At 38.7% G+C, this 107,083-nt stretch overlaps 2 protein-coding genes across 2 annotated transcripts in view; one reads left to right on the top strand and one right to left on the bottom strand.

Annotated features, from left to right (window-relative positions):
• The first annotated feature begins 4,003 nt into the window (after nucleotides 1-4,003).
• SLC9C2 (solute carrier family 9 member C2 (putative)) lies at nucleotides 4,004-92,333 on the top strand. Its single transcript, XM_087420594.1, has 26 exons — nucleotides 4,004-4,210; nucleotides 5,815-5,915; nucleotides 7,323-7,451; nucleotides 17,769-17,934; nucleotides 22,791-22,907; nucleotides 24,112-24,273; nucleotides 29,235-29,334; nucleotides 31,665-31,808; nucleotides 34,151-34,319; nucleotides 36,671-36,752; nucleotides 40,138-40,304; nucleotides 41,134-41,247; nucleotides 52,204-52,301; nucleotides 53,276-53,395; nucleotides 54,562-54,760; nucleotides 55,480-55,668; nucleotides 58,533-58,682; nucleotides 63,098-63,149; nucleotides 65,153-65,301; nucleotides 67,446-67,571; nucleotides 72,674-72,772; nucleotides 76,431-76,598; nucleotides 77,675-77,806; nucleotides 88,556-88,741; nucleotides 90,270-90,351; nucleotides 92,284-92,333. The coding sequence occupies exons 1-26, from the start codon at nucleotides 4,084-4,086 to the stop codon at nucleotides 92,331-92,333; spliced, it is 3,378 nt and encodes a 1,125-aa protein (XP_087276720.1). The 5' UTR covers nucleotides 4,004-4,083.
• A 6,224-nt stretch (nucleotides 92,334-98,557) lies between these two features.
• PRDX6 (peroxiredoxin 6) overlaps nucleotides 98,558-107,083 on the bottom strand; it is a 10,793-nt gene continuing 2,267 nt past the window's right edge. The window contains exons 2-5 of the mRNA XM_004425031.3: nucleotides 105,173-105,329; nucleotides 101,541-101,687; nucleotides 100,323-100,469; nucleotides 98,558-98,964 (exon numbers count right to left, since the gene is read on the bottom strand). Coding sequence (XP_004425088.1) covers nucleotides 98,836-98,964; nucleotides 100,323-100,469; nucleotides 101,541-101,687; nucleotides 105,173-105,329 — 580 coding nt within the window. The 3' untranslated portion in view covers nucleotides 98,558-98,835. The remainder of the gene's footprint in view (nucleotides 98,965-100,322; nucleotides 100,470-101,540; nucleotides 101,688-105,172; nucleotides 105,330-107,083) is intronic.

Genomic DNA, 107,083 nt, shown 5'->3' with positions numbered 1-107,083 from the left:
CCACTCGAGCCACTGCAGCTGACGCTGTATGGAGCAGAGACAAACCTCTGTTGAGCCTTGTCAAAATTGTAGATTTAACCTAAATAAATGATTGTTGTTGTTTTAAGCTACTAAGTTTTTTTTTTTTTTTTATAATTTTTTTTTTTTTATAATTTTATTTATTTATTTTTTCCCCCAAAGCCCCAGTAGATAGTTGTATGTCATAGCTGCACATCCTTCTAGTTGCTGTATGTGGGACACGGCCTCAGCGTGGCGGGAGAAGCGGTGCCTCGGTGCGTGCCCGGGATCCGAACCCGGGCCGCCAGCAGTGGAGCGCACGCACTTAACCGCTGAGCCACGGCGCCGGCCCTAAGCTACTAAGTTTTCTGTGTGTTTGTTACACTGCAATATATAACATACACGTTTTGGAACTTGGAAGTGAGAAAGTGACATAAGAAACCCTAAAATATGTGGCATTGCCTTTTTGGGATTGGGTGGCAGGCAGAAGCCAGAAGAGCCTAGAGGAGAGAGTTAGTGAAAACCTGCAGGGCCTGAAGTAGATTATTAGCAGAATCTTTAAGGGCCTCTAGGTGGCCATTAGTAGGAGTTTAAAGGAAAGAGAGGAAAATGTTATTAGAAGCTGGAGAAAAGGGGCCCTTGTTATGTGATGGTGTTAAGTTTGGCCACACTGTTGTCAATGATCCTGTTAAGGATATTTCCAGACAGTGTTCAAGTGCCACCTCTTCTACTAAAACGTGAGAGGAGAGAGATGAGCTGAAAAGGAACAGTTCAGTTTTCAAATAAAATTTAAAAGAAATATAAAGAAGCCAATACTTGCTGGGTTTGAAAATAGTTTCTCATTCCTAGCCTTTCTAGATGGCACAAAGTTCTCAAACTAAGAAATGGCCTCTGAGAAAAGATAAAATCTCAGGTGGGATTGTGAGGTCATATGTTAGGCCTCAGAGATATCTAAGGTGGTGCCGCATGGAACCTTTCAGACTTGAGGTAGGCTTGCTTAGTGCAACTGGGAAGATGGCCTCCAGCTGCTCCAGGTAGTCATCATCACAGCTAAACCCAAATGGAAAGCCAACAGCTTTCTCCCAATAGATGTATATTTATCAAGCTGAGGAACTATCTGATTGGTCCTGTCTGAGTCCTGTGCCCATCCCTGAACCAAGCATAGTATTAGGGAGTTGGGAAACTATGACTAACCAACCTGTGTTATGTGGCTGTCTCAGTTGGATAGGATAGTTTATTATCAGAAGATGGGGTTGGGGGGAAACACACTGGGCAGCCTCTCAACCCTTGACTCCCAAAGCTACCAGAGTCTACTCATCTGGCTCTACCGAAATATAAATTTGAAATATAAATTTATTATTATGCTTTTTAAAAAATTTAGCTCTATGGGAAAGATTGTAATGTAGAGAAATTTGATCATCTCTGTATTTTATTTATGTGCTATCTCTAGCTCTTGTCTATATGTAATCTAGAACTGACTGAATTTTGTCCAAATTTTCTTGAGGGATGGGAGTTTTTCTAAAAACCATGGAGACTCTGAATTTTGAAATGTAAAACTGCATGAGTCTTGCCTGTAGGGTCTGGGTGAACCAAGTGAGCCTGAGAAGACAGCAGGAGGATGGGAATTAGATAGAACCTGCAAGGACATTACTCAAAATGATCTTAGGCAGTGTAGTTGAGGAGAGATATCAAGGTGGCAAGCAGTACAGATAAGGTGAAGATGAAAATGGAAGAAAGGGTAGCGAACCTGGTAACTAGCAGAGTTAAGTAAGGGCAGGATGGGAAAGAGTAAGGAATAGGTCTCTCAGGAGATAGCCTGTGAATAAGACAACTTATTTTTTTTTTTTTGACATAGTCCTTGGGATTTATGGTAGGGAGGGGCCCAGTGGCTTAAAAGAACCGTACCAGATAACAACCATCACCAACAAAATGTTGTGAAGCAAATATTTGGGGGAGTGGTGTGTGGGTGCCAAAGGTGGTTGTTGCAGTCAGGAGCAGACATACGGCTGTTAACTGAAACTGTGTATCATCTCAAGTAGGAATTGGGACTTTCATTTGTCAAAGGTGCCTTGATATGTAGTGATGGAGAAGGTTGAAGATAGATTTAGTAATCTCACTGCTATGGTGTTATCCTTGGTGCCCTGGGGAAGAAGATTTGATTAGTGTGGGATAAGAATGAGAGAGTAGAATTTCATTGTCACAAAATAACTTCCTTGAAAGTAAACTACAAATTAATGATGTTCATTTAAGTTTACACTGTATTTGTTTTTAGTTGATTAGATTTGAGGCAAAAATATCTTATGTTAGGCATCACACAATTTGGGATGCATTTGTCCTCCTATGAAGAATGAGTGATATTAGTTCTTCAAATTAAGGACCAAAAGCCAATGACAAATAGGAGTTAAAGAGGAAAATGGGAGTGAGAAACTCCCATTAAAAAGAAAGGAGAGGTAGAAAAAGAGACAATGGAAAGGATGAATAAAAAGTCAAAGGGGAGACAAGGCAGTGTTGAAGAGGGTTAGGGTTGAGGAAAGAAAAACAGAGTATGTATTTAAAAAAACATGTAAGAGGAGGTTCTGTCTACGTAGACCATTTCAGCTATTATGTCGGGCCAAGAAAAATCAGTTAAAACAGTTGGGAGTATGGACACAGCTTGAGCATTAAGAAATGCAAGCTTCCCTGGAACTGGGATCACTTAGGTTCTCCTGGATTGGGGATGGGGATAATGTATGTAGCCAATCAGAATGAAAGTAAGTTGTCAAGAAACCAATAGGAACTAGGCATGGAAATGGCTTTCGGTGTGATATCAGTTGGCAGTTACTGTCCCTGGCAAACTGACGCAGAGCTGAGCATTATTCTTTGTGATTTCGAGCATTATTCTACCTCCTTAAGGTAGGTAAGGAGAATAAAAGACATCATCTTGATTTCAGCTCTGAACAAGCTTAGCCTTGGCAGGAGATATTGCTGGTCTTGGTAGTTTGGAGAACTTCATTTGAGAGTGATGCTGTAATGACAAGTGGGGATAGCAGGATTTGAAGATGCCACTTGAGGGACAGGTGAAGTGACTTGAAGATGTAACATTTTGAATCTCATTTCTGGCCCACCCTCTGCCTCACACCAGAATCATTGTGGCTCGTAGACCAAACAGGTATAAAACGAAGAACGAAAGATGAGCTCTAAATATTATTGGGAATATTTCAGGAAACTCGAGGAATTTTTAGGTTAAAGCTAGCTGCAAGGAAAAATAAAACAATGAATCCTTCTCAGGACCACCACATAGATTTATGCAGGCTATGTCCTACACAAGGACACCGGCTGAGGGTGGGTATGGGGCTGAAATCCAGCCTGTTATTCACGTGCTGAGCCACCCTGTTAGGAAGAGGGACCTTTTCTTATTCACTTGAAGGTACCATATGATCAAACCTCAACTTTACTCTTTTTCTTGGTTTTTAGGTTATTCACCCCCCTTCCCATCCCCAATCTTAAGTGGTGTGACTCCACTTTGACCTCATTTCCCATTTGCCCTTTTGGATTTGGAGGGGCCTGAGAGAGGAAAAAGGGGTCATGGGATTGCAATAGTAAAAGGGAATTCCAGCATGACTTGTACCCATGGAGAAAGAGTTCCTCCTCAGGGAGTTCAGTTCATGAAATATTTATGGAAAGCCTATTTTGTGCCACATACTGTGTGCACAGCCTTGAGGAAAATTAACATTTAGCCCTGGCCCTTGAGAAACTCACTGTCCAATGGGGAAGGCAAACATGATCATATCATAATGGTGAGTGCAAAAATCAATGCAATCCCTCCCCCATACACATGTAGCAGGGTGAGGAAGAAACACTGCGGTTAGTGTTTCTGTAAAATATTCTTGGAGCAAGGGTGGAACAGGAGGTGTTAATGTGGCAATAAGAAATGCGCTCAGATCTGAGTGTGGTACAATCTTAGGTAGAAAGAATGTGGATGCATTGGGTCCCACCAAGTCTCATTTTCTCCTTTTTGCGTGTTATAGCAGGTTAGTCTGTAGTAGTGAAAGTGTCAATAATAACTCATGTGAATTCATCAAATTGGACAAGAAGAGCAGTGGCAAAATGAACTCTTCCTTCTGGGCTCAGAGAGAAGGCAGCAAACCTGATTTACTCTGCGGAAGGTCAGCTGACTATACTTTTAGAAAGGAGCATTTCATAACGCTTCTATGTTCCACTGTTGCTTTGGGAGGTAGGTGGTTGTTCTTAAATCTCATCTTTCCTCTGCCCTCTGAACCTTTTTCAGTGCAGAAAGTGATCATAACTACGTTAAAAGAAGGGGTCCACTGAAATGATAAGATGTGAGTGAATGCTGTCAGTCTAGCTTCATGTAATTATAAGTAACATCTATACTGTGTTCATTCAGTGACATTTGCTGAGCACAGCAGTGTGGTAGGCATAAGGAGGAAAAGACAGTCTTTAAGGTGTGTAAGGAGAATAAGACAGGCCTTAATCTCAAGGAGCCCTCTCATGGGGGAGACAGGCAAACAAATAATTACAATACAATGTTGCCACTATAACTCTAGAGGCCACGAATCTCTAGTAACGAGGAGGAGGGAGAGCCTTCTGCTGCCTGCCTGCCTGCCAGGCCTAACTTGACCAAAATATCAGATGGGGGAGGGCGATTAGGGCACATAGAGCCCAGACATCCAATTCACAATTTGCTTAGTTGACGTCATCAACTTTACCCATTCTATCATGGCCTTGGATGTGACTTTTCTTTAGGGAGGATGCACCACTCACCCACCCCCTAATGAGGCATTAGGAAAGGCTTCACTAGTAAGGGCCTCTTAAACAATGATGAAGAATTCAGTAGATTTGGTGAATGATATTCATGCAGATAAAATAACATATTCAAATGCAGGTGTTTTATTCTACAATTCAATGCTACTGATTAGAGAAAAGTTTCTAATCATCTTTAAAAATTTTTTATTTTAAATAAAATAAGGGAAAAATGCCAGCTGTTTAAAAATCCTTTCTGAAACTAGGAAGACTATAAAGAAACAAACAATGAAACAAACATGCATTAAAATTTTACTCATTGTATCAGGGAGTGAAATTGCTTTCTCAAGAGTCTTTAAAATACTCACTTAATGACCTCAGTCCCTTTTGGTACTACGAGATGCTGGTGACCGTGTTTCCCTGGCTCTCGACCCTTGATGATTACGTAGAGACAAGTGCTCCGGCAGTAAAGCGCAGTGCAGAAATACTTCCAGAAACATTTCTGTTTCTGGCCTTACACGTAAAAATTAGTCAATAAATATTTACTAATTTGGCTTGACCTATAGCTGGAATGCAGGAAATACAGAATCTGGGATGCATGTAGACAGAGAATAACAAATATCTTTTGTTACTTGTCTGGTGAAGGCAGTTTTTCCTATGGTTAGAGCTCAGTTAGAAGTACTTCTGATTTTTAGGAAATCTAGAGAATATATGTTGCTGTAGTTTAGGATGAGTAATTATTAATATAAGGTGTACTATGTAGATAGAAGGTTTGACTTTTCATAATCTCTCATCATCAGATCCATAGGTAAGATCCGTACAGTGATCCTAATGTGCCACTGGGTGGGGCAAACGGGAGGTTGTTGGAACTTCAGTATTTTCCAGATTCAGCTGGGAGTCATTCCTCATTATGTGTGTCTTACACTGAGAGACAGCGTTTGTTACAGCTGTCAATTAATTAGTTGCAATGATATGACACAGAGAGGAAGTTTAAAATTAACTAGAAAGAAGTGATATTAAATTGCTTTGAAACTATACATTAAGTCTAAACAACACATTCATGTATTTCTTTAGGACTTCTGAGGGCGTGTTTGAAGAATTCTGAAGTCATTGTCCTGACAATTCTTTCCCTATCAGGATTTGTGATAGGATATCTGGCCTACAATTTTGTCGAGGTAACATATGTACAATAAATCACAGAATAAATTAAAGAATAATGAGCAAAAACAAGATCCACTCCCACCCTCCCTCCTGAATGTATGGAATTTTTTTTTTAATGTAAATAGCTCCTGAAAAAAATTTGTCTGGTATAAAAAATTTTGAAAATGAAAAAGCATACAATAAAGGAGACATAAATTAGAGAAGCTTAAGATAAAGCACTAATTTGGAAGTGAGGAAAATTTGATTGCATTCTTGTGTTCATCGTCTGCCTTTGGAGCCTGCTCCTTTTCCGTCCCCTGCACACATACTGGCTGCTACTGTTTTCAACACCTGCGGAGACTCGCGTTATAAAAGGCAGCAGTTATTGTCATGATGAAGCCTGGTTACTCTTTTCTAACTGCCAGAGTAAAGCGAAAACATGCATCATATAATATGTAATATGGATACAAGAAAAATTTCATAAATTTATTAACTTATTAACTCAATTTCAAACACATAGCAGTGTGGTCGATAACCATTTGTCTCCACTCATTCTTTTATTTTTAGAAATGGAGACAATGCTTGTACCTCGCTAGGATTGTCAAAGCCTCCTGTTATTCTTCTGAAACACAGCCACCACTACTAGCTAACATCTTTTGAGTGCTTACTATGGGCAGGCTCCCTTTTAAGTGCTTAGTATTTATTATTCTGTTAACTTATTATTAACTCGAGTTAATTCATTCATCCTCACAGCAACCCAATGGAAGTAGTTACTCTATTCCCATTTTATAGATGAGAAAACTGAGGGACAGAGAGGTTAAACAATGAAGATTAAACTATTAATTGGCCCCAAAACTTTTTAGGAGGCTATATTTACAGCACTTCCATCATCGTTGCTGTAAGTGTTTTCCATTCATTTGTGTACAGCCTTCATGATTTATTTCCTATATACGCAATCTGTACTATTATCTGCATATTATTTTTCTCTTCTTGACTCACTGAAAGACTTTAAAATCCTAAGCAAATATCTGTGAAATCACAAGTACCTGTGCAAGTTTCTCTTTTCCCTCTTAATGCAAATTATAATAAATATCTAACAGTCAAATAAAAAATACTTATCTTGTGAACTACCTAAAGTCATCTCAGGGATCACCAATGGTAGGGGTACCACTTTTGAAAACACTGATTACTGACCACAAGCAATGTTCATGTAACCCAAACTCACACCATTCTCTGGTGAATAGAGGACTATACATATAACTTATTTGGACACTTAGATCAAGAAATCTACCACAACACAGTCAGGACTGGCCTCGTAGATAATCTCTCATCAGTTGGAAATTGGAGTATTCTAAAATTACGATGATTGACATAGCATCAACCTAATTGCTAATACCACAAATGGCAGCAAACTAATTTCTTGTTTGCCTTTGTTACTTTAGGTGCACCAAATTGTCTACCCTCTTCTAAGAACACCAAGTTTTTCACTTTATTGTTATTTTTCACCTTTAATTATATTTATGGCTGCTTTGGATGTGGACTTTTATATACTCAAGAATATGCTTTGGCAGGTAAGAACACATTTTAAAACAAATTGTGGTCAATTTTTGCTTATTCATGTTGACAGAGAATGTGACTGTCTATAAAGAAGATTAATAATTCACAAAACTCACATTTTCCATTGTTTTACCCTCCTCTTTCTGCAGAACCGCTAATGAGAGAGAGTTTAGGGGAGGGAGAAAGAAGGAATATTTGCTGAGTGACCACTGTGACTAGGCATTGAGTAAATATCATCTCTATTTTACATATAAGCAGACTGTGGTTCAGAGTCACAAACAAGGCTGATAAATGGCTGAACCTGGATTCTAATCCCACATCTGACATCATCTCCACTGTATCTGTCGATTTGCCCATTTTGACTGCTAAGGTTGTTTTATTTGTGCCTTCTCTTTCTTTTTTTCTTTTTAAATCGTGTATGCCAGACTATATTATTTTTCCTTTCAAAGAACGTTTTACTTTCTTTGGTTTTATTCTGTTCTTTTTCTAACATCTTGAGTTAGATATTAGTTGATTGATTTTTAGCTTTTCTATTTTTCGCATTTTGTCCATTTGAGGTTTTATATTTTCCTGTAACTACTCCTTTAGTTTCATCCCACATATTTTGATTTTTAGTGTTTTCATTATCATCTCAATTTTATTTTATTGTAAGTAAATTTTATTATACTTTTTTCTTTGACCCACTAATTATTTAGAAATTGTTTAAAAATGTCCAAGTGTGGCTTTTTATTTTTATCACATTGTGATGATAGAATGTGCTTTGTATATCAACTCTTGTGATTTGTGGAGATTTTCTTTGTGGCCTAGTAAGTGATCAGTTTTCCAAAATGTTCTATATTTGCTTTATAAGAATGTATATTCTCTAATTGTTGAGTGCAGGAATCTAAATTTGTTCAGTAGATTGTTTGCTTCCTGATGAAGTTTGGTCCTCTATATCTTTGCCAACATTGTTTTTCAGCTCAGTATAACAAGCTTCCATTATAATTGTGGATTTATCAATTTCTCTTTGCGATTCTGTCAGGTTTTACTTTATATAAATAGAGGCTCTGTTATTAAATGCCTACAAGTATTCTTATTTTCATAGTTAATTTTTTTCACATTATTTAGTTACCCTTTTGTCCCAAATAATGCTTTTTGCCTTAAGTCAATTTCATCTGGTTTTACTATAGTTATACTAGCTTTCTTTTTGTCAGTATTTGCCAGCTATAATTTTTCCATCCCTTCACTTTCAAGATTTTGGTGTCCTTATGTTTAGGTGCCTTTTTGATAATATACAGTTGGATTTTGTTATTTTATCCAGATTGAGAATCTCTACTGTTTTTAAAAACTAGTTTGATATTTATTGTGATTAAAAATAGATTTAGAAGGGCAAAAGATTTTAACAGATTTGGGGTACCAGGGAGGGTATATGGATGGAAAATAAGTAGTTGGAAAGATGCTCAGCATCATAAGTCATGAGAGAAATACAAATTAAAACTGTAATGAGATAACACTACATACATTAGAATGGTAACAGTAGCAACGGTAACAAATCTGATAATACCAAGTGCTGGTGAGAATGCAGAGAAACTAGAACTCTTGTGCATTGCTGGTGAGAATGCAAAATGGTATAGCCACTTGAGAAAGCAGTTTGGAAATTTCTTATAAAGTTCGACATACGCGTGCCATATGACCCAGCAATTCCACTCCTATGTATTTACCTGAGAGAAATGAAAAACTTGTGTTTACACTAAAACCTCTGTGTGAATCTTTATAGCAGCTTTATTGATAATCTTAAAAAATCTGGAAACAACTCAAATGTTCCTCAACCAGTGAATGCATAAACAAATTGTGGCGCATCTTACAATGGGATTTTACTTGGCAATAAAAAAGGAACAGATTATTGATAGGCACAACATGGAAGAATTTCAAATGCATTATGCTGAGAGAAAGAAACCAGACTCAAAGGCTATGTATTGTATAATTCCATTCATAGACCTTCGTTCTAGCAAAGGCAAAGCTATAGGTTTAGAGAACAGATCATTGGTTGCCAGGGACTGAGGACGGGGGAAGAAATTGACTACAAAGTGGCAGCACGAAGAAATTTTGGGGGATGATGGGTCTGTTTTTTTTTTTTTTTTTTTGCTAAGGAAGATTCACCCTGACCTAACATCTGCTGCTAATCCTCCTCCTTTTCTGCTTGAGGAAGATTAGCCATGAGCTAACATCTGTGCCAGTCTTCCTCTATTTTGTATGTAGGTCACCACCACAGCATGGCTAACCGGTAGTGTATTTCCGTGCCTGGGATTGGAACCCGCGAACCTGGGCCAGAGAAACAGAGCACACCAAACTTAACCACTATGCCATGGGGCTGCCCCTGTTTTGTTTTTTCTGTTTTTGTTTTTTTGATTGGAGTCATAATAGTTTATAACATTGTGAAATTTCAGTTGTACATTATTATTTGTCAGTCACCATATATATGTGCCCCTTTACCCCTTATGCCCACCCCCAACCTCCTTCCCCTCTGGAAACCCCAGATCTGTTCTCTTTGTTCATGTGTTTGTTTATCTTCCATATATGAGTGAAATCATACGGTGTTTGTCTTTCTCTATCTGGCTTATTTAACTTAACATAATACCCTCAAGGTCCATCCTTGTTGTTGCAAATGGGAAAAATTTGTCTGTTTTTAATGGCTGAGTAGTATTCCATTGTATATATGTATATATACCACATCTTCTTTATCCGTTCATCGGCTGTTGGGCACTTGGGTTGCTTCCATGTCTTGGCTATTGTGAATAATGCTGCAATGAACATAGGGGTGTATAACTCTCTCTGAATTGTCGATTTCAAGTTCTTTGGATAAATATCCAGTAGTGGGATAGATGGGTCATATGGTATTTCTATTTTTAATTTTTTGAGAAATCTCCATACTATTTTCCATAGAGGCTGCACCACTTTGCATTCCCACCAGCAGTGTATGAGGATTTCCTGTTCTCCACATCCTTTCCAACATTTGTTGTTTTTTGTCTTGGTAATTATAGCCATTCTAATAGGTGTAAGTTGATATCTCAGTGTAGTTTGGATTTGCATTTCCCTGATGATTAGTGATGTTGAACATCTTTTCATGTGCCTTTTGGCCATCTGTATATCTTCTTTGAAAAAATGTCTGTTCATATCCTCTGCCCATGTTTTGGTCGGGTTATTTTTTTTGTTTTTGAGTTGTATGAGTTCTTTATATATTTTGGAGATTAACCCCTTGTTGGATATATGATTTGCAAATATTTTCTCCCAGTTAGTGGGTTTTCTTTTCATTTTGTTCCTGGGTTTCCTTTGCCTTGCAGAAGCTCTTTAGTCTGATGTAGACCCATTTGTTTATTTTTTCTTTTGTTTCCCTTGCCCAAGTAGACATGGTATTCAAAAAGATCCTTCTAAGACCAATGTCAAGGAGTGTACTGCCTATATTTTCTTCTAGGAGTTTTATGGTTTCACGTCTTACCTTCAAGTCTTTAATCCATTTTGAGTTAATTTTTGTGTATGGCAGAAGATAATGGTCTACTTTCATTCTTTTGCGTGGGGCTGTCCAGTTTTCCCAGCACCGTTTATTGAAGATACATTCCTTTCTCCATTGTATGTTCTTAGCTCCTTTGTTGAAGATTAGCTGTCTGTAGATAGGTGGTTTTATTTCTGGGCTTTCAATTCTGTTCCATTGATCTGTGTGTCTGTTTTTATACCAGTACTATGCTGTTTTGATTACTATAGCTTTGTAGTATATTTTGAAGTCAGGGATTGTAATGCCTCCAGCTTTGTTTGTTTTTCTCAGGATTGCTTTAGCTATTCAGAGTCTTTTCTTGCCCAATATGAATTTTAGGATTCTTTGTTCTATTTCTGGGAAGAATGTCATTGGGATTCTGATTGAGATTGCATTGAATCTGTACATTGCTTTAGGTAGTACGGACAACTTAACTATGTTTATTCTTCCAATACACGTGCATGGAGTATCTTTCCATTTCTTGATGTCAACATCAATTTCTTTCAATAATGTCTTACAGTTTTCATTGTATAGGTCTTTCACCTCCTTGGTTAAATTTATTCCTAGATATTTTATTCTTTTTGTTGTGATTGTACATGGGATTGTATTCTTGACTTCTCTTTCTGTTAGTTCATTATTAGAGTATAGCAATTGCACCTGATTTTTGTAAGTTGATTTTGTGCCCTGAAACTTTGCTGTAGTTGTTGATTATTTCTAATAGTTTTTGATAGATTTTTTTAGGGTTTTATACATATAAAATCACGTCATCTGCAAACAGCGAGAATTTTACTTCGTCATTGCCCATTTGGATTTCTTTTGTTTCTTTTTCTTGTCTAATCACTCTGGCCAAAACCTCCAGTACTATGTTGAATAGGAGTGGCAAGAGTGGGCATCCTTGTCTTGTTCCTGTTCTCACAGGGATGGCTTTCCATTTTTCCCCATTGAGTATGATGTTGGCTTTGGGTTTGTCATATACGGCCTTTATTATGTTAAGGTACTTTCCTTCTATACCCATTTTGTTGAGAGTTTTTAATCATAAATTGATGTTGGATCTTGTCAAATGCTTTCTCTGCCTCTATTGAGATGATCATGTGGTTTTTATTCCTCAATTTGTTAACGTGATGTATCACATTGATTGATTTGTGGATGTTGAACCATCCCTGCATCCCTGATATAAATCTCAATTGATCATGGTATATGATCCTTTTAATGTATTGCTGTGTTTGGTTTGCCAGTACTTTGTTGAGGACTTTTGCATCTATGTTCATCAGTGATATTGGCCTGTAATTTTCCTTGTTTGTGTTGTCCTTGTCTGGCTTTGGGATCAGGGTGATGTTGGCCTTGTAGAATGTGTTAGGAAGTGTTCCATCTTTTGTGTTCAATTTTTTGGAATAGTTTGAGAAGGATAGGTATTAAATCTTCTTTGAATGTTTGGTAGAATTCTTCAGAGAAGCCATCTGGTCCTGGACTTTTGTTTTTTGGGAGGTTTTTGATTACTGTTTCAATCTCTTATGATTTACTATTCAGATTCTCTATTTCTTCTTATTTTTTTTATATATATATTTTTTTACTTATTTATTTTTTCCCCCAAAGACCCAGTACATAGTTGTATGTCATAGCTGCACATCCTTCTAGTTGCTGTACATGGGACGCGGCCTCAGCATGGCCGGAGAAGCGGTGCGTCGGTGCGCTCCCGGGATCCGAACCCGGGATGCCAGCAGTGGAGCGCGCGCACTTAACCACTAAGCCACGGGGCCGGCCCTCTCTATTTCTTCTTGATTCAGTTTTGGGAGGTTGTATGAGTCTAGGAATTTATCCATTTCTTCCAGATTGTCCAATTTGTTGGCATATAGTTTTTCATAGTATTCTCTTGTAATCCTTTGTATTTCTGTGGTATCTGTTGTAATTTCTCTTCTTTCATTTCTAATTGTATTTACTTGAGTCTTCTCTCTTTTTTTCTTAGTGAGTCTGGCTAAGGGTTTGTCAATTTTGTTTATCTTCTCAAAGAAAAATCTCTTAGTTTAATTGATTCTTTCTACTGCTTTTTTGGTTTCAATTTCATTTATTTCTGCTCTAATTTTTATTATTTCCCTCCTTCTGCTGACTTTGGGCTTTGTTTGTTCTTTGTCTTGTTCTGTTAGGTGTAGTTTAAGATTGTTTATTGGAGATTTTTCTTATTTGTTAAGGTGAACCTGTGTTACTATGAATTTCCCTCTTAGGACAGCTTTTGCTGTATCTCATACCAGTCAGTATGGTGTATTTTCATTTTCATTTGTCTCCAGATATTTTTTTGATTTCTCTTTTAATTGCTTTGGATGATCCATTTGTTGTTCAGTAGCATGTTGTTTAGTCTCCACATCTTTGTCACTTTCCCAGCTTTTTTCTTGTAGTTGATTTCTAGTTTCATAGCATTATGGCTGGAAAAGATTCTTGATATGATTTCAATCTTCTTAAATTTATTGAGGCTTGCCTTGTTTCCCAGCACATGGTCATTCTTTGAGAATGTTCCATGTGCACTTGAGAAGAATGTGTATTCTGCTGTTTTTCAATGGAGTGTTCTATATATATCTATTAAGTCCATCTGGTCTAGTTTTTCATTTAATCCACTATTTTCCTTGTTGACTTTATGTCTGGATGATCTATCCATTGATGTAAGTGGGGTGTTGAGGTCCCCTATTTTTATTGTGTTGCTTTTAATTTCTCTTTTTAGGTCTGTTAATAGTTGCTTTATATACTTTGGTGCTCCTGTGTTAGGTGCCTACATAAGTGTTATGTCCTCTTGGTGGAGTGTCCCTTTTATCATTATATACTGCTCTTCTTTGTCTCCCTTGCCTTTTTTATCTTGAAGTCTGCTTTGTCTGAAATAAATATGGCAACACCTGCTGTCTTTTGTTTGCCATTAGCTTGGAGTATCGTCTTCCATCCCTTTACTCTGAGCCTGTGTTTGTCTTTAAAGCTGAGATGTGTTTCCTGGAGGCAGCATATTGTTGGGGTTTGGTTTTTAATCCATGCAGCCACTCTATGTCTTTTGATTGGAGAATTAAATACATTTACATTTAGAGTGATTATTGATATATTAGGACTTAATACTGCCATTTTATCACTTGCTTTCCAGTTGTTCTGTATTTCCCTTGTTTTTCATCCTGTGTATTTCTGACTGCCAATTGAGTTTGGTGGTTCTCTATGATGGTTTTCTCAGTTTTCTCTTTATTTATCATTTGTGTCTCTGTTCCGACTTTTTGTTTAGTCTTTACTGTGAGGTTTGTATAAAAAATCTCGTGGATGAGATAGTCCATTTTCCGATAGCCTCTTATTTCCTTCGTCTAAGCAGGTTCTATCCCTTTCCTCTTCCCCATCTCTTATTGTTGTCACAACTTATTCCATTTTTGTATTGTGAATTTGTGGTTAAAATGAAGTGATTATAGTTATTTTTTGTTTTCCTTCCTTTGTCTTTACTGTTATAATTAAGTGTTTGCTAACCTGTTCTGATAGAGGGCTTCAGTTTTCTGATTTTGTCTTTCTATTTATCTCCTTGCTCTAGGCTTTGTATACCCTTTTTTTTTTTTTTTCCCAGGTATGAGGGCCTTCTTGAGAATTTCTTGTAGGGGAGGTCTTGTGGTGATGAACTCCCTCAGCTTTTGTTTATCTGGGAAAGTTTTTATTTCTCCATCATATCTGAATGATATTTTTGCTGGATAGAGTATTCTTGGCTGAAGATTTTGTTCTTTCAGAATTTTGAGTATATCATTCCACTCTCTCCTAGCCTGTAAGGTTTCTGCTGAGAAATCTGCTGAAAGCCTGATAGGGGTTCCATTGTAGGTTATTTTCTTCTGCCTTGCTGCCCTTAATACTTTTTCTTAGTCATTGACTTTTGCCAGTTTTACTAATATATGCCTTAGAGAGGGTTTTTTTTACATTGATGCAATTAGGAGTTCTATTGGCTTCATTTACTTGAATTCCAGCTCCTTCCCCAGGTTTGGGAAGTTCTCAGCTATTAGTTCTTTGAACAAGTTTTCTGCTCCTTTCTCCCTCTCTTTTTCCTCTGGAATACCTATAATCTTTATGTTGCATTTCCTAATTGAGTCAGATATTTCTTGGAGAATTTCTTCATTTCTTTTTAGTCTTAGTTCTCTCTCCTCCTCCATCTGAAGCATTTCTGTCCTCTAAATTACTAATTCTGTCCTCCATAATATCAACTCTGTTATTTAAGGACTCCAGATTTTTCTTTATCTCATTCATTGTGTTTTTCATCTCCAACATTTCTGATTTTTTTTTTTAACAGTTTCAATCTCTTTTGTGAAGAATTCCCTCTGTTCGTTAATTTTATTCCTGATTTCATTGAACTGTCTTCCTGAGTTTTCTTGTAACTCGTTGAGTTTTTCTGTGATAGCTATTTTGAATTCTCTGTCATTTAGATTGTAAATTTCTGTGACTTTAGGATTGATTTCTGGGTACTTGTCATTTTCCTTCTGTTCTGGAGTGTTAATATACCTTTTCGTACTATTTGATGGGGTGGATTTGTGCTGTCGCATAGTGGTCGTATCTTGTCACAGATTCCACCTGCTGCCACTGGGTGGGGGGCAGTAGCTGTGTATTCTGAGCCCACTGCAATCCCTGGCAGCTATTCCTGTCCTTTGGAAGCTATGCTGACAGGGACCATCTGCGTTTTCCCACTGGCCACTGCTGCTTTGCACACGTAGGCACGCAGGTGCTCTGGCAGGTGTCCCTTGATCTGGCTGACTGGCCAAGCTGGTGATCCAGGTGAGAGGAGAAGCGTTCTTTCTCATGTCTGATCCCAGGAGTGCTCCGGCTCTGCACTCACTGTCTGCCCTCCTAGGCTGCTCAGCTTGGAGAAGACACCCCTGCAAGTAATTGCTTAGCCTCCTCAGTGTGGAGTGTTCCCAGGGTCTGGGAGGCAACTCTGAGAGCGAAGGTGTTTCTGCAGAGGGCTAGTTCCTCCCCTACTCCTCTCAGAGCCATGTGCAGTCCCATGCCCTAGATCGATGCCATTCGGGGAGGGAGAGGAGATCCCCTTACCTCTTCCGCTGCCTCTTGGGGTGTCCAGCACCTCCACCTTCAGATGGCTATGTGGATCTCTCAGATGTCCTTTTTGTTGTGTGGATGTCCTCTGTGGGTTTATGAATGTCCTTGTTGTTGTATCTTAGTGGGGAGAGTATAAGAGAAGAGCTCACTCTGCCATGATGCTGGCGTCACTCTCCCTGTTTTGTTTTTTAATTGTGGTCATGGTTACATGACTGTATGCATTTTTCAAAACTCATGTAACTGTACACCAATGAACAAATTTTACTGTATGTAAATTAAAGATAAATTAAAAAAAAAGAAATAGATTTGGATTTATTTCTTCCATATAACTTTATACATTGTATTTACCATGATTTTCCTTTGCTTTTTCTCATTCTTTTTTCCTTTCTCAAGCAATTAAGTTGATTCAGTTTTTGTGTTTTTTTTTTATCCTTTTTGTTCCTTCTGCTTGTTTAAAAGTTTTACATTCTATTTCTATTTTTGAGACAGGCACTGCAGATTGCCTATCCAGTAGTCATTCTCCCTTTCTTCCTCACTAACAGAAACTTGTTATTTTTCGTTTGGTATGGTAGTGGGCCCAGTGTGAAATACTACATTTCTCAGTATCCCTGACAGATGTGGTAACCTCAGAAAACAGTTTGGCCAATGGAAAGTATAGAAAAGTTTTCTGAGTAAGGCTTCTTCTAGAAATCCCTTAATAAGGGGGCTAAATCAGCCAGCATGTGCTTTTTGCCCCATGTTTACCTCTCTTTCTGCCTGGAGCCCTGCCGATCAACACTGAGGAAACCAGGAAATATTTTACACAGAAGCAGGAGAAATATGTATTCTCTTTTAAGAGCATTTTGATGTTGAGAACTATTCAGCTGGAATAGCAACAAGAAAGATTGGTGAATTGGTCTTTTAACAACAAAGGTAGAATCTTATTTGTTTGGAAGGCATGATTTCTTTGGGGCAGGTAAACTAAAATACCTTTTAAAGTTATCTTCCAGAGTATAGTAGTCCCCCCTTATCTGAAGTTTGCATTCCACGGTTTCAGTTACCCGTGGTCAACCATGGTCTGAAAATGTTAAATGGAAAATTCCAGAAATAAACAATTCATAAGTTTTAAATTGCATGCCATTCTGAGTAGCATGGTGAAATCTCTCTCTCTTCCACTCCGTCCTGCCCAGGGCATGAATCATCCCTTTGTCCAGTGTTTCCGTGTTTCCACACTGTATATGCTACCCATCCATTAGTCGCTTAGTAGCCAACTGGGTTATCAGATCATCTTTTGAGATATCACAATGCTTGTGTTCAACTAACCCTTACTTTACTTAACAATGGCTCCAAAGTGCAAGAGTGGTGATGCTGGCAATTCGGTTATGCCAAAAAAGAAGCTGTAAAGTGTTTCCTTTAAGTGAAAGATGAAAGTTCTCAACTTTATAAGGAAAGAAAAAAAATCATATACTGAGGTTGCTAAGATCTACATAACTTTTATTACAGTACATCGTTATAATTGTTCTATTTTATTATTAGTTATTGTTGTTAATCTCTTACTATGTCTAATTTATAAGTTAAACATTATCATAGGTATAATAGGAAAAAACATAGTCTGTATAGGGTTTGGTACTGTCCATGATTTCAGGTATCCATTGGGGGTCTTGGAACATATCGCCCCTGGATAAGAGGGGACTACTGGAATTATATAAAATATATAACCAAGATCTGATTCTTAAGTAAATGCAGTCACGTCATCTTTAGATGTTAAAATCTAATACCAAGTTATGAATTGATTTCACAGGTCTTCCTAACTGGATTAATTAGCTTTTCTACCGCACTCATCATAATTGGATATGTGGTTCTGAAATTCAACAAGGATTCATGGGATTTGCAGTCTTGCCTACTCTTTAGCATGACCCTTGGCATTACAGATCCTATTAATTCTGTGAATTCACTGAAAACTCTTGGTATGTCAGATTAATTTTTCTCTCTTATCTTGAAGATATGAGGATAAGTTATTTTCTTTTGCTTATATTTTTCTTGCATGACTTGTGCATCCAGCATAGTAAATATTTGTGCTGTTTTTCTTGGAAATGGAGCATTGATTGACTTGAAGGATGCAATGCAAATAAGTCAACCCAGGATCTGGGATAAATAGTGCCAAGTATAATCTCAAAGGATTTTTTTCAAGAAGAAAATGTAACCTTTCCAGAAGGTAGTAAAAATTAGCATTCTTATTCCATTCCACTGAATTCTAAGCCACAAAGCAGAGACTCTGTTCTACGCCTAATGAAACTTTTCCGACCCTTGCTACCTCTTGTTAAAACTGCCTCCATTTTGGAGCAGCTAACCTTGGGCAGATGGTGGAGGAGGTTGTAGTTTATTTAAAAGAAATGGGGTAAGAGTATAGTCTGGTGAATATGTTATATGAGAAAAGCTTATTTCTAAGAGGGTTTGGGGTCCTGCACTATTTCCCATTTTATTTGGTAAAAGATGATTTCACTCTAAATTATCCCCCTGTTGTCACGTTTTATTAACACAGCAGTAAAATCATGAAATGGTTAGATGCTATGGTGTCTGTTTTTGACTCAGAGATATTTTCCTAACCAATTTTAAGATATCGGTTATATTTAGTGAAAATATATTGCTTTGTGATTGGAGTGGGAATCCTCCAAACTTTACAGCAAGTGATATTCCCATTTTTACACCCATTTATATGTATAGTTGGGAAAACATAGGAAGTTTTAAAATGCTTTTGGGGTGATATTCCAAATTGTCACAAGATATTTCTCAAGGACTCTGATCCTGTCCTCTTTTCTTGCTCTCTCTGTTTTTCCTAAGTACAAATTTTTCCTATTTTTTCTTCATCTGTCTTTCTGTTTTAGCCATTTGTATTTGCTACTGGTTTTATTCACCTCATTCTCTTCCTGCTCCCTTTTCTGCAGTCTCTTGACTGCACGTGGCTATAATAAACTATAAACTTTAATTATCTGTTGCAGTTTCTATATTCAAATTTTTTTTTCAAAAAAGGTGTCAAATAAAAAGTCTTCTATTTCTTGGAAAGAAATCTAGCCAAAAGATATTAGTTGATGTTTTCTTTATGTCAATAACTCTCAGGTGGTACATGTGTCCTGGATCTGATGACATTTTTTCCTAGTAAGACAAATTTGATTCATTTTTTGGGGGAAAATCACTCTCACTTATTTATGGTGTTGGCAGAGCCACCACATAGGCCCTACATGTGAATTAGGTAAATGGTTCTTTCTTCAAAATGGTTTACTTCTGATTGTCATAATACGTTAATTTTTAGGGAAAATATTTTTTGCTATATGACTAAAATTATCATAATAATGTACAAAACTACAGTTCCTACAATGAGAATGGTGCTTCTTTTGATGTGGTGCCCATATGTACTGTAAAACCTGCACAATCTAACTGGAGGTGGACTGACCCACTGAAAAAAGTAGTGGATGTTCACATGCAAGTTAAAAGGAACTTATCTATTCATTACCTGTTTTAAAAGAACAAATCGAGATCAAACTGATACCGAGCAATGGGCTCACTCTGCTTGCCACAATCTGAGCCAATTAATCACAGCAAGTTAGAGATTAGGGGGCTCCCATTTGAGTCTTTGGGTGAATACTCATTAGTGCAGTCGTGAAGAAAATGCGCAGGGCTGAGACAGGAAAATGCTTGAAGGAGCAGAGGGAACAGTTCCTTTCCTGTTTACTACAGCCAGAGTGGAAAAGCCTCATAATTCATGGCCCATCAGGTAGAGGCCTCAGTAGAGAGGAAGATTAGCCTTAGACTAAAGGCTGCTCTGGCACTACCTCGCAAAGCTTAAAAGCAAGCCTCAAAAGGGTCAAACTGTTCCCAAGTAACAACTGCATCCCAGAGCAAAGCTCAAGAACATGTATAGGAATACACAAATATACAGCACCTAATAAGGCAAAATATACAATTTGTCATCTGTAATTAAAAATTACCAAGCATGCAAAGAAGCAGGAAAATATGACCCATAGGTAGTACAAAAATAATACATAGAAACAGACCCAGCAATGATGCAGATGATAGAATTAGTAGACAAAAATATTAAATTGGTCATTGTAACTATATTCTGTAGGTTCAAAAAGTTGGAGGAAAGATTGAGTATGGGGTAGAACCTGCTCCTATCAGCTTATGAGAGCCAACTGTTAAATAATCAGGACTTTTGCAAGCCAGTTGTAAAACCATTGGTAGCTTCAAATTGGTTATGGTGGAAGTGTTTACATATGGAATTGGCAAATGTTACAAATCGGGCCTTTTTTAATTTTGAAGAGCTAGTTCATCAGCACACCACTAGATATGGTAGATATAAAAGACACCTAAATCAAACTTCTAGAGATGTAAATCACAGTATCTGAGGCAAAAAATATACTGGATGGAATTAACATCAGATTAGACACTGCAAAAGAAAGGATTAGTGAATTTGAAGATGCAGCAATAGAAACTATCCAAAATGAAGCAGAGAGAAAAAGACGGAAAAAAATTAACAGAACATTAGTGAGCTGTGGACAACTTCAAGGGGCTTAATATACAAGTCTCTAAAAGAGAGGAGAGGGAGAGGGAGGAACAAAAAATTATTTGAGGAAATAATGGATGAAAAATTTCTAAAGTTGATGAAAAGTATAAAGCCACAGATTTAAAAAGCTCAACAAATCCCAAGTCTAAGAAACATAAAGAAAACTGCACCATGTCACGTAATAATCAAATTCCTAAAAATCAGTGGTAAAGAGAAAATTTTAAAGACAGCCAGAGAAAAAAAGACACATTATATACAGAGAAACAAAAATAATAATGACAACAGACTTCTTTTCAGAAACAGTGCCAGCCAAAAGATAGTGGAGCAACACTTTTTTTTAAATTTTTTTTTTTTGGAGGAAGATTGGCCCTGTGCTAACATCTGTTGCCAGTCTTCCTCTTTTTTCTTCCCACAGCCCCAGTACATAGTTGTGTATCATAGTTGTAGAGTTGTAGCTCTTCTATGTGGGACACTGCCTCAGCATGGCTTGATGAGTGGTGAGCAGATCTGTGCCAGGATCTGAACCAGCGAACCCCAGGCCACCGAAGCAGAATGTGTGAACTTAACTGCTACGCCACTGGCCTGTGGAGCAACATTTTTAATGCACTAAAAGAAAAATACTGCCAGCTTAGAATTCTCAGTGAAAATATCTTTCAAAAGCAAACATGAAATAAAGACTTTCTTAAACATATAAAAGCTGAAAGTGTTTATCACCAGCAGACCTACACTACAAAAAATGTTAAAGGAAGTCCTTCAGGCAGAAAGAAAATGGTATCAGATGGAAATTTGGATCTATATAAAAGAATGGAAAGCACCATAATTGGTAAACATATGGAAAATATAAGACATTTTCAATCTCTTTAAAAGGTAATTAATATTTAAAGCAAAAATGATAGCAATCTATTGTGGAGTTTATCTGCCTCTCTATCCTTTATGTATGGCTTACATCCTTAGGATCATGAGTTGGCTGCTCAAGTTCCAGCCATCACATCCATATTTCAGGCAGAAAGAGGAAGAAGGGCAAGGTCCAGAAAGGTGCTCCTTTCATCTAAGTCACCTCTCCTCCCAAGAAATTTCCCAAAAGTCCTACTCAGTTACTTCTACTTATATCTCAGTGGCCACTCTTAGAAGCCCTGGAGTTGGAGAAAAATGGTTGTTTAGCCTGGCACATTGCCACCCTGAATAAAACCAGTTTTGTTACTAAGAAGAACAGAAGATGATACTGGATGGGCAACTACCAGTCACTATCACCCTACTCATAAATTATACATCACTAGCCAATTAATTTAATTATGTTTTCCATTAAACCTAACTATTAGTGAATGTTAAGTGCCAATAAGATTTTGTACTTAATTTTTTTATAACAGCTTTATTGAGATACAATCCACATACTAATAAAATTGATGCTTTTAAAGTGTACAATTCAGTGGTCTTTAATATATTTACAATTATGCAACCATAATCACCATCTAATTGTAGCACATTTTCATAATCCCCAAAAGAAATCTCATACCCATTAGCAGTCACTCCTTCCTCCCTCATCCCCCAATCCCCTGGTCACCACTACTCTGTTTTCTATCTATGGATTTGCCTATTCTGGACATTTCATATAAATCAAACCATATGTGATTTTTGTGTCTGGCTCCTTTCAGTTAGTATAATGTTTTCAAGGTTCATCCATGTTGTAAAATGGATCAGTCAGTACTTCATTCCTTTCTGTGACTGAATAATATTCCGTTGTAGGGACAGACCAGGTATGTTTATCCATTCATCAGCTGATGAACTATGGGTTGTTTCTACTTTTTGACTATTCTGAATAATGCTCCATGAAGATTCATGTACAAATTTTTGTATGGACATACATTTTCAATCCTCTTGAGTATATATCTAGAAATAGAATTGCTGGGTCATATTTTATAGTTATTTCTAAAATGTGATTCTTTTGGAGTCTAACGATTCATGCTTATTTAAGCTAAACTTAGTGTCCTGAGAAGTGTTTCATCTCATTCTGAAGCTCAAGTATGGTTTGAGGTCATGAACACTTCAAAGAGTGCTATTGTCATGCACCTTTGCCATTGGAGATATAGGAGGCACAACAGAGAAGTTAAAAAGTGGTGATTACGATTGTCTTACAGATCCATCCCAGTCATGGCTGCCTTCTTTTTTCCTAGCATATTCCTTCTCTTCTATTTTTGTGTTTCATGTGCAAGAGCATCATTTGCATGTACTGTATTAAATTATATTTTATATTTCCTTTTCCAGGCATTTCCAACATACATGCTGATATCATTAGAGGAGAATCAATGATCATCTGTGGCCTCACATCCATTGTTTTTGGAATTTTTCGGACCAACTTATTTCACATTTCCACGTTTGGGGGTAGGAGCATTCTTTTGTCTGTATATTTTCTAAAATCATTCTTCTTTGGTGCATTTCAATTCATACTGAAATTAAAATACATTTAAGATGTCTTCACTTTACTGCTTTTCCTGTACTTTATTCTTGGACCGATTAAAACAGTATATCAGGTAACAAGAAAATAATTACCATCTATGTGTTTTTTTGGACTTTAAGGGGGGAAAGAATGTTAAAGAAGTTATTTAATTTCCCTCAATATGCATGTGCACATGTGCATGCATGCACATACACATGTGTCATCTGGCTCAGATTTACTTCTTTCCTGGATCAATCTGGACCTCAACGAGTGGATGTTAAGAATCAACTTGGTTCTGGATTTGAGTCTGAGGGTGAAAGCAGAATGGTTCGAGCAGTATTGGAGAGTTAGGTCCTGGAACTGACACTAGTCAGATTCATGTGGTTAAAGTTCACCGGGACATGGAGCCTGTTGCCTTGCTACGTTTCCAGATGTGGTGTAGTAGAGAAAAAAAGGGGGAAAAATCACAGTATGAAGAGGGAAAAAGTGTCCTCCTGATATGTTTATGTGATAGTTGTAGGAGAAGAGAAGTACTAAAAGGAGAAAGAAATATTGGTGATAAAGAGAAGTTGGCAGTTCTTCTCCATGGGGGAGCCATAGGCATTTGGGGTGGGACAATCTTTGTTATTTAGGACTACTCTCAGCATTGCCTGATACCTGCTTACTAACTGCCACTGTTGTCCCCAGTTATTGTGCCTACAGAAAATTTCTCCTCTCCATTTCCGAAATGCCACCTGGGCTGGGGGCAGGGGTCACAAATGGACTGCAGATTGGTAGGGACTCTGGACACAGTTTGCTTGGCCTTGACATAGTTTGTAAAAAATTTGAATTTGGAGGTGCTTTGGTTGGACATTCACTCTCCAGTTTGTCACAGGCTTTTCACATTTATGGTCCCTGCCAGGCTCCTGAGGGCAGTTGAGTCTGCTGTCCCTGGATTGGCAAACCTCAAGCTGCAGACTGTAAGGGAAGTATATCCCCAGAGAGCCTCTTTTGCCAGGCTTTCATGGGAAACTCCCGTCTGCTGAAGAACAAGGTCCCCACTCGAAATCTGAAGAGAAAACCAAAGTACATAGACCCAAATGTCGTCAGTGAAAGAATCAATAAATTTATAGTTCAGCTTCTTTTTCTTTTCTTATTTTCTTTGTCTAGAGTTACACATAGTTGTGAGCCTCTCCTTGGACATTTTGGGAAGCATAATATGTGGATATTGGTGTGCAAGAATCATTGAGTTTATATTGACTGACTATTTTAGCAATACACGGACTAATGTCATTCTTTGCATTTCGATGGTGTACATGACTTTCTACATTGGTAAGGCAGAAACAAATACAAAAGTGAACTTTATGCATCTTTGTTTTCCCTTGACCTCAAATCCAGTTGCTTCTTTCCAACTACTTCCCCCTTGTTGTGGTCCCTCTGTGCATCTTGTCGTATTATCTTTCTGCCACCTCTAGCTCTTTCCTGGTTTGTTAACATCCCCTTAATTTCAACTCCATGTCCCTTTTCTTTGCATTTCTCCTATATGTGCTTGCTCTCTTATTCTTTCTTGAACCCCATCTTTTAACCTTACATTTAGTCACTGGCAGTCCCCTGCAAGAGGAATCAGCACTGAGCTGATTTCTGCTCTGACACTTAGCAACCCATCCCTGAAACAAGAAAGTTGGGAGAGATGCTCCTGAGGTCTTTTCCAGCTCAACGGTCTTCAATTCAATGGGTACCAAATTGAGGGTAGAAATGGCAGCCCTTCCCTGAGGCTAGGAGGCAGGAAAGGAGGGGAAGAAATGAGGGGTATTTGTATCTGGAAGAGAAGCAGGAGGGTGGACTAATAGCAGGTGTCAGAGTGCCCAGCACTGGTAGACCTTCAACAATCATTTGCTAGTTTAATCCAGTGATATTGGGACTTAAAGTTTTTACTGGCTTAAGGTAACCAGTCCCCAAAAGCCAAATAACTATGGCAAAATGGTCAAATTCTGCTTCTTCTCTCACCTCACACAGTGGAGCAATTTCCTTACATGAAAGACCCCAGGTTTCAAGAGGTTAATTACTCCTCTTTTCACCTCCAGTTACCTAAAAGCACTGCTTCCTCTACAGATAAATTGCCACTGGGTGTTGTCCACTGCCCTGAATCAGCAAAGCTATAGAAAACATTCACTGAAGGGTCATTTCCTTCAACTTTCTCCTTTTTTTTTCCCTCCCCTGTGAACCTTTAATGAATGCCTTAAATCTCTGAAGAAATTTTTTAAAATTTAATATTTGCATTTCTTCCACTAGACCATGAGTTCCTTGAGGGGAAGGCTGTCTCTTATTCATCTTTTATTTGTTCCCTTTTCTGTGTTCCCCTAGCCAAGCCTAGCACTTGCCATACACCCAAAAGTAATTTAACACATGTTGGTTGAATAAACCGATACTAGTCCTTGAAAAGCTTTGGAGTTAAGCAGACATGAGTTCAAATCCCAGCTTCACAATTTTTCAGTTTGGTGACCTTGGAATATTACTTAACCTCTCTAAAGTTCAGGTAGTTTCCTCATTTATAAACGTAGTATAGGGGCTTGCCCCACGGCCTAGTGGTTAAGTTCGGCGTGCTCTGCTTCGGCGGCCTGGATTCACGGGTTTGGATCCTGGGCGTGGACCTACACCACTCATCAGCCATGTTGTGTCAGTGACCACGTGCAAAGTGGAAGAATATTGGCACAGGTGCTAGCCCGGGGCTAATCTTCCTCAAGCAAAAAGGAAGACTGGCAACAGATTTTAGCTCAGGGCGAATCTTCCTCAGCAAAAAAAAAAAAAAAAAAAAAAAATTAAAGTGATATAAATTTATAGGGGTATTGCAGGCATTAGTGAGATAATGTGGGTTATGTGACTCATGCTGGTGTGCTGGAGATAGCACTTACTGGCTCACAAGAGCTGATTGTGCACATCTCTTTCCAACTCTATGCTGAAGTGGTATAGCGATTGGTAGCTTGAAATTGGCCATTGTGGGAGTATTTACACAATAGAAATTGACAGATACCTCCAATCAGTGCTTTTTTTTTTTTTTTTTGTAACCCACAGAGAGCTGGTTTTAAACATTTACTAGCACACCACTGGGTTCAAGGTAGGGCCGCCAATACATGTTGATTCCCTTCCCCTTTCCTTCTAAAAACTGGAGGTGCTTCCAGTCAGTGCTTGAGAAGCCTGGTAGAGATTCTCCTTCACAGCTCTCAGAAGGAGACACTGCTGCCAAAGCCTTGACCTTGGACCTCTAGCCTCCAGAACTGTGAGGCAGTAAATTCCTGTTGTTTAAGACACTTGTGGTACTCGGTGACAGCAGCCCCAGGAAACTAATACCCCTCCCTCTTTCATTACAGTTTCCTCTGCTTCAGGAATTAAAAAACAGCTTTGGACAGTCCTTTACTCTTACACTTAATCAGTTCCTAACAGCAAAGTCAGTAACAGGCACCATTATAAGGGGAAGTTCCATTGCCAGAAAGCTAAACATAGATAAAATTCTCATTTACACATTCTCTTATGTTACGTTTCTGTCATGTTATCTAATTATATTTTTTTCATTCACGAATGAACACACCGTCACCTGGCCTAAGTCCAGGGAGTGTCTGATTGAGGTTAGAGAGTCGCCTTTTTGAGCCTATATAGTGATTTCCATTTTTGTCTCTATTGTCTTAAATTCATGAAATCTGGACTTTTAGAAATCACTTGTATTGGCACATTCTTTCTTTTTCATGAAATAAAACAGTCAAAAAATTGCACAGACATTGCTACAAGGACAAAGGATGCAATGCTTATGGAACATTGTTGGTTGACAGGTAGTGCGGCTGGAAATATTAATGTATCAACCCATGGAAGAAAGTTTGAATTTAGTGTATGAAAGGCACTTTAAGAGAGTCAATGTATAATTCATGAAAGACAGTGGGTTATATAAAAGTCTAGGCCAGAGGCATGCCAAGAGAGGTGATGGGAGGGGTCTATCCTAGCAGGAGGAATAGTTTATCAAGTGACATTGTTCAGAATTTCTGGGGAATGGAGATAATAAAAAGCAGACAATTTTTAGTCAGTTTTCTTTGTTTTAAAACTCCCTACGAACAATGCTTCCCCTTCTTGCCTGCTCCTGCTGTCTCTTCTTCACGGTGTCATTGGTCTAGGCTACAGATGTCCAAGGCCTGCAGTCATCACCCTAGTTAGTATATTCTAGTTAGGAAACATCCCTTCCTGAATGCTGTTGCTTTTAAGGAAACAAAAATCTCTTTGATTCTCCTAGAGGAGGACATTCACTTTTTCTAGACCGGAGAGAGACAGAGATTGATTGAAAGAGCCACTTGTCTGCAGCATCAATTTTCTGTGATGATTTCTTTCCACTGAGTCAGAAAAACTTTACAACTCTATTTTTAACTCCTTGGGTTTATGCTAATGAAAATTACTTCCTTTATAACATGTTCCATGACTTTTCCCCCTCTTCTGGAACATTTAAAATACAATTTAATGTAATAGCATTTGTAATTTTTTAAAAACTTTGTTTTTCTAATTATAAAAGTAATACATGTTCATTGTAGAATTTTGGAAAAATTCTGAAAAGTCAGAGAAGACAAAAAAATCACCCATAAACCTCTGTTATAAATTTAACCACTGATACATTTTGGTGTATGTTCTCAGCCTTTAAAAAAAATACATACATTCACCCCACATATTCCTATAACATTGAGATTATACTAAATAAGATGATGTCGGTTTTAAAATAAAGTTATTTAGTGGTTTCCTCATAGGTGTTGTCTCTGAGTGACTGTTACTGAATATGATAAGCTTTAAAATTCAGTAATTCTAATTATAGGGAATTGGAAATAAGATTTCGAAAGACAGTTCCCAGCAGTACTAGTTTTATTATCGTTGGTTATTTATATTAAATTCAGTTAAATAAGTAGATAAAAAGACATCTAAAGTGGACTTGAGTGATTAGATAAACCAAAGAATAAAAAAATCCACTTCAAATTAACAAACAGTATTAATTTACTAAGCAGTAAAGTGAACATATAAAAACAATTAAGAGCATAAGGATAATGATTATTTTAAAAACGTACCGAGCACTTTTCATGTTACCTAATTTAAAGGCTTTTTTCTTTTGAGGAAGATTGGCCCTGAGCTAACATCTGTTGCCAATCTTCCTCTTTTTTTTTCTTCCCAAAGCCCCAGTACATAGTTGTAGTTCCTTCTATGTGGGACACCACCTCAGTATGGCTTGATGAGCGGTGACTAGGTCTGCGCCCAGGATCCGAACCAGGAGCCCTGGGCCACAGAAGTGGAGAGTGCGAACTTAACTGTTATGCCACCGGGCTGGTACCCCATGTTACCTAATTTAATCCTCACGACAACTCTATGAGGCATTATTCTTTTACACCCATTTTACAGAGGCAAGAACACAAATGGAGAAAGGGGAGGTCACATTCCCAGAGCAACCAGCTCTGCCCTGCTCCAAAGTGCTTCTGTTCCTACCTTGCCTGTTCTTTCCCTTCCTTTCTGTCTGTTTATAATATGCTATTTGAAGGCTCTGCAGCCTGGGACTGTTGGTTTTTATGATATTCAAACTTTTGTCATAGTTGGTTTTCCTGCCTCAGACTACATTTGTTCAGAGCCAAAGGAGTTACAATTTTAGGGGAGTCTATATCAGGCAAAAGGACAGCAGGCTGCAGGACCTGCGGTCACCATGGAAGCACTGAGCATGGACCACGACCCCTAGGACATGCAACACAACGTCCCTGAGGGGCTGGGCAGAGGCTGTGAAACTTCTTTTTCCATCAGCCCTAACCTCAGTGATGATCTACAGCAAAGTTGACAAACTGTGGCCCGTGGGCCAAATATGCCTATTTTTATACAGCCCGTGAGCTAAGAATGGTTTTTACATTTTAAAATGATTAAAAAAAAAAAAAACCCGAAAAAAGAATATTTTGTGGCATGCGAAAATTATGTGAAATTCAGTTTTAGTGTTTGTTATTTATTTGACAGTCATTCATTTACGTATTATCTGTGGCTGCTTAGGCACTGCAGCCGCTGAGTGGAGTAGTTGGAACAGGGACCGTATGGCCTGCAAAGACTACATATTTACTATATGATCCTTTACAGAAAAAGTTTGCCGACTGCTGATCTACAGGATTAGGCCAATCCCTTGAGGCAACTTTCCAAAAACTACTACTCTTAAAGTTTCCCGCCAATTATTCACTTAAGATAAAGTACTTCAGTATGCAGATTTGAAAGCAACTAACTTTATTCATATTTTTTCTCCACAGTGGAATTTTTGGGAATGTCAGGTATGGTTGCTTTAATCGCAGTAGGACTGAATTTGGATTCCTTAAGCTTTAAACCGAGGATGGAGTTCATAATTACTAAGTAAGTGTTCTAGTATGTATTTGGTATAGATCTCATAGAATTTTAGTGCTTAAATGGTTCTGCCTTCACGGACACTAATAAAATTCCCTTTTTATAACTTTTTTCTGCCTTTTAATATTTAATCTCACTACCAGTTATATTTGAAAAGAACTTAAGGTACCAAAAATTATTGACATTGATATTTCTATTATGAATAATGTGTCAGTGGCTCAGAGACCATACTGCTTTTTATGCATATCTCTTTGATAAAAATTTACTTTGAATTGTGGGAAGTTTAAAAAATACTATATTCCTTTGTTTCCTTCATAATGACCTGAATGACAGTATCCCAATATGGGAAGAGCTAGAAAAGAAAGGTAGCAGAAAGATTCAACACCAGCAAAACTCTTACCTCCCCTTTACACCTGGTAATGCAAGTTGTCATATGGACATCTCTGGACAGAGGGAAAACCATTTGCCTGTCTTCTCAGACAAATGAGTTAGCCTTTCTCTGAGAGACTGGGCTAAATTACAGAATTGTTTCAGAATTATTTAACACTGAATCATAGTCTAGTGTAGAAATTCTCACATCAGAAGAAAGCAAATGTTGAAATGAGAAAACTAAACCATAATCTTGAGTTTTCCCATGAAGATTCATTTCTTTACTGTAAAGGACTATCCATTCTTCTGAAATTATGTCCTTCCTACTTTTTGAGTGTTTAAAACGATATTTCTTTTATGAAATTCCAGTGATAGAAGATGGTACTTTTTTTTATAACTCTACTTGGCAAAAGAAAAAGATTGGCACCTGTAACTATACTAGTTTTGAGGATATGTGAATGACAATTTACGAGTTGTTGAAATCCAGAAGCTTGGGAAGAACCAGTTCATAGAACATATACTTTTTGTCTGAATTTGGACAGTTTCCTAAGCTCAGTCATACTGTCTGTCAGCATCATTATAAATTACTATTCAATCCATTCAATTGTTTATTCTGTCACCTATTTAACCAATCCTTTCTTAATGTCTCCTGTGGCCTGGACATTGTATCTTAGGTTTGGAGCCATGAAAATAAGTCCCTTCTCAGACGGTGCTCGTTGTTAAGTGGTGGACATGTTTATGTAAGAAACTAATACTAAGTGTAAATAATTATATGTTTATTGGGATACTACTATATGTAAAGCATTTTTTTCAGGTCCCATGGAGACATTTAAAAAAGTATTCTACTCAGTCAGTTACTCATCATTTGTGAATTTTCAGGAAATGAAGCATTGGGGTTTGAGACTCATACCTTTCCCTTCTAGGAGCTCTGAATCAATTGAATCAAGAGATAGGATTCAGAGTATCTTCTTGACTGGAGTAATGCTGTATCAGGGAACATGGTTTATATCTGCAGCTAAAATGAGGCTTCCTAACACTTCTGTCCAAGTGTAGATTTTGAGACCCACCTATAAGGAGACTGGTTTGTGGGACAGACACACTCACCCAGTCAGCTGAAAGGGAAAGTCTCAATAGAAGGGACCAGGAGGAGGCGGGACTTGAGAGCTGCCTGTAGAAATCAGACCTGGCCCTGACCTAGGCCCGTTACCACATGGAACCAGAACAGCCCCAAGCCCTAACCACTGTGTTCTGGGCTACTCAGTAAGAGCCTTTGGGGGTGGGGCTAGGCGTGTAGATTTTTGGAAAGCAATCTGGGTGGTTCTAATGCTCTTCTCTGCTTAAGAATCATGGTGGTGTAGACAGTCGGCACTGTAGGGATTCAGAGGAAGATCATTTCCAGTAAGAGTGCTTTGGATGGTTTTGTGAAGAGTATGGATTAGAGTTAGCCTTACAAGGGTGTTAGGAATTCCGTAGATGGGAAAGCAGACAGGAGAGACTTTCAAGGTAAGGGATTTTCCTGCAAATCACAAAGGGAGAAGTTGTGCAGAGGGTGTTGAGGTGATCCAGTCACCTATCACAAAGTCAAGGTTAGCTAGGTGGATCCTTGCAGCAACCTCAGCTCTGGGTTTAGCTGTGGCAGGACTGACAGCTGATACGATACCAGCTGACATCAGTGAAACTGTCACATCACCAAGCTGGGGGCGTGGGGATCCTTATTTTTCTAACTTGCTCTTGCTGTTCTGTTGTGAGAAGCAGCCCCCAGGTTGGTGTGATGAGGGTAATGGGCAATATGGAACTGGGTGTATCTTAATTCCAACAAAAGACTTGTAAATGTTGATTGTAACAGTGATGGAGGAAAAGACCTCTGCTAAGGCAAGAACGGCAGATATGTGGTACATGCTTTTATTTGAAAAAGAAACTATTTAAAAAACACGTTGTTGAAAATGTAATTTCCTTTCCATTCATCCTAGGTTCCTCATAATGTTTTCATCTGTATACCAACATTTAATATATACTTTCTTTGGCATTGTAATTGGGTGTGGAGAAATGAAGTATTTTGGATTTCACACTGTAGTTTTCATGCTCATCTTATTTACAACAGTGAATCTTGTAAGGTAAGAATTATATTTTAAAGTTTGCTCACTGGACTTAGGTTCTTGAGCCCAGAATTATAATTGGGAAGCAGTGGGTTATAGCAAAAAGAGCTCTGGACGTGGAGTCAGGAAACCTGGGTTGTTGTCAAGGTCCTGACAATAGCTTGCTGCGTGACTGGGGTAAAGTCTGTTTACTCTTCAAGTTTCATCTGTTAAATAAGAAGGGGCAGAACAGCAGCATCAGGATAACACATGAGCTTGATAAAAATGAAAATTCATGGGCCCATCCCAGTTCGCTGAATTGAATCTCTGGAGATGAGGTCCAGGACACTGTTTCAACATGCTTGTTAAAGTTTGAGCATCACTGGACTAGATTAATGGCTTCTAACACTTCTGTTGACTTTCCTCATCATTTATTATTATCATAGCTATGATAAAGCCATTTATTAATATGTATTATGTCATTAATATTAATACAACTCTGTGAGGTAGGTGTTATATTATATTGCATCATTTCACAGATGAAGCCCAGAGAGGTTAAAAACTTGCCTAGAGTCACCCAACTTGTAAGGACAGAGTTTGCATTTAAACTTGACTCCAACAAACATGCTGTTTCTAGAATGACATTTCCCACTCGTGGTAGTTGTGTCTTCCATAAGAATTCATGACAGTGTCTCCAAAAACATTGTCATTTCCACTCAGGATAGGCCTGGCCAAGGGAGCTTACTTTATAAGTTGTTCTCATGGAATATTGCTTCTATTGACTCTGAAGGCACTGCGTGCAACTCAGATAGTCCGTCCCACACAGAAAGATGTGTATGCAATTTATGTTTCTTTCCACTGTGGGAGCTCATGTGCAAGTTAAGATTGATCACAGAGAATGAAGAAAGATATAGGGCTTTCTGCACATTATTGGACTCAGCTACACATTCATGATCTCATTTCAACTTCATAACGACACTAGGAAATAAGAATTATCATCTTCATTTTATAGACAAAGAAACTGGCCAAGAAAGGCAAAGTACCTTGCCCAAGGTCAAATGGTTAGTGAGTGCCAGAGATTTTGTGCGAACTTATGGTTCCATCTCACTAGAGGAAAGGCTTTAATGGAGGTAGTCATCCTAAGGGGCCCTCAAAGTATGGGTGGGCTTTCCATAAGAGACTTGTTGAGAAAAACATTTCAGAGAGGATGCGCCAAATAAAGGCCTGGACATAATAATCATTTCTAACATGTACTGGGTGCTCACTACATTCAAACATCATTCTAAGCCCTATGAGTGTTGCCTCATTTACTTGAGTCTTCATGATAATCCTTTGAGGCAAGTACAATTATTATCTCCATTCTGTAGATGAAGTGATGGAAGCTTAGGTTAAATAACTGGCTTAAGTTTACATAGTTAGTGAATTTGAACCCAGGTAGACTGACTCCAGAGCCTTTGCTATACTACTTCTCTGCTTTTGGTATCAGGAAACGACATAAGTTGTTCTATTTTGGCTGGACTCAATGGTATTTTAGAGAAAGATTCTTTAGTAGGGCTGAAAATGTTGGTAAGAATTACTTTGCAAAAGGCTTAAATGCAAGGAAGAAAAGTTTGCCCAAACGAATTGTATACATTATAGATGGTAATTGTAGATTTTCTGTTTCTCAATGACAGGAATTCTCAAATTGTCTTGTGAAGTTCTCAACTGAGCAACTGATATACACTGTATTTTTTGAGGCTGAGAACATGTCAATTTTATTTCTGCTGAAATCTCATTTGAAGGACAGCACTGATATTCTTTTGATGCAGGGCCCCCAAAGATAGATTCTAAATTTTGGCACAGCATCCTGTAGAAAAATGATTTATAGAGAAAGATGGCATAAATTGAAGTTATTTATGTGATATTTAGTGTATGATTCTTGTGGAAGCTCAAGAAAAATTTGGTTGAGCTAAGATTATTAACGTGTCTACAATAAGTTTACTTTTTGGCTATGACATGCATGTCCTCTCAGCCTAATTTCTGAATCCAGTCATGGCCTTCCAGTGACTAGATTGAGCTTGTCAATGTTATTTGAAGAAGTTTCCTTGCAGGAATTTACTACCAAAATCCAAACAGTACGCAGTAGTGTTAATGATAATTCCTTATATTTGTGTAGAACTTCTAGCATGATTTTTCAAGATTTGAGTATTATATGCAAAATTTAGACAGTAGATTTGGTTAGTTCCAGAAAGTTTGAACAACAGATCAATAAACTGGATTATTTTATATGAAATTAAAAATATGAAATTTTATATGAAATGTAATATTTAGTGTATAATTTCAATGTGAATAACATTAATACACAAGGTGTGATTTTAAAAAAAACGTTTTTTTCTCCACAGGTTGCTAACTGTTGTGTTAGTGAGCCCTATTCTGATGCATTTGAGTTATGAATATAATTGGAGATGGGGAGTTGTGATAGCATGGTCTGGAATTAAAGGAATTTTTAGCTTACTCTTGGCTCCTGATATTCATAATCTGGCTGAACAAAAAATAGAGTCACCACAAATGGTAGGAAAACATCATGTCTCATGATTATTTATATTTATTTATTTTTATTTATTTTGTAGCACTTGTCATCTTACCCAATAATAAAGTTAACCTTTTGTTTTTTGGTGAGGAAGATTTGCCCTGAGCTAACATCTGTGCCAATCTTCCTCTATTTTGTTTGGGTCATCACCACAGCATGGCCGGCAAGTGGTGTAGGTCTGTGCCTGGGATCTGAACTGTGAACCTGGGTCGCTGAAGCAGAGTGTGCCCAACTTAACCACTAGGCCACAGGGCCAGCCCCTAAAGTTAACCATTTTTTAAATTAGATTTGAAAAATACATTCTTTTAAGTAGAAAGCAACTTTCAGAGGAAAGTTTATTTATGATGACAGTGTGAATGTGACCAAAAATCAAGTAATTGTTATGGATGTGGGAGTCAGATGGACTTGTGATCTGATCCTGGCTTCACCATTCACAGGCTGAGAGACCTTGGACAAGTTTCCCAGACTTGTGGAACCTCAATTTCCAGTTGGGGATTGAGGTGATGCTTAGTCAAATATCTGACATTTAGTAAATGCCCAATAAATGTTATTGAGCATGTAAATGCTGTTTTTTGATAGCTGTCAGGAAGCATGAAAAAATAATACCCTATCTAGAGCATTCCAATCCCTATAGCTATTAGAGCAAAAACTGAAATGCTGGTTAAATATACTAAGAGAAGAAAGATTTTGTAAATTTTTGAATTAAGGATCTAGTTATATTTATGTATTTAGGCCTAATTTTTAAAAATTAATTTCTTGAGAAATTTTGGCAGAAGATTACATTATCTGTAATCTTCTGCCAAACCAACAAAATCTTCTGTAACCAACAAAACTTGGTTTCCTTTCCAATCTCTCAGAGCCTTTTCCCCATGGCTAGCTGGTGGATTTCTGGGCAATCTGGTGGTGGCAGCGTCTTGGTGCTGAGACGCCAGGGAAGATCCAAAGAGCCCGGTGCATCTGCTGACAGCATTAGGGCACCTCGTCATTTGTGACAGTACTGTGTGAGCTAGCTGGAGAAGTTGCTAGAAATCCCGAGAACACCCCCACCACCTCCCAGTCAGATGAATACCAAACCTGCTTCTAGGAGGGAGAAAAAGCGCTTGAATAATGTGGTTTAAGAACACCTGCACACCTCCCGAGGAACTTTAATCTGGAGGTAGACGTACAGAGTTTCCTGATATTATCCAATTTGCAGCTCAGGATTTTCTCTTCTTTGCTATTTTCCTCCTGTCCTAGAAGACCCCAGAAGTACGGTATTTTTAAAATATCTTCTTTTTGGGAGCAACTATTACCCTCTCCATCTGGCATGTGGAGAAATCAAAACAAAGAGAATAGCATGTTAGGTCAGGGAGTCAGATGCCCTAACTCCCAAAAGAGAAGTCCTCTTTTTAATGGAGTATCATATTCCTCACCATCTTTCCTGTGGATTTACACTTTATACCTGTGGACGTGGTCTGGGAATTAAATTTGGAGTTCAAACAAACCTGTGGTGTTCAAAGACTTTGGGTCCTTCCATGCTCCAAAGGAAAAGTATAATAACCAACATCTGAGCTTCTTCAGTTTTTGTTTGTGCAAAGAATTGGCCTAAAACCAAGTCAATGAAATATTAGCTAACATTTGACTATGGTTTTGTAGTGTTTCCCAAATCTGTCTGATGTTAAGAATCCCTTTGATGTCACCCCAGACCTACACACACAGAATCTGCGGGGAAGAAGCATGGGAGGCAGTATCTTAAGGAAGCACTTTAGGTGCTTCTAGTTTTCAGTCAAGTTTGGGAAACACTCTCTGAAGGACATATTGCTATTAACTCCATTTTTCAGTGAAGGACACAAGGCTCAGAGTGGTTAACTGGCCCCGAATTACCTGGCTAATAAATGGCAGAGCCAAGGCCTACAAATGTGCTAGTGTTTCTGCACGGCATCTCTCCAGACCCCACCACAGTTCCTGCCTGCTTCTTCGGAGCCTCTTGTGCCGCTGTGGCAAATGCTTGTGGCAGGTGCACACTCCTGTCCCACCTGTGGTCAGCACCGCCTGCTGTTGCTGAGGTTTCTCCCCACCCTGCAGGTTCCACAGCCAGGCCTGTGATGGCTGCCACCTTGCTGGCTTTGTGTGGCTGCTGCTGAAAGCAGCAGCTGTGGAGAGCTCTTCTCTTAATGCTCTTATCCCTCCCAGAATCCACAAAATCTATTTTTTTCTCATTAAGATTGAAAACTAATTTCCACCCCAGTGTATTACATTCAAGCAATATCTACAAAACAACTACAAAATTTGCCTCAATTTGGACAACTGATTAATGTTTTGGTTCTAACTATTTGTATGTTTTGTTTTTAAGTTTATATTGTATATACAAGTAATATCGTTAATGACTATGGGAATAAATTCATACATGATGACTTATTCGGCCAGGACATTAGGTAAAGTATATCTATCTTTCATTAGTTAACTGGGGAGAATAATGCAAATAGATTATTGTTGGGGGTCAGGGGGACATTTCTTATGGAGCTCAAGGAATTGATTATGAAATCATTCATTTTCATTCACTCATTATTTATGGAATATGTATTAATTGGGATATTAGTTCAGCCAGTTTAACAGAAATCACATTAACAGTGGCTTAAACAAGATGAGGGTTTTTTTTCCCCCTCCATTGAAAAGTCTGGAAGAGTGGGATGGTCTGCTCCATAAAGTTGTCCAGAGATCCAGGATCCTTCTCATTTGTTGCTCCTCTACTCCCTGGAGTGTTGCTCATATCTGCTGGGTACAAGCCAGCTCACTACCACTATATCTTCAATCCAACCAACTGGAAAGGGAAAATGGGGGAGGTGGCAATGGAGGGTAAGCAGCTTCCTTTTAAGGGCACAATCCAGAATTTGTATATATCATTACCACTCACATCCCATTGGCCAGAACTTAGTCATATGGGCACACATGGGCAAGGGAAGCTGGGAAATATTATCGTTACCTGGCTGGCCATGTGTTCAGCGAAAACTCAGAGATTCTATTGGTAAAGGAAAAAGAGGAGAATGGATATTGGGAGACAATTAGCAGGCTCTGCCACAGTTGCCTATTTCTAGAAGAAATTTGAGGCTATTGATAATAAAATGCATAAATATGATAAAATAACAAATAGATACATGGTCAATAGAGAAATCCAGAATGAGATAATCAGTGGCTGTGGGGTCAAGGGGGTAGGGGGAGGGCAGGGGTGGGATTACCCAAAGTCTTAGAGTAGGACCTTAGTATCATCCCATATCCCATGGCCTGGTCCTCAGCTTTGCTGGTGCAGAGAGCTGATTCTGTCAGCGCATCCAGAATTGATTGACTGCTGGAGATTTACATACACTGCACTCACAGGAGAATATGGATAAAGCAGAAAATCAATTTATTAATTTATAATGAGGAAATTTCTTTCTATGTCTGAAATAATTGTGATCATTATTCAGGGTATTCACCTTTAACACCAATTTCCTTGATAAACCAAATTAGTAATTAGAAGGTTTCTTGGAAAGCATGGAACTAATGAGAGGTCAGTGGAAGTATAATGTTGAAGGAAAATTCTTCTAAATGGGCAAATAGCTTGGTGAATTTACCCTATCCTACGCACAAGAGACATCACTTCTCTGCTTGTGTCTTTTCACAGGCCTGTCCATTCCTGAAACTATACCCCATCAACACTATTGCAGAACTTCCTGTGACAGCCCACCTCAAAGCCAGGGGCTCTAGTATGTGAATAGGGCTAGTAAATGGGGCAGATTTCTGGCAACTCTCTTTTCCCTAGTTATGGGTTTGTTCTTATTTGCAGTGGAAAAGTGTGCTTGGATCAGCAAAAGCCTACACTGGAGCATAAGTGAAGTTAGTTCGATCCCTGAAGGCTTGCTCACATCTCCCTTACCACCAATTTCCTTTGGCTCCCAGGGATCCAGACCCACTCTGCTCTCTTTGCTTAGGATACAACATCTAGGTTTCTCCCATGCTTTCTTCCTTGTGCATCCTCCTACTCTGATACTCAAAGGCAAGACCAACAAGGGGTTTTACTATCATGGTAATGTTTTTTTCTTCTCTTATAAATTTTTGATTGTGTTAACTAATTCTCAGAATTTTCTTTAATTTATTAGGAAACAAATAAATTAGCAACTTTATCCTCTCAGAATCAATGCTCATCCTTTCTAGAAATACTATCTGGCACACGTTTAACAAGTATTTGACAGAATTGAGTTTTATCGTAAGAGTTTCAAACCAACTTCCTCCACTGGTCTAATGCTTTTAAGAGATCCCTCCTCATACTCTTCCAGGATCCTCTTAAACACGGAGTTCATTCAAATGTATTGGTGCCACCAAGTGGTCCACATATACTCATGTTTCCCCAGAGCAACTGGAAAGTGGCTGTTGCTCCATCATATGGGTAGGATGTAATGAGGCAAATGAATAAATTTTCTCCTTGTGTGATCTCAGCCATGGGAATTTTAATTTTATTTATTTATTTATTTATTCCCCCAAAGCCCCAGTAGATAGCTGCATGTCATAGCTGCACATCCCTCTAGTTGCTGCATGTGGGACACGGCCCCAGCATGGCCAGAGAAACGGCACGTCAGTGCGCGCCCGGGATCTGAACCCGGGCCGCCAGCAGCGGAGCACGCACTCAACCGCCAAGCCACGGGGCCGGCCCATCAGCCATGGGAATTCTAAATCCAAAACTTGGGCCGGCTCCGTGGCTTAGCGGTTAAGTGCGCGCGCTCTGATGCTGGCGGCCAGGGTTCGGATCCCGGGAGCGCCCCGAGGCACCACTTCTCCGTCCAACGCGAGGCCGAGTCCCACGTACAGCAACTAGAAGGATGTGAACCTATGACATACAACTATCTACTGGGGCTTTGGGGGGGAAAAAATGAATAAATAAAATCTTTAAAAAAAAAAAAAAAATAAATCCAAAACTGACAGCTTCTAATTCTTCAGCATACAGTCACATCTTTGCTTTGGACCATAGTGAACTGAGAGGGATATGCCTCCAGACCTCTTTGAATCTCCCAAATTTCAACTACTATTATTGTACATAGTGGCCTGAAGAGAAGGCAATAAAGCTAAACTGAGACATTTAGAAGCCGTTTTAACTCTTTATTTTGTATACAATTACAAAGAGAGAACAGTTTTATTGAGATGGAATTCTGAGTGAGTAGTCTAAGCTCACTCACTTATTAAATTCTTCTTTTTGGTCGGCGAGCCTCATAACTGTAACTTCGAATTCATACCTCAAGAAAATACAAACAGCTGCAAGTTCTGGACATGTAGATTTGCTGGCCAGGGAACAGAGAGGTTAGATCTGAGGGATCCCTATTGCAGTGGCCTTTAAATTTTATTATGTATAAGAATCAGTTGGAGAACGTGTTAAAATGCAAATTCCCAGGCCAATCTGATTCTCCAGGTATGGGGTGGAGCCCAGGAATTTGCATAGTTTAATAAGTAACCCTTCTACCTGTGGAAGACACAGGTAGTTTTCTACACTTTGAGAAATACTGATTGGGTGTCTTGAAATAGCGAGTCATGTCTCTAGCTATAGGGAACGAAAGGAAACTTGTAAAACATTCTTTAGCAATTGAGAGAGATAAAGGTGAGCTATACAGCCAAAAGGAAACAGATAGTTGGATAATCTTCTGGAAAATTTTAGGCAAAAAGTTGTCCTTGCTCTAAGCACTCTGGTTTGGCTATGCAGGTGATGCCAAGATCTCACTACATCATGCAACATTTTTGCTTCCCCTTGCCGTCTTTGCAGTTTTCTATTAAGACGCTTGCTTTTCTTTGTCACAGGTTTGTGTGCTATTTCCCTTCCAAGACAAATGGCCATGCAAAATGCCATTAACCACATACAGGAGATAATACAGAACACGATCACTTTATTTAAAACAGAAAAAATTTTGACAAATGTTAATTGGACGTTAGTAGAAGAAAAAACGAAGATTGAATACAACATTTCTGTGAGTTGATACCTGGCAAAAAATACTCCTCCTTTCCCTCCCTGGGTCTGCCTCTCTTGCTTTAGTTTATATAAAAAACTTGATTCTGCTAATTAAATGTCAGAAAACTGAGGGGGGATATATTTGCTAGCTTTGCTATCTTGGTGAAAAGACTCCTTTGTATTCTCTCTCTAAAGAGAAGGTCTTGGTGATCTAGCCTTATTTGACAAATATAGGAGAAGTGATGTTTTTACAAACTGGCTGGTTGAGTAACTATGAATGGCCTCTGCCAAGCTGATGTTTCCAGTTGGTTGAGGAACTATGTCTCTCCTCGTAGAAGTGTTATAAAAAGCAGAAAGCAGGGGCCGCCTGGCAGCGTAGCGGTTAGGTGCGTGCGCTCCGCTCTGGTGGCAAGGGGTTCACAGGCCCGGTCCAGGGCATGCACCGAGGCACCCTTGTCAGGCCATGGTGTGGCGGCATCCCATATAAAGTGGAAGAAGATGGGCACGGCTGTTAGCCCAGGGCCAATCTTCCTCAGCAAAAAGAGGATGTTAGCTGAGGGCTGATCTTCCTCATTAAAAAAAAAAAAAAAAGCAGAAAGCAGAGGCCACTTCAGAAAGCAAACAGACAGGTTTGGGGAAGAATTTGGCTTCTAAATTTCCCCAGATGGATAGTTACTCCACCACAATTGAAAGCAGCATTTCTTACATGGAGAACCTTATCCAGTATAGTCCTTCATTTTAGCAATTCTGATTTGAGTTATTGGAATCTTTGTTGAGTGAAGCATTTGACAGCTCCTAAGCATTTTTACTTATTTTTTAACTTTATCTCTGTGTGTTTTTAAACTTAGTCTGATACTGTTCAGTTTTCCCACCTTTCACATGATAAAAAAGAGAAGGAAGAGTCCCCAACGGATGAAGTTTTAATAGAAGAAGCCAGACTGCATGTAGCTATAATACAAATGGTTGGTACCGTTCATATAATCTGCTTTTTCTTTTCTTTTCTTTTTGCAATACTTTTAATTCTTACGTATGGCTTTCAGGTGACCAGAAAATTGTTTCGCCTTTGATAGTCTATTAATTAAAATGTATGTTTTAAAACAAACAAGTTTATGATAGCTGTTAAAATTTATTTTTGATTTATGAAAGTTAAAAAATAAAAAATTTAAGCTTTACATTCAAGTCATAAATCTTATTATTCTAAGTCTAGCAAATTTTAGCAGTTCACTTTTTTCTTTCTTTTATTTTATTGAGGACATATTGGCTTATAACAGCAGTTCAATGTTGAGGGGTCTTTGAATAATGTTTGGTGACATTTATGTACTTAATTATATGTCTTCGAATATTTGAAACTGCTTTTATAAATTTAAGAGATTTGAGTTCCTTTTATATAAAATTCTCTCAAGTGTTCATCTAACTCTTGTAAATCTAATAAGTTAAAATAAATCTAGTGAATCAAAAATTCTCTTAAAATATTTGATTAAAAAAATAATAAAATAAAATATTTAAGATTTAATATTCAAATGTTCTAATATAAACCTAGGAAGATTAGAAGGTAAAATCAAGTTTAAATCAACTTATCAAATTGCACATTTTAAATTGGAATTATATCCTATTAGGATAAATTTTATTTAAAATTACAAGTATATAAAATACTCATTATGCCCAGAGTCCTTCTTTTTTACTTTCATTTTAAAACTTATTATTGTGAAGAATTTCTAACATATACAAAAGTAGATATGATAGTGTAATGAACCCCCATGTACCCAACATCCAGCCTTAAAAACCATCCACACATGACCAACCCTGCCCTATTTACACTCTCATTCACTCCTCCACCTTCCATATTATTTTGAAACAAATTCCAGATAGCATATCGTTTCAGCTGTAAATATTTCAGTATGTATCTCTAAATTTTAGTCTTTTAGAAAACATTGTAAAATACTAATATTGCACCCAAAAACTAATAATAATCCCTTAATAGCATCAAATATCGAGTGGATCAATTTTCCAATTATCTCATAAATGCATATTTTCAGTTTATATTTTTAAATTGGATTTCAACAAAATTCACATGTTGCAATTAATGGATATATCCTTTAAGTCTCTTTTAATTTATAAATTCCTTCTCATCTTTCATTTTTTTCTGTTGAAGAACATATTTCTTAATGCAAAAATATTAATATATATTTTCATTCTTTTAAACATTTCTATATTTAACTAAAAATGTTCTCAGAGTTTGAAAGGCTCTTACCCAGAGAGTAAAGTATGGTCACAAATTCTTTGCAAAGCCTCCTATTAAGAGGTGGTTTCTATATCTCCCCCACTCCCTGCATTGAATTTAGGTTGTTCTTGTGACTTGTTTTGACCAATAAAGTGTGGCAAAAGTGACTTGGGGAATATTTTGGAGCCTAGGCCTTGAGAAGATTTGCAGCTTCCACTTTGAATACCACCCTGAGATTGTCATGTGAGGAAGGAGGCCTAGCTTCTGAAGAATGAGAGGCCACGTAGAAGTAAACTGAGGCACACAGCCAAGAGTCAGGATCTTACCACCAGACTTGTGAATGAGAAGCTATATTAATTCAAGAGTTAGGCAATAGACGTAACCTCTTGATGCTAAAAGATGCAAAGAATTTGTGACCATATTTAATGTACCACAGTGTGCTCAATGGTCACAAATATTTATACCCCTCCTCCAAGCAAAATACACTCATCCTTTTCTAAGACCTACCCGAAAGCTTCATCCTATTATGATGTCACACTCAGGTCTAGCATCTCATGATTTGCATTTGGTCTAGGTATGCTGAGACTCCTGGGTTCTGTCTCCTTAAGTATGGTTCCTTTTGATCCAGAGACCTGTGAACTTAAAAGACAAGTTATCCCTCTACCCCCCATCCCCCCATTTCTGTTCAAGAAGAGGAAGGACATGAAGCACTGATTAATCACTGGTCCATGGCAATTTTGAAATCCAGCTGGGCATATAAATTAGTTCTCCTCATTCTTTCCATTTCCGTAGGAAATAACCCATGTTTGTAGGGGAGCAACCTTCTTTGCCTGATTTCTGCTGGTAGAAACTTGGAGGTTTCTATTCATTTAGAACTGTTTCTGTCTTTTCTGGTTCAATATGATACAATTTCCTTAAAAACTTGTGTTTTTCTCGATGAATCTGATTATAGTCTCCTCCACTCTGCAAATCCTTTTCACAGACAGGCCACATGTCAGACAATATGAGTCTGAGAATGCCTTTAGTCTGCTTGAGAGAGTAGACTAAGTGCCACCTTTAATCTTTCAGTGGTCTTAACAAAGGGTCTTCAGCCACACCTGATCTGATCTGGATTTAATTTGATCTGGAACCTGAGGCCACATTTTACTGGCAGCATTCTATATTTGATCTTTACACTTGGATCTTTTTTGCCAGCCGGAGAGACTGCAGATGTGAAACAGATTTAGTTTCCAACCTGGCAAATCATGGCCTCTTTCTATTTTCTCTAATTTTTGCTTGAAGATTGAACTGTCTTTCTTTGCTTTCTCTCTCTCTTCCCATGCCTTATCATATGCAGGTAAAAATTTGACACTTTCAATATTTCTAGAATATTAGAAATCTAGAAATCTCCTTAGCCAGATTAATGAGTTCATTAGGTACATCTTCTACCTTCCAAGTTGCCTCAGGTGACAGTATTGCCAATTGTGCTGCCTCTTCATAGCACATAGCTGCCTCTCTCCAGTCTCCTACACCGGTTTTCTCACTGTTCTTCCAGCTTCCACTAAGAGTTTCCTCACTGCCCTTCTAGCTTCTGCTCACCACCCAGCCCCAAAGCTAATGTCGCATATTTTAGCTTTTTGTTATGGAGACTCTCCACAATTGGTAATGATTTCTGTTTTGGTTAGCCTTTGCTATGTAACGAACCACCCCAAAACTTAATGGCTTAAAACAACAATGGTTTTTTATTTCCCACAGTTCTGTGGGTTGGCAGTCTGGATGATTTTGTTGTTGGTCTCGCCTGGAACCGGTCATGTATGCAGTCATCACATAGCTCAACTGGGGTTTGAGGGTCCAGGACGTCCTCACTCACAGATTTCGCAGTTGACTTTAGTGTCTTTCAGGGCACTTTGTTTCTCCTCCATATGGCCTCTTGTCTTCCAGTAGAGTGGACTGGACTTCACAGCATGGTGGTTTCTGGGTTCCAACACGGCAAGAGGAGAAGCTTCAAAGCCTCTAAATCCTAGGCTCTGAAACTTGAATAACATAATTTTTACCTCCATCCTATTAGTTAAAGCAAATCACAAAGCTATCCCAGATTCAGTGAGTGAAGAAGTAGACCTCATTTCTTGATGGGAGGAGCAGCAATGTCAGTTGCAAAGGGGCATGGACACAGGGAGACATGATACATTGGGACCATTGTTATAATGATCTACCACATTTACTTTTTTAAACCAACAATCTCCTGTGGGACCCATTCTATGTTATCTTTTAATGGCTTTCCTGAGAGTACCCTCTACTAGCATTCCTCCTGCTTTTGTGACCCCTTTCCTTTTTGGTCTCCTCCGTGGGCTCCTCTTTTTCTTTTTATTCCTTTAATGTTGGTGTTCCTCAGGACAGTTAACTCTGTCCACCATTCTTTATAGTCTTTATAGTCTCTCCTTTGTTCTCAGGTACACTCATGGATTTAGCACTATCCATGGATGCTCTTCAAATCCATATTCTTCCTTCCAAAACTCTCACTATCTTCTCTTTAGACTCATGAATCCAACTGTAGATATCTCTATCCCACTGGGTAGATATCTCTTGGACATTTCACTGGTACTTAAATCCACATTGAACTCATCCCAAATCTGCTCTTGTATCTCCTGGTCTCAGTAAATGGGATCATTACCCATGTGGTCACTCAAAATCAGTCCTCTCGCTCCCTCCCTCTCCAAGATCTATCAATCTTACCTTCTAATTATTTGTCAAATACATACTTTTCCATCCTTGTGTCTCTTAATTTAGGCCATCACAATCTCTTGCAGGTATCCCTGCCTCCAGTATTTCCACTCTCAAATCACAGTGACTTTATCTAAAAGACAGATGGGTCTACACCACCGTCCTGCTTAAAATCCTACAATGGGTCCTCAATGCCTACAACATTTTCCAAAGTGACTTCCAAAGAATACTTGCTCCACAAGATGTTAATAGGGACTTCATGGAAAGAAAAAAAAGCATCAGTGCTCAAGTTAATTTGGAAAATGCTGGTTTAAACAAAGTTAAACAGGTTTCTTATGGAATTTCTTGTAGAACTTCTCAGAGTTTTTAACATGCTAATGTGCATTGAGCCTCTCCAAGAGGGAATATTGAATGCAACATTTTTCTCCCTTCTTTGCACGCCACATTTTTTTTGTAGGGATGGGGGTTCAAGGAGTATCTCACAGGATTAGTTTATCACATTCCGGGAAAAGCTTACCTATGAGATCAAGTCTATGCATAACACACAAGGTCTTTTGTAATCTGGCCCCTCTTTCTCTAACTGATTCTATCACCATTCTCTGCCCCACAACTTGTCCTTTACTGCACTCACCATGCTGTTTCTCATCTCTGTGCATGTACTAAAGATGCCACTCTCTGCTCACCCTTTCCCCACTCTGTTCCCTCCACCCCCATTCTTCATCTGGATAATCATGCTTATCCTTAAAACTCAACTGAGGTGTCATCTCTTCCAAGAAGGTCTCTCTGACCCCACCTCCACATCAGGTTTGATTAGTGCCCTGCACTTACTTTTATCCTCTTATATTTTCTACAGTGTTTTGTAATTCTATGTGTCTAACTATTCCCCTTCCCCCAGTAGATTATGAGCTCCTTAAAGCCTTGGATTATATCTCTAGTGCCTTAGCATAGAACTTGGAATAGAGTAGGCATTCAATAGACATTTGTTAAACAATGACTGACTAAACAAACATTCCATCATATTAGTATATCATAATTTTCTTGAGCCAGACCTATTTCTCTATGGGCAGGGCTGGAAATACTATAGGTATAATAACTGCATATATGCCTCAGAGCTGAACCTCTGGGGCATACCTTTTCTTATAGTGGGCATCATCCCAGGACCATAATGGAAGCTTACAAAAGGGAGAAATCCACCAAGTGTCCCAGTGGCCCTCAGAATAAGGATAACCTGGCCATTACCCTTTTACCATTTGGAAGGTAGCTTCAGAGTTCATGTGCTTTATCCACCCATATGTTATGGATAGATCATTTTTCTGTTTCCTGGAAAAGGAGCTGTGAATGGATGACTATTACCTCGAGAAATAAGTGGCATGGATTTCCTCTTTTCCTGTAGTGACTATCATCCCTACAATTGTAATACTTGAGAAAATATGCTAAATGTAATGGAGTTTGGAAACGACACTTATTTATAAACAATGGATAAGCAAGAGTATATGGTCAGCATGTGAGGACGGGCGTTTAGGCAGTAGTCCCAGGAGGTAACTTTAACCTCTAAGTTTAGTATCAGTGGCACCTAAAAGGTGTGATTTTTCTCTTGACTTTTTTTGGAGGGGTTGACACAATAACACAGTCTAGATACATCTATAAGATGTTTTATGTAAGCCTCATGGTAACCACAAAGAAAAAAACATATAGTGGATATACAAAAAATAAAGAGAAAGGAATTGAAGCACATCACTACAAAAAAAAAAAAAATCACAAAAGAAGACAGCAAGAGAGGAAGAAAGGAAGAAAGGAAATAAAGAAAAAAAGTCAGAAAACAATGAACAAAATGGCAACAGTAAGTCGTTGTCTAACAATAATTACTTTAAATGTAAATGGATTAAATTCTCTAATCAAAAGACACAGTGGCTGAATGAATAAAAAAATAAGGTTCAACAATATGCTGCCTACAAGAGACTCACTTAAGTTTCTTTTTTTGTGAGGAAGATTAGCCCTGAGCTAACATCTGTTGCCAATCCTCCTCTCTTTGCTGAGGAAGATTGGCCCTGGGCTAACATCCATGCCCATCTTCCTCTACTTTCTGTGGGATGCCTGCCACAGCATGGCTTGATAAGCGGTGCATAGGTCCATGCCTGTGAAGCTGCGAACCCCAGGCCGCTGAAATAGAGTGTGCAAACTTAACTGCTACGCCACTGGGCCAGCCCCCCTTACTTAAGTTTTAAGGACACATATAGGCTTAAAGTGAAGGATTGGAAAAAGATATTCCATGCACATGGTAACTAAAAGAAAGCAGGGGTGGCTATACTTATATCAGATAAAATAGACTTGCAGTCAAAATTGGTCACAAGAGACAAAGAAGGTCACTGTATAGTGGTAAAAGGGTCAGTTTATCAAGAAGATATAACAATGGTAAATATATGTGCCCAACACTGGAACATTTAAATATTTAAAACAAATATTAACAGAAATGAAGGGAGAAATAGCAATACAAAATAGTGAGGGGCTTCAATACCTTGACTTCCAACATTGGATAGATCATCCGGACAGAATATTAATAAGGAAACAATGGACCAGAATAATACCATAGACCAAATAGACCTAACAGACATATACAGAACATTCCATTCAACAGCACCAAAATACACATTCTTCTCAAGTACACATGGAACATTCTCCAGGATAGATCATATGTTGGGCCACAAAGCAAGCCTTAAAAAATCTAAGAAGACTGAAATCATATCAACTATCTTTTCTAACCACAAAGGTATGAAACTAGAAATCAATAACAGGAGTAAAACTTAAAATTTCACAAATACATTGAAATTAAACAACACACTCCTAAATAACCAATAGGTCAAAGAAGAAATCAAAAGGGAAATCAGAAAGTATCTTGAGATAAATGAAAACGAAAATACACATATCAAAACTTATGGGATGCAGTAAAAGCAGAGGGAAAGTTAATAGTGATAAGTGCCTTCATTAAGAAAAAAGAAAGATCTCAAATAAACAACGTAACTTTTTACCTTAAAAAATAGAAAAAGAAGAACAAAATGGGCCCACACTTAGCAGAAGGAAGGAAATAATAAATATTAGAGCAGAAATAAATGAAATAGAGACTAGAAAGACAAGAGAAAAAAATTAATAAAACTAAGAGTTGGGTTTTTGAAAAGATAAACAAATTGACAAACTTTTAGCTAGAATAATGAAGAAAAAAGAGAGAGGATTCAAACACAATTATAAAAAAGAGGAGACATTACAACTGACACCACAGAAATACAAAGGATCATAAGAGGCTACTATGAACAATTATATGCCAATTAATTGGATAACCTAGAGGAAATGGATAAATTCCCAGAAATATAAACCTACCAAGACTAAATCATGAAGAAATAGAAAATCTGAACAGACCAATAAGAAGTAAAGAGATTGACTCAGTAATCAAAAACCTCCCAATAAAGAAAAGCCCAGGACCAGATGGTTTCACGGGTGAATTCTCCCAAACATTTAAAGAAGAATTAATAGCAATCCTTCTTTTTATTTATTTATTTATTTATTTATTTATTTATTTATTTATTTATTTAGTGAGGAAGATCAGCCCTGAGCTAACGTCTGTGCTAATCTTCCTCTTTTTGCTGAGGAAGACCGGCTCTGAGCTAACATCTATTGCCAATCTTCCTGCTTTTTTGTCCCCCCAGTAGATAGTTGTATGTCATAGTTGCACATCCTTCCAGTTGCTGTATGTGGGACGCGGCCTCAGCATGGCTAGAAAGTGATGCATCGGTACGTGCCTGGGATCTGAACCCGGGCCGCCAGCAGCAGAGCATGTGCACTTAACCGCTAAGCCACGGGGCTGGCCCAATAGCAATCCTTCTTAAACTCTTCCAAAAAATTGAAGAGGAAGGAACACTCTCAAATTTATTTTACGAGGCCAGTATTACCCTGATACCAAAGCCAGATAAGGACACTACAAGAAAAGAAAAATAAAGGTCAATATCCTTAAAAAATATGGAGGCAAACATTTTCAACAAGATACTAGCAAACCAAATTCAACAGCACGTTAAAAGTTTCATGCCCCATGATCAAGGGGGATTTATCCCTGGGATGAAAGGATAGTTCAACATCCACAAATTGATCAATGGGTGATACACCACATTAATAGAATGAAGGATAAAAGTCATATGATCCTTTCAATAGATGCAGAAAAAGCATTTGATAAAATTCAACATCTTTTCAGGATAAATACTCTCAACAAATTGCATATAGAAGGAACATAACTCAACATAATAAAGGTCATATATGGCAAACCCACAGCTAACATCATACTCAATGGTGAAAAGCTAAAAGCTTTCCTCTAAGATCAGGAACAAGACAAGGTTGCCCATCCTCACCATTCCTATTCAACATAGTCCTGAAAGTCCTAGCCATAGCAATCAGGCAAGAAAAAGAAATAAAAGGCATCCAAATTGGAAATGAAGAAGTAAAATTATTTCTATTTGCAGATGACATGATCTTATGTATAGAATACCCTAAAGACTCCACCAAAACCCTGTTAGAACTAACCAATGAATTTTCAGTAAAGTTGCAGGATAAAAAATCAACATACAAAAATCACTTGCATTTTAATACACTAACAATGAACTCTGTGATAGAGAAATAAAGAAAACAATATCATTTTTACAATAGCATCAAAACCAATAAAATACTTAGGAATAGATTTAACCAAGGAGGTGAAAGATCTGTACACTGAAGACTATAAGACATTGATGAAAAAAAGTGAAGAATACACAAATAAATGGGAAGAGATTCCCTGCTTATGGATCAGAAGAATTAATATTGTGAAAATATCCATGCTACCGAAAGCCATTATGGATTCAACACAACTCATATCAAAATTCCAATGGCATTTTTCACAGAAATAGAACAGTCCTAAAATGTGTAGGGAACCCACAAAAGATCTTGAATAGCCAAAGCAATCCTGAGAAAGAAGAACAAGGCAGGAAGCATCACAATCCCTGATTTCAAGGTGTATTATAAAACTATAGTAATTAAAAGAGTATGCACTAGCGTGAAAACAGACACAGACCAATAGAGCTGAATTGAGAGCCTAGAGTTTATTCTGTATACCAATGCATATACAGTCAACTAATATTTGACAAGGGAGCTGAGAATATTTAATGGGGAAAGATAGTCTTTTCAGTAAATGATGTTGGGAAAACTGGATGTTCAACATGCAAAAGAATGAAATTGAACCTCTGTCTTACACTATTCACAAAAATTAACTCAAAATGGTTTAAGATTTAAGCATAAGACCTGAAACTGTAAAACTCCTGGAAGAAAACATAGAGAAAAAGCTCTTTGACATTGGTCTTGGCAAAAAACTTTTGGATATGACGCCAAAAGCACAAGCAACAGAAGCAAAAAGAAAGAAGCGGGACCACATCAAACTAAAAAGCTGCTGCACGGCAAAAGAAACAATCCACAAAATGATAAGGCAACCCATGGAAGGGGAAAAATTATTTGCAAATTATATGTAAGATAAGGGATTAATATCCAAAATAAATAAGGAACTCATACAACTCAATAGCAAAAAAACAAATAATCTGATTAAAAAATGGGCAGAGGACTTGAATAGACATTTTTCTGAAGAGGACATACAGATGGCCAACAGGCCACACATGAAAAGGTTCTGAACATCACTAATCATCAAGGAAATGCAAATCAAAACCACAATGAGATATCACCTCACACCTGTTAGAATGGCTTTCATCAAGAAGACAAGAGATAACAAGTGTTGGCGAGGACGTGGAGAAAAGGGAACCCTTGTGCACTACTGGTGAGGATGTAAATTCATACTGTCACTATGGAAAATGGTATGGACATTCCTCAAAAAATTAAAACTAGAACCACCATATGATCCAGCAATCCCACTTCTGGGTATATATCTGAAGGAAATAGAATCTTGAGGAGATATCTGTGCTCCTGTGTTCATTGCAGCATTATTAGCAATAGCGAAGATAGAAACAACTTAAGTGTCCATTGATGGATGAATGGATAAATAAAATGTGGTATAATATATATACAATGTAATATTATTGAGCCGTAAGACAGAAAGAAATCCTGCCATTTGTGATAACATGGATGGACCTTGAGGGCATTATGCTAAGTGAAATGCCAGATAGAGAAAGGCAAATACTCTATGATATCATTTATATGTGGAATCTAAAAAAAACCCAAATTCATAGAAAGAGAGAATAAAGTGGTGGTTACTAGGGGCTAAGGGGTAGGAGGAATGGGGAGATGTTGGTTAAAGTATAGAAACTTACAGTTATAAGATTAATAAGTTCTGGGAGTCTAATATGGTGACTATAGTTAACAAAACTGTATTACATACTTGAAACTTGCTAACAGAATAGATCTTAAATGTTCTCATCACACACAAAAACATTGTAATTATGTGAGGTGATGGATATGTTAACTAACCTTATTGTGATAATCATTTTGCAAAATGTATCAAATCATCACGTTTACACTTAAACTTCCACAATGTTGTATGTCAATTAGATCTCAATAAACCTGAAAAGAAAGAAAAAAAAGAACACAGTCTACTTTTCTCTCTTTGTAGTTCTTTGTGAGGCTGAGATGATTAGTTCCCCTTTGAATTAATACTTCATACTGTCTATTCTGCTGTGGAAAGATGATGCTACTGATGCTATTTATATTACCATAGTAAACTCTTCGAGTTGAATAGATTTTGAGTTTCCTGAAGCTAGGAACCTTTGTATCTTGTATAACATCCAGGACAGTACTTTGTAAAAAATTATTCAGTAAATATTCAAATTGAATGAAATTTATTTCCTGTTACAGAATTTTTTGTAAAAGTATATATTCATATATTGAGTTCAATGATAATAGTGAGGGCTATGTAAAGGTCAAGCAGAGTATATTACATTAATGTTTTTGTCCTTGTAATTTTTATTTAAAATTATATATTTAGAGGAGCTTTGAAAAACAGTGTAATGATGGAATCCTCAGTGTAGAGGCAGCCCGGATATTAATTGGTGCAGCCAAAAGCTATTGTCCCATCCAAGGAAAGTAAGTGTAATATTTCTTTAATTGATATTTCCAAAATTGAATGGGTACGTGATAAAGAATGAACAAACTGAGAGTTAAGTGTCCAGATTAATCTATATATTTATTTTGTCTATCTTCATCTATCTGTCTGTCCATCCATCCATTATCCACCTACTTCCTATTTTACTTGTTTACATTTTTTTCCCTGAAGGTTCATAACGTTGATGACATTAGGAGATTCTGGAGGAAGATCTGACTATAGTGTAATTATATAAGAGACTAGGGGAGCCATGAAAAAGAACCCATGACGTTTCAATTGCTATTATAGTTATTTTGTCTTTATATCATATTCACTAAATTACTGGGGATGGGAGGTAGGGAAGCCTGGAGCCTACCTTTAGACTGCTCCCTTCTCCTAGGGTGGAGCAGGCTCTGGAGGAATTGACCCAACTGATGGAGCAGATAAAGGCAATTAAATCTGGTGGGAGATATATTGATATCTGGTCACAGTCCTGGCAAACATTAGAAAATGGATGGTCTAAGACAAAGCTGTGGGGCAACAATGATAGCAGATCCTATCTGGGTGATAGTTAACATTTCAGCAGCCTGGTAACCTACTGGGAGATCAAGCATCAGTTCCTAGACAAAGGTTGGGAAGAGTAGGGCCTTGGCGAGTCTTAGGGTCTTGGCGAGTCTTAGGTGAGGCAAAGCATGACAAAGGGAAGCTTGATTTCAAACCCGAAAGAATTGGTCTGGAGAAACTTTAATTATGTTCTACCTCAGGTCAGGAATGGTTCCAGGCAGCAGGAGTCGCATTCTAAAAATGTTCCTGTACCGTGACTGTGGGTGGGTAGGTGGATGGATACAGAGGCTCAGGACTGAGCAAATTTAATAGACCCATATTGCATTTATATTTAGTATAACTTTCTCTTTCATATTACCCAAAAGTATAGCACTTGCTTTTTATTATAACATATATATATTTCTTCTGTTAGATTCATGAGTATTTATGATGTTTCAACTTATGTAAGAGCTAGAAGTTGGCTTGTGAAGTTTAAAAACATGTTAACTTTCTTGGAATATCATAAAGATGAGGCATCTCTTGTTCCATTTGGGTAAGTATTGTGAACCTTTAATAGCAAAATTACTTGAAAATATGACTTTTTCTACATTATCAGAATAGATTACCTTGATTTTCCTTATTAAAAAAAAAACAGCTAATATTATGGTCAACTCTTATTGATTGAGTGGTGAAGGAGCATAGTGCTTGCTTCACTTTCTCCATTCTGTTCCAGCAACTTCCTTGACACCTCAGTTAGAAAGTAGGCAGGAAGAAGAAGGAAAGGATGGTCATATTTGGAGTCTTCAAGTTTTAATTGCCATCTGTTAGGGTCATATTACATACTGGGCTGCTTTCATATTCTTCTGGGTATAACATTGAGCAGAGGTGAGCAATATCAAACTCATGCACTAGATATAGCTCTCAATTTAATTTCATCTGTGCCATAGGGTGGTTTTGTTGATGTCTATAATTAGGAAAAACACAACATGGCCTTCATAATACCTGTAAGCAATGTTCCAAAATTTCACAAATGCAAATTTTACTTAACTTGTGTAGACTCTTTGCTTTGTTATATAAGTTGTGAACTTATATACTTTTTAGAGCAGGAAGACAAGGTTTTTCTACTAATAGAAGACATCAAAACAAGAAGATACCAGGAACATTAATGCTACTAAATTTTAAGTGGGTGTTAATATACCTTTCATAACAAATTCTGATAATTTTTTACTTTCTTCCATTTATTAAGTTTAAAGAGAAGTATAAAAAATTAAAACCCTAGGGTCTTGACATATATCTAGGTAACTTTTTGTTAGGATCTACTTTAGATGGATTAAAAAATTAAAAAAAAATTCATGGTAATTATTGAATAGAATATTTTTTTCCTGCTCTTAATTTTAAACAATGCTGATGTTTTTTGTCTAAATTTATTTGTTTCTTGCTTTTTGAAGTATGAATCTTTGCATTCTGTCCTATTTACTATTAGCTTTGATTTAAAAAAATTCTTCCCATCCCTCATATAGATTAACATATTTTTATCTTTCTCCATTATGATTTTTATGTATAGAAAGTATATTTTAGATTTTTATCTATTGTTCTACATTATTTATACTCTTCTTCAAATTAATGTTAATGATTTGTTTAACCAAATGTTGAATTTCAGATCTTTATTGTTATAATTTTAAAGTGATCTGACATTTTATATGATCTCTTTTTTTTCAGGAATAATAAATTTCTGATTTTTGTACATCACATTGTATTTTCAGAAGAATTTGAATATACAGGACATATTATAAGATTTATGTACATTTTTCCTATGATAATGCATCTATGGCCAATGGCAAGAGAGTTAAATGTATCAGGACTGATATTAGTAAACTATTATTTTGTAATTTTATATATATTAGAATCAGCATTGAAGGTATGGTTTAAAATAGAAATGTGTCCTACAAAAAGAACAATTCAGATATTTTGAATCTATATCTGTCATATTATGGAAATAATTTGCTACTAGAATCCATTTGCTATAATAGTTGATAGGATCCCAGAATTTTAGTAATCTTTTTGAATATTCTGAGTTTAATAATGAAATCAGTATAATAATCACAGTCTTGGATGTCAGATAAGATAAATGTCGTAAAAGTGGAGAGAATCTCAAAGATCAGGTAAAAGAGAATTAAAAATCCAGACATGGATGTTTCCCTCAAATACTCTCTGTAATGATGCAAAAAATAAATAAGTGAATAAAACCAAATTGGTTTGTTAGATCCTTGTCATAATATAAAATGAGAACTACTTTTTAGGATAAATGCTTCAAAGATTATTTATCAGCATTACTGTTTTCATACTTTAATTATTACTAATAGTGTTGCAATGAATCTATTTACTGCTAGGTTTCGTTGTTTTTGGCATTCCAGCTTCATTATAGATTATATACATTTTGAATCAAATTATAATTTTTGATGTTGGAGATTAAAGAGAATTATTTTGGCATTCCAAATGAATAACTTAAAACCTAACTTTTGGAATATAACTCATTTGTAGTTGAGGATTTAACTCTTACTTTTTAAGATCTCTTCCTCCCCACATCATTGTATAGGTGCTGTGAAATGACTTACATTCTATATATTTTCTAAACAGATAATAATTTTGAAAAGGAAATATTTTCGTCAACATTGGAACATTTTGGAATTTTTTATCATGCTTATTGGAATTGTTGATATCTTTTGTATATACTTTGTCAGATTGAGACCGGACAACTTGATTCTTGTTCAGATTATAGTAATAATAGGATATTTCAGAATAATTAGGTTTATTCCTCTCATCAAGGTAAAACGTCACATTTTTAAATATTGGGTTTTTTTCTATACTGTTTGTTAAATGAGTTAAGAATCCTCATTGTTTTGAAAGAAAGGAGAAGCTGTCTCTTCTTTCTACAGGTATCTGCTTGGTTCACTCTCTCACCTCCTTTTTCGTTTTTTTTTCTTTCATTTTTTGCTGAGAAAGATTTGCCCTGAGCTAACATATATTGCCAATTTTCGTCTTTTTTTCGCTTGAGGAAAATTAGCCCCGAGCTAACATCGGTGCCAGTCTTCCTCTATTTTGTATGTGGGTTACCGCCACAGCATGGGCACTGACGAGTGGTGTAGGTCTGTGCTCGGGATCTGAACCCGTGAACGCAGGCCACCAAAGTGGAGCATGTGAACTTAACCACTACGCCATAGGGCTGGCCCTTCTCTCACCTCCTTTAAGTCTTTGCTCAAATCTCGCCTTCTCACAGAGAAGCCCTTCCCTGAGCACTCTATGTAAAACGGCAACCCACCCCCCATACTTCCAGCTTCCTACCCCATCTTCCTGAATCCCCTCCACCTGCTTATATTATTTTTTCCCCATAGCACTTATTGCCTTTTTGCTGTGTGTTGTATGTACCCTCCACGTGGTAGGGATTTTTGTTTTGGTCTTTGTTTTAACCTACAGCTCTAGAATGGTGCCTAGCATATAGTAAATCCTTAATAAATATTTGTTAAGTGAATGAATGAAAATGTTGATGTCACTTGAAGGTAGATTTTCAGATTTTCAGTCTCAGCTCTTAAGCCTCCTTTCTTTCTTTCCAATGGAGTTACATTATAAAATCTTTTACCTTGGGAGCTTTAGATGATTTCACTTGCCACTCCATTTTTTGAGTTATCTGATTCTTGTTACATCAAACAAGTAAGTATATTAGTATGTATTGAAGTTATAGAGGCTTAACATTAAAAACAAAACTGCTGTAAAAACCCTGAAGGCAAAAGGCATACATTAGAATCCTCCATCTAGTCCCCATTCTCCAAGAAATGTAATAGTTATCTTAAAGGCAGAATTGTTTGAATGCCCAGACTTGAGCTTGTAGACTTTCTTTTTTGTTCCTCCCTGGATTCAACATTGTTACCAAGCTTTAGTGTTCATAAGAATTACTGTACAGAGTTGTAGATGCAAAACCTGCTGTAAGGGGTAATTGTGATTATTTATGATTTTTGCCTTATGAGCCAAGTTTAGAGCGAGTGCCCACGTGATGTATAACTGCATCATAATACAAACTCCTCTAGAAATCAAGATGTGTAGATGAGGCTAAGACTTCAAGTGGAAGGTAGAAGCTTCCTGAGTTTTTATACAGAGATCTTGTGCAGATGAATGTAAAATAGTTATTTTAGAAGTAATACTTTGCAAAAAGTCTCTCTGAGTGAAATAACGATTTAAAGATGTGTTATTGTGGAAGTCAGCTTTATTTACAGTGTCCCCTTTGCCACTTCTGTCCAGCATGCTCTGACAAATCTCAATGAAGTATATTTGAAGAATTAATATAATCATGATTAGCTTTTTAAATTGAGCACTTACTATGTTCCAGGAACTGTGCAGAGCACTTTAAGTCCATTATCTAATTAAATCATTAAAATAGCCCTATAAAGTAGGTGTTACCACTCTCTTAACTTAGGTGCCCCAATAGCCAGTCTCAGCATAATGTGGCTTTCAAACGAAACAAATCTGTATTGGAAAGCTTAGAAGAATATTGGAGATCTTTACTTTAGATCCTCTTAGGAAGAGCTCAGGGGACGTCAGTGCATCATGGAATAAAACTTTTTGTAAAAACCCTCTTTAATATCTCTCCCTCTGCCCAAAGTTTCACAACCAAAGTGGCTAAAAAAAAAAAAAACCTTGAGGCCAGCCCCATGGCCTAGTGGTTAAGTTCAGCGTGCTTTGCTTTGGCGGCCTGGGTTCAGTTCCCGGGCATGGACCTACACCACTTGTTGGCAGCCATGCTGTGGTGGCGACCCACATACAAAAAAGAGGAAGATTGGCAACAGATGTTAGCTTAGGGTGAGTCTTCCTCAGCAAAATAAAAAAAAATCTCTCCTTTCTCTGCTCCTGTAATTCCTTCACTATGACGTTCTTTTCCTGTTCTCAACTTCCTCCTTTTTTACCTGGTCCCTCAGCATCTGCCCTATGCTCTGACGTGACTCTGTCTCTGTGATTGACTGCGTTGCTTGTGAGGAGCAGCTCCACTGGAATTCTGTACCTAGGTATTAGTATCCTCATTTTACAGATGAGGAGACTGAGTCCTCAAAGTCACTAAGTAACTTGCTCAAGGTGACAGAGCTGGTGAGTAGAAGAGGTGGTATTTGAACCCAGGGAGGTTTATATTTAAAATCTCATTCTCTTCTGTCACCACACTCTCCTGTCTCAGCTTATGATTCGAGAAATTAGAGCCAAGAAGGATCTTAGATACCGTTAAGTTCCTTTTCTTACAAGTGAAGAAACTGAGGTGCAGAGAGAGGATATATTCGGTTGGTAACTATCACCCAGGGTACAGGACCACCACTCTTGTCTTCTGAAATCTGAGGGTATGGAGAATGGGAGAAAAGGCAGTGGTAGTGACCTCCCCTTAAAGCTACAGACACAGTTATTCATTGAGTTTTCATTACTTTAGATAGTGGCTCTCAAACTTGAGTGTGCATAGACTTGTTAAAGCATTGATTTCTGGGCCCCATTCCCCGAGTTTCTGGTTCAGCAGGTCTGGAGGGGAACATGCGAATTTGCATTTCTAACAATCTCTGGGTGTTGCCATTGCTGGTCTGGACACACTTGGAGAACATCTGCCTTAGAGGGCACTTTTCCTCATCAAATTTTCAGGGTTTTTTTCCTCTCCATTATTGCAGATGATAATACCACTACTGATACATATTGCAGATGTACAGATCAAAAAGCGCCTCAGCTTGATGTATAGTATTACAAAAGGCTATGCCAAAAGTCAAGAGGATACCAAATTTTTAATAGAACAAATTTCTAGCCGAGAATCAATAAATCAGGTGAGAGATGGGTCGGCCCTGTGGCTTGGTGGTTAAGTGCGTGCGCTGCAATGCTGGTGGCCCGGGTTCGGATCCCGGGTGCGCATCGAGGCACCACTTCTCCGTCCATCCTGAGGCCGAGTCCCACATACAGCAACTAGAAGGATGTGCAGCTATGACATGCAGCTATCTACTGGGGCTTTGGGGGGAAAAAATAAAATAAATAAAATCTTTAAAAAAATAAATAAATAAATAAATCAGGTGAGAGACAACCACTGGTCATTGGGGAGAAAAAATCACTTAGATGTATTCATTTCTTTTAAGACCATTTCTACATGTATTTGACCCAATAGATAAATTATAGCAAGTGAAGGTGATTCAGTTGTTTATTATGCAGAGAAGCAGTGAAGAGTCCTGGTCTTTAAATTTCAACTATCATTATCAAACTCATTTATGACCCTCATAGAAGAAAATCTAGTATTTGTTTTTATTTTCTGAGATCAGAGTAGAGATTCTGTCTGTCTTTGTAACACTCTCTAAAAGACAGGGCTCTTCGAAAAGCTTCCTGTAGGAGCTGAGACTCGAACAAGGCTTCAAAGAAAGGGTAGGTCTGAAGTGAAGAGGAAGAGAGAGGGAAAGTGAACAAAGATTTGACAGTGAAAACTTGAAATGCTGGTACTGAGGCATGGATGAGTAGTAGTATTTATTTTTTATCTTTCAAGACCCTTCTCATTTCCAGGCAGTTTGAGGTAAGTAAGGAGATGAGGACAGAGCTCACTAGGAACTAAAGATGGAATGAATCACCTCCTAACCAGGTTCCCTCCTGCCAGTCTGTCCACTCCAGGCCACCCTGCCCTTTCGCAGAGTAATGTTCCTGAAACGGCTATTTTAAATTTCATATGTGATTTTCAATGGCTCTGCATGGCCTAAAGGGTAAGGTCTTTGAATCTATATGAGGAGGGAGGAGAGAACACAGAAAAAATGGTAAAAAATAATTATGCGTAATTTTACAACTTGAAAATAATATAATGAAAGAATTTATCCCTCCCAGCCCTTCTCTCTACCACTTCCCAAAGACAGTCCCATAGTAACCAATCCTGTGTTAAATTCCTTTACTGCTTGGCATGTAATTTTAATAATATGCATATATATTTAATTCTTGATTTGTTATCTCTAAACAGCCTTTATTTACTCTCTGCCATGGAACATGAGGAGATTAGAACATCCTTCCCCTTTAACCTTTTCTTTTTCTCCCTGTCTTAAATTTTTGGAGTTATTATTTTTAACAGGGAAAAGATTTATAACATTTACATTCTATTCTGTAAGTATAAGTAAGTCTTCATTCTTTTCAATAAATGACTCTATACATGGAAAACCAAAAACCAACCTTTACTTTGTTATGATTATATAAAAACTGTTCACTATAGAACCTATCTTTTGATTCAACCTATAACAAAGGAAACATGATCCAACCTTGTTAAACATTTACTACTTGAAAGAGACTCTTCTAAGTGAAACAGTCAAATGGATGAATTTGTTTTTAAACTATCTTCCTTCTCTTCCTATAGGTTGTATTCCTCAGCCACTCTTTCTGGAGTCCTCTGTGAGCCTCCTTTTTACTTTCTTTCTTACTATGCTGGATTATACCCATAAGTAATTTTTTTCATTTGGACTTATATGTCCAAAAATCTTTTTACTTTGCTCTCATAGTTATAGTTTGATTCTCCAAAAGCATTTTCTTGCAGACATTGCCCCTCTATATTCAGCATTGCTGAGACAAGTCTGATTTTACTTTCATTTTGTAGGTGACTTTTTTTCTTTCTGTTTAGGGGCATTTAGAATTTTCTCTTTATCCTTGGAGTTCTGAAATTTCACCAGGATGTGTCTAGATGTGATTAAAAAATTTTTTTATCCCATGCAGCACTTGGTGGGGACTTCATAATCTGAAGATTGCCATCTTTTTTCCCATTACTTCTTTGATTATTTCCTCCTCGCTATGGTTTCTATTTTCTCCTTTTGGCACCCTTTTAAACAGACTTTTGAATGTCTGGATTTAGTCTCTATTTCAACTTTTCTCATAACTTTCAACTCTTTCCTCTTTGCCATGAGAACCCCTCGGCCTGATTTTCCAAGTTACTAATTCAGTCTTTAGCTGTGTCCATTCTGCTACTCAGCCCATCTATTAAATTTCCTTTTTCCTTTTTTAACTAAACACTTTTTGATCTCCAAGAACTATGATTGGTTCTTTTTCATAGCCACTGTTACCTTTTTTTTTTCTTTAACAAATGTGATATTCTCTTGAATCTGTACTTTAAAAATTTCTGTTTCCTGTATGTGTTCTGCTTTTTTGAGGTTCATTCTTCTATTTGTCGTGTTTGGTTCTTATCTTTCATTCTGTGTTTTACATCCAATGTTTGGTGATTTTGGGTTATATTTTCATATGTGTAGATGAGAGTCTAAACTGAACAGTATCAACAGCTGAAGGTATTTTCTCAGCCCAAGTGAGACTCCTGATGTTTAATCCAACAATGAATTTAAATCCTAATTACTAAAGCCCTAGCTCTAATGACTGTCCGTGTATATATAATCAGCGATGGGCTGGGGGTTATGTCTTCTGGTTGTTGTGCTTATTTTTTGTGTTTTGCTTATTTTGTGTTGTGCTTATTTGTTGTTCTGGTTGATGGGACTGTTAGTTCCCTCAGCCCATCAACCAAGAAAGAGAGGCTCTTTCCTTATTAAATTCAGGAGAGGGAAAGAGGCTGTAATGATACCTACTTAATATTTTTATTTTTAATTTCTAAAATACATAAAAGATATATTGTTAAATATCATTAGCTCTTAAGATTTTCTTTTATAAACAGGGACCACTATAGGAAGAGTATACCTGAATTTTTGGAAGGCATGTGACATCTTTCACGATATCCTTATAGATAGGATAGAAAAATATTATCTAGATTTATCAAAGGAGTATTGATTATTGGATCAAATATTAATGTGCAACAGAATTCTATCCTATTGATTTACTTTGAATATTGGAGAATAAAATTAAAAGAACTACTGAAAGTCTAGAATGATCTATATTAAAAAGAACAGAGAGCTATTCAGAGGAGAAAAGATTTAAGAAACAAGAAAAGGAGAGAAGGAAAAAAAGAGCAAGTGAGGGAGTTAAGAATGTGTTTTGAGGAATTTGGGAAGAGGCATTGAGATTTGAGGGCAGTTGCCTCCAAGTGTAAGAGATGAAACAAATTCCCCTTTGGCATTTTAAAAGGAGACTTCAATAAGGATTTAAATGGCTTTTTGAGATGTGTTTAGATATCAAACTGGTGTTTATTCTGAAAATGACATGGTTTAAGAAACTGGCCAGTGGCAGCTCATCTTTAGAGAAGTCACATGTATGTCCAGGCTTTCGTGATTATATTCTCTTTGTAGGCAGGAGTCGGTCCCTATGCTCTCTTGTGCAAGGTCATTCTACAGCAGTTTTACAGAGTTGCTGTAGGTCCAGTTGGGTATGAAGGGGGCTTAGCTGCCATCTATGTGCCTATGCAAGCAGGGCTGGACCATGGTATGTGGATGCTGTGAGCAGGCTAATAGTTTGGTACCTTCCCAATATTGATTCTGTGTTATCAAGTGAGAAGAAACAATTTAATAAACATTGTATACCTCATTCTTATATTCAAAATGAGGGATTTAATACATGTGCTTTTTCTAAACGCAAAACAACAACAAAAACTTAACTAACTGCTTAAACTTTAGATGACAAACCAGTTGTTCCCTGTAAGTAGCACTATGCCATGCCTCATTTGGGTGCAGAATTTCAGTCATCTGTACCTACAATCCTAGCAAACTGTCAGTTGTTTGGTGCCAGGGCTGTTGGTGTAGGCAACTGCAAACTGCAGAAAGACTGCAAGCTGGAGGGTAAACTCCCTGAGGAGCGATGCTTGGGACGTGGTATTTGACAAGTACCTATTGTGTGATTGACCACAGATTGATTAGCCCTGGAGTGGAGTTGTTTCTTCAGTTATGTCAGGAGTTATCTGTAGGAAACAGGAACTAATTGACATCATATTTTCTCATTATTCCACTTGTTTTTATGCTCCCAACAGACTGGCTCCCTAAATAGCTGCTCAGTTGACTACCCCCTAATTGGGCTCTACCTATGAGAACTCTCCTTGGTGCACGGTGGAGTGCACACTAATCTTTTCTGAGGAAATTAGGCACAGTAGTTATGCAAACTACTGAGTGCACAGCATTTATTGTAATTTGAGTGTAAGCATGGGGAAAGCAGCACAATTGACACAGGGAAGAATTGAGACAGAAATCTCCCCAAATCGTAAACTATGTGAGATTTCTTCTACCATATTTCTTTTTCGCAGATTTTAAAGCCACAAATGCACTTGATATAATAAGAAATTATTGTTTTTCTTAAATTCTTACAGAAATTATATGAAATTTTGGAAACCAATAAAAGAGATGCTGTCAAAGAACTAGGTAGGTAGTTGCAGTATCTGATTTCCTGAAATCATACCTTATTATTCCATAATTTAACCAAAGGAAGACAAGTTCATGCTTTCCTTCAATCATTCATTCACTTATTCATTCAATGAGCATTTATTGAGCACATGGAATGGGTCAGGTATGCAAAAAGTGCAGAGCCTGCTGGAAGGTATGAGCATATCAATAGATAATGGTAGAAAGTTAGAGGAGTCCTATTATTTGCTATGGGAGCATAGAGGAAAGAATGAGAAGTGTGGAAAGGGTATTAAGGTGGCAAGGTTAGATTCCTTCAGGTTGTAAGAAAGACATGTGAAGATTACCTTTGACAAAGGGTGTTTTTATTTTTGTCTTGCTTTGCTTTGTTTGCAAGGATACTCAGGAATGTGGGTCTGCAAGGGTTGCCATTTCTTTCTTGTGAGGAAGATTGGCCCTGAGCTAACATCTGATGCCAATCCTCCCCTTTTTTGCTGAGGAAGATTGGCCCTGGGCTAACATCCATGCCCATCTTCCTCCACTTTATATGGGACGCCGCCACAGCATGGCTTGACAAGCAGTGCGTTGGTGCGCGCCCGGGATCCGAACCTGTGAACCCTGGGCCGCCAAAGTGGAGCTCGAGCACTTAACCACTTGTGCCACTGGGCCGGCCCCGGGATGTCATTTCTTGAGCATCTACAGTCACTCTGCTTGAGTCGAAGCACACAGCAGGAGCCCTAGGATTTTGTACAAAGATCCTTGGGTCTGCTTTCTTCATAAGTGGGCTGTGGGCCAGTCTTTCACTGTGTGCAGACGTATCTGGTAGAGAGCCTGGCATATGGTAGGCCCTTAATAAATAGAAGTTATTGTAAAAGAAATAAAGTAAAACCACTTTGTATTCATAACCACATTGTAAGAAGCCACATGAATTTATGAGGATCATACTTTCCAAATCAAAATTGAAAGAACATGGTCTAGTGAATGAAGTTGTAAGTTTGCAGACAATAGGTTGGAATATTTTGGCACTTCCCAGGAAATCCAGGACCCATTGTTGCCATTTACATATGGGCAGATTTTTATTTCTGTGCTTTTAAAGATTAGGGGTCTAGGAGCTGCTGTCTTATATTATGTTTTAGATGAGTATGGAATATCACAAAGTTTTCTTGATTCAGTCCTGTAAGAGTGCCTGTTCCCATCTGGTTACTGCAACTGATTATCGAATGCTAATTATGTTGGGAATTGTGTTAACGGCTTTATATGCATTATCTCATTTAATCCGTATAATTACTCTATGAGGCAAGTACTATTTCATCTACATTTTGTAGATGATGAAACTGAGGCTGGAAAGGTTAACCTGCCTGAGGTCGTATGGTAGTAAGTGGTAAGCTAGGTCTCAAGCCCAGTATCTGACACTAAAACCTGCAGCTCTTGGTCATGCTAGCCTTCATTTTACTGGTCAGCTCATTTCAGTTAAAAAAAATGATTGAGTACCTTCCAGATGTCAGGCCTTGTGCTCAATGTTAGGATTGCAAAGATGAAACAGATGTAGTTTTAGCTTTGACTCCCAGTTCAGTCCATGACTTCTCATGTTCATTAAAGAGGAAAAATTGTGCAATTTGATCTCAGAAAGACCCACCAGTCAAAGTCCAGGGGCTCTTTCATTAAGTCATTTATTCATCCACCCAACAAAAATTATGTAATACGGAGGATGAGAGAAAAGTATAAGTAAAAATAATAATACCACAATGTAATGAGTTCCAGAGGGAGATATGTAGGAGATGCCATGGGGATAAGGCAAAGAGAGTGATTTTCTTCTGGCTGGTGGGGGAAGCCAGTTTTCAATTTTCTCATCCATTAAATGGAGATGAAAATAACTCTAGTCCTACAGGGTTTACAAGTTCTGTATGAAGTAGGAATGAAAGGATATTACATAAATACTTTGGAAATTATACACTATTATACAAATATTGGTTATTATTGTGGTTATTACATTGTTTGCTTGCTGATAGTTTTATTTGCTTCAGGACTCATAGAGCATGAACACCGTGATGTCGTCATTGCTTTGAAGACTAGGCAGGCAATCCAGAACGTGATTGCTAAAGCTCTGAAAAACCTCACCTTCCTTTGGTCAAGAGGCATTATTGATAAACATGAGAGTGTCGTAATAAATAAGGTAATAAACCAATTTTCCATATTGCTTGATTTCATGAGCCCAACACCCAAGCCTGCATTGTTTCTTTAGCAGAGTGTAATGAGTGAGGGGGAGTGGGAAAAAAGTGATTAACCTCAGGTGCTGACTCTGTAATTGCCTACAGCCTTTGTTAATGACAATGGCAACTACTGCCAATGCTACTTGGTGCACTCCATGTCAAAAGTAGTGGTTGCAAGTAACAGAAACTAACCTGCGCTAGGTTTAGCAAAGCAGTGAGGTTGGGGGATTTATTCTAAGGACACGGAGTGCCTTACAGAACCCACAGTAGCCAGACCATGTGGCCAGGCCTCAGGAAGGGACTTGAACAAGGACCTAAAAATCTTCCCAGAGTCTCCATTTCCTATCAGGGTTGCCCTCTGTGGCATCTTCTTTTGGCTCCCTCTAACAAACTCAGTAGATTTTTCTGCTTCTCTATCAACTCGTGAAATATGTACTGCCCAGTCCCACAAGCTGTGGAAAGGAAGGTGAGTCACATAATGTTAACATGGTAGGGAGGGGTCCAACTTCTGTGTGTGTGTGTGTGTGTGTGTGTGTGTTGATGAGGGTCAGAGAGGGGGAAGTTCTGAGAGGAGAGGAACAGGTAAGACATCCTAATCGGTTAGCTGATAAATGGACAAAAGGAAAAATTATAAATGTCTTTGCAAAAAATTAGGAATATAAGACAGAGGAAAAAAATGTTTAATGTTTAATCTTACCACTCTATCACATCCACCATCTAGACTGTATTTGTGCAAATAAGAATGTTCTTTCTGTTCTATACAAGGGTCTATCTGCTTCCTAGCATAGAGCAGAAAAATGGAAGTTCTGATCCCACATTCTGTCTGTGTTGCCCACTGATAAGCTGTTCCTGGTTGTCACATCGTTTTCCATGTCACTGGGAGCTCCCGGGTGTGGGCCACCATGCAGTGTCATGCATCATGCACCATATCATTCCCTGGACATAGTCCCCTCTCTAAGACCCCAGAAGGGAAGTGGATATGGGACAGGCCAGCTTTTCCCTTTATGGCTCTATCTCTTTAGTCTCTGTAACATCATGTCAAAGGACTAAATGGGTAACAAGATTTCCCCTTAGTGTTGTCAGAGGGAAGAAAGGGGCTACTTTACAGTATTCTTCAAGTTACACCTCTACATACATTGTGTTTTCTGTTTTTGCAATTTTTTCATTTATCAATTTGAAGGCTAAGATCCAATTGAATGTTTGATACCCATTAATTAAAATAAATAAACAATAGCCCTTATCAGGAGAGAGACTTTTTTTTCCTTATAGCTTTGTTTAGAAAGGTAATGGATAAATCATTCATTTGACAGTGACTTATTGAATGCCTATTAATTATCTAATTGTCAGCCAAAGAAATTGATAATTGATAATTATCAATCCCAGGTCATAAAGAGCTAGGTAAATCTATTCAATTTAACTGAGTAAATATATGTTGGATATCTACTATGTGCCATGGACTCTTGAGGAAATTGGGATACTTAATGATACAACACTGACTCCCAAGTCCATGGGCTCTTCCTCATTCTTTCATTTAGTCATTTATTCATCCAATCAACAAAAGTTACATAATATGGAGAGTGAGACAGATAAGTAGAAATAATAATACTGCAATGTAATGAGTTCTATAAGGGAGATCTGCAGGAGATGCCATGGGAATAAGGCAGATAAATGATTATCTCTTAGCTGGTGGGGGAAGCCAGAGAAGGCTTTTCAGAGGCTACAAAACTGGAACTGTATCCTTCAAAATTAGAAGGATTTAGAGAAGCAAATCATACTCATGAAAAAACGTTGAGAGAACATGGCATTAAATTGTACAGTAATCAATTGTGAAGTCGAGAAAATTTGAGATTAAGACAGTAGAATATGGTGTTAACTGAATTATAAAGATGCTAAATTTAATATGAGTTAATATATCAGTGAAAATAGTAATAAGGGGAGAATAGGCACAAAAAAAGTTTATAGGATAATTTAAATAGAGCGAGAGAAGCTGTGAGTCAAAATCAAGTTTAAATTTGCATAACAGTAGTTTATTTAGATTTCCTTAGTTTTTACCTAATGGCCTTTTTCTGTTACAGGATCTGATCACCATTATTTTGATTGTTTTTAGGTACTTCTTACAAAAATAAAAGCACTGAATAACTTTCCAATGGCAATCCCGCCTCCTACTCCTGAAAAATATCTTCATAATATCCTTTGGCTGGAAAATAAAGATATTCTCATTCAGTTCTTCAAGGTAAAGATTCAGTATTCTATTCTGGCTCAGGTTTGATGCTAATTATTTTCCATTTTTTCCACTCCCTAATGCAAGATCAACAAAAAAGCATATCCAAAGCAAGAATCCTGTAATGGCCAATGAAGGGTAAGTCAAAATAGAGGCCCAGCAAAACCCAGAAGAGTAGATTTCATTTTAAGCCTAAAGGACAAAGATAGTGTTTTACAATGGCTTATCTGCTTAGGGTGAGCTATCCATGTTACCTGATTGTAATCAATCCCATCTTATTTTACGTTGTCGGGTCCTGGACTTCCAGATGCACATTCTGGAAAAGACTTTTTTTAGAGCAAAGATCTCAAATTTAAATTACTATACAGGCCAGCCAGATAATATAAAAGTAAAACCAGCCAGGTGTAGTATTATAGGGAACAGTGAGGACTGTGGTATACTCAAGAGTTCATGCTCTGTCTAAAGTCAGCTGAGTGTTGCTATAGGAATTGGACTCTTTCAACAAATATTTATTGAACATCCTCTGTGGGCCAGAGACTTTTCTAGGTTTGGGGATATGGCAGTGAACAAAATAAAGGAAGTCCCTGCTTTCATGGACTTTATATTATATGGATGGAGATGGACAATAAACACACCAGTACATAAATATGTAGTCTGTCAGATGGTGATAAATGCTGTGGAGAAAAGGTGAGAAAAGGGACCATGGTTGGGCAGCTATTTTATATGGGGTTGTCAGGAAGTCTGCCCTAATAAGATGACATTTGAAGAGAGATCTGAAAGAAGTGATTGAACAAGCCATATAGATATCTGGGAGAAGAGCATTCCAGCCAAGTGCAACACCCTGAGGTGGAGTGTGCTTGGTATGTTCAAGAACATCGCAAAGGCCCTTGTGGCAGGAGCAACGAAGGAGGGAAGATATGAAGCCAGAGCAGCTGTAGAGAGCCTGAGAATGTAGGAATTTGTGGCCATTGTAAGGACTTTGGCTTTTACTCTGAATTAAATGGAAACTGATTGGAATGTTTTGAACAGAGAAGTGACACGATCTAACTTACATTTAAAAATGACCACCCTGCTGCTGTGCTGAGAATAGGCTGTAAGGGGTCAAGGGCAAGCCAGGGAGACCAGTTAGGAGTCAGTTACAATAATGCAGGCAAGAGATGATGGTGGCTTGGACTAGCGAAAGTGGTGAGGAGTGGTCAGACCCTTGATGTATTTTGCAGATAGAGCTGATAGATGCCGATGGTGGGAGTGTTAGAGAGAGAGAAGATGACTTTTAGGATTTTAATCTGAAAATAGAATGGAGTTACCATTTACTTATATGCGAAAGAGGAGACTATGGGGGGTAGGGGCAAGAGTTTGATTCTGATTAAGTTAAATTTGAGAAAGCTATTAGACATCCAAGTGGAGATGTTGAGTAGATAGTTGGATATATGACTGGAATTCAGGTGGGAGGCCAAACTGGAGACAGACATTTTGGAGTTGTCGGCATAGAGATAATACTTAACGTCTTGAGACTTGATAAGATAACTTAAGGAGGGCTGGCCCCGTGGCTTAGTGGTTAAGTGCACGTGCTCCGCTGCTGGCGGCCTGGGTTCAGATCCCGGGCGCGCACCGACGCACTGCTTCTCCGGCCATGCTGAGGCCGCATCCCACATACAGCAACTAGAAGGATGTGCAACTATGACATACAACTATCTACTGGGGCTTTGGGGGAAAAAAAAATAAATAAATAAAATTAAAAAAAAAAGATAACTTAAGGAATTATTATGGACATCCAAGAATTGAGTCCTGGGCTATACAACATTTAGAGGTGGGGAGATGAGGAAGAATTAGCAAAAAGACTTGAGGACAGAAAAAGAGATCAGATTTGTGGTTACCAGAGGCAGGGGGTAGGGGCTGGGGGAATTGGATGAAGGTGGTCAAAAGATACAAACACACAAGTTATAAGATAAACAAGTCCTGGGGATGTAATGTACGACATGATGACTATAGTAAACCCTGCTGTATGGTGTATTTAAAAGTTGTTAAGATAGTAGATCCTAAAAGTTCTCATCACAAGGAAAAAAATTTTCTTTTTGTGACTATATGAGGCAATGGATGTTAACTAAACTTATTGTGTTAATTATTTTGCAATATATGTATGTCACGTCATTATGCTGTACACCTTAAACTTATACAGTGCTATATGTTAATTATATCTCAATAAAACTAGGAAAAAAAAGAATCGAGTAATCCATCAGGTAGGAGGAAAACTAAGAGTGGTGTCCCAGAAGCCAAGTGAAGAAAGTATTTCAAGAAGGAAAAAGTGATTGACTATATCAAATAAGGCTGAGAGATCAAATAAGATGAAGACTGAAAATTGACTATTAGATTTAATAATGTAGAGGTCAGATTTTTGTAAAAAGACAAACCATAAGTCTGAATTTTTATGTGAAATTTGAAAATTTGTGAAATTTGGCAACCAATTAAAAAAATTTTAAAATACCGTGCAGACCAAACAAAATACATCTTTGGACTGGACGTGACGCCCCCTAGACCACCAGTTTGTGGCTTTGGTTTTAAATGCCTATTGTATGAATTATAAGGTTTATAACTTTTTCATCAACCTGTTAAAACCTCTGTTTGATTTTTGGAATCAGGAAAACTGTGACAAAAAAATGATACTTGCTTTACCACAAATTTGGTTGTACCATACCTTGTGATCTAGGCATGAAGCCATATAAGGCATCTGTTTGTCCTTAATAAGATGTTTTCCTTGTTTTCTAGAAAGACAGTAATCATAGTGGGGTTCTGCTGAGCTTTGAATATCTGATTCCTTTTATGCCATTCTAGTGTTTTCTTCATGCCAGAAATTTTTGAATTTTTCATTTGAAATTGATTTCAAATTTAGTTAAATTAAGACTCTTCTGGTTGAAAGTAACAAAAACCTACCTGAACTAGTTTAAGCAAAAGGGAAGTTTACTGAAAAGATATTGTGGTGCTATACAGAAACTAAGAAACAGTTGACTAACCTTGAGCAGGGTGGGAGTCAGACCAGCTTTGGGACATCAGTGGTAGGAATTTGTGGACCCTTCTTCCAGCACTTGGCTGTGATGACTCAGTTCTCAACTCCCAGGCTCTTTGTCCCTCAGTTCAAATTCCTGAGAGAGAAATCCAACTGGCTTAGCTTGAATCAGATGTCCAGCTTCAGGGGTGCAACTGTGGCTGTGAGAAGGAGGAGGAAACCTGATGGGCAGGGGCTGTTGGAGGTGGTTTAGAAAATAGATCTCAAATAAATGGGAGTGGGAGGTGGTCTTAGCCTGGGAAGAAGGTATCTAAATGGTGTTTATTATAATTTGCATCCTGTTCCATTTTTTAAAAATCCAATTTTAAGATAAAATTAGAATTGTTACCTAAAAGGTAATAATTTTCACAAGTATAATGAACCAACCATTCAGCAGTGAATGGGGAAGGAATGGGAAAAACAGTGAGAAGATAACTCCATAAATTACTGATTCACAGCCACCTGAGGTGAATCTACCACGAGGGCACAACCTTCTTCCCTTCCTGAACTTGCCCTGCCTCTGCAAAGCTGTTGGACTTTCTCTACCCACTTAGAGACATCCTTTACCGACATCTTCAAGTGGTCCTTTTCCTTAATATGTTGGTTCTTGGTAGCCATTTAAATCAGATTTTACCAGGGTAAAAATTGTGATGAATTGGGAGCACATGGGCATTATTCTCATTAAGTACAGACCAAGGATTGTGTGGAAAACTAAAATCCACTTAGTAAACAAAACATCACCCCTTTTTGTAGACTGTAATTTCAAGCTTGGTCTCCATCACAGCTATAGTTAATTTTCACTACTCCTCCTCCCTTCTTTCATCCTCCAACTGGTGTGGTTAATTAAAAAGGTAGTAGTCAATAAAGATAAGCTGGAAGACAATGGTAGAAAACCAAAGTCTGAATAATACCTATGCTGGGTAACTGGCTTTAGGTGAGCTTTTTAAAAAAATTGTGACGTTGTCTATGCTTATTTCAACACTGTCGAATAATTCAGAAGTACATAAAATGAGAAGTGAAAACTATTCACTCCCCCACCCCACACTTAGAGATAACCATTTCCATATTTGGAAATATGTTTCCTACACATCTTTGTAAAATGCAAACCTGTCACCATAATTCTCCTGTTACAAACCCTTCAGTGGTTCCCCCTGGTTTTGGGAAAAGCCCAAACTCTTTAATGTGCCGATGAGACCCTTCAAGGCCTGGCTCTGGCTCACCTCCCCAGTCCTGCCTCCACCAGGGCTGCACTATGACTTTCATGGGCCCTAGGCACTTTTGCCTCAATGTCCCTCTTCCTCCATAAAGTAGTACAAAAAATTATACTTTATGACTATGTTAGGATAAAGATGAATATATTAATACTAACTGTTTCGGTATTAAAACATTTTCCTCTACCTAAACGTTCTTTTATTCCCTTCTGATTTTGAAAGGAACTAAAATATTGTTTTGAGTCCCTACAAGTATTGTGAACCATAGGCACTGTGTCCATTGAAGCCTAAGGGATAACTCAGCCCTGGTCTCCACCCCTCCCTGCCTGAGATGTATTGAATCTTCTGCTTACCCCAACTGCAGATATTCTATTTGCTTCTGGATCTTTGCATATACTAAATCCTCTGCCCTGAATGGTCTTCAGCTCATTGTATCCTGGCTATTGGTTGATCTTCCTTCAGGTCTCAGCTCAGCTGTTCCTTCCTCTGTAAAGTCTTCCCTGGATACCCAAGACATGGTTCTGTGGCCTTTCTGGATTTTTCCAGAGCATCCTGTCCCTACTCTTTTGTCAGAATTAACACACTTTACTGTAAACATCTACCCAACCTAACGTTTATTGGGTGTTTCTATCCGTCACTGTGTGAGGTCCTAATCTCAAAGTCTACAGTTTGCTTGCTTCTCCCTTTCTTTCTAAAAGTTAATGAGATATGTCAGCAGGTTAAATTCATTAACAAACCAAGGAATATAGTTTGTGTTTTTATGCTACTTGAAAACCATTTTAGTTTTTAAAATCTTATTTCTACTTAGAAAAGTAGGCTATGGAGCTTTTGTATTGACTTTTCTTTTCTTTTTTCCTCAGGAAAGAGCAAAACTTGCCTATTTTGATTATGGAGATGTCATTTGTAAAGAAGGTGAAATGCCACAAGGAATCTACTTAATTATTTCAGGACTGGCAGTTGTAAGGGACTCTTTATTCAATTTCAATTCTGGCCCCCAAACTCATGTACTTTCTCCTACAGTCTAGCAGGAGAATGTATTGTTAATCATATAATCTCACAAATATTTAATTATCAATTTTGATGAATGCTGTAATACACATATAATATATAATGCTATCATATATATATGTATAGCCAGCCCTGGTGGTCTAGTGGTTAAGATTCGGTGCTCTCCCTGCTGAGGCTGGGGTTCATCTCCTTATCAGTGAACCACACCACCCGTCTGTCAGTTGTCATACAGTGGCGACTGTGTGTTGCTATGGTGCTGAAAGCTATGCCACTGGGATTTCAAATACCAGCAGGGTCACCCACGGTGGACAGTTTTCAATGGTGCTTCCAGACTAAGACCAGGAAGAAGAAAGTGCCCACCCACTCCCCAAAAAACTTTCCATTTTTTCAGTGAAGCGTTGTCTGATATAGCGCTGGAAGGTGAGAGGATGTCGCAAAAGAGACCGGGCAGGGTTTTGCTCTGCTATACACAGGGTCGCTAGGAATTGAAATCAACTCCATGGCACTAACAATTAGCAAATTTATTCTTTACTGAAAATGTATTTTGAAATATGTAATTATAACATAAAGAGAAATTTAGGAACCAAGAAGTTTTCAAATTTTTAACATAATCTCTTTTCCAAATGAAACCATTTCTGCTCAGAGTGAACACTACAGCTGAGAGATAATGATAATAACCAACATCTAAAAGGTGCTTCCTATTTTACAAAATGCTTTCACAGTCATTACTTATTCCTTACAATAATCCTGGGAGAAAGCAGTCTTTTCCATGATGTTCAGATAAGGAACTCAATACTTGGAGAGGTTGAGTTACTCACCTAAAGGTAATGAGAGTCAAGAATAAGTGAATGGACTGTAATGTCAGATCCTCACAGAGTCAAATAGGATGAGGACCAAAAATAATCTGACCAATAGGAGGATTTTGGTGACCAGAGAGAGAGAAAGAAGTCAGTAGAGTGAGGAGGACAAGACTCCTTTAGAATCTGAATACTAGGAGCTGAATACATGGGTGAGCCCCAGCTTATGACTCAAATAACTCCTAGATTCTAGATGTTGGTTATGAGTGACAAACCCTTATTGTAGTGTGAATAATATATTTGGCTTTCTAATTTTAGAATGGGTATTTCAAACCTTAAAAATACCAAAATTGATCATGGAAATAAACCATTATAATAAATATAATACTAACACATGTATAGCACTTATTAAGTGTCTGGCACTTTTCATTCATCATTCACTCATTCATTCAACAAATATTTACTTCATTACTACCATGCAGCAGGCACTGTTCAATCTAGGCATGGAATTGAGAAAACACACAAAAATCCCTGCCTTCTTAGAGTTTACTTTCTAGTAGAGGCATAGAAAGAGATGGGACAATGAACAAAATAAATAAGTTAAATATATGGTATATTAGAAGTGATGGAGAGGTGACGAGGTCTGTTGTAATTTTTAAACGGGTGGTCAAGAATGGCAATACGTTATGATATTTATAACAACCCTGTTTTTCACATGAGAAAACTAATGCACAGAGAGATTGATTCACTTGCCCCCCAAGGGCACATGGTAAAAGGTCAAGGAGGGCTGTGAGCCCATGGAGTCTGCCTCTAGTATCTGTGTCCTTAGCCATTATACTCTGCTGCCTCCATTAGAATCCATGTGCTTAGCTCCTCCCATATGCTGTGTTTCCATTAGAATCATAACAAAACTATACTGCTACCAAAATTTATTAAATATGTCAAATCAAACATTTATTTACTTATTTATTTATTTTTGGTGAGGAAAATTCACTCTGAGCTAACATCTGTTGCCAATCTTCCTCTTTTTTTGCTTGAGGAAGATTAGCCCTGAGCTAACATCTGTGCCAGTCCTCCTCTATTTTGTATGTGGGTCGCTGCCACAGCATGGCTTTATGAGTGGTGTAGGTCCACGCCTCAGATCTGAACCCGCAAACCTGGGCAGCTGAAGCGGAGCATGCCAGACTTAACCACTACGCCATGGGGCTGGCCCCTCAAATCAAACATTTAAAAGCTACAAAATAACATGTTCTTTTGGGAATTTTCCTGCAATGACTGAACTGGCTAAGGCTTCTTAACATATAAGTCCAATGATATTTGGACTGAAGATGTGATATTAGTGTTCTATAAATGCCATAACAAATTACCACAAATTTAGCAGCTTAGATTTATGATCTCACAGTTCTGTAGTTCAGAAGTCCTATGCGCTTAGCTGGTTTCTCTTGTTTAGTTTCACAAGGCCAAAATCAAGGGGTCTGTAGGGCTGCACTCCCTTCTGGACACTAGGGGCAGAATCTGCTTCCAGGCTCATTGAGGTTGTCAGTAGAATTGTTCCTTACAGGTTTAGGACAGAAGTCCCTGCTTCTTTGCAGGCTGTTGACTAGGGCCCACCTCTAGCTCCTAGAGCTCCTCTTTGGTCCTTGCATGCAGGCACTTACATCTCAGAGCTAAGGCACATTCAATCTTTCTTACGATGGTCATCTCTCTGACTGATTCTACTTCCTTTTCTACTTTTGAGGGCTCAAGTGATTACATTGGGCCCACCAGGATAATCCACTATCATCTCTTTAAGGTCAGCTGATTAGTAACCTTAATTCCATCTGCAAAGTCCCTTCACAGTGGTACGTAGATTAGTGTTTGGCTGAATGACAAAGAGACAGGAATTTTGGAAGGACTCCTTTAGAATTCTGTCTACCATAGGTGTTATCTTTTTTCTGGGTTTGTAAAAAGCTGAGTCATTCTTCATTGCTCAAAGGGCCTTTGAGCTGCATTCAAAATTAAATTAAAAAAATTTCCGTCTTTTGGAAGCATGAATGCCTCTGAAAGTCTGAATGGTAATCACTAGCAGAGGACGCAATTTTCAGAGCACCTTCCTCAGTGACCCTTTGTTCCCTGTATCCTGTGTCCTGAACAATAGCCTTTCTCTTTGATGTTTACAGCTAAACTTTCTGGAAAATTCTGTAATCCTTCTGCTTGATTTCTTCAGCTTCCGTCTGAAATCTGATACTTTTCTTCTTCCTCTACCCATGTCTACCAGTTCTTTTCCCTGATGTGACTCAGCTATCCTGTGCTCATCTTAAAAACTTTTTCTGTTAATGTCTCATGGTAATTATTCTTAGGCATTTTAAAGAGAGACAAGGCTTTTGCTGAAAACATGGCTTGGTTTGGAGGCATATTAATTCATGATATCTGTTTTATGCATCCATGCAATCAAAAGTTTTTTTCCACCTGAGGCACTGGCCCGTTATGGTAAGAATACCTAATAGAGTATAGAGTGGGTAACTGCGTTAGTTGCAGACTGCAATTACTTCTTTTGGTGGGATTTTTATATAAGGAAGGTCTAAGTAGAAAGGTGTAAATGGGGGTCATCTGTAAAGCTAAAGACTGGAGACAAACCTTGCCTTGGAGAGTTGAAATGTGCAAGAAACTGTGATTTTTGTGAAGCCCCATTTGTCCTTCACACCTGAAAGGATTCATAAAGAATCTTTTCCTTCCACTGTAATAATTGCAAGAAACAGCGGGAGCTCTTATGGTTTGGTCAACAGTTTTTAATTTTGTATTTCCCTTTGCACATTTTTTTTTCCCTTGGCAGTTGCATAGTTCACCTCCTACCTTTGGAATAGACAGTAGCCTACAGCCTGATAGAGAGTCCAAAACCATGTTTACAGAGTACTGTACTAGTGGCGACATAATTGGAGAGCTGAGCTGTCTGCTTAAGCGTGAAATTGAGTATACTGCCATCTGTGAAACTATTTTACAGGTAAGAAATTGGTTCTATATATTGTGGGTTATTAATTAATTCTTCCTCAAGTAAATAAGGAATGCTAGCATCTTTTCTTCCTTCGGGTTCTGATATCTTACGTAGTCACCCAACCAGCTGTTGTGAGGCAGAATAGACTAGCTGTGAGAAGTCAGATTTAGTGTCTCACATCCTGGGTGTGGGATCTGGAGCAAGGTATTTTAACCTCTTTGAGTCTTTGTTTATTAAAAGAGAGACTATCTAACTTTTGATGTTATGAAGATTAGGAAAATACCTCTGTCAAGCGCCAGGCATGTATAGGTGCTCAATAAATGGCCGCCATTATTGAGCAGCGTTTTTAAAGAATACTTGTTTGTTTTTAAACTCTCTTTCTTCCATTTTTCACTTGCTAAATACGAGCCTATGTATTCAACAAGTAAACAGCCTGATATTCCACTAGCTATGGGGGATTCAAATAGAAATGAGCTAAAATTCCCGCTGACAAAGAATTCTCAAGCTTTTGGGACTGTTAGATGCAATAGAGCAGGGTCCAGAGTCTTAGGGGTGTGAGGAAAAGAGGGAATGTTGCTTTATCAATTTCATACTATTTCACTTCTGGAAGAGGATAGAAGGCATGAATTTATTCACAAGACTGAAGTGAATTCATTGAAGTTCATTTATCTTGAATCCTGAAAGAGTAGTCTTCCTTATTCAGGTAAACCATGTGCCTCTGGAAACAAATACTGTAAATGAGCCCACTTTACCTACTGTGTCAGTAAAAACAGATAAGTTTGTGTGTCTTAGTTCCTAAATCTTGGGCTCATGAGCCATATCCCTTATCATAGCTGTTGACTGTTATGAATTTCCTATTATTAAGTCTATAGCTTTAATTGGACTGTAAATTGTATTATCTTATACATAGCAAACAACCTCTCCACAATACAGTGCTTTTAAATGGCAGAGTATCATAATCATACTAGAGTTGATAGTTTTTCTAAGAGGTTAGATGAAGATAAAATCTACAGGCATCTTGTTTTCTGATGGTCTTGTAATTTAGTTCCAAATCAAGCTTGCTGCTCGATACCTTGTCATTTCAGGCCTGCTTTATCTCCCTGGAGGATTTATATGAAGGCTTTGATGTCTTCTGGCCATCCCTGGAATATAAAATATGGCTAAAGCTTGCTCTCAGTACTGCCTATCAGTATTTTGAATCAAGTCTCATTGATGAGGTAAGTTACATGATTAAAATATGAATGAACCTTAATTTACTGTAATTTTTACAAAATGCATTTCATATTTTTGAGACAAAGACAGAGAGGAAGGTTATGTCCGATTTTCCAAAATTAGATTTCAGAATTTTAACCACTCTCTTATCCTGACTTCCGGCAGGTCATCAATCCTCTTGTCACAGCTAATTTTCCCAGGATACCTGCAGTCATCCCTTTAAAAAAATAAAGTAGATTCAGGGGCTGGCCTGGTGGTGTAGCGGTTGAGTTCATGTGCTCTCCTTTGGTGGCCCAGGGTTCACAGATTCAGATCCCAGGTGTGGACCTGCGTACTGCTTATCAAGCCACACTGTGGCGGCATCCCATATAAAGTAGAGGAAGATGGGCATGGATGTTAGCCCAGGGCCAATCTTCCTCAGCAAAAAGGAGGAGGATTGGCAACAGATGTTAGCTCAGGGCTAATTGTCCTCAAAAAAAATAAATAAATAAAGCAGATTCAGCAAATATTAAATAGGTAGATCCCCAAGAACCAAGCGTAGCATTAATTAGACTTAGTTAATGAACATGTGGTCTGGTGTTTTATTATAGTCTACTCTATTTACCTACATTAATACAAATATCCTGCCCTTTCAAAATCTTTATTGAGTTACCTGAGCCTCTTCTATAAACTTTCTCTCCAAAAAGTAGTAGTTCAAGACTGTTCTTGGACTGGCACAATTTACAATCCTATATTTATATCCTATTTAATAATTATTTGAGCCCCTGCTATGAGTCAGGAACTGGGGAAGTGACAGACTTGAAGTTCAACAATGACTGAATTGAGAGACTTCGTGTAGATGTTGGATTAAAAAATTATCATGTCTCAAGAGAATGAGAAGACAATCCACACACTAGGAGAAAATATTTGCAGAAGACACATCTGATGAAGGACTGTTATCCAAAACATACAAAGAACTCTTAAAACTCAGCAATAAGAAAACAAACAGGGGCCAGCCCAGTGGCGTAGTGGTTAAGTTTGCTTGTTCTGCTTTGGCAGCCTGGGGTTCGCCAGTTCGGATCCATGGCGTGGAACTATACACCAATCATCAAGCCATGATGAGGCAGCATCCCACATAGAGCAACTAGAAGGATGTACAACTATGACATACAACTATCTACTGGGACTTTGGGGAGAAAAAAGGAAAAAAGGAGGAAGATTGGCAACAGATGTTAGCTCAGGGCCAATCTTCCTAAAAAAAAAAATTAATTAATTAAGAAAACAAACAATCCCCAGTCTTCCCAGCAGTGGGGACAGCATCCAAAACGTGAATTTCCCCAGTTGGGGCAGGGTTGCCTGATCCGAGGTTTCAGAGCAGACCACTAGCACACATGCCAGTGCCAGCAATCAGAAGCTGTGGCCCCTGCCGAGCCCCAGCATACATCCTGAAGCTTCAGGAGATAGAGTGGTGCTGGTGACCCAGCCTCCTCCTCCTCCCCTGGCAGTGGCGCTGGTTTCTCCAGCAGTGGGGACAGCAACCAAAATATGGATTTTACCAGGAGGAGCAGGGTGCCCTGACCTGAGGTCTCAAAAAGCACAGTGGTGTGCACCAGTGACCAGAGACTGCAGGACCAGCAACAACACTTGTGGCTTAGCCCCTGCTCCTCCCCCAGCAGTGGCGGGTGGCACCTGCAACCTGAGGCTTTAGGAACCACAGCAGAACCTGAGACCCAACCTCTAGTAGTGGAAACCCTGACACCAGCTCTACCAGCAGTGGGGGCTGCATACAAGATCCTAGGCCTCCAGCAGTGACAGCAACACCTGTGAACCCAGTCCCCTGGACAGCAGTGCTGCCAGCACCTCCAGATAACCCACGAGCAGCAGTGCAGGTGGTGCATGGGCAGCAGCACCTGAGCCTGTGGAGATCCCATGGAGGTCAAATAGGGGAACACGAGACCCAGGTGACCCCAGAAGCAGCAGAAGCGCTTGCAGCCGAGTGACCCTGTTGGCAACACCTGATAGTGCAGCAGCATCAAAAACAGCAAGGCACCAGCAACTTCAGAGGCACAAGCAACACAAGAAGGGCACAAGACAATGCCTCTGGCAGAGGCAGTGGAGGGTGGAAAGTGCAGGCTCTCAAATACAACAAGCAGCAGCTCAGAACCAAAGGAACCAAAGACGTACCCAAATAAGAAAGGTGGTTACTACCACAAATATGCTGGCAAAGGATCAATTGATAAAGTACCATGAAGAACTACAGTAACACTGCAGAACAGAAGGAGAATGCCAACTCTCCAGAAACCAAACTTGAAGTTACATAAGATTACAATCTAACTGACATAGAATTCAAAATAGCTGTCATGAGGAAACTCAACAAGTTAAAAGAAAATTCAAAAAGACAGTTCAATGAGCTCAGGAATAAAATTAGTGAACAAAAGGAGTACTTCACCAAGGAGATTGAAACACTAAAAAAAAAAAAAAAAAAAAATACAGAAATACTGGAGATGAAGAACACAATTAATGAGATGAAAAATAAAGTAGAAAGCATTAAAAATGGAACAGAATATATGGAAGAGAGCATTAGTGAGCTCAAAGATAGAAATCTAGAAATGATTGAGGTGGAGGAGGAGAGAGAACTAAGATCTTAAAAAAAACAAAGAAATTCTGAGAGAATTGAGAACTATCTGACTCAATTAGGAAAAGTAACATAGGGGTAATAGGCATTTCAGAAGGAGAGGAGAGGGAGAAAGGAGGAGAGCTTATTCAAAGAAATAATAGCTAAGAAATTCCAAAACCTGGGGAAGGAACTGGACATGCAAGTACAGGAAGCTAATAGAACTCCTAATTATATCAATGCAAAAAAGGCATATAATATTAAAACTATCAAAAGTCAATGACAAAGAAAGGATATTAAGGGCAGCCAGAGAGAAGAAAATAACCTACAAAGGAACTCCCATCAGGCTTTCAGCAAATTTCTCAGCAGAAACCCTACAGGCTAAGAGGGAGTGAAATGTTATATTCAAAATGCTGAAAGACAAAAACTATCAGTCAAGAATACTCTATCCAGCAAAATTATCCTTTAGATATGATGGAGAAATAAAAGTTTTCCCAGACAAAAAAATGCTGAGGGAGTTCATCACCACTAGACCTGCCTTAAAGAAATGTTGAAAGGAGCCCTCCTACCTGAAAGAAATCGACAGACAGAATCAGAAAATTGTAGCTCTATATCAGAATAGATTAGTAAACACTTAATTATAACATAAAGGATAAACGGAAAGAAGGCATCAAAAGTAACTATAACCACATGAATTTGGTCACAAACTCACAACACAAAAAAAGAATAATTTGTGACAACAAAAATATAGAAGGGGAAGAGGAAAAGGACAGAACCTGCATAGGCTAGTGGAGATAACAGGCTATCAGATAAAGGACTATCTCATCTATGAAGTCTTTTATACAAACCTCATGGTAACCACAAAACAAAAAATCAGAGCAGAGTCACAAATCATAAATAAGGAGAAAACTGAGAAAAACATCACAGAAAACCACCAAACTGAAATGGCAGTCAGAAATACAAGGGGAAAAAGAAACAATGGAAATATAGAACAATAGGAAAACAGGAAATAAAATAGCAGTATTAAGCCCTCATATATCAATAATCACTCTAAATGTAAATAAATTGAATTCACCAATCAAAAGACACAGAGTGGCTGGATGGATTAAAAAACAAGATCCAACAATATGCTGCTCCAGGAAACACATCTCAGCTCTAAAGATAAACAGAGGCTCAGAGTGAATGGATGGAAGATGATACTCCAATTAAATGGCAAGCAAAAGAAAGTGGGTGTAGCTATACTTATATCAGACAAAACAGACTTCACGATAAAAAGGATGACAAGAGACAAATATGGGCATTATATAATGGTAAAAGGAACTTTTCACCAAGAAGACATAACACTTGTTAACATATATGGACCTAACACAAGAGCACCAAAGTATATAAAGCAATGATTAACGGACCTAAAGGGAGATATTGACAGCAACACAATAATAGTAGAGGACCTTAACATCCCACTTCAATGGATAGATCATCCAGACAGAAAGTCAACAAGGAAACAGTGACCTTAAATGAAACACTAGATGGACTTAATAGATATATATAGAACATTCCATCCCCAAACAGCAGAATACACATTCTTTTCAAGTGTACATGGAACATTCTCAAAGATAGACCATATGTGGGGAAACAAAGCAAGCTTCAATAAATTTAAGAAGACTGAAATCATATCAAGCATCTTTTCTGACCACAATGCTATGAACCTAGAGATCAACTACAAGAAAAAAGCTGGAAAGTCAAAAATATATGGAGACTAAACAACATGCTACTGAACAACTATTGGATCAATGAAGAAATAAAAGGAGAAGTCAAAAAATACATAGACAGAAATGAAAATGAAAACACAACACACTATAACTTATGGGAAGCAGCTAAAGTGGTACTAAGAGGGAAATTTATAGTAATATAGGCCCACTTCAAGAAACAAGAAAAATCTCAAATAAACAACGTTACACTATACCGAAAAGAACTAGAAAAAGAAGAACAAACAAAGCTTAAAGTCAGTAGAAGGAAGAAAATAATAAAAATCAGAGCAGAAAAAAACAAAATAGAGACTGAAAAAACAATGGAAACGATTAATGAAACTAAGAGCTGGTTCTTTGAGAAGATAAACAAAATTGACAAACCCTTAGTCAGATTCATTAAGAAAAAAGAGAGAAGGCTCAAATAAATAAAATCAGAAATGAAAGAGGAGAAATTACCACAGCAATACAAGGGATTGTAAGAGAATACTATGAAAAGTTATACGCCAACAAATTGGATAACCTAGAAGAAATGGATAAATTCTTAGAATCATACAACCTTCCAAAATGAATCAAGAAGAAATAGAGGGCCGGCCCCGTGGCTTGGCGGTTGGGTGTGCACGCTCCGCTGCTGGCGGCCCGGGTTCGGATCCCGATCCTGGGTGCGCACCGACGCACCGCTTCTCCGGCCATGCTGAGGCCGCGTCCCATGTACAGCAACTAGAGGGATGTGCAGCTATGACATAAGACAATGTGCTGGGGCTTTGGGGGGAAAAATAAATAAATAAAATTAAAAAAAAAAAAAGATAATGTTTTTTTTAAAAAAAAAAGAAGAAATAGAGAATCTGAATTGACCAATCACAAGTAAAGAGATTGAAACAGTAATCAAAAACCTCCCACAAAACAAAAGTCCATGACCAGATGGCTTCTCTGGAGAATTCTACCAAACATTCAAAGAAGACTGAATATCTCTCCTTCTCAAACTCTTCCAAAAAATTGAAGAGGAGAGGATGTTTCCTAACTCATTTTTTTGAGGCCAACATTACCCTGATACCAAAGCCAGACAAAGACAATACAAAAAAGGAAAATTATAGGCCAATATCTCTGATGAACATAGATGTAAAAATCCTCAACAAAATATTAGCAAATGAAATACAAAATACATTAAAAAGAGCATACCCCACAATCAAGTGGGATTTATTCCAGGGGTGCAGGAATGGTTCAATATCCACAAATCAATCAATGTGATACAACACATTAACAAAATGAAAAATAAAAATCACATGATCAACTCAATAGATGCAGAGAAAGCATTTGACAAGATCCAATATCTATTTATGATAAAAATTCTCAATAAAACAGGTATAGAAGGAAAGTACCACAACATTATAAAGGCCATATATGACAAACCCACAGCTAACATCATACTTAATGGTGAAAAACTGAAAGCCATTCCTCTGAAAACAGGAACAAGACAAGGATGCCCACTTTCTCCACTCTTATTCAACATAGTACTGGAAGTTTTAGCTAGAGCAATTAGGCAAGAAAAAGAAATAAAAGGTATCCAAATTGGAAAGGAAGAAATGAAACTCTCACTATTTGCAGATGACACGATTCTATATATAGAAAACCCTAAAGAAGTCACCAAAAAAGTATTGGAAATAATTAACAAATACAGTAAAGTTGCAGGGTACAAAATCAACATACAAAAATCAATTTCATTGCTGTACACTAATAATGAACTAGCAGAAAGAGAAATCAAGAATACAATCCCATTTGCAATCACAACAAAAAGAAAAAAATACTTAGGAATAAATTTAACCAAGGAGGTGAAAGGCCTATACACTGAAAATTATAAGACATTAGTGAAAGAAATCAAAGAAGACATAAGGAAATCGAAAGATATTCCATGCTCACGGATTGGAAGAATAAATGTAGTTAAAATGTCCACATTACCTAAAGCAATCTACAGACTCAATGCAATCACAATCAGAATCCCAGTGACATTCTTCACAGAAGGAGAACAAAGAATCCTAAAATTTATATGGGGCAACAAAAGACCCCAAATAGCCAAAGCAATCCTGAGGAAAAAGAACAAAGTTGGAGGTATCACACTCTCTGACTTGAAAATATACTACAAAGCTATAGTAATCAAAACAGCATGGTACTAGCACAAAAACAGACACACAGATCAATGGAACAGATTTGAGAGCCCAGAAATAAAATCATACATCTACGGACAGCTAATCTTCGACAAAGGAGCCAAGAACATACAATGGAGAAAGGAAAATCTCTTCAATAAATGGTGTTGGGGAAGCTGGACAGAATGAAAGTAGACCATTATCTCACACCATACACAAAAATTAACTCAAAATGGATTAAAGACCTGAATGTAAGACGTGAAACCATAAAACTCCTAGAAGAAAACATAGGCAGTACACTTTTTGACATCAGTCTTAGCAGTGTCTTTTCGAATACCTCTCTACTCAGGCAAGAGAAACAAAAGAGAAAATAAACAAATGGAACTATATAAGACTATAAAACTTCTGCACAGCAAAGGGAACCATAAGAAAACGAAAAGACAACACACCAACTGGGAGAAAATATTGGCAAATCATATATCCAGCAAGGGGTTAATTTCCAAAATATATAAAGAACTCATAAAACTCAACAACAAAAAAATGAACAACCCAATCTAAAAATGGGCAGAGGATATGAACAAACATTTTTCCAAAGAAGATACACAGATGGCCTACAAGCACATGAAAAGATGTTCGACATCACTAATTATTAGGGAAAAGCAAATTAAAACTACAATGAGATATCACCTTACACCCGTCAGAATGGTTATAATTAACAAGACAAGAAATAACAAGTGTTAGAGAGGATGTGGAGAAAAGGGAAGCCTCATATGCTCCTGGTGGGAGTGCAAACTGGTGCAGCCACTATGGAAAGCAGTATGGGGATTTCTCAAAAAATTAAAAATAGAATATCATATGATCCAACTATCCCACTACTGAGTATTTAGCCAAAGAACATGAAATCAACAATTCAAAGAGATTTATGTACCCCTGTGTTCATCACAGCGTATTCACAATAGCCAAGACATGGAAGCAACCCAAGTGCCCATCAATGGAAGAATGGATAAAGAAGATGTGGTATATATATACAATGGAATACTACTCAGCCATAAAAAATAAAATCATGCCATTTGTGATAACATGGATGGACCTTGAGGGTATTATGCTAAGTGAAATAAATCAGACAGAGAAAGACAAAAACCATATGATTTCACTCATGTGTGGAAGATAAACAAAGAAACACATAGATAAGGAGAACAGATTCATGGTTACCAGAGGGGAAGGCGGTGAAGGGAGGGTGAAAGGGGTAAAAGGGCACATATGTATGGTGACGGATAAAAACTAGTCTATTGGTGGTAGACTGTGTATAGACGATGTAGTCTATACAGAAACTGAAATATAATAATATACACCTGAAATGTACACAATGTTATAAGCCAATATGACCTCAATAAAATAATTTTAAAAAAAAGAAAAAGAAAACAAACAATCCAATTAAAAAATGGGCCAAAGATCTTGACACTTCACCAAAGAAGATATAGAGATGGCAAGTAAACATATGAAAAGATGCTCCGCATCATATGTCAGAAGGGAAATGCAAATTAAAACAATAGTGAGATACCACTACACACATTAAAATGACCAAAATCTGGAACACTGACAACACCAAATGCTAGTAACGATGTGGAGCAACAGGAACTCTCATTCATTGCTGGTAGGAATGCAAAATGGTACAGTCACTTTGGAAGATGGTTTGGCGGTTTCTCACAAAACTAAACATCCTCTTACCGTACAATCCAGCAATTGCACTCCTTGACATTTACTCAAAGGAGCTGAAAACTTATGTCCACGCACAAAGCTGCACACAGATGTTTATAACAGCTTTATTCATACTTGCCAAATCTTGGAAGCAAACAACCAAGATGTCCTTCAGTAGATGAGTTATCCAAAATAAACTGTGGTACATCCAGACAATGGAATGTTATTCAGTGCTAAAAAGAAATGAGCTATTAAGCCATGAAAAGACATGCAGGAAACTTGAATGCATATTACAAAGTGAAAGAAGCCATCTGAAAGGCTACATACTGTATGATTCCAACTATAGGATACTCTGGAAAAGGTGAAACTATGGAGACAATAAAAAGATCAGTGGTTCCTAGGAGTTGGAGTGGGGAAGGATGAATAGGTGGAACACAGAGGATTTTAGGGCAATGAAAATACTCTGTATGATACTATAATGATGGATACATGTCATTGTACATTTGTCCAAACCCACAGATTGTACAACACCAAGAGTGAACCCTAATGTCAACTATGGACTTTGGGTGATTATGATGTGTCATTGTAGGTTCCTCAATTGTAACAAATGTAGCACTCTGGTGGGGGACGTTGATAATGGGGGAGGCGATGCACGTGTAGGGGTAGGAGGTATATGGGACATCTTGGTACCTACCTCTCAATTTTGCTGTGAACCCTAAGCTGCTCTAAAAAAAAAAAATCTTAAAAAAAAAATAGCATGTCATGCTAAAGCAGTCATGTTTCTTTTACTATGTGGCAATAATAATTTTCAGAAAAATTTTAGCTGAAGGGTAAGGAGAATTAGATTCTTCTCTTCTCTTTTCTTTTGCCTTGCCTCTTCATGAGAAGTAGGACCAGTTTAGAGTCTAGTACGAAACTCCAGAGGAGAGAATTAGGACCAATAAGTAGCAACTATACGGAGTCAAACTTGACTCAATAATAAAGTGAATGTCCTTTTATTTTATTTTTTTAATTCACAAGGAACACATATTCATTATATAAATTAGAAAATACAGATACAAAACATAAGAAAATAACTTTCTAACCCAATTTTAGTCCCCAGAGAATCTCTATTTAGCACTTTGGTTTATTTTCTCCTAGTCTTTTTCCATTAAAGAACTAGCCACTTAAGATTTTTCTAGAACCCGTAGGCACTGTAAGATTATGCTGCATCCTCCTTCTCTAAACCATACAACTCAAAATTTACATGCATAAAAAAACCAAAATAGCTTTTTCTTAGATTTCTCTGGTTGCAACGTTCTAGATAAGTTCGCTAATTTTGTTATGTTTTTGTTGCCCCAGCTGTGCTAGTGCATTTGGCAATTAAGTGTTTGATTTGTCTGCCAGGGACCAAGGTCTGAGGGCTGGGTCCTATAGCTGTGCACTTCCTGTGGCTGGAGGTGTTCAGAGTGAGCTGACGGCCCCTCAGGGCCCTGTCCAGGAGATTCCTATCATTGGACTGACCTCTAACCTCCTGTATTAGTTTGCTGGGGCTGCCGTAACAAAGTACTACAAACTGGGTGGCTTAAACCACAGAAATTTATTGTCTCACGGTTCTTGGAGCTAGAAATCCTAAATCGAGGTGTTGGCAGTGTTGGTTCCTATTGAGGGCTGTGGGCAAGAATCTGGTCCAGGCCTCCCTCCTTGCTTGTAGATGGCTGTCTTCATCTTTACACCGAGTTCTCCCTGTATGTGTGCCTGTGTCCAAATTGCTCCTTTTTTTTTTTTTTTGTGAGGAAGATTTGCTCTGAGCTAACATCTGTGCCCATCTTCCTCTATGTTGTTTGTGGGTTGCCGCCACAGCATAGCTTGATGAGTGGTGTATGTCCACCCCCAGGATCTGAACCCACAAACTTGGGCTGCTGAAGCCGAGTACATCGAACTTAACAACTACGCCACCAGGCCGGCCCCCACATTGCTCCTCTTTATAAGGACATCAGTCATATTGGATTAGGTGCCCACCCTACTCTGGCATGGCCCCATCTTAACTGAAACAATTATGTCAGCAACGACCCTATTTCCAAATAAGGTCACATTCTGAGGTACTGGGGGTTAGGACTTCAATGTATGAATTTGGGGGGGACATAGTTCAACCCATAACAGCTCCCTTCCAGCTCTAAAGTCTATGCTTCTGAGCCTTGAAGTATGACTCAGACTCAGTGCCTTGCATTATTTGGTTATTCTTCGTTCTCTTGTCAAGTGGGATGTTTGCTTACTGCTAGGTAAGACCTACGCATCTTTACCACTCTGGTCTCGTGCAAATGGAAATCCACGAGGCGTAGCTGACCACCCTGCTGTGGCTGAAATCAGGCTGGGCAACCACATCTGGGGCCGCTCAACAGGAGCAACATAAAAACTCGGAGTTCATAATCTTGTCAGAGGCCATGCTGAACTCTAAGTAAATTCTGTCTGTTGGTCCCAGGGTCCATATGCCTTTTGACACCCTCAAAGAACTCAGCTAAATAAGTGAATTTGCTTTCTTCTTGATACCATGTGTCATTTTGTATGATTTATAGAAAAAATGTAATTCTATTGTAGGACTTAACGTTTCAGAAGTGTGTGGCGCTCAATCTTGCGTGTGTGAAGACTTTATCAAGCTACAATGAAATGACTATTGATAATGCGACCATGAAATTCGTTATTGTTGTGTATGGCAGTGTAATTGATACTAAGACAGAGGTACCATATCTTGCACCTTGCATTTTACCTAAAACCTGTGAGCAGGTAAGGAGGATCCTTTCTAAGGAGTCATTTGCTTTTCCTGGTGCCCCATAAGTGACTTTAAAACTCAACCGACCACCTTAAAAATAAATTTAACCTGTAAAGACCCTGCAGTTCTCATCCACCCTTAACAAAAGAGTCAAAACATACCCAGAGCTTCTGTGTACTGTTACACAGGTTGTGCCCTGCACAAGGGTGTGACCCAGGGGCAAGTAGGGGCTGGAATCTGCCTGTTCTCTGCTTACCAAGCCATTTGCCCTGGTGTGAGGCTGTGCCTCCCCAGAGGAAGGACAGGGTCCATTTTTCCTAGTGCACACCAAGGCAACAACATTGTAAGCTAGTGTGGCTCTAGAAGTGTCTGCATTGGTTGATAAGAAGAGGGTTGAGTAGGGGACCCACTGCTTTGTTGCCACAATAGGGGCTGCGGGCCCCACATAGTGAGCCCTGGACCTTATCATTCCATGCCTTTGTAAGGAAGGGGGAAGTGTGAACACCTGGGGCATAACGGGGTAGAAGAGCAGAAGCAAGGTCCCTTATGGGCCACCTGCCTGCCTGCCATTGGACCACAGGGTGACGGAGGGCAGAGCCCAGGAGGGGGGAGGACCAAAAGGCCTGAGAAGAACTGACTTCTATTTAATCTGGTAGTAAGCTTCTCCCCTTTGGAAGAGACCCATTCTGCCTGTTCAGGCTGGGAAAGGTCATTAATTAAATGAAAATTTACGTCCTAGAAAAGTTAGCAAACATCCCCTTTCATAATGTTCTTATTTAGTACCTCTCAACAATTCAGAAGATAAAGTTAATTTAAATGTTTTTTAATGGAAAATGAAAATCTCTTCAGCTTTGAAGGAAGGGGTGGATGAGGCAGGGGACAGTGGGAGCAACACCCACAGTTTAGTTTGTTAAGACACCAGGGTTTGGGGTCAGGCACATGGCACTTGGATTCAAAAGCTGACCCCGATGCCCACCAGGTGTGTGAGCATAGGCAAGCTGCCTTCTGACCCCCCGGTTCCTCATTAGTGAGATGAGGATAGTAGCAGCAGCCATCTCATAGGGTTAGTGTGAGGATTAAATGAGATAATATGTGGTATCTAGAAATGATAGTTATAATTGTTACTTGTATGCTATTTGCATTCTGGAAGGGCAGATTTTGTGACACATAGGCCAAAAGCTCTAAGAAAAGAAAACAGTCCTGCACCTGGGAAGGCTTGACCCTTGACCGTCAATGCAGGAATAAAAGGCACTCAGTGGATGCGGGGGATTCCCTGCTTCCAAACTAGGAATTGCCAGTCTGGTTACAAGTAAGGTGTAGAAATTTCCTTTCTGATGTCTATAAATACGCCAAAGATAATTTTCTGGTCCAAGTCTTCTTAAAGCAACATTAAAGAGGATTTGAAATGAAAAAGATGGAGCTTAGGCTGGAGGCCCAGTGCTAGGTGTTAGCTTATTTCTTATATTCTTTGGAAAGTTTAGGAAGCAGCCAGCTTAGAGATCAAAGAATGCTCTTTTGACTAGTGTTGACTTTTCTGTTTAGGTTCAGGGAACTTCAGATTTATGCAAGCTGCTGGTGATCCAAGCATCTGAGCCTGTCAAAAATAAGAACTCCAAGGGCGTGGGTAAGGGACAGTGCATTAGTGGCAGGAAAACCATTGAGAAGGAATTTTGATACATGTAAAATTCATTTAATTCTAAGAAAATGATTTGAGAGCATAGTGTGGGTTTATCATCAGTCCCCATCTTTGGGCTCACCCTGACTGCCACATGGCTTGTGGGAGGTCACATAGGAAAGACTTCCAGACACTGAAATCCAGGTGGCTCATTCCTCTCTCATGTCCCTCCCTCCACACCAGGGGAGAGCAGCCAGGGGAGAGCAGCTTCTGTGTTGTACTCTGTTCCTGCCACATAGTGCTGTTGGCAGCAGAGCAGGAATGGGGAGGAGATAGACTCGCTCTCTGCAGGCCCAGATCTGGGGAGCTGGTTTGCTTCCAATAACCAAAGGGAGTATGGAACCTGACCCGTGCTTACTGAGTGTTCCAAACCATGGTCACAGCCACATTCAAATGACTTGCTTTGAGGTGCACTTTGTAGTCACTGAAGTAAGTCACTAAATGTATATTAGCACCCAATTGCTGTATTATACAAAGCATAATACAGCATTGTATGGTGCTAAGCAATATACAAAGAAACCTTGCTCTAGAGAAAATGCATCAAGATCTTTCACTCAAAGCTCAGCATCCCTGCCTTACCAAGCCCCATCTCACCACTCTCTCAGCTGCCCCAGCTGGAAAACAGTCATCCTTGATTTGCATCTCTAATGGGCACCACCCCAGTGTTTACAATTCATGTGACCTGCTAGCTTAGGCATTATATAATTCTTAATGAATTGTTAATTCAGGGGGAAGGGTTTACGTGATTTCAAACTGTGTGCATAAAGTGACATTTTATTAATATTTTATCTCATTATTTCTCATTTGCATAATACTTATAAAATGCAACCCCACTGTGTGCTGGGCACTGTGCTAAATGCTAGTTAGTGAGTGAGCCAAACAAGGTCTCTGCCGTCATGAGAGGAAAGGCAGACATTCAATAGGCAATTCCACTTCTCCCCTGGAAGCAAGTTCAACCTCAGACATTCTTATGGCTCACTTTCCATGCCCTGTTCTAGGGTCATATGCATCACCATGATTTTGGGAGCTCCCTCTGCTCCCAGATCTCCTGTCCCAGCTGGCTGACACTGAGATGACATTCCCTCAGCCCTCACAGTCTCTTTAGGTCCGCCACTCTGTTGCTTCCACAGCACTCTTGGGGCGCAGGAGTCTATGGCAAGGCTGGGAGCTCAGGCCTTGTGTTAGGCCCCTTTCGGCACCCTGAGGGCTATTGAGTCAGAGATCTTAAGCACTTCAGGAAGCAGGGCACAGGTCCCTATTGTTCCTGTGCCTGTAGGCCTGTCTCCTTCCTTAGGCCCTCTGGAAGCATTTTTAGATGAAGGGGAACACATCACTCTGTATTTCCCAATGAATTTGGGACAAAAGTCACAAATGTAGGCCCATGGACTGGATCCAGCCAGTACAGTGGATTTGACCCACATACACTTGTTAACATTTTAAAATTAGTTGCCAAGTAGAAACATCCATAAATTTCACACTTAAAAAAATTCAGATTTTGAGCTTTTCTTGAAAAAATCTGAAAGTCTGTCAACACTTGGTCCTCATTCCTGTATGTGGCGACAATCAGACAGGGCCGAGTATCAGCTGCCTCCTACAGAGGGGAAGCAATGCTCTCCAGTTTGCCACAGTCCACGCTGCTCCCTCTTGTCTTATATACAGCCCACTTTAACCATGTGTGTGACCTCCTTGCTCTCATTTGAGTTTGTCAGCCCTTGTACTAGGCTTTTGGGAAACTAACAACAAAACCCTGAGGGAAGAAAGTAAAGAGCCCACTTGAAAGAGGAGAAAGCAAATTGATATTTCAAAATATTTTTGTGCTACTTTTACTCTGAAACGCTAATTCAGCTTTTCTGTTTGATGCATGTATTTGGATTGACTCAGCCAACACTGGTCTTCGAATGACCAAGAGAGAATATAACTGGAAAAGTTGAGGTAATAAACTCAACACTTTGATTAGATTTTTATTATTGTGAATATTAAACTCCACAGCTGAAATAAATTGTGAAGTCAAGTAGCAAAATGTAGGTGGAGAGAAAAGAGACTCAATGGCAACTCATTAATTTGGAAAAACTGGGATAAAGCTTACCTGAATTACTTAAAAATTAAAATTATAGAATTTTTTTTTTTTTGTGAGGAAGATCAGCCCTGAGCTAACATCCATGCCAATCCTCCTCTTTTTGCTGAGGAAGACTGGCCCTGGGCTAACATCTGTGCCCATCTTCCTCCACTTTATATGGGACGCCACCACAGCATGGGCTGACAACGGTGCACACCCAGGATCCGAACCCAGGCTGCCAGCAGCGGAGCGCGAGCGCTTAACCGCTATGCCATGGGGCCGGCCCCCCATAGAGTATTTTTGAAAGACATAATTTTGGCCCAGGTCCCTCCTCTCCCAATTTTCCCCTCCTCATCTCCTTCCCCTGAGGTTTAGTTCAAAAGTAGGGATCGATAGGATTAGGGATGGGGAGGGACATCATCATGTATACAGTTAGATATTAGCATCTAAATATTGATGCTTCTCCCTTTGGAGTGTGCATTCCATATGGATGTGTGGGTGCTATGCAGGGGGTATGTGGAGCCACAGGCTGATCGTGGGCATCTTCCTAGAGTATCAATTTTACTTGACGATCTTTTAAAGGGAGAAAACTTATTTAACCACTAGGTTGTTTAAAAAGTTCCTTTAAATTAAAACACACGTTATGGAGTAGGATGACAAATTTGCATGAATTTTTAAGATAAAACAAGAGATTTCAAAACATTTTATTACGAAGAGTCAGTTAGGTTTTGCCCTGACATTTTTTCCTACTTTCCTCAGCAATTAGGGCTAATTTAGAAAAGTTTCAGAAGTGCTGGAAATCATGACTAGAGTTGAGGAGGGAGAGGGGCTAGTCACATTGGGCCAGGACACAGTAGAGGCAATATCCTGCCTCTGGTGGCGAGAGAGGGCCCTGGAAGACTCATTATTCAAAGGGTCTTTGTTACTGCTGAGTGGAGTGGAGGAGAAGACAGCTCCGATGGGGCGATAGAGCACAAGGCAAACGCAGCAGTGGGCCAGGTAGCAGTAATAGTGCCAAGGACGGGGTTCAGGGGCCTTCAGCACCCTCCCTCCCCCAGTTGCCAAATCACCCCAGATAAATACGCCTTCTAAGGTAAAATGATATGCTGTAGACGTAAAGCTTCAAGAGAAGTCCCTCAGCCCACCACATCCCTAACCAGATAGTCACCCTAAGACCCTTCTAATAGAAATTCTGGTCCTGCCACTGTCATCTATGACAATCAGGGTGTTTTGCAGTGTGTTAGTTGGGGAAAGGAAAGTTCCATTGAGCAAACTTATGGGTAATGATTCCTTTAAACAAAGCAACTTAGTTTTTTTTTCAGGCAGGCTTCCTAGGGTCTTCCTCTTCTCTTTCTTAAAGGGACCCTATTTCAAATGGGAAACCTAACTGGGAGTCAAGAAATTGGCTCCTCATTTGTCACTGTCTTTTCCAGGCCCCATTATTTTAAAAAATTCTCATTCTGATTTATGAAAAAATTTTTCAGTTACCTTGCAATCAGTCACAAAGGTAACTGGAATTCAACTCTCCTAACATTTCTCTTCTCCTTAAGTGCCCCTTGACAGACTACTCGAATTGAATTAACGTAGCATTTCTTTACAAGATAACCTTTGATGGTGCAGAGATGCACATGTATTTACTTATAATGTATCACTCAAAGCTCTTAATATGTAAGATCTTTTAGAGGGAATGTTCCAGATAATAAAATGGAAACTTTTCAGTAAGTTTTCTGGTTGCATTTAATAGTAAGTTTTTCCTGAAATGCTCATAGTCTAATATTTAACTTTTGACTTTCTTTTATAGTTGGAAATAGAATCCCTCTTTAGAAAAGGATATTAACGGCACTAATGTGATGTGTGGAGTCGGGTTAAAGTCTGAGCTAATAGCCTGGTTCAAGTGCTGAAGAATGATCTGGCAAGGAGTTTACTTAGAAGTTGCTGAAACAATTTACTGCTGCATTTATTTTACAAGCAGTTGATGGACTGCTATAAATTCTCTAATTTTAAGTAGTTGCATTATACATGAGATGTTAAAAAGTTCTTCCGGATAATATATCCTAAAACAAATGAGACCCTGCTTCCAGCTGAGAGCCAGGTACAATAGAGTACAAGTTATCAAAAACATGTTACTGTCTAGAGCATAGGATCTATAATTCTGATTTATGATATTGCTATAATTAGTACCTCCCTAACATTTTTCATAGTAAAGTTATTCCCCTCCCATTCCCAATTTAGTAAATATTGAAAAAAGGAACAATCTTAGTAATGTTCCACAATCTTAGTTACTGAAAGCAAAGTTTAGGAGAAATTAACTCTTACATTGCATAGTAATGTTTGATATCACTTTTCATTTTATTTTTAAAAGTCAAATAAAGTTGAATTTTATAGTCTGTTTAATTATTTAGAATCCATTGTTCCTTTTCATCTCAACAAGACTTTGAAAGAACACATGATTCTCTACACTAGGGAAAACCAACCATAATAGAGGTAATAATAAAAGGAAATACAAGAGAGTAAGTCAAGACTAACTATTAAGAACCTTCTGGATACCTAGGGTAATAGAGTAATATTTGTCAGAGTGGTCTGCGGGCCACCTGTGTCAGCAAATATCGGGTGTGGCTGCACATCACAGAAACCTGGCCACCATGGCAGAACCACATAGGGTTTAATTTTTCTGATGTAACAAGATGTCTGCAAATAGAACAGGACTGGTGCAGCTGCTCGAGGAAGTTATCACGGACCCAGGCTCCTTGTAGCCTCCTCTTCTTTCCTCCTTGGCCTGTGACTTTTACCCTCACGGTGGCAAAATGACATCGGTAACTCCAGGCATCCCATGTGCTTTTCAGTAGGGCAAGAAGCTTTTTCTTTACGAGGCTTTGCCTTTTATCAGGAAGGGACCCCATCCCAGGCCAGCACTGTCACATGGCCACACCAATCTATCATCTTAAGATGAATTTTAACTGGCACCTCACCTTGCCACCCTTAATACAACCTGTGTGTTTTTGGTAAAGAATAAGGGGGAGATGGATATTGGGTGTGCAGTGTCTGCTGTACTCTGCACCACAATCACCTGAGTTGCTACAAATGAAGAATTTCTGGCCACCTACAGAGTCAATCTCTGAGACAGACCACTGGGCTCTGCATTTTAAACACGCTTCTCCTGTGATTTAATGCATAATGAAGCTTGAGATCCACACGTATAGGGGATAAAGAAGTAGCAGAAAACAGATGTCTCCACAATCTTGCTTAGGAGGCACATTAGCATATATTTGAAACAACTAGAGGACAATACTTCATTCCATGCATATCAGTTAGGATGCTTTTGACCTCAAGTACCAGAAAACCCAACTCAAAAAGGCTTTAACACTAAGGAAATTTATTATTTTATGTAATATAAGTCAAGAGGTAGGATGGGTTTGCGGTTGGTACTCAGTGAAGATAAGGAAGGATCAGATTCTTTTTTCTCTCCACTCTGCTGTTGACTTTACGGCCTCCTCATTCTATGGCAGGTTCCCCACTCCCAGGTTGTAAAGACAGCTGCCAGCAGCAACCAGTGCTTTATGTTTTCTCCTTCATATTCAGTGGCAAGACCAAAAAAAAAAAAAAAAATAAGGCTTCCAACTGCTCTCAAGAATTCCAGAAATTCCAACAATCCTCTATTTGTGTCTCATCTCCAAGAATTGAAGTCCATGACCATTTCTGAACCAATCACTGACAAGAAGGTGCTGGTGACCTTTTAACCAGTTAATGTACTCTTTATGCTAGAATCAGTTGTCAGTATTTCCTCAATTTCCATTGCCCCAAAGGGGTGAGGTCAAATGGAGTAAATCACTATGCTAGTTCACTGCACCCAGTAATTGGCATCTGGGCCATTTAGATACAGCCACTGTGGCTCCTTACCCCTTTGCTGAGCTTCTGCTCAATGCAGATCCCTACCCTTAGAGTGGAGATTGGAGGTGAGATCAGAGTTGGGGCAAGAAGACCACACAAGGGCCAAAAGTTTATCACTTTGCTAATCTTAGAAGACTATTCTAGCCAAAGCATTTGCTGATTTTTTGAGAAGTCACATGGACTGCCTCTCAAATTCCTTATGTTTCTCTCATAGCCACAACGGTCATATATTAATTCAATTTCAATTAATACTTCTTTGGATGTACAATGCAATTTTTTCCTGTTCTCCCTATGAAAACTGAGAGCAACAGTTCTCGATAGGGGAACTCTAGTCTCCATGCCCAATAGTGTATTAACATGTATTTAGGATCACTTCTTCCCTGGAAATGCATATTCATTATGTATTTTATATTTGGAAAAGAATACTTGCACAAAGTCTCATGGCTGCTTAGCGATAGAGCCAGAACTCAATCTGAGGGTATGTGGCCACCTTTTCTTCGAGCTTTTTCAGTTTTTATGGTGATATCATCTATGTGGGTAGAGTAGAGGTAGCCAAATAAATCACCAAGGTTTGGCTGTCTGAGTTAGTGATGAGAGGCGCAACAGGTTTATTGGGGGAAAAGATGATGAATTTGATTTTGAATTTGCAAATTCAAAGGCAAATGTTCCAACGGTTGGTAAACATATGACTCAAGTTTGAATTAGTGTTGGAGATTAGACTTTGAACTGTTACTATAAAAGAAAGCTGAAGTCAGACTCTCAGGAGACAAAGACTAAAGAAGGCAAGGAGCAAAGCAAAGAGAAGAGAGCAGTGAGGAACCTAACAGTTAGGGAGGTGACATGAACCAGGAGCCAGGGATTAGTCATAAGAGATGTGCTATAAGACCAGATAGTATTCGTTCTTTAAGGGCAAAATAGATTGTGACTCAGAGAAGAGGTGAAAGCAGGACCAGTCCCCTTAGGTCTCTTTCAGACAAGCATTCCCCAGGATATTGTGTAACTTGGAATTTTCACCTATACCCTCAACCTTCCTAGTGTGACTCAAATTTTACGTGTGGAGAAATCAAGGCAACTAAAGGCTTAATGACTTGTCTAACACATGGCACCAGGGACTATGTTTTACATTATTCTACTCAATAAACATGTAGAGGGCTACATGCAAGAGATTATACCAGGTATGGGACACTTCTTTCTAAACCTAGGACTTATTATCACAGTATAATAAGTCTGAGAGACCATGAGTACAGAGTGATTAGAAAAGCAGACCTGTACCATTATCCTCAAGATTCATATTCTTAAGCCCAGCAATCCCACTAAGGCATTAGGTAAGGAGAGCTCTTTACAGCAGGGGTCACAAACTCAAGGGACAACAGGACCCAGGCACGTAACAGGATGGAGCAGAGTGGGCTGAGATGTGGTGAAATCACGTGTCCGTCAGCTGCTCCTCCATTTCCATCACATGAAATTTCATATATGCATCTCTGGAGAAAAGTACCAATGCCAATCCTAGTAAGAAGGAAACCTCTGCCCTCAGGACATGAGTCTAAACTAGTACTTCAAACTGTGACAACAGAATTCGCTGATCCAGTTTTAACAAAGGATTTATTTACTGACCACCCCCCCCAATTCAGAAAATAGCCTCCCCCCTGCAAGAACAGTTCTACAATAAACCATCATCAATCAGCCGCTCCTCTCTTCCCAAGCCGTGCCCTTCCATGTGCACCCAGCACAGAGCAGACTGACCTGGGAAACACTCTGTGTGAAAGGCACTGTCATATTGTTCACACCTTCTGCCTCACCTCCCTGGCAGGCAAGTGGAGCCTTTTCTGTAGCCTCCCTCTCTGGATAAAAATTTATTGAGAAATTTTCTTTATAGCAAATTTTTTAAAGATCCCTCCCTCCTACCCCCGCTGTTCACCTCACCTATCTCCTGGAAAAGTTCAGAATTGAAAGTTTTTTCCCCGGCTGTGATTAAAACACTGAAGATTGAAGAACATCCAGGTTACTCTAAGTTCTTGGGTTATATAATTAGTTATCTACAGAGGAAGTTGAACCTCAAGTTCTGTTGCTCCCCAAAATGGGTAACAGAAGAGAGGATTTGATTAGAACAGCTGAAAAATTTATAGTCATTCTATGATGAGCAAAGCAGACCTTTTCAACCTCGTTGACACTACCTCATTGATCACAAACCCTGCAGAGAGCCAACAGATGTGAGTCTCAAATACAGAATATATTTCAAAGAGAGATAGCAGAGTGCTACGATATATGAACATAAGGGCATGCTGGTGAAGGCCCAGAGTAAAGAATCCCAAGAAATATTTAGTGCCATTTTCATTTAATAAGCCAGTAGTAGAGCAACCTTAAGACCTTGGCTGTGATCACACGAGGGTGTTTTTGTGAAATTGCTGCAGGAAAACAGGATTGGCAGCTGGCGTCCTCTGGCTCTTTGTGCTCAGCGAGCAGCTCCAGCACCAACTCCTCGGAGAGACCTATGGCTGCGGGGTGTAGCGGAGGTATTTTTTGCCAGATGGGAGCTCTTTGGTGAAGACTCCTTTAGGGAAAAGTTTTTTGGCTTCCTCTTCAGGGATGGTGGGAAGGACCATCACGCTATCTCCATTCTATTGAAAGACATTGAGAATGGTGAAATTCAATCTTATAGTGAAGCCTAAAGGCAAGGAATAACTTTAGCAAAGTAGCTACAGGTGCTAAGGAGAATAATCAAGTATTCTTGACTCTCTCCCCTCCCAGGAATTTGGTTTCACAAGTTGATCTTTGACACTTTGGTGAGGGAAGTATCTCCCCATCTTAACAAGAAATAATCCTGTTTCAAACCCAGTAATGGCTTGCCACATTTTAAAATTTTAATTCTAAGTCCTTCCCATGGCCTACACGGTCCTGCGTGATTGAATCCTGCTTCCTCTCTCATCCCTGGCCCCTCAGCCCACCTCCTGGTGCTGCTTTTCCCGGCACGCTGGCTCTCCTTCTCTCCCTCGAGCATGCCAAGCTCACTTTTAGGTAAAGCTCCTTAACTGTTCCTTGTGCCTATGTGCTCTTCCCTCACAAATATGCATGACTTGGTCCCTTGCTTTCTTCACGTCCTTCCCAAAGGTCCCCTAAGAGAAAGGGCTTCCTTGATGACCAAGTATAAAACCAACCCTCCCACAGCTGGGCTCCCATTCTCCCCTCCCCTGCTTGATTATTCTGTCACCCTTGTTGCCACCTACTATGCTATAAACTATTTTATTGTTTGTATCTACCCACTTGAATGTAAGTTCTAGGAGGGCAGGGACTTTATATCGCTCACTGCTATATCCATCCACAGTGCCCGCTGTCTGGGCTCAATAAACATATGTTCAATGAATGGATACAAAATTTAAATGATTTGCCCATCAGAAAAAACAAAACAACAAAACCTGGTATTCAGGTTAGCATATTTTAAAAATGTAGCAACGTTAAGATACTCTTGTGATATTATTCATGTCCTACATATCGCAAAAATCCTAGAGATTCAAAGTTTATGAATAAGTTTCAGAGAATTCTACATGGGTTTAAAAGACTGAAGCTTAAGTGAAATGAAATGCTTCATGACATTAATACACCAAATAGTTTTATAGCCATCACTTAAGTGGCCAATCAAGGTTTTGCTATAAATATCTTGCCACCGGGCAAAGGTTAAAGGTTTAAAAAAAATCCTTTTTTAGGAAAAGGAATCATTCTGACCAATTAATTTGTCCAAATAATCTAAAGAAAGAAAGCAACATAGGGAGATTGTGTTTTACGTGAAAGGTGTTAAAGACCTTGAAAATGGCCTCTCAGCAAATCTTAACTCAGCCAGGAGGAAAAATCCTCCCAGGGTACTTGCATGCCAGAAACAGAGCCCTGGGTAACACAGACCCTGAGGGTAGCCATTTAGAGACAGGTCCCACAGGCCTTCCAGGCCTACTGGGCATCTGCCCTTTTTAATTAACATCTTTACCTTCCAATCCACTGGGGTGGCAACCCTTTTTTCTGCTGTCAGCTGGAGAGAGATAACTACTCTGAGAATCTCATCAAAGTTCCTGCCAGTCGTAGCTGGGTAGAGGATAGACAGCTTCAGTTTTTTATCAGGACCAAAAATAAACACCTGCAAAGCACACAGATGCATAAATAGAAAGAGTTCTTTGAGTGTTTTTGATATTAAAGCCTCTTAGAAAGCTCTTCAGTCATTAAAAAAGGGTGTAAAACAAAACAATGGCAACTGCTCCCCACCCCCTCCAATATCTGTTAATCTGGGTGGTGGGAATACAGGTAATTTTCTTCTCCATGTTATTTTCCTAAACTTAGAAAGGAATTATATTTGGTTCTGCTGTCCAAGTAAGAAAAAGTGATATGCAAATTGAATCCAGGAAGGCCTCAGGAAGGTAGTGTGTTAATTAGGGATGACTATCATAAAAATACTAATGGAGTTGATACTGGTCCTCACAGAGTTGTACATTTTTGCAGATGAGGGACTAAGTCTGTTCTCTTGTGGGTAAGGACAGAACAAATAGGAATTCAAAACCAGAGCTGCCTTATGACTAAGGACATGACCCATCACTTTAAAGACAGGGCTGGGCTGGCCCCGTGGCTTAGCGGTTAAGTGCGCGCGCTCTGCTACTGGCGGCCCAGGTTCGGATCCCAGGCGTGCACCGACACACCGCTTGTCCAGCCACGCTGAGGCTGTGTCCCACATACAGCAACTAGAAGGATGTGCAACTATGATGTACAGCTATCTACTGGGGCTTTGGGGGAAAAAAAGGAGGAGGATTGGCAATAGATGTTAGCTCAGAGCCGGTCTTCCTCAGCAAAAAGAGGAGGATTGGCATGGATGTTAGCTCAGGGCTGATCTTCCTCACAAATAAATAAATAAATAAATAATAAAGTGAGGGCTATCAGGAAAGCTAGAGAAAAGATTTCTCAATTCTAGATGACATTTTAGGATAACTACCTATTTTTCTATTGATTTCCAAAAGCTATGGATTAAGCGGCTTAAAAATTTGGCTGACAATTTTACTTTGGCTCAGCATTTAGATAATCAATGAGACTGCCACCAACAGTTATTTCCTAACTGGAGATATTCCCCTTTTTCCTCTAGCTGGTCTCAGCATTTACTTGGACATATAGCCTGGCCAGTCATAATGACTGGATTTCTACATAATGGATTTCTACAACTCACCACGCGAGCTGTCACAGGCATGCCCTTTTCGTCCTTCTCTGCTGGGTCCAGCATGCCCAACAGGATGGCAAGGTCCCGATTCTTATCATCAATGATGGGAAAAGGTAATGTTTCTTTGGGTTCCTCACCATTGTAAGCATTGATATCCTGAAATGCAGGTGAAAAGGGAAAGAGAAATCTAAACCAGGCATATCCTCTGAATTCCATCAGTGAACAGCCATCATCTCACAAGACAGGGAAGAGGACTATAATGATCATACTTTTCTCTAAGCAATTTTAATAGGAAAATGAACGAATGAACACTCCTCATCTCAACTGTTCATTGACAGGAATAACAGTAGGGTATAGTATGTAGGTTATAAACATAGACACTTTTCATGCCCAAGTCTCTTAAAATTTGGCATGCTTTTACTGCTTTGAGAAAGCAGCATTAAACTCTTTAAAAGTTGAATATAGAGTTAGATCCCAATCCAAGGTGCGTCTGGGTACCTAAATGCTGTAAAAAGCATCAGAAACAATGGATTCATTGAGTCCATCACATCTAGAAATAATACCACATGCAAAGATAATTCTATAGATCTGGTCCCTGCCTCAAAAACATCCTCACTCAGACATTAAGCTACTGTAAGACAGATATTAAGAAATAAAACTCGGGGCCGGCCCCTTGGCTTAGTGGTTAAGTGCTCGCGCTCCAAAACTGGCAGCCCGGCTTCGGATCCCAGGCGCTCACCGACGCACCGCTTCTCCGGCCATGCTAAGGCCGCATTCCACATACAGCAACTAGAATGATGTGCAACTATGACGTACAACTATCTACTGGGGCTTTGGGGAAAAAAAAAAGGAGGAGGATTGGCAATAGATGTTAGCTCAGAGCTGGTCTTCCTCAAAAAAAAAAAAGAAATAAAACTTAAGGCGAACATAAGAATGGAGAGTTGAATGTATACTTCAAGGACAAGTCAATGGGAAATCTCCTATGGGTGAAAAGGCAAAGGTAAATTTACACTAGGGTGAAATCCACATAGAAAAAATGAAGCATTTCAAGTCTGAACTAAAGGACAATAATGTACTCACCTCCTCTCTCTACCCCCTCAGCTCCCCTAGTAAAACTTCATTCATTTATTCACTTCTACTTTTCCTATCCCTGGAAGGGTTTTTGGGGGGAAAAAAAATCTACCTTCATTATTTCCTCTAGCATTAATGCAGCACTTGGTAAGTACAGATGAGTAAGACATGTGGAATACAGATAAGACACCATCTGGTTCCTGCCTTCAAAGGAACTTCTAATTTGGTTAGATGATTCCCATATGAAGTAGCAGCAAACGCAAGGCTATAATATATAAATGTCAGATTGCAAGTGAGGAAGCATACTAACACCCCCATTTGTAGGACCACTGAGTTAGCAAAGTCTTCAAGAAAGGGGTATGACTTCTATCTGGGCCCTTAAAGGATGGACAAGATTTTTACACAGAAAAGGCAGGCATTCTAGGAAATGGAGCAATATTAATGAAACACGTAGGTAAGTCTGAGCATAACCTATTGATTGGAGAATGAGGAACTTATCTGGGTTAAGTTTTAGGAAGCAATGGAAAAGAGGACTGAAAGACGGAATAAGGTCTATTTACTATGTGGAGCCTTGAAAGTAAAACAGAAGTTGATGGCATAGCAGATGTAGAACGCTTGTGGATTTCTCAACAGAGAGGTGACAGGATAAAAGTGACATTAATGAACTAGAAATGGATAACAACACATTTTAACATCTTCCTTAATTTTATTATCTTAACTTTCCTTCCCTTCTGCTGTCACTGGCTGCCTATCAAGTCACCACAACTAAACAATAATCAATATGGTTCTACGCTACGGCAGCTTGAGATTTCCTCTATAACCAGTTGTGTGTCAAAGTTTGGGTACTGCCTCTGATAGCTAGAGCTTGTTTCCTATTCAATGCAGTGACAATTTTGAAAACTTCTAAGGCAGAAGCTCATCAGCTAAAATGAACCTGGGTATGCTCCTATGTTTTAAAATATTATACACTCCTCCTTCAGTGATCTGTGGTTTTAATTATTGCTATGCCGTAATTCTCAACCCTGCCACTTGCATAATAGGCATTACATGACACCCATGAACACCAAAGAACTATACGCTTTGGCTTTACTTTATCCTAAATCAGGCTAATTCCTTCTCTCTATCATCTAGTATCAAAAAGAGCACTGGTGTGAGGTTCAGATCACACTGCCACCATTTTCTAGGATGGCAATCTTGAGTAAGTCCATCCAACTCTCTGAGTGAAATGCCCTTCCCTTTTCTCCTATACATGATTTTTCTAATCTCAGACACTTAGGATTAACTGGTATGAAATGGCCAAGGGATGTAGCCCAGGAGGCCAACTCACAAGCCAGTACTACACCTTTTATTCAGTTGCATGTGAAGTGCTTGACATAGTGCCTAATACACAGTAGGCTTCCCTCAAAAGTTATCCATCATTATTTAGTAGCACATGGTAGCAAAATCATTAAAATGTTCTCAAGTTAAGTTTAGACCACAGATTTATTGTCCAAGTAATTCCTTTTGTTGAAAGTAGACAATTCCTTCAGTTCATTCATTCAACAAATACAGACCAACCACCCAGGATGTACTGAGTACTGAGCCTTGTTCCTGCAGTGTGCAAAACGGGAGTCTACCCTGCTGAGCCTCCACTCTGGTGGGGAGAAACAGACAAACAAGATGAGAAATATGCAGAGTATTTTAGATGGTGACAAGTGCTAAGGAGAAAAATTAATCAGAGGGGGATGAGGAGTGTGGAGGGAGCTATAATTTTAGATAAACAGGCCAAGAAAAGCTTTCATGAGGTGTCATCTGAATCAAGACCTGAAAGAGGTAAGGGTAAGCCACAAAGATACCTGGGGAGTCTTCCAAATAAGATTCTGGACATATTTGGAAGCAGAGCAGACAAGTTTGCTAATGACTCAGACGTGTGATGTGAAAAAACAAGAGGACTTAAGGATGGCTCCTGGATTTCTGGCCTGAGCAACTACAAAAATGCAACTGCTATTAGCTGAGATAGTGAGCCCTTGGGATTAAGAACAGGAGCCAGTTTTAGACACACTAGGTTTGAGATACTGGGACATCCCAGGGAAGATGCCAAGTAGGCAGTGGTTGTGGAAGCCAGGAGAGTCTGGCCTAGAGATGGAAATTTGGGAATCATAGCATATACATGTTAGTGGATGTGCTCACCAAGGGAAAGAGTGTAGAGCAAAAGAGAAGAGGCCCAAGAAATGAGTCTAGGGCAACTTCAGCATAAATTAGGGGTTGGGAGATGATGAAACTCAGTCTGAGCATGAGCAGCAACAGCTACAGATGTGGTGTTCTGGAAGCCGAGAGGAAAATATTTCAGCGTATACAGTGATCAGCTGGGTTGAAAGCTGCCGGCAGGCCAAAAAAGATGATGGCTGAGAACCAACCATTGGATTTAGCAAGGTGTGGAGGTCACTGTGCAGTCCAAGTCAGGTTTTCAAATAATCAGTGAGGGTTGAATCTGAGGTTTACTTATACCTTCACCTCAAAAAGTCCAAGCTACTTTCTATGATTTATAACTTGATCTATAACCTTGAAGCATATGCCAACTGGCACTATACCTTGCTCCAGGCAAGATGGTCTTCAACACTGTCTATTGAAAGAGCAATCATCTTAACGTTCCTCTTGGCAAATTCTGGTGCCAGCTTTGCAGCTCTGCCAAGCTCCGTGGTGCACACTGGGGTAAAGTCCCGAGGGTGGGAGAAGAGAATGCCCCATCTGAAATGAGGAAAAGAAGGTCAGAACTGAATGAAGAGGTTATCACCAACATCACGTCGAATGAGAAGTCACAAATCCTAGATCAAAAATGACTTTCTTTTTTAAATGAATGCTTACGAAGACAATTACTTTTAAACTTTTCTGTTGAGGAATGCTTTTTGATCTTTTTACCTCCAGAAAAGCCTATCTTTAAAGACCAACTCAATCAAAGATGAAATTCAACATGATACTTAAAAAGACTTGAAGTTAAAGGTGTTGCTTCCTTTAATAGCTAGAGAGCCATCCCAACTCCTTTTCAGCTAATAAAATCTGTGCTACTCACACCAAGTAGCTTACAGAAATAACTTTTTTCCCTTTTTACCCTCTTCTACATTTTTTCTAAGCACAGAGACCTTGACATTCAGCTCCAACAATGGATGTCCCAATATACCCTGAATCTAATCAAATGCCTGACTGCAACAATAAGTAGATAACATAATCGGAAATAAATAGGCTCCTGTCCCCGTTTATATGTAAAATTAAAGTCCACACTCAGCTTCTTTGAAGTGAATGCATATAAAATCTTTTGTAAAACTATTTTACTGATCTAACCTGCCAAACAGGACACCTAATATTCGTACCCTGACAAAACAACAGCACTTTAAGAGTTTTACCTATCTCTTCATTTGCAGTTTCTTTTTCTTCTTGCTTCAGACCAAGTAGGTAGAAAACTGACAGCCTAATGTAGATTTCTAGAACTACACATTCTTAGGAAATACTAATATTTAAATCATCATTGCCTAAGGTTAAACTTGTATAGATTTTAAGCACGCTTCAAGCGAAGAGTCACCAAGAACCTTTGGAGTACCATTTCCTTTTCCTTGGCAACAGAAACTACTCTGTCAACTGAAACGGAAAAGTTAACACTCAGTTTTCCACACTCCCATGGATTTACAACACTGAAGCAGGTTCCTAAACTAGTAAATGACTAAATCTAGTCTAGATGTCAAGCTGACCTCTACTAGGTTTGCCAAGTTTCCTGAAGCACAAAGAACAGAGCAGAGACGAGGGTACCTCCTTCCCACTACTCAACTTCCAAAGGAAAAGACCTTCTTATACAAAAATGATGGAGGGCCCTACGGCAAGACTGGGAAGAGACAGGAAATATTTTTAGGACTGGGGAGGGGTGTGGTATGTTTACTTTTTTATAAAGGGTAATGAGGGACATATATCTTTTGAAATAAATAACCTAGCTATGTGTAAAATCTAGGCCTTAGATTCTATGGAAAAGGATCTAAGTGTCAGATGAGACTTAAGGGAAAGTCTCCAGAAGCTGAGGAAAAATGAACTGTGCACTTCTTCCTGTATTGCACTTCTTCCTGTATTGTTAAAGGGGTGATGAATTAGAATTTAGGCATTCTCTTTGCATTGTGAGTCAAGAGGCTTATTTTGCTGAATCACGCTAAGGAGCTCATTCTTAAGCCACTTCACATCCCCTCCTCCCTCCAAAGCCAAACTCCAGTTTACCACAAGCTAGGAGTAGGATAAACTCTGAGAATGTCTTAATGTCTTACTATAGCCTGCCTTCCCCTCTAGGTCTCCCTACTGCTTCCTGCTCTTACGAGTAATTCAATTACATTATCCCATTTCCTTCCTTCCTCGTTTTCAAAAGACAAAAGGTTTCCTCCTTTAAGGGAAAGGTCCCCACTCACTAACCCCCAGAAAACCCCAAGAAAACACATGTTTTGTTTGGTGAAGATGCACTATGAAGAAGC

The sequence above is a fragment of the Ceratotherium simum genome, chromosome 2, assembly GCF_057802395.1.
Source record: "Ceratotherium simum simum isolate JZ-2026a chromosome 2, ASM5780239v1, whole genome shotgun sequence".
Lineage (NCBI taxonomy): Eukaryota > Metazoa > Chordata > Mammalia > Perissodactyla > Rhinocerotidae > Ceratotherium > Ceratotherium simum.
Note: the sequence above shows the minus strand (reverse complement) of the source record. Positions and strands in the feature narration are given on the sequence as shown.

Excerpts from the sequence above, each read along its gene's own strand:
- SLC9C2 (XM_087420594.1), top strand. The coding sequence starts at position 4,084 with ATGAACTCTTCCTTCTGGGCTCAGAGAGAAGGCAGCAAACCTGATTTA. Across the intron at positions 24,274-29,234 it reads GTACATGACTTTCTACATTG|TGGAATTTTTGGGAATGTCA; the intron begins GTAAGGCAGAAA and ends TTTTCTCCACAG. Across the intron at positions 76,599-77,674 it reads TCTGTGAAACTATTTTACAG|GCCTGCTTTATCTCCCTGGA; the intron begins GTAAGAAATTGG and ends TTGTCATTTCAG.